This window comes from Capsicum annuum, chromosome 9, assembly GCF_002878395.1.
Source record: "Capsicum annuum cultivar UCD-10X-F1 chromosome 9, UCD10Xv1.1, whole genome shotgun sequence".
NCBI lineage: Eukaryota > Viridiplantae > Streptophyta > Magnoliopsida > Solanales > Solanaceae > Capsicum > Capsicum annuum.
The window spans coordinates 106,969,346-107,086,904 of NC_061119.1; the positions used below are offsets into that span (position 1 = coordinate 106,969,346).

Consider the following 117,559-nt stretch of genomic DNA (forward strand, 5'->3'; position numbering starts at 1 on the left):
AAAACACTCTCAAATTCTCTTAAGCTCTTGGGTTAAAGAAGGAGAGGGCTTCATTAACAGGATCAATTTAGGGAATACAATGGTGATTTCTCTCCATCATCTTCATAATCTAAGGCATGTTACTCCTCCCTCATTTTTAGTTCCAACTAATGGAATGTTTATGAATTATTTTTATGTCATAAATATTGTAGGGTTTTGGGTTTTAAAATACATGTTATGGGTTTTGGTTGCAGTGGTTGGTAATATTTTTCCCATGTCTTTTACTTATGCTTTTCATATTATTATGGTGGTTTAAACATTCGGTTGAATAGGAAGGGTTAATTGGTACATGATATTTTCTATGTAAACATAAAGAGCCCAACTTGTTTGATAAAATACCTATGAGTATGTTTTTTGTTAAATTTTTTGAAATTCATTAAACTATGCATGGTATAACTTTGTAATAGAACCCTAAATGGTATATGTGGTTTATATGGTTTTGAATGGTTAAATGGTAAGGTCTTGGTGGTTATAGTTGGTTTAGTTGAATGCCTTGTAGGGTATAAAGGAATCCCCCAAGCAAAGTTAATGACAAATATGTTGTGAGGTACATGGGATTCCCTAAAGTCAACCTAAAAATATAATCTTTGGGTATAAGAGAATACTTTCTTCTTAAAGAGGATGGCTAAGGAAATTGCTTGCAAGTTACAGTCGGTATGACGATACCACTACTTATATCCTTGTTTTATAATAAATGAAATGGTGGTTTGGTTGTGTGGTAATAGTTTTAATTAGGCAATAATGGCGGGGTTTAATAGCTAACCTTGAAGCTGTGAGTTAAATGGATGTACACTATAAACTCATAGTTGTCACAAAGAGAATTGGTCATGGCAACCATATATGCTACTTATGGGGTACACGGGAATCCCCTAACTATAATTTTTCATATGTATCATGCAGAGTGAAGAGTACTTGTGAATCTCCTACTTATATGGTATCTCTAGTTCGTGCAGCTATACACATCGGGGCCAGTTTAGGAGGTTACACTGGATGCATATAGCCTATGGGTTGTTCTAGGATGGTTAAGATACACAAACCCAGATAAAGGTATTAAATGCATGCTAAACCTGGTTCCTTTTTATATATATATGTGTAGGTTTTAATGCATATGGTTAGTTTTCTTTGTTTTAAAGGTTGACATTATTTTAATCTTATCCTGAGTTCTTGCTATCATTCACCCGCTAACCTATTTTTTAGTGGTTGTATCTCCACACGATGCATGAATAAACTATTCTACTCCTCCTGATTAGTGATCGAATTTGGGATCAGCTTAGTTGGATGAAAATGGTAAGCTTCCGTATTCCTGAAGGCTCCATTTCATATCAAGGATGTTATTATGTACTATTCTTATTTCATAGATATTGGTTTTGTCTATGTTTGGAGATATTTCCTAACCAGATATTATTTTACTTTCAGTTAAAGGTTTTGTGGTAGTACTATAGGTTGGTATGGGCGGTATGGTAGTGGTGTCAGTCTTAGTATTGACATTGGTATAGGATCTGATATCATTCGATTGTATTTATGGTAGTTTCATCCTATGATGTTATTGACTCGTGCTTTGTTATTATTTTAGTTTTGGTATGGTTATTGGTTGGGTATTGAATGGTTGGACTTTCTTAGGTATGTCCTAATTATAGACCTTTCCCAAAGTTTGGAATTGTATAAAATTCTATCATGTTTTATGTTGGGAAATAATCTGACTTAGGGCAACAAGTTTGGAGGTTGGGTTAGGTAACAAGAGTAGTCCTCTATACTGGTTAGACTTGGATGCCCATTACAATAAGGCCCCAGTTTGGGTTATGTCAAGTTGATATCAGAGCTTTAGGTTTTTGGCGATTTCATAGACTTTTCGAGTAAAGTCTCTTTTAAGTTTGTGTAGCATGCCACCCTCATAAAAGAGAGGCTACAAGGCATTTAGGAATGTTTATCCTTATTTATGTTCTATTTTAAAGCTTGGAGTCTAAGTCCTAGAATCTTCTTTAATTCCTAATTGCTTTCCTTTCATATCACGCCTCAATAATTAGATATGCACAAAAATTCCTTTGTCCCAACTTAGGATAATGTTGATAGGACATACTCTACTCATGGGATCTATGCTCATTCTAGGGGTCTCATCCCTTATCTTTTTTTGAAGTTCCACCAGTTCCCTCTAGTCCTCCTTTGGAAGATATGATGAATGAGTAGTTTTATCAGTTGATCCATGTGATTTCTAGCTATTAGATTCTTAGGATGAGTGTGGTGCATCTGGTATTGCATCTTTTGAGGCTATAAGGGTTGGTAGTTTATGAGGTTGAGTCCTCCAACTTTTATTTGCGTTAAGGTAGAGAAGGATCCTTAGGGTTTTTTGGATGAGATAGAAAAGATCTTTAAGGTCATGCATACCATGAATATAAAAGAGGTAAATTTTGTCCCCTATCAGCTCAAGGATGTAGCATACTAATAGTACAAGGAATAGGATCAGGCAAAGGGTAAAGTTGATAATTCACCTCTTTGGGAGAGGTTCTCTAATGCTTTTTTGGACCACTTCTTTCCTTAGGAGTTGAGAGAAGAAAGACAGAGGAATTTGTTAATTTGAAGTAGGGTATGATGTCAGTCAAGGAGTATTCCTTAAAATTTCAACAACTGTCCAGGTATGCTCCAGAAATAGTGTCAGATATGAGAGCCAGGATGAGAAATTTTCTTTAGGACTATCTCATGATTTTATCCTTGAAAGCATGATTGTATTGCTGATCAAGGACATAGATATCTCTAGGTTGATAGTTTATATGCAATAAGTAGAGGAGTAAAACAAAAAGTAGGCTGAGGAAGGTGAAAGATAGGGTAAAGGGTTTAGGTTTATTGAGCAAGGTAGACCATATTAATATGGTCGAGATGGTGGTTAGTGGCGAAAGAAAAAGTGGGGGAGTTCTGGTTCTTTATCTAGAGCAAGTTCTCTCTACCAAAAGTAGTGATAGATAGGTGTCAGCAAGGTGGTGATAACTTTGGTGCATAAGGTGCCCAATCTCAGGATAGTGGGGCTCAGTCGGCTTTTTCATATACTTCTCATAGGTTTTGTAGTTGGTTTCATCTAGATTTATATAATAAGAGAAAGGAAAGGTTCTTCAAATATTGTTAGCGGACCTATATGCTTTGAAATTATCTGGTTGGTAAGGTTGATTTGGGAGTGAACAAGGTTCTATTTTCCTCTACATCTGATCCTTCACCTAAGGGTGCTGCTTCAGCATCTATTTCTACTTCTACAACCGGCGCAATCCATATTGGGTTATATGTTCTTGTGTCCAGATAAGAGTTTAAGGCATCACCTGATGTCGTGACTGGTAAGTTATAATTCTTTGCTTGTGACGCATATTGTTTACTTGATTCGAGGTCCACTCTCTCTTACGTGACCCTATTTATGACTGTGTATTTTGGTTTTGATCAAGAGGTTATTTCTAATTCTTTTTCTATTTCTACCTTGATAGGTGACTTTATGGTAAATAATAGGGTCTATAAAGAGTGTGTGGTAGCTATTGGTAGTAAGAAGACATTGGTGGATTTCCTCGAATTAGATATGGTGGATTTTGATATCATTTTGGGGATGGATTGGTTATACTCATGGTATGCATCCTTAGATTATTAGACTCGTAAGATTCTCTTTAGGTTCCCTAGTGAGTCGGTTATTAAATGGGAGGGTGGTTCCCTAGCCTGTAAAGGGAAGTTTATATAATATCTTAGAGCTAAAAGGTTAATCTCTAAAGAGTGTCTCTATCATTTGGTCTGGGTTAAGGACTCTAACTTAAAAGGTCCTTATTTTTAATTGATTTCGATGATGAATGGGTTTCATGAGATATTTCTTGATGTTCTTCCTAATGTATCTCCGTATAGGGATATTGAGTTTGGGATTGATTTGATTCAGAACACTCATACAATATTTATTACTCCTTATAGAATGGATCCAACTGAGTTGAAGCAACTTAAGAAGCAACTTAAGGATTTTTTTATAAGGGTTCCATTCATCCTAGTATGTCCTCGTAGGGTGCACTGGTGTAATTCATGCATAAAAATAATGTTTCCCTTCAAATGTGTATTGACTATAGGTAGTTAAATAAGGTGATGGTTAAGAACAAGTATCTTCTTCCTAGAATAGTTGACTTGTTTGATCAGTTGCAAGGTTCTAATTTATTTTCAAAGATTAACCTTTGGTCAGGGTATCATCAGCTTAAGATTAGGGAGGTGGATATACCTATGATGGTATTCCATACCCCGTATGGGCACTTTGAGTTCTTTGTTATGTAATTTGGTTAGACTAATGCTATGGATGCAGTTATGGATTTGATGAATAGGGTATTTTATCAGTTTCTGAATCTGATTGTCATTGGTTTCATTGATAACCTTTTGGAGTACTCTAAGAGTTAGGTGGATCATGTCAATCACCTCCGTATTGTGTTGTAGTGTTTTAATGAGTAATAGTTGTATGCCAAATTCTTGAAACGTGAACATTTATTGAATGTTGTCACTTTTATGGGTCATATTATTTCTAGTGACGGGATCATAGTAGATGTCCAAAAGATTGCAATGGTTGTGAAGTGACCTAGACCTACGACTCTAATAGTGATTCAGAGCTTCTTGGGTTTGTCCAGGTATTATATGAGGTTTGTAGAGAGTTTTTTAATGATAGATACCCCATTGACTAGGTTGACTCAAAAGAAGGTAAATTTCTCTTGGTCCGATACTTGTGAGAAACTGAAGGATAATCTAACTTCGACTCTAGTTTTGACCTTCCTGAAGGCAATGATGGGTTTATGGTTTACTATGATGCATCCCGATTAGGACATGGGTATATTTTGATGCAGCATGCTTAGGTGAGTACCTATGCTTTTAGGCTGTTGAAGGTGCATGGGAGGAACTATCCTACTCATGATTTGGAGCTTTTAGTGGTGGTGTTTATGTTTAAAATTTTGCATCACTATTTTTGTGGAGTGCATATGGACATCTTCTCGGATCATAAGAGTTTGCAGTTTGTGTTCACTCAGAAAGAGCCTAACCTCAAGCAAAAGATATGGATTAAGCTTCTCAAGGACTATGATATGAGTCTTCACTACCTTCTAGGAAAGGCTAATATTATTACTAATGCTCTTAGCAGGTTGTCCATGGGGAGTTTAGCTCATATGGATAAGGAGAGGCGGGAGTTAGTGAAGGATATTCACCACTTTTCTAATCACGGTGTTATCCTTTTGGACTCTAAGAATGGTGGTGTGTTAGTGAATAAAGTGGTTCAGTCGTCTTTTGGTACAGATCAAGGATAAGTAAATACTTCATCCTGTCTTGATGAAAATCAACAGTGATGAAAGTGCACCAAAGGTAATGGTATTTGAGATCAGTGGTAATGGTACCTTAAGGTACCAAAGGAGGTTATGTGTTCCTGACGTTCGATGGTTTGTGATGAAGGGTATTAGCCGAGGCATATAAATCATGCTATGCTGTTTATCCTGATTTGATAAAAATGTATCAACTTCTCAAGGAGATGTATTGATGGAATGGTATGAAGAAAGATGTGGCTGAAATTGTGGCCAAATTTATAGTGTGTCAAGAAGTTAAAGTTGAGCACTTGAGGCCAGGAGGTTTGTATTAGGAAATTGAATTTCCTAAATAGAATTGGGAAGTGATCAACATGTATTTCGTTACTGAACTTCCTCAATCTTATAACTAATATGATTCGATTTGGGTCATCGTGAATAGGTTGACAAAGTCGGCTCACTTTTTTCCAGTGAGGACTAACTTTTTGGCTGAGAATTATCCTAGGTCGTATCTTTATGAGATTTTGAATCTGTATTAGGTACCTATTTTAATTATCTTTGATCATGGTATGCTATTTTTATTTAACTTTTGGCGGTCGTTTCAGAGAGGGTTATGCACAAAGGTTACTATGAGTACTGCTTTTCACCTGGCAGATGGGCAAGTTGAAAGGACTATTTAGACATTTGAAGTTATATTATGTGCATGTGTTATTGATAATCGTGGTTATTGGGTTGAGTAGCTACCTCTTGTAGAGTTTGCTTACAACAATAGCTATTATTCTACCATTTTGATGGCCCTTTTTAAGGAATTGTATGGTACAAGGTGTAGATCTCCAATTGGATTGTTCGATCTTGTTGAAGCGGATATTTTTTTCCAGATTTGGTTTATCAGACTATGGAGAAGGTAAAGGTGATTCGGGATAGGATTAAGGCTACCCCAAGTTTCCAAAAGTCCTATTGGGATATAAGGCTTAGGGACTTGGAGTTTGATTTTAGGGATAGAATGTTTGCTAAAGGTGTCTCCCATGAAGGGAGTAATGCTGTTTAAGAATAAGGGAAAGCTCAGTCCCTAGTATGTTGGTCCTTGTGTGGTTTTGAGGATGGTTTCTAATGTTGCCTATGAATAGGAGTTGCCCACTAGTTTGATCTTCATTCATTCGGTATTCTGTGTCTCTATGTTGAAAAAATGTATAGGTTATCCTTCTTCGGTTGTTCTTTTGGAAGGATTGGGTATCTTAGATTCTTTATATAAAGTCAAGATATCAATTAAGATCTAGGATCGACAGGTTTGTTGATTGCAGATCAAGGATGTAGCATCGGTTAAGGTTCTATGGAAGAACAAAAAGGTGGAAGAAGCTACTTGAGAAGCAGAAGAGGACATGAATTCCAATTATTAGCACTTGTTTTTGGCTTCGGATATTCTTGCGGAAGGTATGTGTTCTTGATCACACCTTTGTTTTCTAACTTTGTGGAAGAAAGGTTTATTTCCTTGCATCTTTTCTTTCTAACTTAGTTAAAGGTAGGAATGGTTATGTTGGGGTGTAATTCATGCTTGTATTACCTTGTCTGTACTTCACCGATGAATGATACTAGTAAGGGAGACTGAAACACCCTGGGTTTTTATCCTTAGAATATTTCTCAATTTTTTGCTTTCGGACATCATACGACTTGGGGTACTTCTCGTATGATAGGGTACAACTCGGTTTGGTTTGACTATATGAAGACTAGTATGGGTTGGATGGTTTTTGTCCTAGGTATGATTGGAATATACAAGACGTATGTTAGGGTACAAATGGTAAGGAGTAAATTATATGTTGCGCTAAGTTTAGTCGAGGTGATTCTATTCTGCATAGGCTACGATTTTATTATACTAATCGTATGTTTGGGTATGGTTTGGCTTGAGTGGTCATATGTAGGAGTCGAAGAGGAGGCCTACGTTATGTGAAAAGGGTACCACTCATACCCTATGGTATAATTGGTATGGGTGGTCGTACCATCCTGCGGGAATTTTAAGCAGTTTAAGTTGGGATAATTTGAACATTTCCCCTCTTAACATCTTAAGGCCCTACGACTTATAATACTTTTGGGACATTTCTTAACCTATTTGTAATCACTAAAACTCTCTTAAAACAGTCTCCAACTCTCTCAAGGCTCTTAGGTTAAGAAAGGCTAGGGTTTTATTAATAAGATCAATTTGGGGATTACAAGGGCGATTTCTCTCTATTATCTTTGTAATCTAAGGCATGTTACTTCTCTCTCATTGTTAGTTCCAACAAAATGCATGTTTTATGAATTATTTTCATGACATACATGTCGTATAGTTTTGGGTTTACAAATATATGTTGGGTTTTTTTGTTATAATGGTTGGTTATGGTTTTCCCATATCTTTTACATATGGTTTTCATATTATTATTGTGATTTGAACATTTGGTCGCATGGGAACGGTTAATTGGTACGTGATTTTGCCTTTGGAAACAACATTCCTCAATTTTGCACGCTAAAATGTCTATGAGAATGGTTTTAGTTAAATTGTTGGACTTTCATTGAACTATGTAAGGAATAGCTTGGTAATGGAACCCTAGGTGGTTTAAATTATTTGGAATGGTTAAATGGTAAGGTCTTGGTGGTTATGTGTGGTATAGTTGAAAGCCTTGTGGGGTACAAGGGAATCCCCCATGAAAACTTAATAACGAACATCTTGTGGGGTACATAGGATTCCCCGAAGTCAACCTTAAAATGTAATCTATGGGTACTTCGAAATACTTTCTTCTTAAAAAGGATGTCTAAGGGCATTGCTTTCAAGCTATAGTCAGAATGACGATACCATTTCTTATAGACTTGGTTAATAAAAAATGGAATGGTGGTTTGGTTGTATGGTAATGATTTTAATTATGTAATAATGGCGGGTGTGATAGCTAACCGTGAAGGTGTGAGTCCATTGGACGGACACTAGAAACTCATGTTTGCCGACATGAGGATTGGTCATGGTGACCATATATAATTCTTATGGGGTATATTGGAATCTCCTAAGTACATTTGTAAATATGTACCATGTAGAGAAAAGGGTACTCGAGTATCCCCTACTCCTATGGTATCTCCGATTCTTACGGGTACACGCATCGAGGCCTTTTTAGGGAGTTAAATTGGACCTATATAACCCATAAGTGGTTCTAGGATAGTTAAGATACACATACTAATTTTAATTGTTTAAAATTCATGCTAAACCAGGTTCCATATCCTATCAAGGTTATATATATATATGTATGTATATATATGGGTGTGAATGCATATTGTTGGTTTACTCTGTTTTAAAAACTGTCATTATTTTATCCTTATCCTGAGTGTATGTTAGCGTTCACCCACTAACCTATCATTGGAGACTGTATCCCCATGAGATATAGGAACTGGCCATTATACTCCTCCTACTTAGTAATCGAATTCGGAATCATCTCGAGTACATTGAAGTGGTGAGCTTCAGTATTCTAAAAGGATCCATTTCATATAATGGAGTTCTTTACATACTCTACTTATTTCATAGAAATTGGTTTTAGCTATGGTAGGGGGCATGTTCCATTCGGATATTGCTTTACTTTTTGTTAGAAGCTTTGTGGGACTATTATGGGTTGGTATGGGTGTCATCAGCAATGGTATCAACCTTAGTAATAGTATTGGTATTGGGGATGATACTATTTGACTGTATTTATGATTGTTCCATCCTATTATGTTATGGGCTGGTACTTGGTTATTGTTTGGGTTTTGGTATGGTTATTGGTTGGGTATTAGATGGTTAGACTTTTCTTGGTTGGTTACGGTCATGAACCTATTTTAGAGTCTAGATCCAGAGACTAGAAACGTACAAAATGTTTTATTGTAAAATGTTCAGAATTCATCCAACTCAAGTTATATGTTTGGAGGATGGGTTGGGTAACGGGGTGGTCCCCAATCCTGGTTGGACTTGGGATTCCCATTACGACAAGGTCCCATTTGGTTCGTGTTCTAAGGTCTCTTTTATACACATTAGTATAATATTTTTGATGGCTTTAGGCTGTCTTCAGCCTTTCACGAATCAACTAAAGCTTCTCCATAGCCTCCAACACTGAATCTGGTCAAATTACCACAACCTCTCCTGCCATAAACCAACCAATAGGAGATCTACATCTTCTTCTATAGAGAGTTTCAAATAGAGCCATTTAAATACTATAATGACAATAATTGTTGTAGGAAAACTCAATCAAAGGTAATTGGTTATCCAAGCTACCCTTATAATCAACAACACAAGCCCTCAACATGTCCTATAAGGTCTGAATAGTCCTCTCTGCCAGAACATCTGTCTAAGGATGAAAAGTTATACTTAGATGAAGTTGGGTACATAGGTCCTTCTGAAAAGCTTTCCAAAAATGAGAGGTATACTGAGTACCTCTATATGAAATGATAGACAATGGAACTGCTTAAAACTTCACTAACTCCCTTAGTCTAGCATAATCCTTAGCTGAATACTAAGTATAAACTGGCAAGAAATTAACTGACTTTGTCATTCTATCTATAATGACCCAAATCAAATCATTCTGGCGACGTGTACGAGGCAATCCAATCACAAATCCATGTTCACTACCTCCCACTTCCATATGGAGACGCTATCTTCCTGAAGTGCACTATTTTGCCTTTAGTGCTCAAACTTAACCTGCTGACAATTTGAGCACTTAGAAAAAAACTCTGCAATATCTTTCTTCATACCATTCCACTAATAGATTTCACTCAAATCTCGAAACATCTTGGTGGCTCCTAGGTGGATAGAGTATTGAGCACCACGCATCTTAGCTAATATACGCTGGTAGAAACCATAAATACATGGAACACACAATCTTTCCCTGACGACGAAGGAAACCATCTCCCCCTTGGTAGAAAACTTCTACCTTATGAACCCTGACTACCTTCTTCAACTTGACTAAACAAGGATCTATGTCTTGCTTTTCTTTCTCTTTGGCAACCAACAAAGATTCTGTACCATTATGAATCCATATACTACCTTTGGCTGAATCATCTAAACAAACTCCTAATCTAGCTAGCCGATGAACCTCACAGATTATCATTTTGTTATCATCCTCAACATGAGTAAGACTACCAATAGACAATCTACTAAAGGAATCAACCGCTATATTTGCCTTTCCTTGATGATTCAACATACTCATATCAAAATAGTTCAACAACTCACATTATTTTGTCTGACAAATATTTAGGTCTTTTTGCATGAACACATACTATAGACTTTTGTAATCCGTGGACACATTAACATGAACTAAATAAAGGTAATGTCATCAAATCTTTCAGCAAAAGAGAATAGTTTTCAACTCAAGATTTTGGTTTGGATAATTCATTTCAGCATCAACACCTCTACATTAAGACATAACCAAGACCAACTGTAGAAGCATCACAATACACTATGAACCCATCTGTTCTATCATGCAAAGTCAAGACTGGAGAAAAAGTGATTCACGTCTTCAACTACGGAAAAAAATTTTCTCATAAGAATCTATCCAATGAAATTTTATATTATTCTTTATTAGTTGGGACATGGGAGAAGCAATTGAAGAAAACCTTTCAACAAATCATCTATAATAACCAGCTAAACCCAAGAAGCAACTGATATCTAATGGAGTGATGGGTCTAGGCCAATTTTTTTCTGGGTCTTTTGAGGATCAATTCGAATAACATCCCCGTAAATGATGTGACAAAGGAAAGCTAATGACCTCAACCATAATTCATACTTACTAAACTTAGACAATAACTGATGATATCTAAGAGTCTGTAAACACAAACCTAAGATGACATGCATGATTATTCTCACTTCGGGAATAGACAAGCATTTCATCAATGAAGACTATGAAAAACATGTCCAAGTATTTCTTGAACACCTTATTTATCAAGTCCATAAAAGCTTCAAGGGCATTCGTTAGTCCAAAAGACATGACTAGGAATTTTAAGTAACCACATCAAGTTCTAAAAGTTGTCTTTAGAATCTCACATTCTCAGACTCTAAGCTAATGATAACTAGATCTGAGGTCTATCTTAGAGAAATAACTTGCACCCTGAAGTTGGTCGAACAAGTCATAAATCTTCGGTAGAGGATACTTATTCTTTATTGAGACTCTGTTTAGTTGATGGTAGTTTATGCACACTCAGAGGTAACCATCTATCTTGTGCATAAATCGAACTGGGGCACACCATGAGGAAATAGTAGGCCTGATGAAACCCTATCCAAGAGATCCTTTAACTTCTTTTTTAATTCCTTAAGCTCATTTGGAGCCATTCTATACATTGAAATAGAGATAGGTTGTGTATCTTGAAGGAGATCTATTCCGAAGTCTATTTCAATTTCAAGATAACCTCTAGGATGATCTTCTGGGAATACAATTGGAAATTTTTTTACTACTGTAACTGACTCAAGACTTGGAGTTTCAGAATTTTAGTCAATGACTCAAATGAGATGGTAAATACACCTCTTGGATATCATTTTTCTTACATTGAGATAGGAATCAAATTATCCCTTAAGAACTTAAGTACTACCCCTTCAATTCGATAACTTGAAACAACCAAAAATGTGGCCTTTCAAAAATTTTTGTTTATCCAAAAACTTTGGCCCAGATTTATGATGAACATAATATGTGTTGTGTTGTATTCTTGTTGTGTGCTTATTTCTAACTTGTGTAAGTGTTGGTTGATGAATGATTGGTATGCCTCACTCTCATTCGAGGATGCATGGTCCAAGTTGAAAAATAATTGAAACACCTTGAATTGAACCCTTGAAAAGACAACTCATTTTGATGCCTCGTGGGTGGGTACGATTAAAGGACATGAGTCATACCCTTGGTCATGAATCGTACCATTATCCCCCTCCCTTATAATATATTGGACAATATATTAAGGTGACAGACTTTCTTTTATACTAAATGACCATGCATTTATTGTAAAAAATATATACGAGTCATATACTACTCAACCGTATTGAATAAATCAGCAAATCGTATGAACAATTTTGGTCACAGATGAAGCTCATGATTGGGGAATGAGTCTTGCCCTTGGTTATAACTTCTATCTTCCCTTTCATACCCTAAATAATATAATTGACCTAGGAGAAGTCTAGGGTATGAGTTAGGGTACAATTCGTACCCTATATCACGATTGCCATAGGATCCGTATGGAAAAGTCATACCCCTTCACACGTGGACTATACAGCTTTTAACCAAGGACCTTTTAGTATTTTCCCATGACTAAAACCCTAAAAATTCTCCATATATAAGGTATTGTAGCTTCCTAAGTCTTTATTTTACAAGATTTAAAAACTTTAAACTCTCTAAAGGCTCCTTGAAGCAAGATTGGGGGGTGCTCATCTAATGTCAAGGAAGAGTCATGATTTGTTGGTATATCATCTTGTTTAAGGCATGTATCTATTACCCTCTTTAAATAACTTTAAACCCATGTATTTTACCCTTGGATTAGTAAGTTTACATGGTGATTTTGAATCAAATGAAAAGGGTTTTTCTACCTAACAATTAAAAATGATGATTTTTGCATATACTTGTTTGATATATGTTATTGATGGTAGATTGCATTTGTGGACACTCGTTGTATGTTTTTTAACATGAGGGTCTTAAGAAACCTTAGTCTTGATGAGATCTACCATGAAAATAACCTTGTTATAAATATGCACAAAAGGTGTTAAGCTAGAGCAATGGACTAATGAGTATAACTGATTGATAGTGACGTTTTTAAGGGTATTGTAAGCTATGTATTATGTAATGATGACATTGTTAGGTTAATGGCTAATGCGGGTTTGAAACCCTAAACATGAAAATGAACTTGATGTGTGTGTTGAGTCTAAATATTGTGAGAAGTTGATGTAAGCTTGCTAAGGAAATGTGAATGGTTATGTGGGACTTTGTATTCGTATATGTAATTAATGATGTGTTTTATCAAGGCTTTTTCCCGATTAATATATGAGTGGTTAAATGGTCTTGTGAAGGCCAAATTTGCATCTAGGGAAATAATCTAGTGAATATGAATGAGTCCTGGTAATGTCTAAATAGATGTGAATACTTGTAGATGGTTGGTTAAGTCCTTGTTAGCCATGTATTGAGTAATGTTGATTGGAAATGCTCGAAATTGATTGATAAGAACCTTGTTAAGTACGTAATTGGCTAGTTTGTGCCTTTAAATGGGGCAATGGCCCTTTGAGTATGAATGTTTGTAAATTGATATTATGTTGATATCGTTAGACATGAAATGTGTTAGTCTATTGCTATGTTGGTTTGATGGCTATGAAGAGAAGTACAATTCCCTAAGATTGGACTCAAAATTGTGTGTGAGACCAAAGTATGGTATCAAAATGTTAATGAATGACGAATATGTTCCTTGAAGGCCTCATGGTCTTGTTTGGGTCTTGGTGACTATAAATTGACTTTTATGATGAAATGAGTTAAGGCATCGGCCTCTTGAAATGGTTGAGCAATGAGGGCTCCAATGAGGACCATGTGATCATGTATAGTGTTGAATAGACTAAATGAGATAGAGTCCTTAAATGTTAAATGAATGGTATGGATGCCAATGCATGAACTAATGGATTAAGGCTTGAAATGTTGACTAATGATGGCAAATGTGATTTCTTGTGGTTAAAGTTCCTTTCCTTACAAAGAAACTTGTCGTTAAGCACCCTCATCCAATGACTTGTGGTTGAAGTCCCTTGCTTAAAGTAATCTCATGAGGTTATATACCTCGCAACGGCATGTACTTCAAGTTTCATGATCGTCTAAATGATGGCATGAGATTAAAGTTCCATGGATGATAAAATATGATGGGATGCAATTAAAGTTACATGGATGATCAAATATGATGGAAAACGATTAAAGTTTCATGGACGATAAAATATTATGGCATGTGAAAGTATCATGTCTGATAAAATGTATAAACATATGACTACTGTTCTATGCCCACTTGAATTTTTGATTATGCGATTAGAGTTCCATGTCTAGTTAAATATGGGATTAGAGTTCCAAGCCTAATTGATTGTGGTTATGGGTGGAGCCCTTGTTTCAATAAATAACCATGTGATTATAGTCCCTTTCCTTAGTGTGTGTACCCATGGTTGAGTACTTTGTTCTAGGACGTGTGAATATGGTTAAATCTCTAAGCCTAAAGAGAATGGCTTGATCCAAAGTGTGGCTTGTTAGAGTCCTCCACTTCATCTCTAATGAATGAACGATTGAGAGGTTTGATAAGACTTGATATCTTTATTGGCATGTGATATATCTATATATATGGACAAGTGTAAGAAGATAATAAAATAAGATATATTTACTTGTTGTCAATTAATGATATATTTTATCACTTATCTTTAATCTACATGATAGCGTTCCAACCGCTAACCGTCTCCGAACTCTACATACCCATGCGACATAGGGCCCGGACCACCTTCTTCTTTTTCTGTGCAGTAATTAGAAAATTGAGGTGGTTCGTGCTTTGAGTTGAAGTGGTGAGCTTCCTTACTTTAGAAGATGACATCTTTTAGTCTCCTATGTTTATACTTAGTCTCTTTTAGACTTGGTTTGGCTATACTCATGGGCTTGTCCCGACATATATATTTACTGACTTCGGTTTTATATAGAGATGTTGTGAAAAACTGTGAACTTGGGAATAGTTATTATTACTATAAATCCAATATTGACTTATGTTATTGTTTCTACCATTTTTATTTCTGAGTTGGAGTTCATCTGAATCTTATCCTATGATAAGGCGATTAGGTTGGGTTATTGGGGTGACCTCTAATTCATGTCAGCTTTAGGTGCCCACATGACATGGTCTGAAGTTCAGGTCATGTCATTACTGGTTCATTAGGAAACTAGAACTAGACATTTCTATTTCTATAGTTTACTGAGGCCTAGCATGAGTGGAGCCAATCCATGGTGTGAATTATATCAAAATCAATCATCTCTAACTCCAGAAGATTAACTGAAGTAACTTTTTGAGAAATTGTGATTGGGAAAATTTTGTATTCCTGTCTTGCTACAATAGACATACCCACTAGGGTAGACACTAAGAAAGGATATACTAACATTTTGGGACTGACACATAAGGAGTCACAAAAGAAAGTAAACCTCTGGGGTCTAACAATGTATATACGTGAAGATGGAAAGCATGCAACGTACCCATAGCCACATCAAGGGAACTTTGTTGGTCATGCTGAGTCTGGAGAGCATACAGTCTATTCTGCCTCTTCCCAATTGTGGCTTTAGAGGTGTCACCCTACTAAGTAGGTTAACCTGCTAAAGCTGATAAAAAATTAGACTGGCCCTATCAGTGCAAATCCTTTTCCATTCGAGAAATCTTTAGTTACTCCTTCATCCTGTGGCCATGCTTGCTACACCCAAAGCATACGTCACTGCTTGCTCTGTATTCACCTAGATGATTCCTACAACACTTCCTATAGAATTGAATTGTATGACCACTGTTTAGACTACCCTGGGCCTTTGAGCCTAGCACTCTATCCCTACTGTCTTGTATGAACATAGGCACTGGTGCACTGGCTAATGATGGAGCTGGATCTAAAAATTTCTTGAAGATCTGAGAATGATTATGGTCTTTTGGCTTCAGCTGTGAGAAGTTAAAGGTACCTGTTCTTTTCCTCTTATTCTCTCTTTTCCTCTCCTTAAGCTTCTCCTCCTCAATCTGCTGAGCATGAACCTTAAGACTACAAAGGTCCATCTCCTTAATAAATCGGGCAGTCCTACACTCCTTGATCATACTATTAGATAAACTAGATACAAACTTACTCATTCTGGACCTAGAGTCATCCACCATTGTAGGAAAATACCAAGCCAACTTAGTGAACTTGAGTGAGTACTCCTTAATAATCATGCTACCCCTATATTAAGTTAATAAAATCCAGAACCATAGGTTTCATAAACTCTAGTGGGAATATGCGGTCCGAGAAAGCCGTGGCAAACTCCTCCCACTTTTAACGAATATGAAACTAGTTCAACAACTTATATTTACAATACATGTGTAGCCTTGAAATCTTGCATATTACTAATTAAGTGCTGAATGCACTTCATAGAATTAAATACTATATCTATTTTGAAGGAGTCATGTGTAGGAAATCTCAGGCCTAATAACTATTCAAATCCTCTTAAAAAGCGCACTAGGAATGTTTGAAACCTATATTTATGACTAGGCAACCATTTATTATATAAAATTACTAATAAAGCAATAATATGTAGATCAAATGAACCAAGACAATACAAATGGTCCGAGTGCAGCTTTATGTGAATGTAACACACCTTTACAGTGCTTTCTATTGTAGGCTATGATGGTTGGACAAAATCAGCTGACTTTATTCTGAATTTTGATTACTTGAGAGCTTTCTATGTAGGTTTCCTCTTATGCATTGGAGATGTTGGATTTTTTTCAATTGTTGACCTTAGACATAGTAGGCACAATATGAATCACATAGATAAAAATACGAGTGGGAATGGACTCTTTAACATTGCTCTATTACAGGATCGAGATTATACAGATAGTAAGATTTCCTAAATTCCTAAGCAGACCCTTTACTTATAAATGTGACACACAACACATTTATAAGTAGGGCTTTACTAGACACAACTTTGTGGACTCCTTATAATGAACTGCTCTGATACCAATTTTCAATCACTCCAATCCTGGGTAAGGCAAACAACTACTATAGGAACGCACACTATACAAGTAACCTAGATGAGAAATGAATCCTATACAAATGGAATTGATGATACGAAGTTGTACATACAATATTAACTAACTGGCAAAATCAATACAAAGGACATGTGAAACTATGAATACATAAGATAACTTTACAATGTCTACAATGTCTCTAATGGAATCTATGAATATAAAACTATCGATAAATTATCTATCTATCTATCTAATTCTATATATTATGTATATTATATATATATATATAATATATATATATATATATAATATATATATATATATATAATTAGATAGGTATATATTGGGTAAGACTCTGAATCAACTTGGAGCTCACCAACAAATGTTAAGTATCATGTGCTTCTATTAGGGAGTTCTACTAGCTAGGAACATGTGCCTACAACATGTAATGATGGGTCCGTGATGGATGTCAGTATGAAATAATACTCTAAAAATATAAGGCATAAGGTAACCATAAGTTAAGTAAGAGCTTAATAAAATCTGGGATTAATATATAAATGTATAGATAACGATGAATGATTACTAATGCTTATGGAATCCTATACATTACATACTTTTCTTTACTCTTCTTTTCCTTATAATCTTTGTAAGCCATGTGATACATATGACTATATCATTAGTTGTAAAGGAGGATGACCCATGCTTGGCATTATACCCCTGTGATAAATTCCACATCAATACAGAAATAGAGATCGACAAATGCTACGCATTCTTTACACCACTGGGATACCACCCGTAATAATAGGATTGACCTATTCTAGATGTTCCTTGCACACCTAGGATACCACCCAATAATCTATGAATTGGGATTGGCCCAGGCTATAATTTTACCTTTATCTACCACCCATATATGGACATATTTACTTTACTTCATTTCTTTAATCTTTGAGATTGTTATTTTGGTGGATGAAATATTATTAAGATTTAGGACTATAGACTAGTACGAAGAAACATGTGAATATGTACTGAGGCAATAATAATGAAGTAGCAAGCATTTGTAATACCTAGGATCTTAAATGACACAATCAGTATTTTGACATCTCAAATGGTGTATAGGTGCATGTCGAGTGAAGGCATCAAACTCAATCTAAGAGATAAGTTTTCTAGACAGAGATATAGGTACATATGTAGTAAATGATACCAAAAAAAGTACATGAACATGAAAACTACAAGAGCTTGTATAAAGATTAAATTTGGGTACGAATACATATTCTAAGTAAGGAAACTCAAGCTATAGAATTGAATTAGTAGCGAACTGTGAGGTAACATCATAAACTAAGACAATGGGAATGATGACCAGTGAAGGGAACATGTATATATGTGAGAAAATGAAGAATCTTATCAATATTCCATTGAAGAAAGTTGGCAGTAAATGGGTATATAGTGTACATAACATATGAGCACACTTACCATGTGTAATCTAAGGTCTTATTGACACGTAGAAGAGAAACATATGACAAGGGTTTGACTTGAAAGTGTAAATACATAAATCTAGTCATAAACACATATTTGAAGTACTTTGACACATCTGTGAGACCATACGGAGTAGGAAAAAATTCATTGGTGATGATGAAAATCGTACAACATTCAACATATCCTTTACTAGGGATTCCACTTTGGAATCTCACTTTTTCAGTAGTAAAACAAGTATGAGAAATCATGACAAAGAATATGGAATCAAATTGACATACATACCTTTTCGTCCAACTCTAGTTCTACAATGAATTAAACTTCCCCCATTCTCATTACTAATCTTCAATGAATAAGTTTTGAATCTAGGATTAATAGATAGTCAGACAACTTTTGCTATCTAGTTTCACAAATAAAATGGGCAGTAAGCCCATAATTTATCAAATTAAGTGGTTCTTTCCTATCCTTTTTCTTTAATCACTTCTATAATGTCCACCTAAAAACCACATGGGTTACATGACACATATAAAGCAATATACGAAAGTGTAGTATGCAACCACCTCACACAAACCTAAATTAAGTGGTGTATCAGCACACCGTATAGTGTTTATGCCCTTTAACTTCTCTACAACTTCTAAAATCATTGAGACACACCTGTTTAGCACAATATACACCAAACATTCCCTAAACATCACAATATGGTAGTGACATGACTAAAACCAAGGCCTTGTCATAATGGGCATCACAAGTACAACAAAACTGGAGAAAACCCCTGTTACCCAACCCAACCTAGCTACGCACATCCTGAGTCGGATGAATTCCAAACATATAACAAGATATAATTATTACATAATCCAAGACTCTAGGATAGGTCTATATCTTCAGCCACCCAAATGAGTCCAATGGTTCAATACTTAACCGATAACCAATAACAACCAAACTGTAACCATGGGAGTTCCATAATATTTATATATAGTCCCAAAATAAAAGAAGATAGAAAAGTGAGAAATTTAGTACAATAGTATTAGCCACAATATCAATCACAATAACAAGGCTGACTCATGGACTGATCCTGCCGATACTACCATATAGTAGTTCCATAAAAGCCTCTAACCAAAAGAATACCAAAATCCGGTAGGGACATGCCCACAGCTATAGACATAACCAATATCCATACTTAAACAAAAGTATGAAATAATATCCATGAAATGGAGCCTTCTGAAAAGATGGAAGCACACCACTTCAATCCAATAGCTGATCCCAAAGACTAATTGCAATGCAAAAGGAGTAAAAAATCCAGTTACTGCATCACGTACTGATACAACCACTGAAAGATGAGTCAGCGGGTGAATGATAGAATGAACTCAGGATAAGGATAAAATAATGTCGTTTAAAACCAAGTAAACCATACTTATGCATACAAACCATACATATATTTATATATTTTTGCTGGGAAAGAGAACCGGGTTTAGCATTATTCAAAACCATTAACTGGCGTATGTGTATCTTAAATGTCCTTAACTACCCATGAGTTATATGGGTGCATTGTAACAACCTAAAAGGCCCCGATGTATGTATCCATATGAACGGGAAATACCATAAGAGTAAGGGATTCCCAGATACGCTTCACCCTAAATGATACATATGTACAGTGTACTTAGAGTAGTCCTATGTACCTCATAATATCATATAAGGTGGCCATTACATACTTCTCATGTTAGCAAACATAAGTTTCTAGTGTTCATCTGTTGGACTCCTACCTTCATGGTTAGTTATCACACCCAGCCTTTATTAACCAATTATAAGCATTACCAACCAACCAAATAAATGTTATTAACTAAGGCTATACATAGTGGTATTGTCATACCGACTATAACTTGCAAGTATTGTCCTTAGGAAAACTTTTTAGTGATCAAGGGATTCCTATGTACCCATATATCACGTGATCCAATAAACTTGGGAGAGTCTCATATACCCTACAAGTGTTCCATTATTTTGACTACTTGGGAGATTCCATTGTACCACACAGGAATGATAGCTAAACTAAAATCCATTCAATTTAGAAAATTCCAAACTATTTAGCCATTTAGGGTTCCATTACCAAGTTTAAATAATGTATAATTTCCATTAAAAATCAACCAATCAAGTGAAAACATTCTCATAGGAATTTTATCAAACATATTAGGTTAATAGTTTTTAAAATACCAAAGCCAATTAGCATATAACCATGGCGTGACTCGTGCGCCTTGGCAAATATCCTTTGTCGTACCCCGTCAACATCAGGAACACAACCTCCCTTGGTACCGTAAAATACCATCACCACTGATCTCAAACCCCACCTCCTATTGCCCACTAAATCACTCTTGTTTTTTATCAAGATAGGATCTAACACTTCCTTCTCCTTAATCTCTACACCAAGAGATGATTGAACCACTACTTCGAACACCACACCGCCATCCTCAGAGTCTAAGAGGTAAACTCCAAGATTAGCCAAGCGGTGAATATCCTTTACCAATTCTCGCTTTACCTCCTCCACATGAGCTAAACTCCCTATGGATAACCTTCTAAGAGAATCCACAACCACATTAGCATTACTTGGGTAATAGTAAAGACTTATATTATAATCCTTAAGAAGCCTAAGAAATCTACTTTGCCTGAGATTAAGCTTGTTTTGGGTGAACACATGTTGCAGACTCTTATGATCAGAAAAAATATCCACTTGAATAACATACAAATAATGCTGCTATACTTTCAAAGCAAGCACAACCACCAACAGCTCCAAATCCTTAGGATAATTCCTTTAATGTACCTTCAACTTCCTAGAAGCATAGTAAATCACCTTCCTATGCTACATCAACACATAACCAAGACCTACTCGAGATGCATTGCAATAAACTACCAACCCATCATTGTCTTCCAGCAAAGTCAGAATTGGAGCCAAAGTTAACTTATCCCTCAACTTCTCGAAACTCCTTTCATAAGATTATGATAAAGAAAACTTAACCTTTTCTGAATTAACCTAGTCAAAGGGGCAACTATCGACAAAAAAGCTTTCCACAAACCACCTATAATACCCGACTAAATGCATGAAGCTCCGAATGTCAGATGGAATCATAGGTCTAGGCCACCTCTTCACCACAGTAGCCTCCTGCGGATCCACCATAATCCCCTCACAATAAATAATATGACCCAAGAAAGTTACAATGTTTAACCAAAGGTCACACTTGGAGAACATGGCATGCACTATTGTTGCTTTAAGGTCTGCAACACCAAACAGAGGTTATTAGCATGATCCACCTCGCTCTTCGAAGAAACCAGAATGTCATCAAAACACACAATAACAAAGAGATCCAAATACTGACCAAAAACTCTATTTATCAGATCCATAAACGTTGCCGAAGTATTAGTCAACCCAAATTACATCACCAAAACCTCAAAGTGCCCATACTGAGTACGAAAATCCCTATTAGGGATATCTACCTCCCTTATCTTTAGGTGATAGTACCCAGACCAAATATCTATTTTAGAAAACAACTTGGCACCTTGCAACTTGTCAAACAGATTATTTATCCTCGGAAGAGGACACTTCTTCTTTATTATAACCTTGTTTGGCATCCTATAATCACTGCACATCTAAAGGAAACTATTTTTCTTGCACAAAAACAACACTGCTGCACGCCTAGGAGATACACTATAATAAATAAACCCATTTTCCAGATGATCCTTAAGTTGTTGCTTGAGTCCCTTAACTCAACCAAAATTATTCTACACAGAGGAATAAAAATTAGACTAGTTTCTGAAATTAGATCAATACCAAACTCAATTTCCTTATTTAGAGAAACTCCCAAAAGATCATCCAGGAAAGACCTCGGGAAACTCATTAACCATTAGAATTGATTGAAAAGAATGACCTTCTGATTTAGAATCTTTAACTCGAACCATGTGATAAAGACATCCTTAAGAGATTGACCTCCGAGCTCTAAGGTAAGAAATAAATCTCCCCTTAGTAGCTAAAGAAACACCCTCCCACTCTATAGCCTGTTCATTAAGGAACCATAACCTGATAGGTCCGACAATACAAGGTTGCATAATACGAGTACAACCAATCCATACCCAGAATGATATTGAAATCCACCATATCTAGCTCAAATAGATTCACAAAGGTCTATTTGCCATAAATAGATACCACACACCCCCATAGACTCTCATTGAAATAAGCGAGTCACCTACTAAGGTAGAAATAGAAAAAGAATCCAAAATAAATTTCTGATCACAACCAAAAAAATACATCCACATAAGGAGTCACATAGGAGAGAATGGACCCTAAATCAAGCAATCAATATACATCACGAGAGAAAAGTTGTAATGTACCAGTAATGACATCAGGTGATGCCTCTCATTCCTATCAAGACGCTAAAGGATACCACCTATTACAACCATCACTAGAATCGGGAGTAGTAACAAAAGCAAATGCAACACCACCAGGTTTAGGAGTAGAAAATAAAGTCACACGAATCATATTTGCCACCAAAGAAACCTTATTAACTGAACAATCCCTTAGCTAATGGCCTGCCTTGCCATACTTGAAGCATTTTTCCTTTTCTTAATCATCATAACCCCAATGAGGAAGACCACGAAACTGACATGGACGACATAAAGAAACTGACTGACCTCCACTTGCCTGAGATTGGGCACCATGCGCCTAAAAATTCTCAGCACTATGGTGACGCCTGTCAGTCGACTAGTAATGAGCACTAGCAGAAACAAAGTAACCAGAACTCCCCCATTTTTTGTGATTTACCACCATCTTAACCATGCTAAGACTGAGCACCTTCATGGTGAGAAAACCTACTTCTCTTACCCTGTCTATTCCTAATTTTTCCCTGCTTTCTCTTTTTATCCTCCACTTGCTGCTAATGAATAGTCAACCTAGAGATGCCCATATCTTTAATATGAAAGGCAGTCTTGCTCTCTAAAATTAAATCTTGATTCAACCTAGAAGTGAACTTTCACATTCTAGCTTGTATGTTAGCCACCAAATCAGGAGCATACCTTGATAGTTGATGAAATGTGAAGGGATATTTTTTTTAAAAGACATATTCCCTTAATTGAGGTTCAAAAACTCCTCCATCTTTTTCTTTCCTAAACTTTTGGGGATAGAAACAATCCAGAAAATCACCAGAGAAGGCATCCCATAAGGATGATTCCTCCACATAAAAAATGTAATCTTGTACTTAAAACATGGTTAAGAACCCTGATTAACACCACTAGACAAAAATCTGGTCTGAGAACTGATCAATGAATCAACATCATCCATGGTTGAGAGGGAGCTACAATATGACTCGAATTCCCAATGTTGAACCTCAAAGGCTGAAGTAGTCACAAGATGAACTGGAGCCTAAAATCGCCCAAATTCTTTTTGGTCGCCGCTGAAAATCTTCGATATCCATCTTTGACTCTCTAGTTCGATGTTGTGCTAAAACTATACAAACATGTATTGATAATTCATTCTCATCTATCAACAAGGTCACATCATTCTTTGGGGATAGAATACATTCAACAAATTAATTCAAGATTTATAGGAATATGGGCACACTATAAGGACTCAAGAAATTAATTTCCTTAAATGTCATTATAGTCTCTCGAAGATAGGTTACGAACGTCTCGTCAATGATCTACAAGACTTTACTAAACACTTAGCTCTTGTACTAATATACCCATGAAACCTAGCTCTAATACCAATTTGTTACGATGCAATTTCTTAGGTCATAACAACAACTACCATAATTCATTAGTAGAAAAGACAACCCATAGTCTAGAACGACTAGTAACAAACTACTTTATATTAAAAGAAAAAGAATATGGAATCAATGAAACAAAGATCAATACATAATAAAATCCTAAAACTTGGTGATATCAGTACAAGAGATTCTAATATATCAAGAATACAAAAGTTAAGTATTGTGGAGTGAAACTTTAATGCAACTTATCTCTGAATGCAACATAGACACTAGTCTAATTCATAGAATAGAGATAAGTAATACTACAAACATCAGGAGCTCACTCTATGTCTCTAATCCATGGTTGCTACACATGATGCACACATCAACGATGATAACCCATACTATGATCTGCATGCTGTAAAAGTGTAGTATAAGTACCAAATGAATGGTACTCAATAGGCAACTACCAGTTGAACTTCGTAGATAAAGCAGATATATATAGTGCATAAGCAGAATGGAAAGTATACCTAAGAGACCAAAACTTATATAACAAGTCAATAATAATAAAGGGGAACTATACAATTCAAGTCTAATAGTCTAGCATAATAAATCTAAGGAATTATTAGGGTGATCTAACCCGTTCAAGACACAAATGATAGACATCAATTATACACTGTATATCCCAGGACAATATATGAATGAAGAGTGAATAAAGCTCTAAATATAGCAATATACAAGGCAAATAAACAATATACTATTTGTACAAATAAATGAAGTGTTATATAGTAGAGCTACAACACCATATAGCTATATATATATATATATATAAATAAACATGAGGTAATCTCAATGTATAACCTACATCATCATATCCTCTTTCTAGGAACTCATTATAATACTACCAGGATTTAATACTATCAAACTCATGGTTTATAATCTATTTGGCTAAATATAAAATAATCATTCATAATGGTACTATCATAAGATAGAAGAGGTTGTAGACCTACATAAGATCTCGATACCAGATCAATGACCAATCTATCTTAAGTTAGCCATAATAATGATCATAACAATTATAATATCATTATTGATAATAGTGTGAATAATCGGCTACTACAAACAACCAAAAACCTAGCCAAGCCTATGCGTACCCCAATTGCCCCAGACTTGGAAGGTTCAATAAACATACAACAACACAAGGCTTACTTTTCACCCATGTCTATGCAATCATCCCATACTGACTGATAGACATACGTGCATTCTAGTTATAGGTGATGCACATGCAAGAATGAATGTAAAGTACATAATTAATGTCACAATATCATCATAAAAACTATCTCCATTATAATTGTCGTTATTATGACAATTATCAGTGTAGTCACCCTCCAACCTTGTCGGGTATAAATACAATATCACAGTATCCTACGACCTTGTTGGGTATCAATATCATCATCATAATATCCTCCAACCTTGTTGGGTATCAATATCATTATCACAATATCCTTTGGCTTTTTATGTATCAATATATCATAATCACAATATCCTTTAGCCTTATTGGGTATCAATATTATCATAAACATCAATACTCATATATTTATAGACATAAAATGGGCTAATAGGATCAAGATATGAAAAAAAAAGGAGTAAATCTACAAGCCAAATTATATACTCATATTCATAATTATTTCATCATAAAATATCTCACTTGTCAACCATTCACTATGCAATATTAGCTAACCAACACTTTTTATCGTTAAACCATTAGTTCACTATTAATTCACATGACCTCTAATTATTAGCCTAACCATTATCCTTCAAATAATCTTTTTTCATGGGATTGCAACTAGTAGTTGTATAATAAGTAGTCAATACCCAACATCAAGTCAAGGTTTATTACTAGACTATAATCTCTATTTATCCACTTGTTAACATTATTAACTAATAATCCTATATCCATTAATTATTTCTAGACAACACATTACCATTTATCATCTAACCATCTTTATTTAACTAACACCATTAATTAATTAACCATTATTTACCACTAACCCTGGTTTATCAACCATCTATTAATTATTAACAAGTCATTTCTTATCACTAACATCTCTTACTATCTTGCCTGATTAATACAGAACTCCCCCCTTTACAAATAATCAACATCATGAACTCAGTTGTCAATATAAGCTATTCTTCACCTATGCTAAAGCCAACTTCATCATTAGCCATATATCAACCATCGTTAGCTACCATATTCTAACTAAGCAAAGCTCGTTGACTAGAAAATTAGATTCCTAAACATTAAATGCTATTGACATACCCTAAAATAGGGCCATGTTGTAGGGGAAACTCAAGCCCACATGAATTAGAGGTCTCCTCGATAACCCAACCTCATTATTATCGCAACAACCGCAAGGGTCAGGGAATCCTGGCGTTAATATAAGATAGTGGAAACATAAGGCTAGCAGTAAAAACATAAAAAATATCTAACATTTCATTAATGTCAATAGTCTAGTCAATATACCCAATTCCACAGTCATCCACAAAACCTCTACCAAATCTAAGTCAATAATATGTTTGGATATGCCCTCGACAATAGCCAAGTACCAAATCTATATAACTCCATGACAAAGGATAAAGTGGCGATGGAAGGTATGTCTTTCGAAGTATGAAAGATCACCACATCATGGTCAATGCTAGAACCACTCAAATGCCCGATCACTGCCTAGAAAAAGAGGAAGATACTCTGGACTATATGTCATATGCGGATTTAGCATTTAGAGATTATTAGCGGTTGGAGTGCTAGCATGTCACTCAAGGATAAAGATAAAATAATGGATTTATTCAATCTAAGTCAAACCATCATGTGCAATCACATTTATATCAAGACAAGCATTTATGAAGAGACATATACATGTGTTTATAGAGCATGCCAAATTATGGAGAAAGTCATAAATAATTCATAAAGCATTTATTTATGAGACATGGAGAGAGGAACTTTCAAAATTCCACCTTACTAAATTTAGGAGCTTAAACTTCTCCGTTACATTAGTCAAGGGGTTCTGAAAATCAAACGAACTCAACAACTTTAACTGATTTAATGAATTCAATAATCAAGGGACTCAATCCATACACACAATCATTTAGGCATGGGCCTATAACCGCATGCTCGCACATTTAATTAGGCTTGGGACTCCAATCACTTGCTCACCCATTCAATTAGGCATGGAACTATAATATATGCTCACACATTCAATTGGGCATGGAAATCTAATCACATGATCACGATTTCAATTGGTCACGAAACTCTAATCACATGCTCACACATTAAATTTGGCATAGAAGTCTAATCATATGCTCAAACATTCAATTAGGCATGGAATTCTAATCACATGGTTACACATCTAATTGAGCATGGAAATTTAATCACATGCTCACATATTAAATTGGGCATGTAACTCTACTCACATGCTCACACATTAGGCAAGGGACTATAACCACAAGCCATTAGAGGAGGGACTTTAACCATAAGTCATTAGACGTGGGACTTTAACCACATGTCTTTAGACGAGGGACTTAAAAAATAAGTCATTAGATGAGGGACTTTAACCACAATTCATTAGACAAGGTACTTTAACCATAAGTAATCTTATTACCATCAATTGTTGAAATTTAAACTCTTAACCCATTAGTTCATGCTTTAACATCCATTCAATTTATTTCGACATTTAAGGGCTTGAACCCATAATATTAACTTTAGCCACCAAGGCTACATATAAACACTATAGACAACCACATTGTTTTTGCTGAACCAATTACCCATTAATATTATAGATAGTCCTAAGGCCATAGTTTACAACACGATACATGTTCATTTATGGTCATCAAGACCCCTACAAACCAATGATTCCTCATTACTATTCTCATACACACCTTTTCTTCAAACACTATTCAAGTTCATGTTTTACATACCATGTCCCATTTAACCAGCCAATTATACAGGACATTCACTTACTCTTTGCATAGCCAAAAAGTCCTTTAGCAACTTTTTATTAAGCGTTCACATTCATTACCAACATCTTACCTCATTTATTTCCAATAAACCAATACTATAAATACACATTTGGCCTTTGCATAATCATTTAACCATGAATCACTTCAATGTTCTAAATTCCTTAATTCAATTAATCATTACATTCAATTTATGGTCCTAAAGACCCACAATATTATTCATATTTCATTAGCAAGCTTAAAACATATTCGGCCACATTTTAGTTCAATACACTATTAAAATTCAATTTCGTTATTAGCAACTTTAATCCCTTATTAGCCATCAATGAATAAGTCATTAATTATACAATATATGGGTCACAATACCTTTACGATATCATTTATCAATCATTTATGCTTACTGGGAAATTGCCATAATTCAAAACATCACCAATATGTCACTAGATAATTCACTTAGATATTTTCACAAACACCTTATATGCATAGCTTTAACAAGGATATTTTCATGGTAGAAATCATCAAGATTTGGGTTACTCAAGACCCACATGTTAAAAAAATATACAAAAAGTACCCACATAGGTAAATCATCATCAATAACATGTATAAAGACAAGTTTAAGCAAGAATAAACATTATTCATCATTAGGCAACACTACCCTATTCATATGATTACTAAAATCACCATGTACACTTACTAATCCATGAGTAAAATACATGGGTTTAGAGTTATTTAACAAGGGGATGGGTTACACGCCTTAAGCACGATGATCCACTAAGAACATGACTTCTCTTAATCTTCAAGAAGAGTACTCTTCTAACACTAGCCTAAAATATTGCTTCAAGAAACTTAGAGAGTGTTTGACAGAGAGTTTAAGATGTTAGATCCATTAAAAAATATGATTAAGGAGGCCATATACACTTATATAGTGAAGGGTATTAGGGTTTAGGATGTAGGAAATTACCACAAGGCCTTTAGTTAAAATTTGAAAATAGGCCAGAATGTTGGGTATAACTCAATTGAGTCAACCGTACCCTAGGGTCAGAGTGGTTCCCTAGCTGGTACCCTAGGCTTGACCTAGGTAACCTACACTGGTTAGGGTATGACCATACACCTTTGGATTTTATCCAACGGGTACGACTTATGACCTAACTCGTATACATCACAACTCAAGTTAGGATATTGAGGATAAAATGCTATCCTCCTAGGCTGCTCAAGGTATAAGAGTAAATGAGAAAATGGGTAGGACTCATATCCAAAGGGTATGAATGGCTTGCCTAACCATATCTTTGATAACATGCTCAAAAACCAAAAAATTTTGTAAGGCCAAAATCTTGGGTCTTTCATTGTCCCCCACTTAGGATCATTCATCCCCTAATAATGGGTAAGGCAAACACATTCACAAGTTAACACATTGCTACACATTAAGCCAACCTTTAACCATGTTATAATACAAGGCATACAATAAGAAAAAGACACGCATGATGATCATTAAAAATCGAAAGTCAATATTTTTGAGATTTCAACCCATCATTTATCAAAGATAATCGATCAATTCAAAGCTAAGAGGCTTAAACCCATCGACTTTAAAGGATATAAGACAACTAAAGTATTGGGAACTTATATCTCTTGTCCAACAAAAGCATGTATCAATCCTAGCAATGGGGATTTTAGCTCATCATTTTTTAAAGATGTAAACCAAGTTTGGAACACCAACACACATCTCAAGCATGAGTTTTTGAAACAAAAAAATGAATATGGATACTTGGACTTCATGTCCTTCTCCACCTCCCAAGTATTTTCCTTGGACTATTGGTTCCTCCCTAGAACCTTTACCGAATCCACTTCTATCATTCACAATCGGTGAACTTGCCGATCAAAAATCCTAATTGGGATACCCCCATAGGGTAAGGAGTTTGGAATACTAATACCCTCCAATGAAACAATCTACAAAGGATCACCAATACATCTTCACAACATAGAGACATGGAACTAGGGAATATTGAGTTCAATAAAGAAGGGAACTCCGCTCATAGGCAAAATTTCCAATCCCTTTAGAGACCTGATATGTACCAATATAATAGGGACCAAGCATCCCATTCTTATCGATTCATATCATTCCGTCGATGGGAGACACCTTCAAGAATACCCAATCACCAACACTAAGCTCTAAACTCCTGCGCCACACATCTGCATAGGATTTTTTGCAACTAAGAGTGGTTTTTAACCCCTCATGAGTTGCCTTCACCATCTCTAAGGCTTGGAGAACTAAATCAAGGTAAAGCAACTTATCCTACCAATTCCATACTATCAAATGAGAGGACAAAATCTCCTACCATAAAATGCCTCAAAAGGTTCTATGTCAATGCTAAAGAGTCAAGCAAGTCTGATTCAACTTAGAGTTTATTTAGACAGCACACTATGAGAGTCTAAGTCTATCTATACATACCTCTATATTCCAGCCTATCTAAAACTAGAGGGAGTTAACATAAGCCATTGGGCTATATTCTTTACATTCATCCCGAACACTACTTTGCTCTTTTACACCTACAATATGGACACCACATGTAGACGACATGGAAAAACTATAACTAACCATTATATCAAAATTCAGCAACAGAGGCTTGAAACCCAAAATCGTAACACAACTATTTCATAAAATAATTCATGTACATGTCTTCCCAAACCTCTTAGGTACCAACACAAGAAGGGTAATAGAGGAACTAAATCACAAGAACCACTCATGGCACTTAAGGCAAGACCCTTAGTAAAGACACAACAATATAGGTATGGAGTGCTTCTTAGAAAACACCTAGGTCATATATGAGACCCATCCCGACAGAACTTACCAAAGGAGGAGTCCTTAGGAAAGGGTACCGAAAGACACACCACCACATACCTTTTGGAGATCTACCATGATTTCTTAACTAGAGATAATTAATTTGAGAAAGAAAAGCTATGTATTTCAACCAAAACTCAAACTTGGAGAACTTGGCGTTCAAATGATTACCCTTCAAATCTTGCAATACAGAACAGAGGTGATTGACATGATCTGCCTCACTCTTAGAATAGACTAAGATGTCATAAATAAAGACAATGACAAATATATAAAAAAAAAATGAATGAAAGACCCTATTCATCAAGTCTATGAATACCACTGGGGCATTGGTCAATCCAATGGACATGACAAGAAATCATAGTGACCATACCGAGAAGATCATCGAGAAACAGCTCAAGAAAATTATTAACCACGGGAATGGATTCTAGGGAAGGATCTTTTGAGTTAGAATCTTTAACTTGAACCAAATAATACAAACACCCCTTTGAAATCAACTTTTGGGCATTTAGATAAGAAATTACCTTCCCTTAGGCTCTAGGAACCACCTTCCAATACAATGATTGGCTCATTAGGGAATATAAATATCACCCTATGGGATCAACAATCTAACAAAGCATAACATGAATGCAACCAATCCATCCCTAGAATGATAGCAAAATCAACCCCTTTCAACAGTATCAAGTCAATATAAGTTTCTTTACTACTAACAGATACCACAAACCCACTAAATATCATTTTAACAACCACAAAGTCTCTTACCGAGCAAGAAAAGAATTGATAGACTCTTAGGACAACAATAAAGGTTAACATCCATATTTGGGGTTACATAAGAAAAAGAATACCCTGATTTATACAAGTAATACACATTATGAGAGAAGAGTTTCCAACATACCCATGTCAATATTCGAAGGTGCTTCAGGCTCCCGAGGAGTCATAAGAGCATTGAGATGGTCCCAACAAATGTAAGAGCTAGAAGTGGCACTGCTTGGTATATGTAACACCCTAAAAATATATCCTGAGACGTCACACGACGCTTGAAACCATAAATGATCCCAAGCTAACCCATGAATTGGCATACTATTAAGCAACTAAATTATGGAATTATACATAACTATTTACTGTGCAAAAACATAGTCATTCTTAAGATCTAAAATAGATACAATACAAATGAAGCTTTTCAATCTGATAAATCTAAAGGATGAAACTAAAATTTACATAACTGACTCTAACTGACATTTATGAAGCCTCTACTATATTCACTATAGATAGTTGGGACATGCCTCCAATTACCACTAATCAATACACGTGAAAGTAAATGAACTATACATGAACTAAAACTATCTGGAGTTCCTAAAGTAGGAGAATTCATCACCTGCTAGCTGGAATCAGCAACTGTTTGATCGGGATGTATAGGCTTTAACTAGTATCTATATGATGAAACTAAAATTTACATAACTGACTCTAACTGACATCTATGAAGCCTCTACTATATTCGCTATAGATAGTTGGGACATGCCTCCAATTACCACTAATCAAGACATGTGAAAGTAAATGAACTATACATGAACTAAAACTATCTGGAGTTCCTAAAGTAGGAGAATTCATCACCTGCTAGGTGGAATCAACAACTGTCTGATCGGGATATATAGGCTATAACTGGTATCTATATTATAAGGAAATGTATCCACATAGACTATAACTAGTATCTACATTATAAAGAAATGTATCCACACAGATATATATATTGATCAGTACTTCTTGATTGTACTGAGTATGTAAGGGTGAATGCAATAAGTAAAGCTGATTTCATACGTAATCGTATAACACGCATGCTATGTGTAAGCAGACTCACCAGTAAGCTGGAATAAACTGAAAGCTGAAAAAATCTTAAAACTTGAGTAATAAACAAGATCTGATAAGCTGGTGAATCTCTACACTTAGTTTCAATAAAACTTATTTTAATGATATAAGTATAACTAAAATTGGGATATGATAACACATAGATACTATATGAATACTTGGTATGTAAAAGTGGACTATACTTATACTAAATAACTGGACTGAAACTATAAAGTATTATGCATATGAGAAAGGGACTGACTGAGTAAAATGAGTAACAGAGCATGAATTCATAAAAACTATATTTTTTGAGAATGCAAGACCAAGCGTATAACATAATTCTGAAACAGTCTGTAAACCGAGGTACTAAAATACTAATAACTAGATAACTGATAAAAGTATGCTATGGTCAAGCAAATCTGAATTTGAACTAAGTTACTGATCTGATTACTAGACTAAGATTGTGACTGAGATTGTGATTGTGACTGAGACTGTAACTAATAATATAACTGAGACTCATGCTAGAAGTAAATACTGAGTTCTGATAACTGAGTGGTTGGTATCTGGGATTACTGATAACTGTATTACAGATAAATGAGGGACGTTATCTGACAGTCCTATTTCTATGGAACTATGCTGAGTTTTGTAATGAGTGAGTAACTGTATCTGATAGTCTTACATCAGTAGAACTGAACTAAGTTCAATACTAAGCTGGTTACTGTATCTGACAGTCCTGATTTTGTAGAACTGAACTGAGTTCTACATTGAGTCTGAAACTAAAACTATGGGAAGTAGTCATCTAACTGACATGCCCCAAATTAAGCAATATAGCTAAGTTGGGATCTAATCTTTAATCCCAATTTGAAGGGTGTCAATACCACACTACCAGTAAGGACAAACTGTGAGTAAACCTCAACTGTCAGGTACTTTAATGAGAATGGTAGGAGACCTCAACTGGCAAGTAAGCCACCTCATCAACCCTCAACTGGCAGGTTAGATGTCTCTTCCTACTCTGGCGACTTAGTTCTCGAACATAAGAATTGCTTCTAAGAATCACACCCTCTATTGGCAGGTGAGTTTCCATCCTTGGGTTCACTCAGTGCTAAATCCTACTCCCATCTAAAAAGACACTAAACGTGATTAACTAAACTAAACTGGACCGATTTCACTGAGTTCCGTGGACTAACAGAATACTACTGAGATTACTGAATTTCTAAGATCTCTGAGATTACTAGAATTGCTGAATTTACTGAGTTTTCCTGAGTCACGAGATTGACTGAATTCTATGGATCATGGCTTGACTGAGAGTATCTTGAAAACATGACACTGATTTAAGGCACACAACTGAATTTTTGGGTACAAGTACCCCCAGGACTCGATAATAGGAAACTCACATGGTATGAAATTCGTTAATATATGACCAACATCAACAATCCCTAATACAATACGTTCTGGATTTCATGAAGCACATGGTTATCATAATAGCACAATAATAGTCAATTGTAAACAATGCTTTCATTTAGGCATTTTGTCAAACATTTAGAGATTATGGACTTGTACATAGATGAGAACACATGGTAACATGTCATGATTACCCTATTCAATTCACATGGGCATTCTATCATGCACATGGAGATTAATACTTAGACATGGGAATATCTTAAAAACATAGGAGCATAGCATGCTTACATAACTAAAATCATAATTTGAGGATTTATGTGGAATTCACGTGATAGGATATGAGTTTTCATCAAAACATGTAAAATTCATAACTTGAAAATAAAAAAGTCTTAATCATGAGGGAATAATAGAGATACCTGTAAATATCCATAACTTGGGGATTCATCTTTAAACTAGTTAAATCATGATATGTACGCCTTTGTTCAAAAATAATTATTGGTGGCATTTCATCAAACACAAGTAATTCATGATTTAGGCCAAGCATGGGAGTAGTTAGAAATAGTAGTAATAGAATGATTTGACGTCTAAAATCATCGATTAGAGTTTAAATTTGGCCAACTATACCATTCAAACATGTAAGGTTTAACATCACCCACAATTTCATGGAAACATGATAAAAGTTTGAGATTCATGAAAATTTATAAATAAAATTAATGGGAACATGTAAAGATTATAAATTTAAACTTAAAATTTGAGTTTTTTAGGCTCCATGGGTGAAAGAGGACCCATGGATGAACTCCCACATACCTTAAAGCTTTAATCTTGAAGGAGAAACACAATCTTGAAAGATTTATTGAATTAGGAAACTTGATTCTTGAGTCTTTTCTTAAAAAAAATTTCATGACGTTCTTAGTGTTCTTGAGGAGGCTAGGGTTTTTTTTGAGAGAAAAAAAAAAGAGGATTAATAATATATGTAATGTTTTTACGTTTGAAATTAAGTGTTAGGGTCCTATTTCGGTGAGAGGAATTGACAAAAGTGTCACTAGACTTTTTAGGAATTGAATTAGCATGTAAAACAACTTTGGATCCGCTTCAGTTTTTTGTGTCGGGGCGCACTCAACGCGGACGTATCAAGATGGCATTGGGTTACTGCCTCCCACGAAAAGTGCCATAATATTTTACTCGGGTATTGGATTTTGGAAAAATTTGTATTGTTGAAAAGATAATTAAATTGTCTACAGTTTGGTGGATTTTTTGATTTAAATTTCATGTATATAATATGTTATACATGTTTAAAGTAGACCGTTTTAGAATCAAATATCAAATTATGGATGAATCAAATGATCTTATCTCAACTTGGCTCTAAGTAATTCCTATGAACATTTTTAACCTCAAAAGCAAATCAAACATGAGGATAAAGATTTTGAAAGTTGTATTCACATGGGAATAACTTGGATTATAGCTTATACACATAAGAAAAATGGTTCATATACTAACTTGAAAATGCGGGGTATTTTATTATCTCCTCCTTGGGAACATTTGTACACGAATAAGACTGGAAAGACTGAGAGTACTATATGAACATAACTAAAATCATATTTTGAACATGCACGACTGAAAACATGATTGTAACTGATTCTGAAACATGATATATGACCTGAATATTATGAACTGAACTTATTTCGTGAATAGATGCACTGGCATGAGAATGATTATAAGGCTGAGATAGAAATGAGAGAGTCAACTGATGAGTAACCATTACTTCAAGATGGATCTTGTTTCTTGAGAAGAGATAAAAATTTTAATACATGAATACTCGGGGTATTACTTCTCTCCCTTGGGATACTTCGTCCCCTGAATGATACTGACTTGGCTAAAATACTAAAGAAAGACTAAGATGATGCACAGAAAACTTACAGACTTAAACATGACTGAATATTTAGCATCTAAAAAAAATGCATGATGCATGAACTGAACTAAATTTATGACTTGCATGGTCATGAATGAATTACCTCATGAATAGAAAAGATGGAAAACCATAGGAACTTGTCTGTCTGACTGCTAGACTAGATTGCTGGCTGTACGAACTGAATTATACCAAAATCTTATACTCAACTATATATTCCACTTGTACACCAACATGAAATTCAAGCCTATATTCATAACCACACATGAACTTGTAGTCAAAAAACCACAAAAACATCTTTCTTATTTTTTTAAACCTCAATCCCTAAAACTTTCATACACTAGCCCAAGAAAACACACATAGAATCTCAACTAATCATGACATATGGAGAGGTCACTGAAAGTTAGAACATGAGGACCTGAAGCATAAAGGAATAACTTTGACATTCAACTGAGGCCTGAGAAATAAAGTATCAATGACATGAATTTGTTAGAAAGGTTCGAACTGAGGACATCTATGACATAAACTAAATTTCATTGATCATTATTCGTGAAGTATGAGGATCTAGATCTAATCATACTGTAAAACATGAGTATGTGAGTCATGATCTTCATGACCTGAGTTTGGAGTTCACGATTTCATGGAACGTGATTTATATTGCTGAGTGAACTAGAACTCCTTATCCTAGAAACTAAAAGCGTACATGATTTTTCTATAATGTGCATGAATATGAGCTGTGATAAGGGAGTTGACATGTTAGGCATGAGCACATATGGTGATGGCTGAAAAACTTTGCCCTGAGATAAGAATAGGTTGGGAATCATTCTCCCTTACTACTTTTCTAAACCCATTGGCACTACTACTATTATCTGAGGGCCATACTTGGTTACTTGTTTTATTATCTCCCCTTTAGCTTTAAGCCATTATCTCAAGTCTGTGGCCACTTTACTAAACACTAAACTGAACACCAATCACTTTACTCTAGAATCTAGGGTAAAATAATACACATGAATGATAAACTCATCCACACCATCATACTTAATCTCGATTCAACAAACTTAAATTCATACATACACTGTTCAATCCTACTAATTCACCTTTCGTATAACTAAACCCTAGAATAAATAATCTGCTCTATCTAAATAACATTATCCTAACTCTACTACTACCAAACACCTCAGTTCATAATTCTAATTCTAGAGCACAACATAAAAAAGGGATTCTGAGAAGAAATTTGAAAGCATATCTGACTTTCGCTGAATGTATGATTTTCATGAACATAAATGAAATATTTCAAAATTTAGGACATAAGGGCACTGACCGGATACTTTTTGAGCTAACATACAATCTTAAAATTATTTGTAGGGATTGGATGAGGAAACACTGTCTATAAGGACTTAAACTTCACTATTTCTGTCGCCTTAAAACTAAGGAAGATTTAGTGTGAATAGAGCAAGATGAGGATCTGCATAAAGTTCTTAGATAATACTTCTACTGCACGATTTGAAAATTAAAAGAAGGAAAATATTTCCAAAATGCCTTGTAGCCTCTCGAAGAAAAGTATAGATATCTCCGTGCCATTCTGCAAGACTCTACTAGACACGGCTTCATAGACACCCTAGGACACTTGCACTCTGTGATCTGATACCAAGTTTGTAGCACGCTAAAAATCTATCTCGGCACATCACAAGACACATGGAACCATAAGTGATCTCAAGCTAACCCATGAACTGGCATTTTTTAAAGCAACTGAATTATGGCATAATACATAACTATTTACTATGTGAAAAATTAGTCATACTAAAGATCTAAAATAGATACAATACAAATGAAGCTTTATAATTTGATAAATCTGAAGGATGAAACTAAAATTTACACAACTGATTATGACTGACATCTATGAAGCCTCTACTATACTGACTATAGATAGTTGGGACATGCTTCCAACTACCACTAATAAATACACATGAAAGTAAATGATCTGTACATGAACTAAAACTGTCTGGAGTTCCTAAAGTAAGAGAACTCATCACCTACAGGCTGGAATCTGCAACTGTCTGATCGGGATGCGTAGGCTATATCTTGTACCTATATTATGAGGAAATGTATCCACAGAGATGTATATGTGGATCAGTACTTCTGGAATATAGTGAGTATGCAAGACTGAATACAATAAGTAAAACTGATTTCATACGTAATCATAAAATATTCATGCTAAGTGTAAATAGGCTCACCAATAAGCTAAAATAAACTAAAAGGTAAAAACATCTTGAAACATGAGTAATAAACACGATTTTATAAGCTTACTTTAATAATATAAGTATAACTGAAGCTAGGATATGATAACAAATAGCTACTGTATGAATATTGGGTATGTAAAATTGGACAGTACTTAGTCTAAATAACTAGACTAAAACTGTAGAGTATTATGCATATGAGAAAGGGAGTGATTGAGTAATATGAGATAACTGAGGATGAATTCGTGAAAACTATATTTTTTTAGAATGCAAGACCAAGCGTATAGCATGATTCTGAAATAGTCAGTAAACTAAGGAACTGAAATACTGATAACTGGATAATTGATAAAAGTATTCTATGGTCAAGCAAACCTAAAACTGGACTAAGTTACTGATCTGATTACTAGACTGAGACTAAGACTGTGACTGTGACTAAGACTATAACTAATACTGTAATTAAGAATCATATTCAAACTGATTACTAAATTTTGATAACTGAGTCATTGATATCTAGGATTATTGATAACTGTATTACTGATAAATGGGGGACTGTATCTGACAATCCTATTTCTGTGGAACTTTGATGAGTTTTGTACTGAGCTGAGTGACTGTATCTAACAGTGCTAAATCTATAAAACTAAACTGAGTTCTATACTATGCTGGGTGACTGTATCTGATAGTCCTGATTTTGTAGAATTAAACTGAGTTCTACACTAAGTTTGAAACTAAAACTGCGAAATGTAGTCATCTAACCAACAAGCTCCAAATAAAGCAATAAAGTTAAGTTGGGGTCCAATCTATAACCCAAATTGGAAAGGTGTCAATATCGCGCCACCGATAAGGATAAGCTGTGAGTGAACCTCAACTGGCAGGTCACCAAATAAAAATGGTTTGAACCCTCAATTGGCAGGTAATCCCCCTCATCAACCCTCAACTGGTTGGTTAGATGTCTTAACCTACGCTAGCTTCGTAGTTCTGGAATGCAAGGATTGCTTCTAAGAATCACACTCTCTAATGGTAGGTGAGTTCCCATCCTTGGGTTCACTTGGTGATAAATCCTACTCCCATCTGAATAGATGCAGAAAATGATTAACTAAACTGAGCTGGACTGAGTTAACTGAGTTTTGTGGACTGACGGAATACTACTGAGATTACTAAATTTCTAAGATCTCTGAGATTACTGAGTTTACTAAATTTTTTTGAGTCATGGGACTGACTGAATTCTATGGATCATGGCTTGACTGAGAGAATCTTGTAAACACTACATTGATTTTAGGCACACAACTAAATTGTTGGGTACAAGTACCCCTGGACTCGATAGAAGGAAACTGACATAGCATGACATTCTTGAATACATGACCAACATCAACAATCTATGACACAATAAGTTAGGAATTTCATGAAGCAAATGGTTATCATAATAGCATAATAATAGTCAATTGTCAACAATGCTTTCATTTAGACATTTTGTCAAACATTTGGAGGTTATGGACTTGTACATGGATGAGAACACATGGTACCATTTAATGATTACCCTATTCAATTAAAATGGGCGTTCTATCAAGCACATGGAGATTAATACTTGGACATGGGAATATCTTTAAAACATGGGAGCATAGCATGCTTACATAACTAAAATCATGATTTGAGGATTTACGTGGAATTCACATGAAATAGGCTATGGGTTTTTATCCAAACAATTAAAATTCATAACTTGAACATAAGAAAGTCTTGATCATGAGGGAATAATAGAGTTACATGGAAAAATCCATAACTTAGGGATTCATCTTGAAACTAGTTAAATCATGATTTGTAAGACTTTGTTCGAAAATCATTCTTGAATGCATTTCATCAAACACTTGTAATTTATGGTTTAGGCCAAGCATGGGAGTAGTTAGAAATAGTAGTAATAGCATGATTTCACCTCTAAAATCATTGAATAGAGTTTAAATTTGGCCAGCAATACCATTCAAACATGTAAGGTTTAACATCACCCACAATTTCATGGAAACATGGTAAAATTTTGATATTCATGAAAATTTATAAACAAAATTCATAGGAACATGTAAAGATTATAACTTTAAACATGATATTTAAGTTTTTTGGGTTCCATGGGTGAAAGAGGGCCCATGGATGAACTCCCACATACCTTAAAGCTTTATTATTGAAGGAGAAACACAATCGTGAAAGCATTCAGAAATTAGGAAACTTGATTCTAGATTCTTTTCTTAAAGAAAATTTCATGGAGTTCTTGGTGCTCTTGAGGAGGCTAGGGTTTTGTTGGAGAGAAAAAAAGGATGATTAATAATGTATCTAATGTTTTTGGGCTGAAATTAAGTGTTAGGATCGTATTTGGGTGAGGGAAATTGACCAAAGTTTTCCTAGACTTTTTAGGAATTGAATTAACATATAAAATAACTTTGGATCCATTTCAGTTTTTCATGTTGGGTCGCAGTCTACGTGACACGTCAAGATCGCTTTGGCTTACTGCCTCACACAAAAAATGTCATAACATTTTATGCGGGTATCAAATTTTGGAAAAATTGGTATTACTGGAAAGACAATTCAATTATCTACAATTTGGTGGGTCTTGAACTTTAAAATTCCATATCTATAATAAGTTATACACATTTAAAGTAGACCTTTGTAGAATCGAATATCAAATTTTTGACGAATCAAATAATCTTAGCTGAACTTGGTTCTAAGTGATTCCTATGAACATTTTTAACCTCAAAAGCAAATAAAAAATGAGGATAAATATTTTGACACTTATATTAACATAGGAATCACTTGGATTATAGCTTATACATATAAGAACAATGGTTCATAGACTAGCTAAAAAATGTGGGGTATTACAATATAGAAGCTAGAGAAGTGGTAACCGACATCCCTTATGCCCTTGCGGTAGCCATTATAGGACACTCCTATTTTATGTGACCAAATTGACTATATTTAAAGCGCTGATTCTTTTCTTCCTTGTAACAACAACGGTGTGATCAATCGCAAATACAACAAGGAGATATGTCAGTGTAGAGTAGTCCTCGCAGACCTGACATTAGGAACCTTATGCCCTACGAGTATTATCAATCTAAAAGAACCCGCCTCCTAGTTGGTTTAGGTAGGGATCACTAGACGTAGAATGCAATCTAGTACCTATCCAATACTTTTTCTTAGACTACTTTTTACAAACCTAAGCCAACAAAGCAAAGCATCAACAAAACTCTGCATTTTGAGGAGACTGAGGAGAAACATCACCCCCAATAATGGGGTTAATAGGAACAGCTGGAACCCCACAATGATAGTAAGATGTCACGACCCTTGACCGGGACTGAATCCCAAAAGTTTGATGAGCGTTGTCGATATTGCCCTAGTCGGGACAGAATGGTCTGCCCAAATGTCAGATCTTCTTGGATACATTATCTAAAAGATGAGCAAGTAGAAATTAGAGGAATCTAAGACCTTAGACTCTATATAGCTTGAGATTGAAATACAAGAAAGGAAAACACTCCTAAATGTCTCAAAGTCCCCATGTTATAAGTGTGGCACGCTATAAACCCATAAATAAGACTCCACTTGACATCGATTTGTAGACTCCCAACTGACCATGAACCTATGCTCTGATACCAACTTGACACGCCCCAAAATTGGGCCATGTCATAACGACATCTCAAGCCCATACAAACCAAAGCTCACCTGATAACTCAACCTAATCATCATCACAGCCACTACAAGGGTTGAGTTATCCCGACCTTATTAAAAGATAGCTGAAACATAAGGCTTATTGTAAAAACTGAAATTTTATCTAACATTTCATCAATGTCAACAATCTAGTCAATATACCTAAGTCCAAAGTCATCCATAAAGCCTCTACGAAATCAAAGTTAATAATTTATCGGAACATGCCCCCAACAATAGCCAAGTACCAAATCTATACAAGTCTATTACAAGGAATAAAGAGACAATGGAAGGTATGTCTACCAAAGTATGGAAGCTCACCACTTCAAGGTCAATGCTTGAATTGCTCAAGCAACCGGTCATTGTGTAGAAGTAAAAGAAAATGCTCTAGCCCCTATGTCGCATGGGTACATAACATCCAGATATGGTTAGTGTTTGGAACGAAAGCATATAACTCTAGGATAAGGATAAAAATAGTACATTTATTCAATCTAAGTCAAGCCATCATACGGAATCATATTTACATCAGGATAAACATATATGAAGACACATATACATGTGTTTATTGAGCATGCCAAATTATGGAGAAAGTTATAACCATCATTCATAAAGCGTTTATTCTTGAGACATAGAGTGAAGAACTTTAAACCTTCCACCTTTAAAATCTTAGGAGAAACTTCTCTATTACATTATTCAACAGGATCCAAACATCAAACAAACTCAACCAATTTAACTAATTTAACCAATTCATTAGTCAAGGGACTTGATCCATACACATAATTAATTAGGCATGGGCTATAACGACATGCTCACACATTAAATGAGGCATGGAACTAAAAGAACAAACTCACACATTAAATTTTTCATGGATACATACAATTAGGCATGAATCCCTAATCACATTCTCACACATTTAACTAGGCATGGAACTCTAATCACATGTTCACACATTTGGAAAGTGACTATAATCACAAGCCATTGGACAAGGGACTATAACCATAAGTAATAAGATGATGGACTTTAACTATAAGTCATTGGATGATGGACTTTAACCACAAGTCATTAGAAGAGGGACTTTAACCACAAGTTACTAGACAGAGGAGGTACTTTAACCACAAGTCATCTTATTATCATCCTTAGTTGACATTTGAACTCTTAACCCATTAGTTCATGCTATAACGTGCATAAAATTTATTTGGAAATTTAAGGGCTTGAACCCATTATGTAACTGTAGCCATCAAGGCTACATATCAACACCATAGAAAACCACATGGTCTTTGCCGACCCGATTATCCATTAATAATATACATAGTCCTAAGTACTTTGTTGACAACACGATACAAGTTCATTTATGGTAATCAAGAACTCTACAAACCAATCATTCCTCATTTTTATTCTTATAAACACCTTTCATACAAACATAATTCAAGTTCATGTTTTACGGACTATGTCCCAATTAACTAACTAACTATCAAGGACATACACTTGCTTCTTGCATGGCCAACAAAGCCTTTAGCAACCATTTACTAAATGATCACATTCGTTAAAAAAATCTTACCTAATTTATTTCCTTTAGACCAATACCATTGACATACTTTTAGCCTTCACATAACCATTTAACACTATCCACATTAATAGACTAAATGCCTTAATTCAATTAATCATTCAATTCAATTTACGATCATGATGACCCAGACAACTATTCCTATTTAATTAGCAAGCTTACAAAACATTCTCACCATATTTAAGTTCAACACACTATTCAAATTTAATTTCATGATTACGAACTTTAATTCCTTATTAGCCATCTACCAACAAGGTCATCAATTATACAATACGTGGCTCACAATATCTTCCCGATATCATTTATAAATTATTCATGTTTATTGGGCCATTTCCTTAATTCAAAATATCACCAATATGTGAATAGATAATTCACTTAGTCATTTTCACAAACACCTTATGTGCATACCTTTAACAAAGGTACATTCATTGTTGAAATCATCAAAATTTGGGTTACTCAAGACCCTTAAGTTAAACCACAAACAACAAGTACCCACATAGGAGAATCATCATCAATAACATGTATAAACACAAGTCTAAGAAAAAATCAACATTATTCATCATTAGGCAACATAACCCTTTTCATTGGATTTCAAAAATCACCAGTTACACTTACTAATACAACTGTAAAATACATAGGTTTAGAGTTATTTAATAGGGGGAAGGGTTACATCCCTTAAACACGATGATCCTCCAAGAACTTGACTCCTCTTTGTCTTCTAGAAGATTACCCTTAAAACCCTACCCTACAATACTGCTTTAAGAAACTTTGAGAGTATTTTAGAGAGTGTTTAGGATGTTAGATCCACCTAAAAATGTAATTAAGGTGTCCATATACACTTATATAGTGAAGGGACTTAGGTTTTAGGGTAAAGGAAATTACCACAAGGCCCTTAGTTAAAAGCTGAAATACGCCACAATGTTTGGTACGACACACTTGAGTCAATCATACCATAGGGTAGGAGTGGTTCTCTAGCTTGTACCCTAGGATTCACCTAGGTAATCTAGACTTGTTAGAGTATTACCATACACCTTTAAGTCATATCCAAAGGGTACAAATCTTACCCTCACTCATATACGTCACTCGTACCAAAACCAATCCACCCAATCTAGGACTTCACTTTATACAATCACTAGGTACGACACATATAATAATGTTACGATTAAGGTGGAGGCCAAGTCATATTGAGGATAGAATACTTTCCTTCTTATCTTATCAACGTACGAGAGGTGAGAAGGGAATGGGCATGACTCATATCCAAAGGGTATGAGTTACTCTCACAACCTTATCTTGGACAACATGCTCAAAAACCAAAAAAATTTCCAAGACTATGATATTGGGTGTTTATTTATAGTCACCTAATAGACAACTAGCTACCACATTACTTAACCCTTAATTAGGAAGAGCAATCATAAGATCATATTCAAGCTAGAATCACATCAATTACCGATATAATATTCATAATGTACCAAATCTATACTTTCCATCAATAGTATTCAAGTCAAGAAGTTCGTAAGCAACATACCATATCTTCCTCTATGCCATACTTGAGAGATGTGTATATAACCATATATATACTTGTTCATCAACTAAAATGGTATCCTTTATGAGGATAAACACTTCTCATACATCCAATCATTATCATAACATGACCCTTGGCTACATAATATGCTAGAAATAATCACAACATCATAATCACAGGCTTTGGCCTATATTCATATCCAAATGCATACTGATTATCATATTTATAAGCCATAGGATATCTCCAATCATCTTACTTATAGGTGGAATCCTGTATATAGGAGGAATAATATTAATAGCAATGTATTTATCTATAATATATCATATGTAAATAGGTCATACAACATGACTTTTAAGGGGTATCACCTCTCTTGGCCAATTGTCATATATAAGAGGATTAACATTTCTAAAAGTCCAGTAATCATAACTAAAAGAAGATAGCCCATCTATAGGCCCAACGTTATATCAATGAGGCAATAGCATATCTATAGGCCCAACATCTTAGCTAAGAGGAATAGCATCTATATAGGCCCAATATCATATCTAAGAGGAATAACATCTCTATAGGCTCAATATCCTATCTAATAGAAATAGCATATTTATAGGCCCAACATCATATTTCAGTTGGATAGCATCTCTAAGTACCCAGATTTACGTCTAAGAGGAAATATAACCTATATGAGCAAAATATCAAGTCCAAATGAGAATAGTGTATCTATAGGTCAAACGACATATCAAGAAGGAAGCAATATCTCTATAGGCCCAGATATCATTATCCGGGAAAAACACATCATCATTAAATAAGCCATGGAGTAACCTTATAAAAAGGTTTACTAGTCTTAACCATGCCTAACATCCACAACTAGGTCCACGCGGCTAACACAAGACTTGGCATAAGTGGGTCGGACAATCCCACTTCTAATCTTCAATTTCCATATTTAGGCAAGCTCTATCCCCACACTAGGCTAAGGTATCTATTTCAACTTCTACATGTAAATTAATTTGTAACCAATCCTAATATAGGAACTTTATCTGGGAATAAGGGCATTTAAGTCAACTCTACCTAAGTCATGATTTCAATACTACCACACTAGTCCAATATGGTTAAAATATGATAATCATCTTTCTAATGATAAAAACCATCCCAAACTAAGAATTATATTGTATCCATGAGAAAAACTAATCTAAACTACGGAGAAGGAAATAGGATTCTCAAGGGTAATAAATTTACCATCTTACAAGTCAAAAACCCTCATTTAATCGTCAAACATCAACAAACAAGGATATATTATTCTATGCATAATCAATCATAACATCCATATTTACACGCAATATTTATCACATATCATCTACAAATAAAAGTAAACAGAAGCCTACCTCAAAGTCGAATGACAAAACCTCACATCATGCACCATATGCTGTACTTTTCTTTATAACACTAAAATGACATCACTCTAAGAAAACCATAATCTACTCATCAGTATGTGTCTAACGATACCCATATTATACTATTGTACTTTGGGTCCAAAAATGACGCAAAAAACCTAAGTCGGCCCTACATATGGAAAATGAGTTTTCGAGAACAACTCATTTTCCACACATGAACAAGGAATCATAACCCTTAATAAATGGGTTAAAATTAATCTTACTTTTGGCTAAAATCAAACCCTAAACTAATTTGGGATTTTAGGTCCAAACTAGAAAATTCAAGGATGAATTCAAGGGATTCTTACATTCAATTTTAAGATAATCATGATAAATGATGATAATAAAACTTCTATGTCACCTAAAATAACAAATTTGTGATTAGCCCACCATATTAGGGTTTCTAGGTCTCAATGAAGGAAGAAGATGGTCAATTCTCATCCAAAATAGGTATTTAAATTACCCTTCCCAGGCCCTTATCTAGGGGGATCACGCACCCACATTATTCGCGATTGCGACGTCCTTATTGTGAGCCTCCTTCCGCGATCATGGTACTTTGTTGCACTATTTGACAACTGAAACTTAGAATTTGATTTCATGTTTTGGCCAATACTCAGGGTGCATCCAAAATCTAATTTTTGCAAATGAAATATGTAACCATACTATATTTGACATTTCAGACACATTGGTAAAGTTGGATTTTTAATCCAAGGTCTTTTTGATGAAATATGGGTCCTACTCCTAAACTTTTAATTTTTCAACTTTTCCATAGAAATGTCAAAATCAGCTCAGGCACATTAGAACCCTAACTAAAGGTCTACCTAGCTTGGAGTCAATATTATGGTTTTGTTAACACTGTTAGAATTTTCATTTGAGATAATTTCTCTTAAGTTTTCACTTGATAGCCATTTTAAACCCCCAAAGATTTCTAAATATGGAATTGGTTTTAAAAACCAAATGATCTACCCGATAACTAAACCGTCGATCCCAAAAAATAATAAATGACTTAGGTCAGCTATGGAAAAGCTTAATCGATGGAAATAAGAAAAAGTATTGAAAATAACCTAAAGGGTCATTACAACTGACATGTACAAAATCAGTCAAAACCACACCCACATTTTTCTATATACATTTATAAGATGCCGGGATAGGGTAAGGGTCATAAACATAAGAGTTTTAAAATCATTATCATGGATTGTGTAGCTTGATACATCCTAAGGGAACCCATGGGCTATATGGGTTTAGCTTTCCTTGATAAAAGGGCCCCGGTGTGATGTAGCCATATAAAGTAAGTAAATCAAAGGGAACACTAAAGACACCATAGCTAATAGTCATCCTAAATATATATATCAAGTGTGTGTCAAGCATACAGTCATATTCACCCCCAATGCCAACAAACATGATTTCCAGTGTTCTTCCCCCTGTCACTTACACCTTCATAGTGTTCTACACAACCTCTTTAATCCCAAATTAAAATAATTTACACATAATTCTAACTATTAACCCATGAGTCATTTATTAAGGCATTTACTTCTTGGTATCATCATAACTATATGCTTGCAAGCTAAAATATTTATGTAAAACCATTTCACACAACCAAATTAGATTCCCAAGTTCTATGAAAACCCAAACTATGGTCACCAATTCCATCCAAATCCGTTTATGTATCCATTTATACATTAATCTAATGCGTCGAGTTCAAAAACAAGTCAAATCGTGCAATATGTCCATAATAAAAAATAAAATTTACAAAATGGGTTGACGATCATGCAAATCAAAGCCAAAAACCATCTCATTTAGGTAAACCATGTCCCCCATTCCGCCCATTTAAAAAATGTAACAATTTAGTCTCAAACCATCAATTTAAAGCATGATAATCAATTCAAAACATGTAACAAGTATTCAATAAATAACAATAAAAAACCCTCAACTCAATTTTAAAATCCACTATTTAATCTCATGAAAATCCATTAAATTTATACCAAAATGTAAAACTAAAGTTTAGAGAAGAGAAACATGCCTTAAACGCATATGAAATTGAAGTTTGTTTGATGTTTGGAACCCGAATATTGAATGCATTGTGAAACCCCTGAATGTTCTTGGGTTTTGAGTTTCAAAAGAGAATTGATGATTTTGATATTTCAAAATTAATGAAAAGAGGCTTATATTAAATTTAAAGATCGTATATGGGGTTAAAAGACCAAAAGTCCCTAACCTAAGTGAAACAAATAAAACTAGATAAAATTAAAACATTAACATGGTACATCATTATATCAAAGCTTATCCTATGTTCCATGTCAATAGCGCATTGTTTAACCTCTATTACACGGCCTTATCGGTGACCCTCACTACCTTAGCTTAAAAAAATAAACCCGAACCCCTTCCAAAAATGCCAAAAGATTCCCCAAACACCCTTTTAACATACCTAAGCATAATTTAAGTTATTAAGTAATATTATGCATGTGGGAAGGTTAAAATAAAATGATCAAAATTGTAAGGGGTCTTACAATAATGAATAAACTATGTGAATTAATATTAAAAATGATGTTTTAGAGATTTGGCGAAGATAGATTCTGGTACATCACTTTTCAAATATTATTTACCATGATTGAGAGAGATTTTGACCATTTATACACTTCTATAATGATTTAGTCTTGGAGCTTAGCCCGGGCAAGGATTTAAGACTTACACTCTCTTAAACACAGTTCTATCCATGAATTTATATATATATATACATATATAAATATTTAGAATTATATATAAATATATATATATAGGTATATATATGTATGTGCGTATTACTGGTACTGAAGTTTATGGTATTGAGGATATGAGTTTTGGTTCAAATCTGATGACCGATAATGATATTAAAGGTATGAGTTTATTCTCTAGATTACATTATGACATGTGGATTAGTCATGGTATTATGGATTCTAATTGTGTTCATCCCTGCATGCGTATTTCCTATCACCAATATGTGCCTATATCTATCAAGCTTATGAGGGGAAAAGGGATGTTCATAGGTATAGGTATTACTATTATTTTTTGAGTATTGGTTGAACCTTCTGATCCTATGTCGTTGGTGGTTTAAGAAAGAGTTGGTTAGGTATTTTTTATTCGAACTAGCTGTTACTCATATTATTATTGTTATTATTATTTTAATGATAATTTCTAATAGATTTATTATAGATTCGATAATGAGATTTGAGATATGATTCTGATTGCTTTCTTTATGGTTGCTCTATAAGAGATAATATCTCATATTTTGCCATATATATTAGAGATCCTTATTGTATTAGTACTAGTTCCTATTATGATTAGGAAGTCATAAGATGCTAGTATGACTACTTTAGGTTAGCCTTGTTATGTACATATATTTATATTCATAGATATGTTATTATTGTATATCCTTCAATTTCTTCATATGTTCATGTTATATATCTATTTCTTGGCCATGTATATTATTACATATCCTTCCTCTTCACTTTATTTTTATATGTGGTAGTTATATACAGTATGGTGCTGTGGTTATAAAGTATGGCAAGAATAGGATAGTTTATACTTATTGCCTCATTAGCTTTACTATGTTACTTGCCTAGATATTTGAGTGTAGTTTACATTCTTACTTGTATATTATGCATATTTTCTTTATTTATGGAGCTCACTTGGAAGTGCCCTACTGAGTACCATGTGTTTGGTACTCATACTACACTTTGATGTCTACAGAACTTTCTATGGGTTGTCACATTATTATGTGCGTCTTGTAGAGCAGCTATGTTTTAGAGACATAAGGTGAGATCCAAGACTTCATAGCATTTATATTCTTCCTCCTATGTATTAGACTAATATTTATGTTGTATTCAGAGATGGGTTGTATCAGTATATTCATTTAGTAATTCATATTGTGATATTATTATATTAGAAGCTCTTGTACAAATTTCATAAAGTTTCGGGACTATATTATGTATTTTTATTTTGCATTCTTCCTCCTATTCTCTTGGTAGTCAATTAATAGTAGTTTCAGACTATTAGTTAGCTTGCCTAGTGTTGGGTTATGGTACGTGCCATCATGAACTAAGAAATTAGGTCGTGATAAGACATTAGGAGATTGATTACTTAATGAGTATATTAGTTTGATGTTAGGAGTTAATGCTAATCCTGGGTAAAATACAATGGTTTATTGGTATAGTTTACTTATATGGCTTATTGGTATGGCACATTGGTATGGTCCATTAATATATGAGTTTTGGTTCAAGTCCAACAATTAATGATGATGTTGATAATATGAATTTCAATTCAATTCCAACAATTGATGATCATATTGATGCTATGAGTTTTGATTCATGTTTGAAAAATAATGTTATGATGTTGACATTATTATTGATGTTATAATGATAAAAGTTCCAATTCGAGACCGACACTAGGAGTAGGGAGTGATATGATTCGATAGGGATAGTTGATTATTATAGCTAATATTCGATAGAGTTATGATTCTTTGGATTATTTATTTTGATTTATTATACTCTCCAAACTTATGAGGACCTGCGATGGGTTATATACATTTCCATACTTTTTGGCTTATGAAGGCAAATTTTTTAGTTATAGTTGTGTGATTTTGATGTTACTATTCCTCATTTATTTATTTATTTAGGTGCAACAATGTTGGAGCTTATTCGCAAGTTTTCCCTATTACCTTACCATAGTTTACTTTATTATGTATCTTATTGTATTGTATAATGATTTAGCTCAGTCAGTTGATGATTCCTACTGAGTACCTGTAGTGTTGGTACTCAATCTATACTTATGTACCTTTTTGGGTGCAATCTGAGTACTAGTTGGCATCGTTGACCTAATGCTCGTATAGGGTTGATCTTAGAGGTTGGGTGAGATTTTGGAGTTGGAATTCCATTTTTCCTTCTAAATAGCTATGTCTAGTCTTTTATTTTTCAGATAGAGTGTATTGGACTATTGAGTAATTATAGTTCATTTGTAGAAGCCCTTCTACAAATTTTACTAAGTCATGGGATAGTTGTTGATTTTCTTATCTATCTATCTGTTAGATTGTTGTGACTGCATTATTGTTGTTTTAACTCTTAAAATGTTTATTTCTATCTTGCAGTCCATTTTCAACCAAGTTAGCTCATTGTGTGTAGCTACGGGCTATGGCTCGGCTTACTTATAGATAGGATAAAGTAGGGTCCATCATGACTTTAAAATTGGGTTCTTACACTCGTGTTTTAGGATACATATTACTAGTTTTGTATAAGAAAAGGGTCTTTTTATTATGCACTTCATCTTTGTTATTCAAATATTCCATTTTCTAAGATTATGACAAGATATTGCTTTCACATAAAATTGGCCCACTCGATCAAGTTATGGCAATGACTTTTGTTCTACCTCACCATAGTTTGGGTGGTGTCTCTACTATAATTCCACCCCCATATAAAAATATTTCACTGTATCCAATGCATAAAAAAGAATTAAAGAACAAAAAGGGGGAGGGGTTATAACTTTCTAAGGTGCATGAAGCGCACTACTCCTCACGCAACGTATTTTCATTATTTATGCTTGTATAATAATAGTTTGCATTAGTATTTTGACACCCAATAAGTCTTTTAATTTTGAGTCCTAATAGATTCATTAGGATATCTATGAATGTCAAGTTTTCTATTTCCATTATACTTATTTGTGGTCAGGCCTGGAGGATGGTTGTAACTTCATTTAATTTTGAAGGAGTGTCTAAAATAGTGAACAAGATCTTCTTCCCATCATAGATAGAACTTTTCCATCTAGTTTTTTATCGAATGTTTTATTCACTCCACTCCTTTCATGGGCAAGGAATGTATTACCAAGAAAATTCTTTCTTGATTGGGTTTCATACTGTAGCCTCTTAAATATTTTGGATTGACATTCTGCATTCTATCTTTTAGATTAATCCTCTAGTCTTGATTTCTTTTGTAGTGTCTGTTTCTCTTGTCCATTAGTAACATTTTTTTAGAGTAATCACCTATCAACAAACACTATTAGCATATTACCTTTTTGATATTTTGATAAAGACATACACTTACGAGAACACCTTAAAAGTGTGAAACTTCTGTTATATTAGATTATTTATGCCAAATTTTACCTATCAATCTCATGCTAATGAAGATTATCATGATGAGAGTTACTAACTTTAAAGGAGATATATCCTTATGGCTCTTCTCATGAATCAAAATTTTTCATCAATCAATGTGTCAGATTATTCTACAAGCTGATCTATGAACCATAAGTAAGTTTGCAACCATTAATTTCCTCGTGATCAAAAGGTTATTAATATTACTCATTGAATTTATTTATGTTAGAAACTATGAATCATAAATTTTATCATGACCATAGATTCTTTTTAAATTAGGATTGATCTTATTTACATTCTTCTTTATTTTTCTAAGTACTTCTAGTAAGCAGTAACCTATTTTTAACAATAGTCATATGATCTACTGATCATACAATTTTCTTGTTCAGTTGAACATAGTGTACAAAAGTAAAAATACACAAATCTTTCAACTATGGTGTTCAAATCGCTAGGCCACAAATCCCTATATCTAAATTGCCTAGATAGGCCAAGATCTATAGAGAACTATGGGTTTTTTCCCCATTTTAATAAGGTATCTCTTGTACCCATGTGATACACTATTCTTTTGAGTTTTAAGGTGGAGGGGATAGCTACAATCTTGAGTTTTAAATAAAATTTGAAAGGGTACGTAGTTGGGTATGCATGTGAATAAAAGATATGATGGAACAAAAAGATTGAAGATACGAAAAAACAATGCTTTCGAGTGTGAAGATATGTTAAAGAGAGCGACTGTGAGTAGTCCATTTTACCATTAAAAAAGGAAATAAAAAAGGTACAAACTTTTAAAAAGTAGGTCTAACATGTGAGGTATAAGGTTTAATAGATATACCCATTAGATATAACCATCTTAGGTCATGAATAGGACTTACAGTCCAATCACAACTCTGATATGAAAAAATTACACCTCTATAAAGATATAAATTGATAGTTGTTCAAATACTGAATCCAACAAGGTTGAGGTTGCATACCATAGAGAATATGGTGATGAATATATCAAATATGTTTACTCAAACCAATAGTTAATATTTTCAACGAAATTGACACATACATTTTAAAAGGAATTAATTGTTTGGACAAATGATTTGTGTAAATTTTGATCTGTTGTCAAAATATAGATGAAACTAGCATTGTTGTCCAAACGATATCATAAATTTCACAAATTTACCTTTTATTGTGACCTATTCCAATATTTCACATGAAAATTGATACAAATAATGTCCAGCTAAAGTCTTTTAACCCAATTAGATGACGTTCACACTTAATGCCTTACGCATTTGTGTATTTATTGATGAGCCATTTTTTAGGTTTACGTTGACTATTTTTGTAACAATTTAAGCAATGATATGACCTGATAGCCTCAAATCCCCATTACTAACTCTTTTTCTAAACTTAAATTATTTTGTTAACCAAGTTCAGATCATAAAATATCTCTATTTTTTTCAATTATTAAAAAGTGTTCATTACAAAAGTTTGTAATACATATGAAGAAACCCTTCTAATTTGCTAAATTAGTTCACCTATTATCATTAACCATTCTTGGTTTCCACAATCGTAGCTTTGAGGTTTTTTCAATTCATGGAGATTATAGGAAAAAACAAAAAAAATAAGAGAATACATCTTTATAATAAGAGAGGATCAAAAGATTGCTCAATAACTTCAATCGATCAAGTAAAAATATTGTCGTTCATACTTTACATTCTTTCTTTAATAAAAATGCTACTTTATTTAATAAAGGAATAACAATATAAAACCCTACAAAGATTAATTATAATGCCGCAAATATAGTTTTTATAAATAGAAAAACAAAATCTTGAGTTCACCTTGCAACGCCATATAGCAAATTTGTGGTTTAAACTCACACGTAACCTAATGTTTTAGCATTGAAGGAATGTAGTTGGGATGAGATACCAGAACATGTTTGTTGTCTTGAATCACCTTCCACATCCTCTACTTTTCCTGTGCTTATTTTATTTACCTCTTGTTCAATAGTTTGTGCTTCCCTTTCATTATATACGGTAGCATCAAGCTCAATATCAACATCAAAGTTCCACTGCTTTAGTTTAGTCCTTAGGATGTAGCCTAGAACTGCATTAGCTGATATATGGTTGCAACATTAACTGACCTCCTCTTTTTTCTTTCTTTGTGTGTTGGGAAACCTTTTGACCAATTTTTATTTTCTTTCTTATCATATTTCTGAATCATATAACCTTGAAAAAGGGTAATAAATTATGATAAGTATCTTATTTTCATACTAAAAATCAATGAAAACCTATGCTAACAAAACAAGATACATAGGTAAATTACTAGCTGATCAAACCCCCATAAATCAAGTTGCTGCATGTCCTCAAGCAATTAGAAATTGACAACTTCCTATAGAACCCACCAATTAGGCTTAGTAGAACAATGAATCCTTACAAATCAAAGAAGTCCCCCATGAGCCATAACAAATGACTTTTGTTTGTACTAACTATTTATCTAACAGATATGAAACAATGCTCAAACATAAAATACTCAATGAAGAGTCAAGTCAAGACACGAAAGCTTTAAGATTTCCCACATTCTCATGTGCCTTTATAGTTAAGAGAAATTCTTATAATTCTTAAATGTTATCAATAATACACTTGGGATATCGTAAAAAAAGAATTAACTCCCTCTTACACATACAAAAAAAGTTCAAATATAATTTTGTAGTACCATAGGCTTGCCCTTTACGTAGTTCTATACTAATATAGATACACCTGACTCAAAATCAATTAGGACTTAAGAGTCTGAGATGCAGGCTTTAGGTTACGGTAGAACACACTTTTGGATAGTAACACAAAATCTTCTTATGTAGTATTATTCGACAACATAACACACTTTATAACTTTACTACCCCTTTGTATTTTATTATTTTCTTTTTTTCACTTTTTAGTATTACCTTTATTTTCACCTTTTACTATGTCATGACCCAATCCTGGGTGAGGAGGAAAACTACTATAGGAGATCATAATATAAAAATAAACTAGATGAGAAAATGAAAAACTATGCAAATGAAATTATGGATAAAAATCTTCATATATAATTCAACCAACTGGCCAAATCGATACAAATGACATGTGAAACAATGAAAACATATGATAACTTTATACTGTCTACAAGGCCTTTAATGGAATCCATGACTATAAAACTATCACAATATATATGCTAAAGACTCGACAAGGCCCCGAATCAACCTAGAGTTCTCCAACAACCGTTAAGTATCCTGTACTTCTATTGGGGAGATCTACTAGCTAAGAACCAGTGCCTACAACTTGGAACGTTGGTCCCCCATGAGAGACGTAAGTACAAAGTAATGTACTTAATATGTAAGGCATGAGGTAACCATAAGTGAAAGAAGAGATCAATATAATTAGGTATCAATATATAAATGTATATATAAGGATGAATGACCACCTTTACTTACACTTGCGTAATCCCTTACATTACATATTTTCCTTTACATTACTCTTGTTAAGTTTACAATCTTCCTAAGCTATGTAATACATATTACAAGATGATAAATGGTAAAAGAGGATGATCCATGCTAGGCATTAAAGACTAGGATACATTATTGATCAATGCATAAATTGAGATCGACCCATGCTAGAGTTTTGTTTCACCCCGGGGATTCTACTTGTAATAATAGGATTGGCCATTGCTAGGTGTTTCTTCAACCCTATTGTACCACCAATAAATTCATAAATTGGGATCGGCTTATGCTAAAGTTTTCCCCTGAACTACCTCTTATATATAAACATATTTTCTTTACTTTATTTTTTAAATCTTTGAGATTGTTATATTTTTGAATCCAGTATTATTAATCTTTGAGACTATAGACCAGTTCTAAGAAACATGTGAGTATGTACTTGAGGCAACAATAATGAAGTATCAAGAATTTATAATGGCAATGTAATACTTAGGAGCTTAAATGACACAATCAGTACTTTGACATCTCAAATGGAACACAGATGTACATCGAGTGAAGGTATTTAGATAAATTTAATGGAATAAGTTTTCTAGACAGTGATATAGCTAAATACTTAGTAAAAAATATCAAATGAAAGGTACATGAAGATGAGAACTACTTGATTTTGTGGACTAATAGCCTTAACTTTCACAAAAAATTTACATCACGGCGGCTGTTGTTCATGTATACCCAATATAAGTCTGGGTGGGTTGAATACTTAAGGAGTGCAAGATAGCTTTCAAAAACTACGTGTGTTGAGAGATAACAATGTGTTAACCCGTAATGTGAAACTAAACAAAACATGAAAGTTAATTGGGGGTTTTAATATTGAAAGATGTTGAACATGATCACCATATTACACTTATATGAGGTCGACCAATTGTTATGTCTATCAAATCAAAAGGGATCTTTGTGTTAGGTTCTTCTAATTAGTGTTCATGCATGGGTAATAAATAGTTAGTCAAAGTTTTGGCTAAGGGTTTTGGGTAGGTTATATTTTGGATCTTAGTGTTAACCAATCATATAACACTAAATTTCACTAATTGATTCATTTAAAAAATACCGCATGAATGTGACATGATTACCAACGTAGGACCTCAACTTAGCATTCTTTTTTCTTATATGATGCTTATGAACATAGAAAATTTAACTAACACCCTTATATCTAAGATAGTGCTAATAAAAAAGCTAGTTCAACGTGTTGCTTGAAATCACTCTTCACCTACATCCCTCTTTAAAGGAGATATGGGATCTAAGGCAATTTGGGTTTTCACCCATAATTCTCAATTTAACCATAGAGTAAAAGAAAAAACCATCACTATTAACCAATTATTTAGACTAACAATCAACACCGACATACAATCTACTACTTAATAAAATATAACCCCAAGACATTGATTTAGCTATTCATGAAATTAAAGAGAGGACATATACCGAAATTGTCTTGCACTTGATCCATAATAATCCAAATAAGATTAAACCCAAGCTCTCAATAATTTAATACTAGAATCTCTTAGAATAAAATTAGCAAATTGTTCTCTCAACTCAAAATTAGAGTGTTTTTTCTCTCCAAACTAAAATTAGATGAAAGATAGATGCCCAAATGTTAAAGGTTTTTGCCATTTTATAATTTGGGATCCAACTCTATGAAATTCCAATTCTTCCCTTGCAAAATTTACACTCTATTACGATTGCCATCTATTTATTGCATTCATGACTCCCATAATTGTGGTTGTCATATTGCGATCGGCAAAGTTTGACTTGAATTCCGACTGGGTTTACGACCCTCGGAGTGTGATTACGACACCTGAGGGTCATCTGATCTTCAAATTTTTATCCGCTTGTCTACTTACCTTATCTTATAGCTTGTTCTCAATTCATCTTCATCATATTTCCTACAAGAACACAAAAACTAGACATTAATGCATTTAAATGGAGAATTATTCTCATGTATACAATTAAATTATTTTAGTGTGAAAGAATTTGGCTTTAAATGAGTGAAAAATATGCCACTCATCAACACCCGAAACTTTAAACTTTGCATATCCTCAATCAACACTACTACATACTTAATGCGACTACTTCAACTTATAAGCCCACTATTACAACTAAATGATCACCATGACTTCAAACTTGATTAGCATTAACAATCAGACAACAAGCATGGGAAGAACTACTCATGCACCACTCCTCAAAATCAATCACATTTGATACAAGAGAATTGTAAGATCAATTAAGTTACAAAAACTAACTCCCCACACACCAAATTTCAATCGTAAAACAAGGTACAAATGTGAAAACACTCACAAAGAATCTCTAAATACAAACAAGTATCATACCATATGCTTGCCCTTTTTTCAATCACTACTAACTTAAAGACGCATGGTTGAAGATCTCAAAGGACTTTTTTCAAGCTTATAATAAAGGATTGGGGAAGGGCAGGATAAATCTTTAGTATTCAAGAGACTACACCCTTCTTGAAATCCACATACAACACTATTAGATCAAAGTTTTGGTAATAGACCACTTCATTCATTCCTAATTCACATATGTGCCTATTTTTACTACGTTAACTCACCCATCTTTTGAATGCACTTTCTTTAAATTACTTTTCTTTGGGCAACGTCATGCTTTTCTTTCATTTATAATTTACTTGTCCTCATTGATTATTTTTAAGGAACCCATTTATAATATTATGGCCTAAGATCCTCTCTTCTAATATTCACCACCCCCAACTTAGGATTTTAACCTCAAGTTGCACTTTGAAGTTAAAAAAGGGTAGTGTTCAAAAGAGGCAAAAAATTAAAATGGTTTAAGAATTGTAATATGATTACCAAATAATGGATCAAAGGCTCAAATAGGGTGACTAAGGATACAATTCGTATACGGCTAAGAATGTTAGGCTAATGTGGTTTTCCAAGATCACAAAGAAGGCCTAAGATCATTAATCCAACCATGTGTAAACAAGATTAGCTTAGAAAGACCAATAGGGCAAGTTGTAGAAGACATAAGTAAACTTGAGACTCAATCAACTAAGCGCACCGCACACGACCTAAAAACCTTTCTAGTAGTTGTATTTCCTACTATAGACGAAAGGAGTTATTTACCAAACACTACAAACTAAAGAATTTGGAAGTATTGTAACAAAATCATTCATGATTATGCCATTGATTTTCACAAAAAAAAATTTGACGGAGGTAGGTGCTTTATTTGCATTTCCCCAAGACAGATTAATTATTAATGGCACCAAATCAATGTGTCATCGTACATATAGGATCGTACACAGGAAAATCAAATGGCTACTCATACTACACAAAAGGATTACTAGCAATCACAATTCTATAATGCCATGGGTACTTTGGCTATCCCCGCATTTATAGCTCAAAAGTCTAAACAGGAAGATTTTTACTTAAGAATGTGTTCACTCAATTTATCATAGGGAATAGTTCATCCAACAATAATATCCACAAAGAAAACTAGAAGCTAGAAAAGAAAAATAAAAGTGAATATTCCAAAAATCATGGGTATCATCAGAATGGCCAATATTGCACCCCAAATCAAAACATCCGAATAGATCACAAAGTAAATCATCAAAATAAAATACGAAATATCTAAATAATCATCTAAATAATGTAGACCTTAGAATCAAATTTCATATAAAAACAAAGATGGGTAACCCCAACTAAAGAGTTTGAAGTGTGCTTACTGCATATTATGAAAGCATATAAAAGTGTAAACAGATCCCTGAAATCGTATCAAGTACTATCATCACTCTCTGTCTCAGCATACTCCACCTCATTATCTGACCACATAGCCAGGACCTCAATATTAGAATTTTCACTCTGGAAGGAAGTTTCTCTTTTGGATTCAAGATTTTTTAGAAGACCTGATCCCTTTTCCCCATGAGGGCGAAAATTTTTATCTTCCCTTCTTATTTTTTCATGAGAATCTTGTAGCTTATGATTTAATTTTGCAAAGGAAAAGTAGGCCTAATAAATTATAAAGATGGTGGTTTCCCTGTCTTTCTGATATTCTTGAAACCTCTCATGGTTAGTCTGTGCAACATAGGAGTAGTGAGTGGTAGAAGGTTGTCCTGACCCCGTGGGCAACCCATACACAAGCTCCTAGATTGCTTTTATCTCACTCAAGATCTCCTCAAATGGGATATTACAACATATCCTACAAAAGTCGATATCATCATCCACTGACTTACCCTAGTCGATCTTTTTTTTTCTCCCTTTGAAATAGCACACTCGCCTTGAATCTTTCAAGAAGAAATTTTTGTCTTTGGGGATATCCTGTTGTCCCCCTGGTACTCCTTGATCTCGGCCCTTATGTACAATTCCGTGATCAAGGATGAAAAAATGTGCATTGGGTAACCTTTGTTCTTTAATGCCTGATGTCGAAGAGCACAAATCGACCAATATACAAAAAAATGTTGTCCAAGAGTCAAGATACCATCTATGTTTGCATAGCAGGGATATATGTCATACTGTTCCAGTGAGAAACACGGCTACAGATAATAGTCAACCAGATCTGATACTCAAATGAAAACATTCCAAGTTATACCTATTATGGTGGCACTATGCAAATTCTTTTCCTAAGTAAGGTTTTTTAGATTACCAACTTTCTAGGGCACAGTTCTAGTTCTCAAACCCTGTCTTATCTAAATCCTGCAACCTATAGACTTTATTGATCTGTTTGTCCCTGAAATGAACTTCTTTGCCCTAGATTCTCATAACTGGTTCAGATATGTTCACTATACTAAGATTTTTGTAGAATTCTATGGCCCATTGCTCATTGGCCCTGCATAGATCTAGGGCCAAGCATCTCCAACCTTTGGCCACCAACCACTCATAAAATGCCAAGAGTTTTTAAGGAACTGATTCCATTCATAATAGACTATCTAACACTTAGCATCCATGAAGCAGGTTTGATCGTAGTTTGCCATCTTTAGCTCTAAAAATGTGAAAATGACACAAGGCATTAACAATCAATCTCATAACGTGAAAACAATGTTATGCAACTTATTTATGCAAAAGAAATGGTTCCTGTGACAAATTTGGGCTTAAAATAAGCATTCAGGATTTTGGAAATATCTGCCAGACAACTTTCAAATATTGCAATCACTGACCACTAGACCGCAACCACAGTCTGGTGACTGCGATTGCAGTACCTAAGACTTTTAACCTAAAACGTCTGCAACCAAAGATGCAAATTTTTTATCCCAATTTGTGTTCATAACAGGTAAATGACCCTATGAACATGAAAGACAATACCTAAACTCTTAATTATGCCCCTTAAAAATGGAAAACAATTAAGGAGCTCATTCGGGCATTTTATCGAACACTTGGTGTGCACCATAAATTCATCCTAATTTTGAACAGTTTTGGGTACTCAAGACTTCCCCAACGATGTTCAGACCACAACAACAGACACCACATAAAACAATAGCAATTTAAACACTAATTGAGCACACAATTTATAGATTTAGGTCATTGTCCAAAACATACATTCTAAGGCCTACATTTAAGCATAAAATAAGAGATTAAGAGGACTTATTAGATGTTAGGATGAAAAAGTAGATGCCTAGAACTTAAGATCCACTTAACAATGATTAAAATAGAAGAATATTTAGGTGTTTTTAAGGGAATATAGTGTGGGAACTATTTTAAATATGGCTCCCATTTTATAAAAGCTATCTGTCCAATCAGGATTAAGACATCATGATCGTGGTCACACAAGGATCACAATTTCCATAGGTTCATTGGGATCACAGGACCTGAGGCTCAATTTTGGGTATACTTAGTCATGGGTTCACGATCAGAATCTAGTGACCACGATAACACACCTTTAGACAGCCCACCTCCACTCAATTCCACTTCACCTAGTGCCTTCCAATTTCTAAAATGTAACTTTAGAGAGCAACAATTGCATGGATTAGTAAAAAATAAACATAAAAATAATTCTAAAAATTTAAAATAAAAAGATATGGGACAAATGAATGGCAAGAATAGGTTGCCTCTCATCCAACGCCTAATTTAACATCACGGCATGTCAACTATTATAAAGTTTGATTCTTAGGTTGTGGTGACCCAAGATCTATTTTCTCATCCACAATGTTAATTATAGACACCACTTGTAATTTTATTAGTTACTTTTTTTATTTTGCACACTATAAAAGAGACTTCATCGTCATTTAACTAAACTTTATCTCTCCACACTCTATGTCAACTAAAGCTCTCTTAGTTGCTAAAAATGGTCTCTCGAGTATGATTAGTACACCATGATCAATATCACAATCAAGGACTACAAAATCTACCAAAAGTATGAACTGGTCAACCTTAACAACACACCATACAATATTCCTACTAGTTTTTAATTTAACGGTCTACCATCAAGAGTGTCATGGTGGTGGGCGTAGGAGCACCCAAGCCTAGACTTTATGCATAATTTATGTCATCAAGATGATACTAGACCCAGGGTCACACAATGCCTTTTAAAATTTATTTATCCTAATGGTACTAGATATTATAAATCCACCCTTGATCTTTTAAAGATCTTCTAACAATGGAATATTAATCGTGATGTTGCTAAGTTTAGTAAGGAACATTTTGAACATTGTATTTCCATCTTTCTTATTTAACTTCTGTGGAAAGGATGGATGCCTTTTCATTGGGGGCAATGGAACACTTTAAGAATCATCTTCCTTGTCCAACTCACTATTAATCACTTTGGGAGTTTCCTCCTCATCAACATTTTTATCAACTATCATTGGTTCATCATCATCTACTTCTTGAGACTTTAGAGAAATAACACATAGTATGTCAAACTACTTTTTCTTTGCACTTTCTTGTTTATAAATCTCAACCATATTTACATCAAGATATTTAACACTTCTAGTGATGATTACCATAAAATGGAAATCATTCTTAGAATTGGCCATTGTTTCACTAGGCCAACCTCCTTTTGGTATAGCATTGGGTTGGATTAAAATTTTGGAACTTGCGTCATCAATTTCTTGATTGAAGCCGAATCAGATGTTACCATTTGGTTTAATTAAGAGAAGTCACTTTTCATTTCCCTTACCATTTGGTTGGTGCTTTCAATATGCATCAAAATATATGGAGGCCAGACATTGGTTGACTCTCATTTGCAGTAGAGTGTTGCCTTGCAGACACATGATGGCTATCATAGATTTTAACACATTGATAGTGTCTTCCATCTTATATAGCATAGATCTAAATGTATGCAAGATTTTTCTTTTAAACAGAAGGAATTTGAAAAGCCATGGGGGTACATTTCATTTATTTCCTTCCCTTATTACTAAGTTATTGTAATACCTCGTACTTTTCTTAAGCCTAATTTTGTCTCTATAAGATTGAGGAATGACTTTCAAAGTGAGTAATGTTTAAATGATATAGAATTTACGTAATTTCAAATGTATATCATCTGGGAAATTGAATTATATTTCAAACAATATAAGATTCACCCAAATTCGATAACCGGGCAAGAAGTTATGGCTAATTGAAGTTCCTATCATAAAACACCGTCATTCAAAACCTTAGCACATTGCGGAGAGGAGTAATATCCCAATTGTCAGTTTCTAGTAGCCCGCATGATTGTGTCACATCGCGCTAAATTTTCAGGTCCCAACTAGTGGTATAACGTGATGGCTTCGCATCCCGATGACCCTCAGATTCCCATTCGTTAATTTCTAGTAATCCATCGTGATAGTGGCACGTTGCGGAGGACCATAAAATCGAGCTCCCAGTTCTATTTTCCAGCTTTATTTAGAAGCTAAAAAAGGTATTTTGGACTTTTTCCAAGCCACTTAAATCATTCAAACACCTGATTTAAGGTCATTACAAGCATTATATAACATTTTTTCTCAGAATCCCTCAACCAAAAACCCTAGTTCATCAAACTTCTCCTCCAAGAGACTCAAGATTTCTCCATCAATTCTCCAACTTAAGTTAAGATTCCAAGTTCTTAGTGCAAGAATCCCAAGAACCCTCATTCAATAGTTCCAATAACATCTCACAAGCAAGTTATTCATCCAAGTTTATCAATCTAAGGTATGTGGGATTTGAACAAGAACAACCCTTGCATTCTTATGCCTAAAAACTTCTTTTAAGATATAAATTTCTGAATTTTACTATGATTTCCATGAACATCAAGTTAGGATTTATACCCATTACCATTATTTGCAAGATTATGTGATTTTCCATGTTTTAAAAATTGAATTACATTATCTTGTTTATATTTCCATGCCTATTTCCAAATTTTCCAGATTTTAATATGATTATGAATGTTTTGTTACCAAAGCATGCATTTTGAGATGTTGAAATTATGAGATTCATATTATGAGTTATTTTTCCAATATCTTGATTGAGATGACTGTAAGCTTTTTAAGATGATGGTTGAGCAGGAAGTTTAAATATGATTTTGATGCATTAAAGCTTTACATTTTAATTCCTAAGTACAAGTGATGAGTTTATAAGGAAATTATGATCTCAAGTTTGTTTACAAGTTTTGATAAGTGTTTTCAAAAGCAAAGATTGACCTTTTGATCTTAAGCTAAGATAGGAATCCACAGTATTTATGATTTCAAGCAAAGAGAAATATAATTTAGTCTTTCTTACAGACCCTTAAGTTATTTTAAGATGATTTTCCTAAAAGTTCTGAGCTTAAGTATGGGAGTAGTATTTAGTATCAAGTTGGGTATGATTTCTAGATCACATACCCCAGAACTACGTTCCACCATAGGATTGGGATAAATGGGCCTCAGGCCGATATTTTTATCACCAAGTTAATGTTATACTTCCTGGTAAGAGTATAATACTTTTTCCCACCATAAGGCTTCTTCCTTAGGAGGACAAAACGTTGAACTCCTTGTCAACTCACATGGTTTATGTCGGTTAGAATAACCTCCAAAGTAGTCCTCTTCTCTATTGAAGATAAAAGTATATGTGTTGAAATTTTGATTTAACCATTTACAAAGCTTTAAGTTTCAAAGTTTCCTAAGTCCCAAAGTCCTATAATCTTATAGTTTCAAAGAAGCCCCTTATTCTCCAAAAGATATAAGTTCTGAAAGCTATCATTTTAAGATTTCTCTTGCTTACAAGTTTTTAGAATAAGATGGAGAATATAGATTTTAGAAGTAAATAGAATGACTTACGAGATTTGTACTATTGCTTCATTATACATGATTTATGAGATTCAAATTTCAGCTTTTACTTAAGCTATGTTAGTCATTTATATCAGAAAGCAGATTTTTTATAAAGATTACTGATATTGTTTACTTATTGCATTGCACCCCCATATACTCAGTACATGCTCAAAGTCCTGATCCACATATATGTATATGTACTACATTGTCTCATATTGTAAGTACAAGTTGTAGTTTGTGCAGTCAAAATCAGACAGTTGCAGATTCCAGGCAGCATATGATGAGTCCTCCTATTTTGGGGACTTCAATTAGATTCACTATTGTTCTTTACTTTCTTATTCATATGTATTGATTAGTGATAGTTGGGGTCACGTCCTTCCTATCTGTAGTCAGTATTAGTAGAGGCTTCATAGACAGTTAGTAGAGTTAATGTATTCAATTTTAGTTTCCATTGTAAAAGCAAAGTTATAATCCTATGAATTCAGTTTTATATTAATTAGATTTAGAAAAGAGTTATCTTCCGCTGATATTGTACAAATTTATGAATTTTATTTAGTTTCTTATGAGTTTGAAAGTAGAAGGGTTAGCTTGGGGTCACTTGTGACCCTAACCATTGTGTGACATCTCGGGACCTATTTTTGAGGTGTTACAGTTATGGAGGAGTGAAAAAGTAGAGCAATATACTGCAGATACTTGGATGCATCTAGGTCCCTGTATCTTCCAACTAAATATTTGGAGTAAAGGTGCTCCCAGTTAAAGTAAATAGAGAAAAGCCAACTTTGAAATGTCAAGAGCTAAATAGTAAGAGTCATGCAGACCATCCACTGTGAGGCCCTTTGAGGAAATTAGTATGGATATCAGGGAATTCATGGATCCTATTTTAAAGAGTCACATGACAAAATGAAAAAGAGGTAGAAGAAGAGGGATAAGTTCTTCACCAAAATATTGGAGGGAGTTAAGGGCCCGTGGAAGGTCCTGAAACCCAAGGATAAATTGCTTTCTCCCTGGGTTAAGAGTGATAATAAGTACCCTACTGATTGGTCGACTGTTGAGGATGGTGAAGATAATATGGAGTCTGTCGGAGAGAGCACTTCCTAAGGATTATTCAGGGAGCACCCTTTTCTTTTACCTTATTGTCTATGTAGTGGGGACATTACTAGCTTTATAGTTGGAGGTGACTCTATGTTGTATTGAAATTTATAGTTATGTCTTATATTTTTTGATGATATTTTTGATGATTTTTTATTTTTGTTTTGGGATGCTACATCTGGGCACTCTGATGGTGCCCATATTTTCAGGGATTATCATTTTATTTTTTTCTTAGATTTTTATGTTACACTAGTTTTAGTTTTGTTATGGTGATGCATAACGAGATTTGCCCAATGGTAGATTGAGTGAAGATATTCTCAAGGGTAAAGTATCATTTTAGGTGTTGATTTAATAGATGAAGGGGAATTCTGACATTGTAAATTTGGGATCACATTGTATACCATTGGTGAAGTCTGAGTTGCCATATGGTTGGTTTTCCTATATGTTGTAAAAGTGTGAGCCTAAGGCTTTTGTTTTAGCATAAGATAACAAGTTATGAGAGGTGCAAATGCAAAATAAATTCTCCCTTCTGTAAAAAAAATTCAAAAATTAGGAGCATGGACGTGACCAATTTTGTAAAAAAACTTTTCCTTTTTTTGTGACTCCAAAATATTTGGCTTGTACATATTGATAGGTACTCTATATCTGTCTCATACATGAGGTGCAAATTGAGACTCCTTAGTGAGTTCACATGCCATGCGTGGTGAGTTTGTTTGATTAAAACTCATGTACACTTGTGTCATCTAGAACTTGTCTCATTAGACTATCAAGGCTAATTTTGATTTTATTTGATTGGAGAAAAGATCTTAGGCCATCTTTGTGACTTTTGAAAGCACACTTTATCCTAAAAAGAATACGTATGCATAAATGTTATCCCTAGTCACTCATTTTGAGCCTTTGGACCTTTCTTTGGCAAACACCTCACAAGTCGTAAGCCTTTCAACTTTAATCCCTCTTTTAAAACATACCCTCCTTGAATTAGAAATGCAACTTGTGGCTAAAATCCTATGTTGGGGTGGTAAAAATTGAAGGAAGAAACTTTGGGCTACAAAATGTTAGTGGAATGTCTACGTGCTTAAGCAATGAAATAAATAAATCAGAAAAAGAAAGAACCCAAGAAAGGAAGAAATTAAATAAAATTTGAAAGAAAAAGAAATGAAAGAAAATGGGTTAAACAAAGAAGCAATAGTAGGCTTGTGCAACCAAAAGAATGATAACAAAAGGAAGTGGCCCGTAGTCAAGTGATTGATCAATTAGTGTGATATAGATGTTCAAGGAGGGTGTAACCATGTTGTACCTAAATAATATCCTTCTAGAACCCTAACCTACATTACAATCTTAATAAAACCTTCGAGATCTCCAACCATTTGCATTCATTGTAGTGGCAATTGAAAATAGGTGCAAGCCTATGGTATAATGCTTGTTAGCATAAGGTCAATGCAATAATTAATGCATGAAATTTTTTCCTAAATGTGTAGTGTATTATGATGAGAGGTTGTGTCGCTTGAGGAAAATAAAGGCTTTAAGTTGGGGGGTGTTGATGAGTGGTCAATTTACCACTCATTTAAACTAGAAATTTGTTCAGACTACAATGTTTTGAATGAATAAATGAGACATAATTCTTATTGAATGTACTAATATCCACATTTTGTAGGCACTTAGTTTGTGAGATGGAAAGATGTGGATTGGAGCTAAAAATAATTAAAAAGAAAGCAAAAAAGTGCAATAGAAGACCTGGAGCAGACAAACCTCAGTTACCACAATCGCGGTCTAAGGGCTGTGATCGCAGTTAGTCAAAAAGATCAACCTACCACCATTATGTTGCACTGACCACAGTTGCAGTAAGGATTTTGTGATAGAGGCCTTTCAAAAACTCAGTGCAACGTCAAAAATCTAAATGCACACAGTTATTCCAAAAATTGCCCAAAAGTAAGTCTCAACCTAACTATTCATTGATTCTACAACTTTTGAGCATTGTTCTACCTTTAAGGGTCCATACTTGGAGAAGAAAAGAATGCATTAAATTTTGCTAAATAATACATTGGAGTTGTTTCCAAGTAGAGGATTGGATAACATCCAATGGAGATTTGTGGATATTTAAAGTTTGAAGGAACATTCACTTAGTCTTCCATATATCTAATCAATGGAGGTTATTGGGTATATCTGGTTTACTATTTCTATGAGTAGCTAGTTTTTCCTCTTATGGTTATGCTAGAGTAGGGTGCTATATGTGTGAGATGTTATTTACTTGTGCATTTACTAGTTTGTTCTATTAGGATTATTTATTGCTTGACTAAATTTGTTTGGACTTATGGTTGAAAGCCTCAAATACCCTACTAGGGTATGTGGGTAAAAATCCCAAGCTCTTATAATCCTATTCCGTCCTTGGGGGTTTTGGTGAACTTTAGGAACCCACATCATCCTTGAAAGAGGGATCTAGGAACCAAGTTAATAATAGCCAATTTATGAGCTTTGCTGACTAGTTTTCACATTCTTAGACATAAGGGTGATTGCGAAGTTAACTATACTTAGGGCACCATCCTAGAAGTAGGAGTATCTAATTGAGGTATTATATGGTTTTAATTGAAACATTCATTACGAAATTGAAAGGGTCAACGAGTAACATCCTTGAGGTTTTGTTGACAAAATACCTTAAGGTTTCTAACATAGCCTGCCACATCACCAATATTTTGATTTTACATCAAGTCATCACACGCTCATGCATACGTCTCCCCTAAGAAAGCATAATACCAAGATCCAGTATCAAGATGTCAAAATTGTTTTAAATAGAACCCACATGTTCTTTTCATTCCCGATTTTGTGTGTTAATACGATGAGTAAATAGGCTCACTAGTATAAGTGTGCAATGCGGCCTAATTGCTTCAACCTATTGGAATATGAGCCTTTAAGAATCACCCCTCACCGTGATCCAATGCTATTACATTGATTTTCTTGAAATCATCAATTGCCTATTTACCTTTCACCATGATGCGGTCTCAAGTTCCAAGGTAATTGCTTTTTTTCATATTATGTTTTGTGCTTTTGTTGGTCCACTACAGTCCTTTGTATTATGTTTCCACTTTCTCTGAGGATTGAATATCATTTATGTATTCATCATAATAAGCTCAATAGGCCTCCTATAACATTAAACACCCCTAATTAGTGCTCAAAATAATCATACATTCAATATGATCAACTAAAAACTCAACCATGGATAATAGCTTTCTCTTCTAGACTCCAAATGAACAATTTGACCCTAAACTCGAGTGAAAACATCTTTAAACCTTGTAAACATATACTTGGAAATTTAGAATCATATTTATGTTATATTAACACATTACACCCAAGAATTGTCCTCAAAACAAGGCTGAATAATCTAGGATAACCATACTATAGTGCATACATACACTAAGCATCATTTATAGATGAAGGGAAATTCTCCACGTCATCAAAGTCATAAATGTAAGGAAAGTCTTAGTACTTGTGGCAGTGTAAATTTGGGATCACATTGTACACCATTGGCAAATTCTGAATATCCATATAGTTGGTTTGCCCATATAGAGCCAAAGTATGAGACTAAGGCTTTGGTTCTAGCCATAAGTTAGTGAATTATGCATGGTGAAAATTCAAAATAAATACCCCCTCTATCAAAAGTTTAAAAAAAATTACAAATATGAACATGAGCTATTTCGTAAGAAAACTTTTCCTATTCTGGTGAGTCCAAAATCATTGGCTTGTATATATTGATATATACTCTATGTTTATCTCTAGCGTGAGGGGAAAATTGAGCCACCTTAGCGATTTCACATTCCATGTGCGGTGAGTTTGATTGACTAAATCTCATGTATACTTATGTCATCTAGAACTAGCCCCATTAGTCTCTCAAGTATAGTTTTGATTGTATTTGGTTGGAGAAATTATTGTAGGACATTTTGTTGACTTTTGGAAGCCCACTTTAGGTCTACCCATGCATAAATGTTATCCTTAGTCACCCATTTTGAGCCTTTAGACTTTTCTTAGACAAACATATTACAAGCCTAAGCCTTTTACCTTTTTTCCATCTTTTAAACCATAGCCTCTTTGAACATTAAAATGCAACTTGAGGCTAAAAGCCTACGTTGGGGGTAGTGAAAATTGAAGAAACAAAAATTAGGCCACAAAATGTTAGTTAATGCCTACATGCTTAAGCATTGAAACTAATGAATACGAAAGATAAAGAATCCAACAAAGGAAAGAGTTGCATGAAGTTTTCAAGAAAGAGAAATGTAAGAAAATAGGTGGAACAAAGAAGCAATAGTAGGATTGTGCAATCAAAAGAATGATGATAAAGAGAAAAAACCCATAAAAAGACTGATCAAGTAGTTTGATGTAGATGTTCAAGGAAGGTGTAACCAAGTTATTCCTAAAAGATATCCTACGCTAACTCAAACCTTTGTTAATATCTTAATAAGACTTTTTAGATCTTCAACCATTTGCTTTCATTATAGTGGATATTGAAACTAGGGGTAAGCCTATGGTATAACACTTGTTAGCATAGCGAGTTCTTGTGAGGGAAAGAGTTTTGCACTTAAGATTCCTTGTGCATACTTGGTAGCTTGGTGTGTAAATTTTTTTTCTTCTTTTGAGGAGGCGTGTGAACAAGTTGAGGTATGCGATTTTTTCACCTTCCAAGAAATGAGGCAAAGGGAGTATAGCTTGGTGATGATCAAAAGTGAGTCACTTCTCGAGTATTGGTGGTTTTTGAATTTTTTCTCTTTGAAGTCTTTTGTATTATTAGATATTTCTTTTTATTTAGAGAGGTGAGGTGAAAATATCTTAGACCATATGCAAAGAGCAACATGTGGTGGTGACTAAGCTTAAGGTCAATATGATCATAGAGGTATGAAATATGGGCATTAATGTATGGTGTCTCATGATGAGAGGTAGTGTTGCTTGAGGATAAGCAAAACATTAAGTTGGGGATGTTGATGAGTAGTGAATTTACTACTCATTTGCACTCAACAATTGTGCACGCTACCATGTTTTGAGTGAATACATAATACATAATTATGATTGAATGCACTAATATCCACATTTTATAGGTATATAGTTGATGAGAAAAAAGATATGGATTGGAGCTACAAAGGATGAAAAAGGGAACAAGGAAGTACAACTGAAGATCTAGTGAAGATATAGCCTCAGTTACCACATTTGGCATCTGAGGGCCGCGATCACGGTCAGTCAAGTAGGTCAACCTACCATGATGATATGACACTAACCGCAGTCACTGTAGTAGCAGTCGTAGTTAATCTATTGGGATCGCGGCCTAGTGAAAAATCAGCCCAAGGTTAAATATCTAAATGCACATAGTTGTTTCAAAAATTTCCAAAAAAGAAGACTCAGACCCTACTATACATTGATTCTACATCCTTTTTGCAACTTCTAAGCATTGTTCTAGATTTTAGGGTCCATATTTGGAGGAGAAAATATTGCATTAATTTTTGGTAAAGGATACATTGGAGTTTTTTCCAAGTGGAGGATTGACTAACTCTTGTTGAATATTTGTGGATATTTAAAGGTTGAGGTAACATTCACTTAGTCTGCCATAGATCTAATCAATGGAGGTTATTGGGTAGATTTGGTTTACTATTTCAATGAGTAGCTAGTTTTTCCTCTTGGGGTTATGCTAGAGTAGGGTGTAAATATGTGTGAGATGTGATTTACTTGGGTATTTACTAGTTTGTTGTTTTAGGTTTTGTCATTGCTTGACTAAATTGGTTAGGACTTGTGGGTAAAGTCTCAAACACCGAATTAGGGGTTATAGGTGAAAATCCTAAGCTATTTAAAGCCTAAACCATCCTTGAAAAAAGGGTTTTGGTGAACTTTAGAAACCTAAATTATTCTTCAAAGAGGGATGTGGGAACCAAGGTAATAATAGATAATTTATGAGCATGGTTGAGTAGGTTTCACAATCTTAGACATAAGGGTGATTGGGAAGTTAACATAACTTAGGGCACCATCCTAAAAATAGTGGTGTCTAATTGAGGTATTAGGTTGTTTTTATTAAATCAATCATTAGACTACCACATCACCAACATTTTGATTTTGCATTAAGTCATCACACGCTCATTCATAGGTTGCCCCTAGGAAAGCATTATCACAATATTCGTGCCTTATTAATTAGACTCTAATTATTCGTAGTCCTGAATTAATACTAGAAAATCACATAAAGAAATATTTTTTGTGACAATTCACAAACCCCCCAGCTTTTATCTTTTTCTTTTATTCAAGTTTTGAATTTATCCAGTATCCATTGTTTTGAGCTAATTTGATCGCCACTTACATTTTTTCCCATAGATTCGACTGCAACTAAAAAGTTGGGTAAATATATTTATGACAACCTCCATCACTTACATTGACGTTTAAGATGAGCATTATAAAAAATAGCATAGATGTCAGGAAATTTTTTTACGTATTAAGGTAGTTAGGAATTCTAGCTTTCCTGCTTGAATTCAAACATATAAATATTTATTTGTTATTTTTTTATTTCATGTGTTAGGTAGATTTTTATTTTATTTTTCTTTTATCTATGGAATCTTCCGATAAATATGATTTTGGTAGTTGGAAGTCCTATCTTGACGATCCATGGGCATATTGTGATGGACCCCACTTCGTAAAAGATTGCACATATGTTCCTCAGAGAGAGATGGAACTACCATCTCGATCCTATTGGGATTATGATTGTTCTTTGTGTGCTGGTCGAGATGGACATTAGAGTGATTGTCCGAATGCCCCCTCTCCTTATTATTCTAACTTAAATACTAGTTCTTTTTATGTGTTTTATAGGTCTTATGATCAGACAAAGGAAGAGGATACTAGGTCTAATAGTTTTGAAAAAATACTTCAAACCATTTTGAATAGGGTAACTATAATAGGGGAGAATGTTTAAGACATACATAAATCTAATGAGGCATTTGGAATGGAAATTGTCAAGATGGAGGAAATGGTCAAGGAGGCAACACTTGCAAATACATTACTTTTCCTACTTTCAAACACGAGGTCGACCAAGAAGAGAAACTAAACTATAATGATGATCCTGGTAGAAAAGAATCCTCGGTGATTTACCAACCAACCAAACTAAATAATGATGAAGATGCCAAATTAAAGGAAATAGTACTAGAGTCAAAATAAGATCCAATGCACATCTCTTATGTTGACACTAGTTCATTTCATGGTAAAACTATTATGGAAGAGAAAATTCCAAAATTAAGGGTTAGACCTCAATCAAAACACTTCTCAACATTATTCTTAGAGGATGTGACGAGAATCTATACACCTAAGAAAATAATGGATTATGAAGTGAGGAGTACCATCCCTATATATTATGATTTTACATTCATAAAGATCATTTGGAAACCCCACCATCAATGGCCAAGATACTCAACTTCTAATGTACAACTAGTTGCTTATTGAAGTCCTCACCTTTTCCCAAGGAGCCAAACCAAAAAATAAATGTGAAATTAGGTAAAAGTTTTAAGCCCTCAATATGGAGAGATAGAAGCTCCCTCCTCACATCCTCACATCATTAATGTTTTATCTTGGAAGATCTGAATTATTCGTCCCTATACCGCTCACTGCATAGTGAACAAAAGTTATGATGGATATTCAAATATTCTAGGTGGAAGCACAAAAGAAAATTGGGGAGACATCGTGCCGCGATGTTAAACTAAGCACTCAATGGGAGGAACCTCATCAATCCACGAAAAGTGGCCCTTATTGTTTTATTCATGAATGATAGATTAGATTTTTTTTTTGTTTTTATTCATGTATAATCTATGAAATCGTGGTGCTATGAGAATTGTTGATTAAAATTGAAAAAAGGGATGGTTTGAAAATACTATGTTTTGAATTGAACAAGGGAGTGCAGAAGACCTTAATTTTGGTCTCATTTACCGCAATTACGGCATGTGGCACTACAATCACATAGGTTGCGTGACCGCGATCACGGAACATGGACCGTGATCGCAGTCAAATGATATTAAATGACCATCGAGCGTATTTTCTTGAACGATTTTTTAGTATAAGCTAGACTTTGTTTGGCTATCATTTGCAGCAGAAAGTCTCTTTGCATACACATGACGGCTATCACTGATTTGCATGCACCGATAATTGCTTGCATCGTATCTAGCATTGATATGAATGTAGAAAAATATTGTGCTTTCAGATTGGAGGAATTTTAAGAGCTAAGTGGGTATATTTATTTTCTTTCCTTCCCTTATTACTGAGTTATGCAAGAGACCAGAAGTGGAGGAATATGTTGCAGATACCTGGGTACATCCAGGTCCCTACATCTTCTCAGAAATGATCTAGGGTGAGGGTGCTCCCAGTTAAAGTAAAAATAAAAAAGTCGACTTCATCAATTCAGCAGCTAAAAAGTTAGAGTCATGCATACCATCCACTGCAGGGCCCTTGCAGAACATTAGTGTGGGTATCAAGGCCATCAGGGAACTCGTTTCAGGTTTTCCTTAGGGGTTGGGAGAGCTATCCACTAGGTGTCATTCGTATTTGTCTCTCGCATATTATGATAAGTACAAGAAGGAGAAGAAGACATAGGGAGCCAGTGTGTCCAGGATCGAGAGAGCATACTCAGCATTGTAGGAGTCTTACAAGGATTTAAAGGAGTCACATGATAAGAGGAAGAAGAGGGAGAAGAAGAAGGACATGATATTCACTAAAATATGGTAGAGAGTTAAGGGCCTATGGAAGGTCCTACAACACCACAATAGATTTCCATCTCCCTAGGTTGGGAGTGATGATGAGGCCCCTACTTATTGGTCAGCTACTTCAAATGGTGGAGATAATATGGAGTCTGCCAGAGAGAGCACTTTCTGAGGCTAATTCAGTGAGCACCCTATTCTCTTTCCTTATTGTCTATACAATGGGGGCTGTACTAGTTTTTTAGTTGGGGCTGCCTCTGTATTATTCTAATATTTTTCTTTTTATTTTTTGTATTGTTTGATAACATTTTGGATGATGTTTTAATTTTTTGTAGTAGTTTCTATATTTGGGCACTCTGATGGTGTCCATATTTTAACAGATTATCATTTTGATTTTTTTTTAGATTTTTCTATTACTTTAGTTTTAGTTTGATTATGGTGATGAATAACGAACTTTGCCCTATCATAGATTTGTGATGACATTCTTAAGGGTAAAGGGTCGTGTTTGGGCATTGAGTTATAGAAGCAAGGAAATTCTGAGTTCCCGAGGCATCAAAGACATAAATGCAAGTGACGTTTGAGTACCTGTGGCATTCTAAATTTTGGATCACATTCTACACCATTGTAAAGTCACAGTATCCATATGGATTGTTTGCCCATATGGACCAAAAGTTGGAGACAAAGGCTTTGGCTGTACCTATAAGTTAGAAAATTATGTATGGTGTAAAATGCATAATAAATACCCTCCTCTATGTTAAATTTTTTAAACATCAAGGGAATAGACGTGAGAAATTTTGTAACAAAAATTTTCCTCTTTTTGTGAATCCAAAATCTTTGTGTTGTAAATAATTATAGATACTCTATGTTTATCCCATTCGTGAGGGGAAAATTGAGCCTCCTTAGCGAGTTCACATGCTATTTACAATGAATTTTTTGGTTAAATCTCATGTATACTTGTGTAATATATAACTAGGCCCATTAGTTTCTCAAGGATAATTTTGATTGTATTTGGTTGGAGAAATGACCGTAGGAAATCTTTGTAACTTTTGAAGGCCCACTTTAGCCTAAAATTCCTACCCGTGCATAAATGTTATCCCTAGTCATCCATTGTGAGCCTTTGGACCTTACTTAGGCAAACAAATTACAAGATGTAAGACTTTAAACTATTATCCTTCTTTTGAACCATATCCTCATTGAATTTAGAAATGCAGCTTAAGGCTAAAAGCCTATGTTGAGGGTGGTAAAAATTGAAGAAAGAAACTTTGGGCCATGAAATGTTACTGAATGCCTACATGTTTAAGTAGTAAAATAAATAAATAAGAAAAAGAAAGAACCCAACAAACAAAGAAGTTACTTGAAATTTGCCAGAAAAAGAAATTAAAGAAATTTGGTGAAACAAAGAATCAATAGTAGGCTAGTGCAATCAAAAGAATGATGACAAAGGGAAGTGGACCACGGTCAAAGGATTGATCAAGTAGTGTGATGAAGATATTCAAAGAGGGTGTAACCATATTGTTCCTAAATGATATCCTTCCCTAATCTAAACCTAAGTTACAAGCTTAATAAGACCTTCGAGATCTCGAACCATTTTTATTCATTATAGTGGCAATTGAAAATATGGGAAAGCCTATGGTATAACACTTGTTAGCATAAAGAGTTATTGTCAAGAAAAGTGTTTAGCACATAAAATTCCTTGTGCATACTTGGCATCTTAGTATGTGAATTTTTTTTCTTATGAGCAGGCATATGAAAAGTTGAGGTATGTGACTTTATCACCTTTCAAGAAATGAGGCAAAAGGAGTATAGCTTGGTAATGGTCAAAAGTGAGTCACTTCTCAATTATTGGTGGTTGTTGCATTGTTGCTCTTTAAAGTCTTTTGCATCCTTAGATATTGCTTTTTATTTAGAGGGGTAGAGTTAAATAGCTTGGCCCATGTGAAAAGAGCTACATCTGGTGGTGACTAAGCTTAAGGTCAATGTGATAATTGAGGCAATAAATTTAGGTAGAAATGTGTAGTGTCTCAATATAAGAGGTAGTGTTTCTTAATGACATGAAAAGCTTTATGTTGGAGATGTTGATGAGTGGTGAATTTACCATTCATTTGCACTCTCAACATTTGTGCACACTACCATGTTTTGAATGAATAAATAAGACATAATTGTTATTGAATGAACTAATATCCATATTTTTCAGGAACATAGTCGATGAGATGAAAAGATGTGGATTAGAGCAACAAATAATAAAAAATAGAGCTAGAAAGTGTAACTTAAGACTAGGAGAAGGCGTAGGATGAATTACCACGGTCGCAGTCTTAGGGTAGTGATTGTAGTCAGTCTAGAAGGTCAACCTACCACGATTACGTGACACTGACAACGGTCGTTGTAGTTGCAGTTGAGATGAAGCTGTTGTGATTGTGGCTTAGCGAAAAAGAAGCCTAAGGGAAAAAATGTAAATGCACACAGTTTTTCACAAAATTTCCCAAAAATAAGTCTCAGACCCTGCCATTCATTGATTCAAAATTTTTCACAACTTTTGAACATTTTTCTAGCTTTTATCCTCCATACTTAGAGAACAAAATATTGCATTAATTTTTGGTGAAGAATACATTTGTGTGGTTTCAAAGTGGAGTATTGGCTAACTCCCATTGGAGATTTATGGATATTCAAAGTTTGATGTAACATTCACTTAGTCTTCTATAGATCTAATCAGTAGAAGTTATTGAGTATATCTTGTTTACTATTTCTATGAGTAACGAGTTTTTCCACTTGGGGTTATTCTAGAGTAGGGTGCAAATATATGTGAGATATGATATACTTGTGCATTTACTAGTTTGTGATGTTAGATTTTTTTATTTCTTGACTGAATTGGTTAGGACTTCTTGGTGAAAGCCTAATATACCCAACTAGGGTTTGTTGGTGAAAATCCCAAGCTTTTGAAAGACTAAATGATCCTTGAAAAAAGGGTCTAGGTGATCTTTAGAAACCCACATCGTCCTTGAAAGTGGGATGTGGGAACCAAGGAAATAATATAGAATTTATGAGTATCGTTGACTAGTTTTCACTATGTTAGACATAAGGGTTATTGTGAAGTTAACTATACTTTGGTCACTATCCTAGAAATATGGGAGTTTAATTGAGGTATTAGGTGGTTTTGATTAAAGCACTCGTTAGGTGCTTGAAAGGGTCAATGAGTGACACCCAATAGGTTTTATTGATAAACTACTCAAGGATTTCAAGCCTAGCCTACCACATCACAACAATTCAATTTTGCATCATCTCATCACACGCTTATGCATATGTTGCCTCTAGGAAAGCATAATCCCAAGATTCACACCTAATTGATTAGACTCTAATTATTCGTAGCCCAGAATTAATACTAGAAAATCCCAAAAAGTAACATTTGTTGTGAAATTTCACAAACCCCTAACTTTTATCTTTTTGTATTCTAGTTTTGAATTTACAAGTATCCATTGTTTCGAGCTAATTTGATCGCACCTCTCATTAATCACCTTGGATTAGACCCCAACTCTAAAGTTGGGTAAATATATTGATGGCAACCACTTTGAACTTAAATTAACGCGTAAGTTGAGCATTATCAGTAGGTCCTTTGTGATTTTACTATCCTTGACGCATCTCTAACAAATTTTTGTAGAGTGGACATATGAAATCATAGCCTTCCTAGCCAATTATCTATGTTTTGTTAAATGGGATTTCATATTGGAGCTCAACTTTCCTTTCATTCTAAATTTTATCTCATAGGTGAATCTGAAAGAGCCAAAAAATATAAAAATGAAACTCTAACATTTGGTACCGCACCTCTGAATATGCTATTAAATAAGCTAATTGCCTATGTGTAAGGCTTATACTAGAATCCATTTATACTCCCACCCATTCCTTGCCTCCATCTTCACTGCATCCTAATAAGAGGAAACTTTATCAAAAAATCATAATACTCACATCAATAAGCATAAAGGGGAATATAATGTATGGACAAAATAGTGACATAGAATCTATGAAACACAAGGAGATTAGCACATAGTGCAATTAGCATATGAATATGCAAAACTAATAAGCCTATGACTTATAGACGATTGACTTTAGAAATATGTGATTCTCGATAAGTAAGCTATCAAATCATGTAGCAGATCACCATCTGAACCATAAACTATGTGAACAAATGAACTATGAGACATGTATCATGACGGCAAGTTAATTAAAAGACCTATATTAAGTGAGCAAGTGGGATAACACATTGTGAAAATGGACTAGATGAGCGCATAATGTTGAGGACTAAAGTTATAAAAATATGTACAACATATACACCATATAAACAAGTGGGCTAAAAAAATTAATCCATATAATAAAGTGAATTATGAAATAAAAATTACATTAAGCAAGTGGATTATAGCACATGGATAAATATACTTACATGTGAATAATTATACAAAGCAAGTAGGCTATGAGGAATGTAGAATCTAAGCAAATGGTATATGAAATATACAACATGCATGCAATTTATATGTGATAGTTTAACTTAGGAGTACTAATTCAAATGCCTATAGCACACGATCAAATTAATCTATGATGCACCTAAAATATGGACAGGTGATCAGTTGTAAAAAAATTGTATGATAAATTATGTAAAGGAAAATTTCCTATGAAACATATAGTAATAAATAAGGGTTCAATGAAGCAATAAAATCTACATGCAAGTATTAAATGACATATGTTATAAGTGATAAAATAATTCACAAAAGACATATAACCTACAAGTTTAAAAGCTATAGACCATGTCACATGTTTAATTATATAATAGACTAGATTCTTTGAAAACTTGGAGTCATCTTAAGGAATCATTGTGCCCTATTAATTGGCAAGCACACTACTACTAGTGCTAAATCACGGGTGGTATAGTTTTGCTTGTGCTCAATATTCACCTCAAAACAAATGAAATTGGTTTCCCCATGTTATATTTTTAACTTCCAAAGAATTCTCCTTATATGTCCTTCCTTTTGAGTCGATGTAAATGGGCTATGATGGAAAAGAAATCCTTCAATATTAATTTGTAGGAGTAAGAGGTCAAGGTAAACTTTATTTTTGTTAATGGCCTATGACATCATTCTAATTGATGTTTAGTACTGTATAAAAGTTCAAATAAGCAAATTACAAGTGAAATTTAAAGGCACTATAGAATATATACTCTTGTCTATTAAAAGCTGAACTTGTCAAGTGTATATGAACTTATATCATGATTTATAAAATATCAAAGGTCATCCACTTCAGGATTAACTAAATAAGTATATCCAATCTAACTAATTTTTCCATAACAAGTTAGGTTAACAACTTACAGCTTAACAGATGATGGTGATCCAATACCACTAGCTATGCAATTTAGATTGTAATATCCGGATCCAAGTGAAAAAATAATACTTTAAACTTCATGTCAAAATTAATAAGCTATCAGAACTCTATATATGTGAAAAAACAAACTTTTCTTTTAGTAAGGACAATAGCAATGCTTTCTTAGGTGTTATGCAAGGAAAAATGTATATCTATTTATCACCTTCTCATTTCTTGTATTAATACAACTAGCTATCAAACTTGAATTAATATTGTGTCATTTAAGTGTCACTCCTACCTGCTTCGAGTCTAACAAATACCATTTTTATTAAAAACTACAAGCTTTATGTATTCTAATCACACTATAATTAGCCTAGCTGATCATAACTTAGGTCTAAATTATCAACATTCCTTTTTCAAACTTAAGATGTAGTCATATACTAATCTTTTCTATCCAAAAACATAGATCTCAGTGGGAATCAATTATACATATTCCTTTATATAGAGCAATTGGAAATGCCAATCCCAAAGTTTTCTAACCATATTAAGGATTGTGTATATGATTATTACCTATTTTGGGTGGTCTGTCACTTCCTGAGGCTACCCATTGGTCATGAAATAGTGCTTTAGGCCACAAGTGACCCCAAGCTAACCCATGTACTAGTTCCTACTTAGAGTACGGAATAAAAATGTATATTGAAATAGCATGTGCGGAAGATAAACTGATGAAGCATGATCCAAATATGGAATACTGATATAAAAATAAATAACATATATGAAAGACAACTGATAACATCTAAAATATAAATTGAATATCTTAATATCTAATATGAACATGAGTGTAATACCCCATACTTTTTCCTAGCTTGGAATTATTTCAAGAATGTTAGAAACTTACTTTGAAATAGGAATCCATTTTTTTACGCATGGAATTTTTAAGATTTTTACTTTTTATCATGTGGAAAATTGAATTAGCTTTCCAATGATACCAATTTTTTCTAAATTTAGTATCAGAGTGAAAATTTATGGACATCTTACCGAGAGCTACTACACCTAGGTACGATGGCCAGGTTGACGGACCATTGATCTAGCGACGAACCATTGCCTTGACTATTGCAGCCAAGGCAGTATAACAATCTTCTAGATAAGGTGTGATAGAAAAGTTGATGGATCATCGAACTTACGATGGATCGTCGCCCAAGCCGTCGCTACTTAGGTAGTAAGTCCCTATACTGGTCCACCTATGATGGTCAAAATGACAGACCATCGATCCAGCGATGGACCATTGCATGAGCCATCGCATATCCCATCCAGTTATTTTTAAGTCATTTTTAAAGGGGATTTTTGGTCTTTTACCACCCGTTTATATACCTAGTAATATTTGACCAAGGCTCATAATTTCACTATTCTTCCACAATGTTAAAATTAGGGTTCTCTCCCTAAGAGCAATTCTTAAGCAACAAAATCCAAATCTTTTTCAAGAAATAAGAGATTCAAATTCTTCAAGTTTAAGAACTTCAAGAAACTCACTACCAGGTATGCGTAGTGTTCATTCATGAACTCCTTTCGTCCATGAAGCCCAAGAATCTCTTTTCAAAGTTCAAGTGTATGGACTTCTTTATGAATTTCATGTTGGTTATGGTTTTGTTCATGTTGATAATGACCAATTGAATTCTAATCCATGTTGGGTGATCAATTTAATGTGGAATTGATTAGTATAAGTGTAGATTCATGTAAACCTATGATTAGACCCCTGGATGATGAAATTGTAGTTTAATCATGATGTTTATTTATTGTATAATGTTGTCTCCATATACTATGCTTACCATATGTTTGATTAAATGCCTATGCGAAGGAAAACAGCCCAACTAGTATGATATTATGCAATTCTTATGTATGTACAAGTTTATGCATATCACATGCTTGATGAAATGCCTTAATAAATGAATTATGGATTGTGATGTTGGTCTTGTATTCATGAAATTCATGCTTTGTAAGTTTCTTTACATCGAGTCCTGGGGTTAATTGAACCCAACAATTAGCTATTTTGCTAGAGCCTATGTCATGTTCTCAAGATACTCTCACTCAAGCTATGTTCAATAGAATTCAGTCAGTTTCATAACTTTGGAAAACTAAGCAATTTCAGTAAATCTCAATCAGTTATCAGACCTCAGTAATATCCCATCACTCAATGGAACTCAGTAAACTTAGTCCAGTCAGTTCAGTTAATCATGTTCAGTGTCTATTCAGATAGGAGTACAAATTAACACCGAGTGAACCCAAGGATGGGAACTCATCCGTTATATGAGGGTGTAATTCTTAGAAGTAATCCTTGCCTTTCGGAGCTATGTAGCAAACATAAGTTGAGACATCATAGCCTGCTATATGAGGGTAGATGAGGAGTCTTAACCTATTATATGAGGGTTCCCACCATTTTCACTAGAGTTACCTATTATATAAGGGTTGCTCATAGATTGTCCTTACCAGTGGAGCGTTATTGACACCCATCTAATTGGGGTTATACATTGGACCCCAACTCAGCCATAATGGCATCTTAGGGGAATGTCGGTCAAATAACTATTTCCCATAATTTCAGTATCATTATCACTAAAAGAACTCAGATAGTTCTAGAGAATTTAGGACTGTTAGATACAGTCAACTCAGATACAGTACGGAGCTCAATTAGTTCCATCAGATTCAGGTCTGTTTGATACAGTCACTCATGTTATAAGTTATATCAGTCATTGGAACTCAATTACCAGTAATATTAATTATCAGTAAATTCATGTTATCACGATCTCAGTTATAGTTACTATGTATTCATGCATGCATTCTCATATTCATATTAGTCAGTTAGTTAGTATTGTTCTTGAATATGAACCCTATTTATTTAGCCTACCTCATAAGCAAACTAGTACATTCAAAGTACTGACGCATTTGTGCTATGGTGTCTTATACCAAAGGTTCAGAGACACGAGCTCCAAAGCATCAGTAGTATTCTAGTCTCAGCAGTCAGAGTTAGTAGTGAGTCCTCATGTATTGAGGAAATGACTAATTCTTTATTATCTCATTAAATAATTTATTAGTTAGAGTTAGTTGGGGACATGTCCCATCAAATTTTTATTCAGACAATCATCTTTTAGAGGCTATTCAAACTATAGTATGTTCAAATAGTTTATTTCAGTTATTTTTAGGGTATTTCATATCCCACCCAAATGTTATATTTTATTAGATATTATATCTTAGTTTTGACCCTTATGTCTTTTCAGTTTATGTTTCTGCATTATACAGTATATTATACAGTATACAGGTACATATATCAGTCATGGGTTAGCTTATTGTCCTTCGGAGTCATGATCACCATGTAGCATTTTGGATACCAGATTCGGGACGTTACAATCTAAAAGCCTAAAAAATAAGTAGTTGATAGGATAGGCCACCAACTAACTCTAATTGACCAACATAAAAGTAACTATTATAAATAAATTAAATAAAAATATCTTTCTCAATGGATAATGACTCACCACTACTACTGCTGGGAGGATGCTAATATGTCTAAGGATTATTAGTGAATAGTGCATCCAAACCAATGTTATAAGACAACATAGCGCTAAAAAGATTTTGCGATCAATACTTTGAATGTTTTGGTACGTGAGGCAAGGACAATTGTAATACATATTAAATCTGAACATGGGTGCATGAACCTGTAAAACTAAGAATGAAAAACCAAGCATATTATATAGTGACATGATCTGAATAATTGAATAACTATTATCTGAATAATTGAAATAGTCTGTAAAACTGACTAACTAAATACTAAAATCTAACTACTTGGTCAAGAAAACTTTAACTGATATGAACTGAGTACTGATTGAAACTTTGGGAGCTATCATATAATCGACATAAACCATATTATCTACCTTAGAGTTCAATATCTGACCTATTTTGAGGAGGGTTGTTCTATCATTTCCATCGGAGTAGAACCTTAATTGGATTAATTACTAAACTGAGCCTATGTTTTGAAATAGTAAACAATCTTTGGCGAGGCCCCTAAAACTACATTGACATATAATTTCTAGAAAATAGAATTCGCTGAACTTATACTACCCTCCTGGTACTAAATACTACTCCCAATCGAAAGACAATGAAACAGAAGCTGGTGCATACACTGATAAGTGACAAGCTCAGGTCATGGTATTTTTCAAAACAACAATGCAGATATAGTATGAACTAATCATAAACATATAAAATGACATATTTAACTTAAAATAATCTTGTGGGTTTATGATAAAAATAACGATCTGGATACGGTTATAAAATCATGGTTTGGAATAACTTGTTACTTGAAAACAAAATCATGCAAAAACACATAAGAATCCGGTATTCAAAACCCATCATCACTAAATAATACAAAAATATTATAATATCACTTAGAACATTGGCAGAAAGTAAATATTCAGAGTTCCAAAATATAATACATTTTATTGAACAAATAAGGTGCATGAATCTGAACATGGGGATGTATTAAACCTTGGAGGCTAATAATTTTATATGGGTTAGTCCTTAACTTTATAATTTGACTTGAAATCAATTAAATATGACATGGTTGGTTGAAATTCATAGTATCAAATGACCTGATTTACATAGAAAACATTTTGACATGGCTTGAATTAAAATTACTAAGAAAAACATAGATTTAATTCATGATTTACATTGATAATTTAATAAAGGAAGATTAAAAATTTCAAACGTGAACATAAAGGGGAATTTGGAACTCAATGGGTTAAAGTAACCCATTGATGAATACCCTACATACCTGAAGTACGAGCTTTGGGTAAATCCTCTATATTGCTCTTGTTCTTGAGAAACCTTAATTGCTTAAGGAAGAAGATAAAATTTTCCCTCTTAACTCTATTTGGTGTAATTGAGGATTATGTCGTGATTTGAAATTTTTTGGATCTTTTATACAACCTCTTGTGAATCCACAATGACATGGGTTTAGAGTTTAAGGGAGTGGCTAAAGACATAAAGGCTCTTGGAATAATGTGCATGGAAAAATACCCCCAGTCGGTACAACTTAACTTGTGAATCGTAACAAATAGCTACGACTTAACTTACAACTCGTAATGAATAGTTATGACTCATAGTCTGAGTCGTAGACTGGGATTTTGGGATTTTTTGTGCATTCTATTTTGACTACTACTTGCGACTTAATGACTTGTCATGACTAATTATGATTCATAGGATCATATCATAGTTAGTAGTTAATCCTTGGGTCACATACTAGTCAGGTTACGGGTCAATGCAGAGAATTGTAAGGTCTAGTTATGAGTAATATGCTGGACTCATAACTAATAGAAAGGGTTATTGGCATCATATAAAGTATGACTACAAGTCCTTCACACGACTCGTATGAACTAATTATGAGTCATGTTGAGGTTTTATTGTCACTGGGCTAAAGGTTAAGGGATTCATTGAAGTTCTTACGACTCACTCGTGATGACTTATCATGAGTTGTAATAATTCGTTACCCTGATACATAACCATGTCACTCTTTAAGGCTTTTAAGTAAGATTTTCCAGTACTTCTTGCCATGGCCTCAGACTGATACGAGGCTTGATTCATTGGAAAGCTAAACTCATTCTCTTTTTCTTAGGAGGTTTAAAACATGAAAAATAGGGTATTATATATCTGTCTCTTGGGATTATTCATCCTTGAATAAAAATAGTTAGGCTTAGAATACTAAGAAAATTGAGGTTGTATACAGAAAATATATTGACTGAAATATGATTAAAATAACTAAGTCCACGACATGATACATGGACTAAACTGAATTCATAAATATATGCAATGATATGAGAATGGTTGTGAAGAAGAGATAGAAAAAGAGAGAGAGTCAATTTAAAATAAACTACTACCTCAAGATGGATCTGAATTCATGGAGAAAAAATGAGGATACTTGGTTGACATATCAGTTTATGCTTCCCAAGTAGCTCCCTTAATAGATTGACTTTTCCTAAGAACTTTAACTAGGGGAAGACACGTAGACGCAAGTGGGGTAGACGAATCACATGATTTTTTATTGGTTATATTTTTTATTCCTTATCCAACGATCCTAATGGTAAAGGATCTAAACTAGAACTTCTTTATATGAGTGGCTATCTTTCACATCCACAAATCCCCAAGTAACCACAAAGGTTTAATCACCAAAGCATGTCATTATCAAGGAGACATGAAACACCGGATGCACTAATGCCAAATCTTCAGGCAACTCTAACTCATAATCTACCTTGCCAAAATAACTCAAAATCCTATATGGGCTATCATAATAGGGTCTCAGCTTCCCTTTCTTACCTAACCTCTTCACCACATTCATGGGTGATATTTTTAAATAAACTAAGTACCAATCTCAAACTCAAGGTAAAACACCCTGGTCTTTGACCCATCGAAAATTTCTCATTTTTTAGATTTTGCATATCATTCAACTCTGGGTACTTCTCATATAATTGGGTAAAACTAGGTTAGGTTTGGTCGTACAATGACAAGTGTGGATTTGATGGTTTCTATCAAAGGTACAGTTGGAACATACAAGTCGTATGTTAGGGTACGAATGGTAAGGTGTCAATTGTATGTTTCCCTAAGTTTATTATAGGTGATTCTATTTTGCCTAGAGTATGATTCCATGGTACTAATTATATTGTTGGGTACAGTTTGGTTTGGGTTGTCGAATGTTGGATAGTTTTGGGGTCTAAGGAGAGGACTAGGGTATGATACAATGGAAAAAATTGTTCCCTAGGGTATGATTGGTATAGGGTGGTCATACCATCCTACGAGAATTTTAATAATTTTAAGTTTGGGGTAATCTAGACATTTCCCTTCTAAACCTCTAATGGACGCATGAGTTATGGAACTCTTGGGACATTATTTTACCTATTTTCAATAACTGTAACTCACTTAAAATACTTTTAAATTCTCTAAATGCTCTTGGGTGAAGGAAGGAATGGGTTTTATAAATAGGATCAATTTAGGGCATACAATGGTGATTTCTATCAGTCATCTTCGTAATATAAGGCATGTTACTCCTCCCTCATTGTTAGTTCCAACTAAAGGAATGTTTTATGGATTGTTTTCATGACATAAATGTTGTATGGCTCTTGGGTTTTCAAATATATGTTGGGGGTTTTGGTTACAATGGTTGGTAATATTTTTCCCATGTCATTTACTTATGGTTTTTATATTATTATTGTGGTTTAAATATTTGGTTGAATGGGATGGGTTAATTGGTACATGATTTTTGCTTTGGAAACTCTAAGTGCCCACCTTTTTTAATAAAATGCCTATGAGAATTTTTTTGTTAAATTGTTGGACATTCATTAAACTATGCATGACATAACTTGGTAATGGAACCCTAAATGGTATAAGTAGTTTATATGTTTTTGAATAGTTAAATAGTAATGTCTTGGTAGTTATGGTTGGTTTAGTTGAAAGCCTTATGTAGTACAAGGAAATCCCTTAAGCAAACATAATAACAATTATGTTGTGGGGTAAATGGGATTCCTCAAACTCAACTTAAAAATGTAATCTATGGGTACATGGCAATCCCTTTTTCTTAAAAAGATGGCTAAGTAAATTGCTTGCAATCTATAGTCTATATGATGATACCACTACTTATAGCCTTGGTTAATAATAAATGAAATGGTGGTTTAACTATATGGAAATGGTTTTAATTGGGCATTAGTGTCGGGGTATGATAGTTAATTTCAAATGTATGATTCTAATGGATGGACACTAGAAACTCATAGTTGCCGACATTAGAATTAGATATGGAGACCATATATGATACTTATGGGGTACATAGGAATCCCCTAAGAACACTTATACATATATATCATGGAGAGTGAAGGGTACTTAGGAATCCTCTACTGCTATGGTAACTTTAGTTTATGCAGATACTAGCATCGGGGCCCGTTCAAGCGGTTACACCAGATACATATAGCCCATGAGTTATGCTAGGATGGTTAAGATACACATACTCAGGATAAAGGTTTTAAATACATGATAAACCTAGTTCGCTTTCCCAACATGGTTATATATACATATATATATATGGTTGTAAATGCATATGGTTGGTTTACTTTGTTTTAAAGATTGGCCTTATTTTAACATTATCCTGAGTGCATGCTAGCATTCACCTACAAATCCATATTTTGATGGATGTATCCTTACATAATATAGGAACCAGCAATTTTACTCCTCCTACATAGTGATTGAATTTGGGATCACCTTGGTTGGATTGAAGTGGTGAGCTTTTATATTCCTGAAGGCTCTATTTAATATCATAGATGTCATGACATAGTCTTTTTATTTAATAGACATTGTTTTTCACTATGTTTGGGGGTATGTCCCAACTAAATATTGTTTTTTTCTGGTTAAACGCTTTATGGGACTGCTATGGGTTGGTATGGGCGGTGTCAGTAGTGGTGTCATCCTTAGAATTTGTATTGGTATTGGGGATAGTATTATTTGACTGGAATTATGATTGTACCATCCTATTATGGATTTGTACTTGGTTATTATTATACTTTTTGTATGGTTATTATTTGGGTACTAGATGGTTACACTTGCTTAGATTTATCCTGGTTATTGATCTTTTCCAAAGTCTTGAATTATACAAAACACTATCATGTTATCAATTCTAAATTAACCTGACTCAAGGTAACGTGTTTGGAGGTTTGGATGGGTAACGAGAGTGGTCCCCTATCTCGGTTGGACTTAGGAGCCCGTTACGACACGGCCCCAGTTTAGGTCATGTCATGTTGGTGTCAAAGCTTTAGATTAATGGTCATTTATGATTTCACAAAAACGTGTCGAGTAGAGTCTCTTTTAAGGGTATGTAGTGCGCGATGCTTATAAGATAGAGGCTAAAAGGCATTTAGGAATGTTTCTCTTTCTTTGTGTTCTATTATCAATCTTGGAGTTTATGTCCTAGAATTCCTATTTGTTTATTTTCATATCATGCCTCGATAATCAGATGCCTACAGAAACTCATCTATCGCAACTTGGGATAATGTTGATGGGAAATGCTCTTCTCATGGGATCCATGCTCAGTCTAGGTGTCTCATCCATTATTTTTTTAGAGTTCCACAAGTTACCTCTAGTCCTCCTTAGGTAGATATATTAAATGTGGATTTTTCCCATTCTATCCATGTGATTACTCAGTTGGTAGCTTCTAAAACAGAGCATGGTGCATCTTGTATTGCATCTCCTTAAGCCACAAGAATTGGTAGTTAATGAGGTCGAGTGGTGTTGAGGTGGAGGAGGAACATTTTAATTTTATGGATGAGATGGAAAAGATCTTCAGGGTCATAAAGACCACGGATATAGAAAGGGTGAATTTTATCCCCTATCCACTAAAAGATGTGTCCTACTAATGGTATAAGAAATGGGATTAACAAAGAGGTATAGTTGATAAGTCATCTCTATGCAAGACATTCTCTAATGCTTTTTGGATCTCTTCTTTCCTCAAGAGTTAAGGAAAGTGAAAGCACATGAATTTGTTAATTTAAAGTAAGGAAAGATGTCGAGTAAGGAGTATTCCTTAAAATTTTACAAACTATCTAGATATGCTAAAGAAATAGTGTCGGATATGAGGGATAAGATAAAAAAGTTTGTTTTAGGACTGTCTCATGAGTTTATCATTGAAATTAAGACTGTATTGCTGATCAAGGACATATATATCTCTAGGTTAGTTATTCATATGTAACTAGTAGAGAAGGAAAAGAGAAAGCATATTGAGGTAGATGAAAGGTAGGGTAGAAGGTTTAGGTTCATTAAGCAAGGTAGACCATATTAAAGTGGTTGGGATAGTAGTAAGTGGACAAAGAAAAAGTGTGGGAGTTCTGGTTCTTCTCAACAGCTAGTGCTCCCTACCCGAAATATTCGAGAAATAGGCGTCAACAGGGCGGTGATAACTTCAGTACATAGGGTGCCTAATCTTATGCTAATGGAGCTTAGTTTGATTTATCATATCCTTCTTGTAAGTTTTGTGGTTGGTTGCATGGGGTTTATATAGTGAAGGAAGGTATATGTTCTTCAAATATGGTCAGCCAACCTATATACTTAGAAATTGTCCAGTTGGTAAGGTTGATTCGGCAGCGAACAAGGTTCTGGTTTCCTCTTTATCTACTCCTACACCCAGCAGTGCTATTTCTGCATCTGTTTCTACTTTTGGTACCGGCACAGGCCGTAATGGGTTATATTCTATTGCATCACGATAGGAGTCTAACATATTACATGATGTCGAGACTGGTAAGTTACAACTTTTTCTCATGACATGTATTATTTACTATATTTAGGGTCCACTCTCTCTTGTGAGACCTAATTTTTTGTTGTATATTTTGGTTGTGGTCTTGAGGTTATTTCAGATCCTTTTTCTATTTATACCTCAGTAGATCACTCTATGTTTACTAATAGGGTCTATAGGGAATATGTGGTGTCTATTGGTCATAAAAAGACTTTGGTGGATTTGTTCAAATTAGAGATAATGGAATTTGATGTCATTTTGAGGATGAATTAGTTACACTTATGCTACGCGTCCTTAGATATTCAATCTCATTTGGACCCTAACCTCTAAGGGGAAATTTATATCATATCTTAGAGCTCAAAGGTTAATCTCAAATGGGTGTCTCTATCATTTGGTCTGAGTTATGGACTCCAACTTTGAAGGTCCTTCTTTGTATTTGATTTCAATGATGAATGAGTTTCCTTAGGTATTTTCAAATGTTCTTATTGGTGTTCCTACATATAGGGAGATTGATTTTGGGATTGATTTGGTTCTTGATACTCGTCCAATATCTATTCCTTCTTATAGAATAGCTCCGACTGAGTTTGAGGAACTTAAAGAAAAACTTAAGTATCTTTTTTATAATGGTTTCATTCATCCTAGTGTGTCCCCATAGGGTGCAATGGTGTTATTCGTGCATAAACCGGATGGTTCCCTTTGCATGTGCATTAACTATAGGCAGTTAAACAAGGTGATGGCTAAGAACTAGTATCCTCTTCCTAGAATAGTTGACTTATTTGATCAGTTTAATGGTGCCAAATTCTTTTCAAAGATATACCTTCGGTGAGGGTATTATCAGCTTAAGATTATAGAGTTAGCTATCCCTATGACGGTATTTCATACCTGGTATAGGCACTTTGAGTTATTTGTTATGTTATGTGGTTAGAATAATGCCCCGACTACATTCATGAATTTGATGAATAGGGCACTCCATCCGTTTCTAGATTTGTTTGTCATTTTTATCATTGATGACATTTTGGTGTACTCTAAGAGTAAGGTGGATCATGCCAATCACCTTCGTGTTGTGTCGTAGAGTTTGAAAGACTAGCAGTTGTATGCCAAATTCGTTAAATATGAATTTTTGTTGAATAATGTCACTTTTTTGGGTTTCTAGTGTGGGGATCATGGTGGATTTACAAATGGTTGTGGTGGTTAATAAGTGGCCTAGACCTATTACTCCAATATATATTCAGAGCTTCTTCGGTTTGGCTTGGTACTATAGGCGATTTTTGTAGAGTTTTTTGACAATAGATGGCCCACTCACTAGGTTGACTTATAAGAAGGTAAAGTTCTCTTAGTCAAATCTATGTGAGTATACTTTAGAGAAGCTGAAGGATAAGCTAACTTCAGCTCTGGTTTTAACCTTGCCTAAAGGCAATGACGGATTTGGTTTTTACTATGATGCATCCCAAATGGGACATGGCTATATTTTGATGCAGCATGGTAAGGTTATTACCTATGATTCAAGGTAGTTGAAGGTATATGATAGAAACTATGTTGAGGTGGTTCTTTTTGGCCAGGACTTGATTTATCAGACTATGGGGAAGGTAAAGGTTATTTAGGATAGTCTTAAGGTTTCCCAAAGTCCCCAAAAGTCCTATAGGTCTATTAGGAATAGGGACTTACAGTTTGAGATTGGGGATAGGGTGTTCGTAAGGGTGTCTCCCATGAAGGGAGTAATGCGATTCAAGAAGAAGGGGAATCTTAGGCCCTGATATGTTTGTCCTTATGCTGTTTTGATGAGGATTAGGAATGTTTCTTATGAATTGGAGTTGCCTACTAGTTTTAGATCTATTCATATGGTCTTCTATGTCTATGTTGAGAAATTTTATAGGTGATCCTTCATCGGTTATTCCTGTTGAAGGATTGGGTACCTCGAATTCTTTGTCTAATGAAGAGATATTGGTTAAGTTAATGGATCGATAGGTTCATCGATTGCGGACCAAGGATGTATCTTTGGTTAGGGTTCTATGGTGGAACCATAAGGTGGACGAAGCTAGTTAGGAAGCGGAAGAGGACATAATGTCCAAGTATCAACACTTATTTTTTGCTCTGCATATTCTTGTGTAAGGTATGTGTTCTTGATCACAACTTTGTTTTCTAACTTGTTTAAAGAAAGGTTGATTTCCTTGAATTTTGTCATTCTAACTTAGTTAAAGGTTTGAATTATTATGTTGGGGGTATAATTCATGCTTGTACTACCTATTCCGTACTTAGGGGATGAATGATCCTAGTAAGGGATACTGGAATACCCTGGGTTTTGATCCTTAGAGTACTTCTCATTTTTTTCCTCTGGATATCATTCTACTTAGGGTACCTCTCATATGATAGGGTAAACTAGGTTGGGTTTGGTTTATGGAAACCAGTATGGCTTGGATGGTTTCTATCCAGCGTACGGTTGAACATACAAGTCGTATATTAGGGTACGTATAGTCAGGTGTCAATCATATGTTGCCCTAAGTTTAGTCAAGGTGATTCTATCCTTCATAGGGCATGATGTTATAGTACTAATCATATATTTGGGTATGGTTTAGCTTGAGTGGTTATATGTTGGACAGTGTTGGGGTCCAAGGGGAGGCCTAAGTTACGAGATAAGGGTACCACTCTTTTCCTGTTGTACAATTGGTATAGGGTGGTCGTACCATCCTGTGGGAATTTTAAGTAATTTAATTTGGGGGCAACACTATTTGCAATCACTCAAACTCTCTTAAAACACTCTCAAATTCTCTCAAGGCTCTTGGGTTAATAAAAGCCAGGGTTTTATTAATACGATCAATTTGGGGATTACAAGGGAGATTTCTCTCTTTCATCTTTGTAATGTAAGGCATGCTACTTCTCCCTCATTTTTAGTTCCAACTAAAGGCCTGTTTTATGAATTGTTTTTATGGCATATATGTTGCATGGTTTTGGGTTTTCAAATATATGTTGGTGTTTTTTGTTACTATGGTTGGTTATGGTTTTCCCAAATATTTTACTTATGATTTTCATATTATTATGGTAGTTTGAAAATTTGGTTGCATGGGAAGGGTTAATTGGTACATGGTTTTGGCTTTGGAAACACTATACCCCAACTTGTACAGAAAAATGTCTATGAGAATGTTTTGGGTTAAATTATTGGACTTTCATTGAACTATGCATGGTATGACTTTGTAATGGAACCCTAAATTTTTTAAATGGTTTAAAATGGTTAAATAGTATGGTCTCTTATTTGTTATGGTGGATGTAGTTGAAAGCCTTGTGGGGTACAAGGGAATCCCCCAAGCAAACGTAATAACAAATCAATTTTGGGGTACATCGGATTCCTACAAGTAAATTTAAAATGTAATCTATGGATGCCTGGGAATCCCTTCTACTTAAAAAGTATGGCTAAGGATATTGCTTGCAACCTATAGTCAGTTTGGCGATACCACTTCTTATAGCCTTTGTTAGTAATAAATGGATAGGTGGTCTGGTTCTGTGGTAATGGTTTTAATTGGGAAATAATGGCGCAGTGTGATAGCTAACCATGATGGTCTGAGTCAAATGGACGGACACTGGAAACTTATATTTGTCGACATGATGATTGGCTATGGCAACGATAAATGATACTTATAGGGTACATAGAAATCTCCTAAGTATATTTGTACATATTTATCATGGAGAGCGAAGGGTACTCGGGAATCCCCTACTCCTATGGTATCTCTGATTTATGTAGCTACAAGTATCGAGGAATATTCAGGGGGTTATACTAGACCCATATAGCCCGTGGGTAGTTCTATGACGGCTAGGCTACACATACGCAGTTTCAAGGTTTTAAATGCATGCTAAACTTGATTCCATTTCCCTATATGGTTATATATATATATACACGGTTGTGAATGAAAATGATTCCATTTCCCTATATGGTTATATATATATATACATTGGTTTTGGATATGGTGCGGGGCATGTCCCATCCTGATATTGGTTTACTTTTCGTTAGAATCTTTATGGGACTACTTTAGGTTGGTATGGGTGTCTTCGGCGGTGGTATAAACATTAGTAATTGTATTGGTATTGGGGATGTTTGATTGTATTTATGATTGTACCATCCTATTATGTTATGTACTCGTACTTGATTATTGTTTTAGTTTTGTTATGGTTATTGGTTTGCTATTGGGTGGTTGGACTTGCTTGGGTTGGTCATGGTTTTGAACCTACCCCAGAATCGGGAACCTATAGTCTAAAATTGTACAAAATGTTATCTTGTCATATATTTAGAATTCATCCGACTTAGGTAGGTGTTTAGAGTTTGGGTTGGGTAACGGGGGTAGTCCCCGGTCCTGGTTAGACTTAGGATGCCCATTATGACAAGGCCCTAGTTTGGATGGTGTCACAAGGTCTCTTATCCACACATTAGCATAAGATTTTTGATGACTTTTGGCTATCTTAATCCTTTCACAAATCAACTGAAGTTTCTCCATCACCTCAAATAGTGAATCTTGTCCAATCACCGCATCCTCTCCTACCTCAAACAAACCAACAGAAGTTCTACATCTCCACCCATAGAGAGTTTCAAATTGAGCTATCTAAATACTATAATGATAATAGTTGTTGAATGAAAATTAAATCAAAGGTAAGTGGTTATCCCAGCTACCCTTAAAATCAACAAATCAACCTTCAACATCTCCTATTAGGTCTGAATTGTCGTCTCAGCCACAATATCTGTCTAAGGATGAAAAGTTGTACTTAGATGAGCATGGGTACAAAGTTCCTTCTTAAATGCCTTTCAAAAATAAGAAGTAAACTGATAATCTCTATCTGAGATGATAGGCAATGAAACCCCATGCAACTTTACTAACTCCATGAGTCTAGCATAGTCCTCAGCTCAATACGAAGTAAGCACTGGCAAAAAATGAGCTAACTTGGTAATTTTTTCTATAATGACCCAAATTGAGTTATTCTGGAAATGTGTACGAGGCAATCCTATCACAAAATCCATATTCACCACCTTCCACATCCACATAGGGATGCTAAACTCTATAAATGCACTACTAGGACTTTAGTGCTCAACCTTAACCTGCTGACAATTTGAGCATTTATCCATACACTATGCAATATCTTTCTTCATACCATTCCACCAGAAGATTTCCCTCAAATGTCGATACATCTTGGTGTCTCCTGGGTTGATAGAGTATCGAGCACCATGCTTCTCAAATAATATACGTTTCCTTAAACCATCAATACACAGAACACACAATCTGCCTCTAAACAAGGATCCTTATTTTTCTTTTATTTTTCTTAGGCAACCAATAAAGATTCTGAACAATTATAAATCTGTATATTACCTTCGTATGAATTCCTAATGTAGAGAGCCGATGAACCTCACAAACTAAGTTCTATTTATCTTCCTCAACATGAGAAACACTATCCATAGACAATCTACTACGGGTATTTTCCGCAACATTGTCCTTCCCTTGATGATAAAACATACTCATAGCATAATCCTTCAAATACTCAAGCCATCTTCTCTAACAAAGATTCAAATTTTTCTTTATGAACACATATAGCAGACTTTTGTAATCCGTGGAAAGATCAACATGAACTACATAAAGGTAATTCCTTCAAATCTCTAAGCAAATGAAAATTGCTACCAACTCAAGATCATGGGTTGGATAATTATTTTCATGGGGTTTAAGTTGTCTAGAGGCCTGTTCAGGGGGTTACACTGGACCCATATAGCCCGTGGGTGGTTCTATGATGGTTAAGCTACATATACACAGTTTTAAGGTTTTAAATGCATGCTAAACCCGATTCCATTTCCCTATATGGTTATATATATATATATACGAATGTGAATGCATATGGTTGCTTTACATGCTTTTAAAAGTTGGCATTATTTTATTCTTATGCTTAGTGCATGCTAGAGTTCACCCACTAATGTATTTTTGAGGCGATTGTATCCCTATGTGATACAGGAACCAACCATTCTACACTTCCTGCTTAGTGATCGAACTTGACGTCATCTCGGTTGCATTGAAGTAGTGGGCTTCCATATTTTGAAAAGCTCCATTTCATATCATTAATGCCTTTACATACTCTTGTTATTTCATAGACATTGGCATTGACTTTGGTGGGGGGCATGCCCCATCTGGATATTATTTAACTTTCCATTAGAAGCTTTGTGGGACTACATTAGGTTGGTATGGGTGTCGTCGGTGGTGCTATAAACATAAGTAATTATATTTGTATTACGGATGATACCGTTTGATTGTATTTATGATCGTACCATCCTATTATGTTATAGACTCGTACTTGGTTATTGTTTTAGTTTTGGTATAGTCATTGGTTTGGTATTGGGTGGTTGGACTTGCTTGGGTTGGTCACGTTTTTTAACGTATCCTAGAGTCTGGAACCCAGAGTCTAGAATTGTACAAAATGTTATCTGGTCATATGTTAGGAATTCATCCGACTTAGGTAGGTGTTTGGAGATTGGGTTGGGCAACGGTGGTAGTCCCCGATCCTGGTTAGACTTGGGATGCCCATTATGACAAGGCCCTAGTTTGGGTAGTGTCACAATGTCTCTTGTCCATGAATTTGCATAAGATTTTTGATGAATTTTGGTTGTCTTAATACTTGAAAAAATTAACTGAAGTTTCTCCATCACCTCAAACACTAAATCTAGTCCCATCAGTTCACCCTCTCCTACCTCAAACATACCAACAGAACATCTACATCTCCTCCCATAGAGAGTTTCAAATGGAGCTATCTAAATACTAGAATGATAACAATTGTTGAAAGAAAATAAAATCAAAGCTAAATGGTTATCCCAGCTGCCCTTTAAGTAAACAGCTCAACTCTCAACATGTCCTATTAGGTCTTAATTGTCCTCTCTACCACAATATCACTCTGAGGATGAAAAGTTGTACTGAGATGAGCATGGGTACAAATTTCCTTCTTAAAAGCCTCCATAAATGAGTCGTACACTGAGTACCTCTTATCTGAAATGATAGAAAATGAAACCCTATGCAACTTTACTAACTCCCAGAGTCTAGCATAGTCCATTGCTCAATACGAAGTAAGAACTGGAAAGAAATAAGTTGACTTGGTCATTCTATCTACAATGACCCAGATCAAGTTATTCTGACAACATATAGGAGGTAATCCTATCAAAAAATCCATGTTCACCACCTCCAATTCCACATAGGGATGCTAAACTTCTTAAATGCACCACTAGGCCTTTAGTGCTCAACCTTAACTTGCTGACAATTTTAACATTTAGCCATAAACTCTACAATATCTTTCTTCATACCATTCCACCAAAAAATTTCCCTAAAATCTCGATACATCTTGGTGTCTCCTCCGTTGATAGAGAATAGAGCATTATGCATCTCAGATAATATATGCTGCCTTAAACCATCAATACATGGAACAGACAATCTACCCCTGACAATAAATCACACCATCTCCCCCTGGTAGAAAACTTCTACCATTTGATCCTTAACCGCCACCTTCAACTTAACTAAACAAGTATCCCTATTTTTCTTTTAGTTTTATTTGGTAGCCAACAAAGATTCTGAACAATTATGAATCAGTATATTACCTTCGTATGAACTCCTAATCTAGAAAGCCGATGAACCTCATAGACTAACTTCTACTTATCTTCCTCAACATGAGTAACACTATCGATAGATAATCTACTATGGGCATATTCCACTACATTGGCCTTTCCTTGATGATACAACATACTCATAGTATAATCATTCAAACTCTCAAGCCATATTTTCTAACAAAGATTCAGGTCTTTCTTCATGAAAAGATACTGTAGACTTTTGTAATCCGTGGAAAGATCAACATGAACTACATAAAGGTGTTGCCTTCAAATCTTTAAACAAAATAAAATTATTACCCACTCAAGATCATAGGTTGGATAATTATTTTCATGGGGTTTAAGTTTTTTAAAGGCATAGGATATGACCTTACCCCTCTACATTAATACACAACTAAGACCAACCCTAGAAACATTACAATACACTACGAACCAATCTATTCCTTCATGCAATTAAAACACTTCTCTATGGAATTTAACAATTAAAATTTTACAGTATTCTTGGTTAGTTGAGGCATAGGAGAAGCGATAGAATAAAACCCTTCAACAAATTATATGTAATAGCTAGATAAACCTAAGAAACTCCTGATATGTAATAGAGATATGAATCTAGGACAATTTCTTAGTGCTTTGGTCTTTTGAGAATCAACTCGAATGCCATACACAAAAATGATTTGACAAAGGAAAGATATCGACCTCAACGAAAATTCATACTTACTGAACTTAGAGAATAACTGATGATCTCTAAGGGTCTTCAACACAAAGCTAAGATGGCATGCATGATGTCATTAATGAAGACAATGATAAACATGACCAAGTACTGCTTGAACACCCTATTCATCAAGTCCATGAAAGCTTCAGGGGAATTCGTTCGTACAAAAGACATGATTAGGAATTTGAAGTGACCATACTATGTTCTAAAAGTGTTTTTTAGAATGTTACATTCTCTGACTCTAAGCTGATGATAGATGGATCTGACATCTATCTTTGAGAAATAACTTACACCCTGAAGTTGGTCGACCAAGTAATCAATCCCGGGGAGAGGATACTTATTTTTTATTGAGACTTTGTTCAACAGACGGTAGTCTATGCACATTCAGATGGCATCATCTTTCTTGCGCACGAATAGAACTGGAGCACCCCATATGAAGTACTAGGCCTGATGAAACCTTTATCCAAGATATCCTTCAATTGCTATTTTAGTTTCTTAAGCTCATATAGAGCCATTCTGTAAGTTGGAATAAAGATAGGTTGAGTATCTTCAAGGAGATCTATTTCAAAGTTAATTTCCCTTTCGAGTTAAACTCCAGAAATATCTTCTGGGAATATATTTAGAAATTCTTTTACTACTATAACTGACTCAATACTTAGAATTTTATAATTTGAGTCCTTGACTCAAATGAGATGGTAAGTACACCCCTTGGATATCATTTTTCTTTCCTCGAGATAGGAACAAATTGACCCTTAAGCACTGAAGTACTACCCCTCCATTCAATAACTTGTAATTCACAAGAATATGGCCATGAGAAAATTTTGGTTTATGCAAGAACTTCGGCCTAGATTTATGATAATCATAATATTTGTTGTGTTGTATTCTTATTGTGTGCCTTTTTCTATCTATTGAAAGGGTTGGTTGATGTATGATTGGTGTGTTATCATGTGTGTATGATTACCTTACCCTGAATTTGAGGATACATGGTCCAAGTGGAAAATGAATTGGAGCGCCTAGACTTGAAACCTTGAAAAAACAACTTTTTTTTATGTCTCAGGGGTAGGTACAATTGAAAGGCTTGAGTCGTACACTTGGTCAGGACTCGTACCCTTCTCCCCTTCCCCTACCATACCTTGGACAACATGTTAATATGGTATACTATCTTCTATAGGAAATGACCATCCATTTGTCGTAACCAATAAATACTAGTTGTATGCTACTCAACCATATAGAGTAAAGCCTCAAGCTATGTGGACTATTTTGGTCACGGATGAAGCTCATGATTGGGCCATGAGTGGTTCTCTTAGTTATAACTACGAGGTGCTCTTTTTTACCCAAAATAGTATGGTTGATCTAGGAGAAGACTAGTGTACTAGTTAGCATACCACTCGTGTCCTAGGTCACGATTTCCTTAGGATTCATAAGAGGGAGTCGTACCCCAGCACTTGTGGATTGTCCAAATTTTAGCCAAGAGACTTTTGATCATTTCCCATTCCTAAAACCCTAAACCATATCCCTATATAGGGTATTGTAGGCTCATAAGTCATCATTTTACAAGACTCAAAAATTCTAAACACTATAAAGGATTCTTGAAGCAAGATTGGAGGCTAGGGTTTAGGGGTGCTTATCTAGCGTCAAGGAAGAGTCAAGATTTGTTGGTGTATCATCTTCTTTCAAGTATGTATATCTTACCCTTATTAAATAACTCTAAACTCATCCATTTCACAGTTTGATTAGTAAGTGTACATGGTCGTTTTGAATTAAATGAAAAGGGTTTTGCTACCTAACAATGAAAAATGATGATTTTTGTTTATAATTGTGTGATACATGAAATTGATTATAGATTGCATATTTATATTCTCATTGTATGTTCTTTCAAATGAGGAACTTAATAAACCCTAGTATTCATGATATCTACCATGAAAATAACCTTGTTATGAGTATATACAAAAGGTATTCGTGAAAATAACTAAGTACATTGTCTAGTAATATGTTGGTAATGTGTTGAGCTAGAGCAATGGCCTAAAGAGTGTAAATGATTGATATTGATGTTGTTAAAGGTATTGTATGCCATTTATTGTGTAATGATGACATTGTTGGTCTAATGGCTAATAAGGGGTTGAAACCTAAACATGAAAATAAAATTAATTTGAGGGTTTAGTCTAAATATGGTGAGAAGGTCATGTAATCTTGCTAATAAAATATGAATGGTTATGTGGGTCTTGGTGACCGTAGGTGTAATGAATGATGTGTTAAGTCAAGGCATTTGGCTTATTAATATGATAAGTGGTTAAATAGTCTTATCAAGGCCAAATGTGTATCTAACGAAATGATCTAGTGAATATGAATGAGGCATAATAATTTCTAAATGGATATGAATATTTGTGGATGGTTGGTTATGGCCTTGCTGGCCATGTGTTGAGTTATGACGACCATAAATGATTGAAATTGGTTGATAAGAACCTTGCTAACTAGGTAATGGTCTAGCTTATGGCTTTAAATGGTGCAATGACCCTTTTAGTATGAATGTTTGTTAATTGATATTATATTGATGTGGTCATCTATAAAATGTGCTACTCTATGTCCATGTTGATTTGATGGTTGAGAGGAGGGGTTCAATTCCCTAAGCTTGGACTCAAATGTATATGTGAGACAAAAGTGTTGAATACAAATGTTAATAAATAATGAATATGTTCCTTGAAGACCTTATGGTCTTCTGTGGGTTTTGGTGACAATCAATTGACTTGTATATTGAAATGAGTTAAGGCATCGACCTCTTGAAATGGTTAGCAATAAGGGCTCCCATGGGAACCATGTGGTCATGTATAGTGTCGAATGAACTAAATGAGTTAGCGTCCTTGAATATGAAATGAATGGTATGGATTCCAATGCATGAACTAATGGGTTAAAGTACAAATTTTAACTAATGATGGCAATCTGATGGCTTATTGCTAAAGTCCCTTGCCTTATAAAGAGACTTGTGGTTAAGGTCCCTCGTCCAATGATTTGTGGTTAAAGTCCCTTGGTTAAAGAGATATCTTGAGGTCATATACCTCGCAACGGTATATGATTAAAGTTCCATGACCGGTTGAATTATGGCATGCGATTAAAGTTCCATGGTTGATCAAATATGATGGCATACAATTAAAGTTTCATGGCTGATCAAATATAATGGCACACGATTTAAGTTCCATTGCCAATCAAATATTATGTCTGGTGATTTAAGTTCCATGGCCGATGAAATGAGTAAGTATGTGATTAGAGTTTCATGTCCACTTGAATGTGTAAATAACGTGATTAGAGTTCTATGTATATGTGATGATGTGATTAGAATTCCATGCCTAATTGATTGTGGTTATAGGTAGAGCCCTTGTTTCAATAAATGAACAGGGGCTTATAGTCTCTTTGCTTAGTCTGTGTAACCATGGTTGAGGTACTTTATTCCAGGACGTGTGAAGGTGGTTAAAGCTCTAAGCCTAATGATAACGTCATAATCCTAAGTGTGGAATGTTAGAGTCCTTCACTTCATCTCTAATTAATAAACAATTGAGAAGGTTTATGAGCCTTGATATCTTCGTTGGTATGTGATATATCTATATATATGGTTATGTAAGAATATGATAAAATGTGAAATATTTACCTGTTGATTGATGATGTATTTTATCACTTATGTTTGATTTACATTCTATTGTTCCAACTGCTAACCATTTCTGAATGCTACGTCCCCACGTAACATAGGTCCCAAAGCACCTTTTTTTTAGCAGTGATTAGACAATTGACGCGGCTCATGTTTTGACTTAAAGTAGTGAGCTTCCTTACTTCGGAAGATGTCATCTTTTGATCTGCTATCTTTATACTTAGTATATTTTAGACTTTGGTTTGCTATAGTCTGGGGCTTTTCCCGACATATGTATTTACTAACTTCGGTTTTGTATGGATGTGTTGAGAACAAATGTGAACTTATGTGTAGTTATTATTATTTTTAATCTAATATTGAATTATGTTATTGTTTTCGCCATCTTTATTTATTAGTTGGAGTTCATCCGACTCCTATGGTATGGTAAGGAGTTTAGGTTGGGTTACCAGGGTGAGCTCCAGTTCATGTGATGTTGAGGTACCCACACGACATGGTTTGAAGTTCGGTTCGTGTCATAATTTGTTAATTAGAAAACTGGAACTGGACATTTATTTCTATAGTCAACTGAGGCATAGCATGAGTAGAGCCAATCTATGCTGAAAATGATATCTAAATCAATCATCTTCAGTTCCACAAGGTCAAATAAAGTAACTTTCTGAGACACTGCAATTGGGGAATTTTTGTGTACCCGTCTTGCTATAATAGACTTATCCAAGGTGGTTGACACTGAGAAAGTCTCTACTAACATTTTGGGACTAACACTAAAGTCTAAGGATATATAAGGAGGCACAAAAGAATGTGAAGCTCCGGAGTCTAACAATGCATATACATGAAGATGGAAAACTTGCAACAAACCCGTAACCATATCAGGAGAACTTTGGTGGTCATGCTAAGTCTGGAGAGCATACTATCTATTTTGGCACTTCCCACTAGTGGCACTGGAGGTTGCACCCTACTGAATAGGGCGACTTGCTGAAGCTGATAAAAAAATAGACTGGCTTTATTGGTGCAAATCCTATCCCTTCTGAGCAATCATTAGACACTCCTTAATCCTATGGAATGGCTTGGCACACCCAAAGCACATCATTGCCTGCTCTGCATTCACCCTAATGATTCCTACAATAATTCATGTAACACGGATTGGTATTACCACTGTTTACACTAACCTAGGCCTTAGAGCCTCTGCTCTATCCCTACTATCCTTCCTAAACATAGGCATTGGCTCAGTGACGCACTGGCTAAACATAGAACTGGAGATGAAATTTTTTGAAAGAACTGAGAACGATTACTTCCTTCTAACTTCGGTTGTGAGAAGTTAAAGCTATATGTTCTTTCCCTCTTATTCCATCTTTCCCTCTCCTTAAATTCTTATCCTCCATCTGCTAATAATGAACCATAAGCCTAGAAAGGTCCATCTCCATATTCAACATGGAGGCCCTACACTCCTTGACCATACTATTAGATACACAAGATACAAACTTACTCATTCTTGATCTAGAGTCATCCATGATAGTAAGAGCATACCTTGCCAACTAAGTGAACTTGAGAGAGTACTCCATAAAACTCATGATACCCTATTTTAATTTAATATACTCCCAAACCTTATCTTCTCTAAACTCTAGTGCAAAAAACCGATCCAAAAAAGTTGTGGCAAACTTCTCCCACTCAATAGGCCCAGCATCAACGCCTCTGCCTTCCTTCCACTACTTGAACTAGGTATGAATTATTCCCTGCAAATGATATGAAACTAATTCTTCACTCTCAGTAGATGTGAAACTCATGATACATATCACTTTTTGCACAATATCCAAAAACTTCTACTTATCCTCTTTAGTCTTGGATTTAGAAATTGAAAGGGGATTCATCAGAGTGAAATTCGGATTCTAGCTACAGTAGTATTCCAAATTTGATTAGCTGGAGCAATAGCCTCCTGGTTGTTCTAGGAAGCTAAAGAGTGGGTCAAGGATGTGAAAGTAAACCTGAACTCACTGTGATAAACATGGTAGTTCATGTGATCTTATTAAATAGTTGGTGCGGGCTAATCCCCATTACTTCTTCCATTATTCCTTCTTTGAGGTATTTTCTATAAATAAAATATAGGAAGAGTTAGAAAATAAGGTATTCATAAGATCTCATGCTCATTCATATAACATGAACACTGAAAGAAAGGAAATTTTTCAAAAAAAATCTCATAGCCTCGTGCCCATAAGTATAGATTGCTTCACACCCATGAACAAGACTCTACTCTACATGACTTTCAAACTCTCTAGGATAGTTTAAAATCTTAGGCTGTGATAAAAAAAAATTTTCATGACCCAAGCTAGCCCCTGGTCACTACACAATTCTTACGGCCACAAGTGACCCCAAGCTAACCCATATACTGGTACCTACTAAGTGCACTAATTAAACTTGATACTGAATAGCATGCACCAAAGATAAACTAACGAAACCTGATCCAAAAAAGAAATAATGATCTAAATTCAAATAACATGTATGAGAGACAACTGAAAATATTTGAAGGATAAATTAAATATCTGAATATCTAGTTTGAACACCTGAGAGCCTCTATCACAAGTAGTTCATGGTACATGCCCTAACTAACTTTGACAGGCTGACATAAAAGTAACTACTATAAATAATTAAATATAATTATCATTCTTGATGGATGAGGACTCACCACTGCAGCTGCTAGGAGAATGCTAATCAATTTAAGGATGCTGAGTAAACTGTTCACCTGAACCTATGTTATAAGACCACATAGCACTAACAAAAGTATGTGATCGGTACTTTTAATGTTCTGGTACGTGAGGAAAGGAATACTAAAATACATCTGAAATCTGAACATAGCTGCATAAACATGTTAAACTAAGAATGCAAGACCATGTATAGTATATGCTAACATGATCTGAATAACTGAATAATTGTTATCCAAATAACTAAAATAATTTTTAAAACTAAATGAATAAATACTGAAATCTATCTACTTGGTCAAGCAAAACTAAACATAGATGAATTGCATACTGATTGAATCTCTAGGAGATATCATGTAACCGATATAATCCAATTGATCCACAATGGAGTCCGATGTCTAACCCAGAATGAGGAGGGATGTTCTTTTCTTTCGATTAGAGTAGAACCTGAACGATAGTGATCACTAAACTTAGCGCATATTGGGCAAAAGTTAACACTATATGGAAAGATCCTAAACTTATGGTGGCACGTAGTTTTTGTGAAAAAGGATGTGCTAAACCTTTACTTTACTCTCAATGCCACATCCTACTCTCAACATAAAAACACTGAAGGACAAGCTGGTGCATGCACTGATAACTTAGAAGCTTAGGTCATTGTATTTTGAAAACAACAGTGCAGGAAAATTCTGAAGTAATCATAAACATGTAAACTGATGTACATAGCATGAAATAATATAGGTGGGTTCACTATAAAAATAATGATCTGTATATTGTGAAAAAATCATGGTTCAGACTAAATTGTTACTTAAAAATGAAAACATGAAAAAAGACAAAAGTATCCAGAGTTCATAATTCACAAACACTGAATAATACAAATATAAGATAACATCTCTTAAAAAAAAGGTAGAAAGTCAAAATTTAGAGGCGTAAAACATAATACATATCAATGAAATAATGAGATGCAGTCATTTGAACATGGGTATGTGTTAAACATGGGATGATAAAAATTTCACATAGGTTAGTTCTTAATGTGATAATTTGACATGGGATCAATTGAATATGATATGGTTAATTGAATTTCAAAGCATGAAACCTGATTTACATGGGAAAACATGTTGACATGGCTTGAATTCAAATTACTAAGAAAAATATGGATTAAATTCATGATTTACATGGATATTTAAACAAAATAATCTTAATAATTCGCACTTGAACAAATAGAGGATTTTTGGAACTCAATGGGCGGAAGGAACCCATTGGTGAATGCCCCACACACCTGAAGTAGAATCTTTACGAGAATTCTTAAAATTGATATTTTTTATAAGAAAGCCTAATTGCCTTTGAAATAAGAGAAAAACATTCATCATGAGTCTCACTAGGGAAATTGAGGATTATTTTATGATTTAGAGCTTTTGGGGTCTTTTATACCACACCCCTTGTGAAGCCATAATGAGATGCGTTTGGCTTTTAAAGGAATGGGAAAAGGCATAAAGGCCCTTGGAAAAACACGAAGGAAAACATAACCCCATTTATTATGACTCATCTTGCAACTCGTAATGACTAATTATGACTTACTGTCTGAGTCGTAGCCTAGGATTCTGGGATTATGGGTACATTATGGTTTCACTATGACTTTTAATCTAGTGACTCATCCTGAGTGATTTGGAGTCTTTGAATGAATTCATAGTTAGAAGATGAGACCTTGGGTCATACAGTGGTCAGGTTACGCGTCTATCTAAGGACTTGTAAGGTGTGGTTATGAGTCATACACTGGACTCATAATCACTGGAGAGGGTTCTTGGATATAGACATTGTTGTGACTGTGAGTCCCTCCATACAAATCGTAGGATCTAATTATGAGTTGTGTTAAGGTATCGTAGTCATTGGCCTCAAGGCAAAAGGATCCACTAGAGTGGTAACGACTCACTCGTGATGACTCATAATGAGTGGTAATGATTCGTTACTTGAGTCATAACCATGTAATTATTTCTAGGCTTTAAAGTAAGAATTTCCACTAATTTTTGCTATATCCTTGAACTATCATGAGGCTTGATGCATTGGAATGCTAACCCCATGGGTTATTTCTTAGGATGTGTAGAACATGAAAAATCGGTGTATTACATTGACATACACACATATGTGACAAAAGATAATTAGTAAATACTGGGATAGTATATAGAGGAGTTTGGTCCGTATCAACTAATTAGGGGTATCCCTAGTAATACTATCTTATTGATAAGTTCACCTTTCATACCATGTTACTGCCCACTTTCAACTAATATAAAACTAGTTCAACAAATTATATTTCCAATACATGTGTAACCTTGGCATCTATATATTACTAAAAAAGCTGAATGGACATATTTGGGTTAAATCTTATATCCATTGAAGGAGTCATATGGAGGAAATCTCAGCCCTAATAACTATTCAAATCCTCTTAAGAAATGCACTAGGAATGTTTGCAACCTATATTTATGACTAGGCATCCATTTATTATATAAAAATACTAAAAACCAAATAATATCTATCTCAAATAAACCAAGAAAATATAAATATTTTGAGTACAACCTTATGTGCAAGTAACACACCTTTTCATTTCTTTCTATAGCAGGCTATGATGGTCGGACTAAATCGGCTCACTCTAATCTGAATTTTGATTACTTGAGAGACTTCTTTATAGTTTTCCTCTTGTACATTAGTGATGTTGGATTTTTTCCCATTGTTGACCTTCTCTATAGTAGGCATAATGTAAATAACATAGATCAAAGTACGAGTGGGAATGGACTTCTTAAAATCTCTCTATTGCAGGATCTGGATTATAAAAATAGTAATATTTCGTAAATCCTTGAGTAGACCCTCTAATTATAAATATGGCACACAACATATTCATAAGTAAGGCTATACTAGACACAACTTTGTGGATTCCCTATGATGAACTGCTTTGATACCAATTGTCTGATACCCCAATCCCGGGTAAGGAAAATAACTACTATAAGAATGCATACTATGCAAGTAACCTAGATGAGAAATGAATCTTATGTAAATTTAATTGTTGATACGAAGCTGTACATATAATATTAACTAATGGCAAAAAAAATACAAATGACATGTGAAATTATGAATACATAAGACAACTTTATAATTTCTACAATGTCTTTAATGGAATCCATTACTATAAAACTATCAATATATATATATATATATATATATATATACTAAACAGAGTCCTGAATATCCTGGAGCTCACCAACAACCGTTAAGTATTATATGCTTCTACTGAGGAGATCTACTAGCTAAGAACATGTACCTTCAACATGCAACGATGGGCCCCCGTGAGGGATGTCAGTACGAAATAATGTACTAAATATGTAAGACATGAGGTAACAATAAGTAAAACAAGATATCAATAAAATATGGGATTAATATATTAATGTATAGATAATGATGAATGATTACTTACACTTGTGGAATCGTATACATTACGTACTTTTCTTTACTTTACTCTTCTTTTCTTTATAATCTTTGTAAGTCATGTAACACATATGACAAGATCATTAGTGGTAAAAGAGCATGACCCATGCTTTGCATTATAACCCTGTGATACGTTTGTCATCAATAGACAAATTGAGATTGACACATGCTAGGCTTTCCTTACATCATTAGGATAGCACCCATAATAATGGTATTGACCTATTCTTGATGTTCCTTTACCAGCCAATAATCTATGAATTAGGATCGACCCATGCAATGATTTTACCCTTGATCTACAACCCATATATAGACATATTTTCTTTACTTTATTTCTTTAATCTTTGAGATTGTTATTTTTTTGGATGCAATATTATTATGATTTGGGACTATAGACTAGTACTGAGAAAAAAGTAAAAATGCAACTGAGGTAATAATAATATATTAGCAAGAATTTGTAATAGAAATGTAATACTTAGGATCTTAAATAATACAATCAGTATTTTGACATCTCAAATGGAGCATAGGTGCATATCGAGTGAAGGCATCTAACTCAATCTGAGAGATATGTTTTCTAGAAAGAGATATGGGTAAATACTTAGTAAACAATATCAAAAAAAAAGAACATGGCTCGGAGAACTACTAGATCTTGTGAAAAGATTAAATTTAGGGACAAATACATATTATAACTAAGGAGAAGCAAACTATAGAATTTAATGAGTAGGGATCTATGAGGTATCATCATAAACAACGATATTGGGAGTGATGCCCAATAAAGGAAACATGTATATGTGTGAGAAAATAAAAATGTTATTCAGTTGACCATTGAGGAAAGTTGATAGTAAATGGGCATATTGTGTACATAACATATGAGCAAACTTACCATGTGTAATCTAGAGAACTATTGACATGTAGAAGAGAAACATGTGACAAGGTTTTTACTGGAAAGTGTAAATACACAAATCTAGTAATAAACACAAATTTGAAGTACTTTGACACATTTGTGAGATCATAGGGAGTAGAAACAAGTTCATCAATGATGATGAAAATCAAAATTCAACATATCCTTTACTAGGGAGTCCAATTAGGAAGCTCATTTTGTAGGTAGTAAAACAAGTATGAGATATCATGACAAAGAATAAGGAATCAAATTGCCTTACATATCTTTCTGTCCAACTATGGTTCTATAATGAATTAAACTTCCCTCGTTCAAATTACTAATCTACAATGAATATGTTGTTAATCTAGAATTGATAGATAGTCAGCCAATTTAGGCAATCTAATTTTACCAAAAAATAGGAGTATAACCATAATTTATTAAATTAAGTTGTTCTTTCCTATTATTTTTCTATAATCATGTCTATAATGTCCACCCTAAAACCCCATGGGTTGCATGACACATATAAAGCAATATACAAAAGTGTGGCATGCAGCCTCCTCACACAAATAAAAAATTAAGTGGTATGTCTGCTCACCCTATAATGTTTACGCCCTTTAACTTCTCTACAACATCTCCACAAATTGAGACACACTCATTTAGCACATTACACAACAAAAACTCCCTGAAAATCCCAACATAGTAGTGACACGACCCAAACCAGGGCCTTCTTGTAATGGGCATCGCAAGTACAACCGGACTTGAGACCACCCCCATGTTACCCAACCCAACTAACATAGGCACATCCTGAGTCGGATGAATTCCAAACATATTACAAGATAGAGTTATCGCATAATCTAAGAATCTAGGATAGGTCAATATCCGTGACCACACAAACGAGTCCAACCGTCTGATACCCAACCGATAACCAATACCAACCAAACCATAACCATATGAGTTCCACAATGATTATATATATTACCAAAATAATAAAAATAGAATAGTGAGAAATTTAGTCCTTTAGTATCAGTCATTATACCAATGCTAGTAACAAGGATGCCACCAGTATAGATCCCGCCCATACCAATCCATAGTAGTTCCATAAAATCCTCTAACAAAAAAAATACCCAAATTCTGTTGGGACATGCCCCCAACAATAGCCCAAACCATTATCCATAATTAAACTAAAGTATGAAATAAATCCATGAAATAGAGCCTTTCGAAAAGATGGAAGCTCACCACTTCAATCCAATAGTTGATCCCGATGTTCGATCGCTATACAGGAGAAATAGAATGGTCGATTCCTACATCGCATAGGGATACAGTCGCTCAAATATGGGTTAGTGGGTGAACGCTGGCATAACCTCAGGATAAGGATAAAATAATACGATTCAACAAAACCAAGTAAACCATCCTTATGCATACAAACCATAAATATATTTATATATCCTTGTCGAGAAAGAGAACTGAATTTAGCATGCATTTAAAACCATTAACCTGTGTATTGTATCTTCTCTGTCCTTAACCACCCATGGGCTATATAGGTCCAGTGTTTCCCTTTAAACGGGATCGATACGTGCATCTGCACGAACAAGAGACACCATATGAGTAAGTGATTCCTAAATACCTTTCACCCTCCATGATACATATATGTACTGTACTTAGAGTATTCCCATGTACCTGGTAGTATCATATAAGGTTACCATTACTTACCCCTCATATCGGCAAACATGAGTTTCCAGTGTTTATCTTTTGGTTTCTTACCTTTACGGTTAGCTATCACACCACGCCTTTATTGCCCAATCATAACCATTTCCAACCAACCAAACAATTATTATTACCCGAGGCTATATATAGTGGTATCATCATACTAACTATAACTTGAAAGTATTGTACTTTGCCAAACCTTTAAGAGATCAAGGGACTCATATGTACCCATAGATGACATTATTCAATTAACTTGGTGGAGTCTCATATACCCCACAAGTTTTCCATTATTTTGATTACTTGGTGTATTCTATTTTACCCAACAAAAATTATAGGAAAACCCAAAAACATTCTATTCTGACCATTCCAAAGCATTTATCCATTTAGGGTTCCATTGCCATGTTTTAACCATGCATAAGATCCATTAAAAATCCAACAATGTTGTGAAAAGATTCTCATAGGGATTTTATCAAACATATTGGAGGCATCGTTTATCCAAAATCAAATCTAATTACCAAATAACTATTCCCCTGTAACTAATTATAAGAAACAACTATCAAAGCAAATAAAAGTATAATTTAAACATTGGAAAATCTAAACCAAGCATTTATAACCAAAATCCCCAAATTATATTTGAAAACCAAAAACCATACAATAATCAAACCATGAAAACATTGTATAAAACCATGACTTTAGTTTCAACTAACAATAAGTGAAGAGAACAAGCCTTAAACCAAGAATATTATCAAGAGAAGTCACCAACAAAATCCCCAAATTAATGCTTAAGATGAAACCCAATCTTTCTTTGCCCAAGAACTTTGGAGAGGATTAGATAGGATTTTTTATGTGTTAAAGAATAGAATAATAGTGAAAATAACCTTCCAAGTGATTTAAAAGTCCTAGGGCCTTATTAACTTAAGTAGGAAAATGTCCAAATTACGCTCACTTAAACTTCATAAAAAGCCATCAAAGGTATACGACTATTCAAACTAGTCGTACCCTCCAATATGAGTGGTACCTACCACTCATATCCAAGGCCATATCCTATGGACCCAACACCGTCAAAGGTACGAATCACCCTAACCATGTCATATGCATGCATATGAGTGGTACCCATGATCCGTACCCCTGGCAGACTAGAATTGATAAGGGAATGAACATTGGCTAGTATATGAATCCATGGTACAACTCATACACTTGATTACGGCTCATGGTTAGCCACTCATACTAAGATACAACTTAGTCTATCATATCTAACATTAAGTGAAGGAAATACCCAAACTAAATAACCCATGTCTACCGATACGACTCGTACCACCCAAGTCATATCCATTCCAAAAGCTAAATACAACCCACCAACTGATACTAGACAGTATATGACTAACCCATACCACCAAAGTCGTATCCTATCCTGAGACTAGAAATCCAGGAAAGTTTCTACGGGACAAAAATTCAGGGTATTTTAGATAGAGAAAATGTGATGTTATGGCTTATATCACTATCTCATGATTTTTTATTACTATTGCACTTAAAATGCTCCAATGACCTCATGTTTAAGGATAAAGGGGAAGACCACTCAATTACTTTCCTAAAATTCATAAAAATCGAGAACATCCTTTTCAAGATTTCACTATGTAAAAGGAATATTCAAAATTCATCTGTACTCATCAAATTACCTAATCAATTCGAGCATAAAAAAGTAATAAAAATTTTAGTAGCTTAGTATGTTTGACCAAAATTCCACCTTATAAAACTTTGACTCATTTAGGTTAAGGCTATACTTTCCAACATATCATAAAAACTAGAAAAACATTACTAAAACCATATTACCATTGTCGTAACTTTACCTTATTTGGTAGAGATTTTTCATTTCCCCTAAATTGTACTTCTTCAAGAGCTTGAACCCTACTTCAACTTTGCCTGAATAGAAGTATAATATTCACAAATCCTAAAGGTATTTGATTGATTCTATATAAATCTACGAGAGAAGAAAAGAGAAAAATTTTGGAATTTTTATTTTTTTACAAGATAAAAATTGGTCAAATGAGGTGGCCTCTAACACATTAAAGGGGACTTTTTTGGTCTCACTTTCTTGGCTCATTTTTAGCTATAAATGGTCAAGTATTTGATGTACATACTTTTTAATTTACTTGGGCTTTGGTGGACTAAAACATGTTGTGCCTTGGCTGCCCATTCATCTTTTATTGTTTATGGTTTTTCAATGTTTTAATTATGCTTTTATATGCATTAATGTTCTTTTGGATAATTGATATCATGGGAATGGTTGTTTGGTAATTAGTTTTGGACTTGGAAATACTATGCCCCCAATGGGTTTAATAAAATTCCTATAACAATATTTTCACCATATTATGGGGTTCTCAATGGACCTTATTCATAGTTTAAAATTAGTAATAGAACCATAATGGTTTAAATTGCTTTGGATGGTTTAAAGGAATGGTTTGGATTAATAAACATACTTGTCTAGTAGAAGGGAATCCCCCAAGTTTATAAGCGTAATTGGTGGGTTCTTTAGGAAGTTGTCAATTTCCAATTGCTTAAGGACATGAAGAAGCGTGAGTTTGAGGGGTTTGATAAGTTGGTAATTTACCTATGTATCTTTCTTTGTAAGCATAGGTTTTCATTGTTTTTCAGTATGAAAATAAGATACTTATCATGATTTACTACCCTTTTCAAGGTTATATGATTCACAAATATGCGAAGAAAGAAAATAAAAATTGGTCAAAAGATTGACCAATACACAAAGAAAGAAAAAGGAGTAGATCAGTTAATGTTGCAACCACATCTCAGCTAATGCAATTTTAGGCTACATCCCAAGGACTAAACAGAAGCAGTGGAAGTTTGATGTTGATATTGAGCTTGATGCAAATGTATACAATGAAAGGGGAGCACAAACTATTGAACAAGAGGTAAATAGAATAAGCACAGGAAAAGTAAAGGATGTGGAAGGTGATTCAACACAACAAACATGTTGTGATATCTCGTCCCAACTTAACAATTCTAAAACATTAGGTTACGTGTGAGTTTAAACCACAAATTTTCCATATAGTATTGCAAGGTGAACTCAAGATTTTTTTAATTTATTTATAAGAACTATATTTGAGACATTATAAGTACTCTTTGTAGGGTTTTACATTGTTATTCTTTTATTAAATAAAGTAGCATTTTTATTAAAGAAAGAATGTAAAGGTTGAACAACAATATTTTAACTTGATTCGTTTGAAGTTATTGAGCAATATTTTGATCCTCTCTTATTATAAGGATGTATTCCCTTATTTTTTTGTTTTTTGCAGTAATCTCCATGAGTTGAAAAACCTCAAAGCTAGGGTTGTGAAAATAAAGAATGATTAATAACAATACGTCAACTAATTTAGCAATTTAGAAGGGTTTCTTCATATGTATTACAAACTTTTGAAATGAACACTTTTTAATATTATCAAAAATTAAAGATTTTATATAATTAGAACTTGGTTAAAAAAATAATTTAAGTTTAGAAAATTAGTTAGTAATGGTGATTTAAGGATATCAACCCTTATCTATTGTTTAAATGTTACAAAAATAGTCAACGTAAACCTATAAAAAGGGTCATCAACAAACAAACAAATGCCTAAGGCATTAAGTGTGAATGGCATCTAATTGGGTTCAACAACTTTAGCTTGACATTATTTGTATTAATTTTAATGTGAAATATTTGAATAGGTCGCAATAAAAGGTATATTTGTGAAATTTATGATATCTTTTGGACCATATTTCTAGTTTCATATATATTTTGACAACAGATCATAATTTACACCAATCATTTGTCCAAACAGTTAATTCTTTTTAAAATGTATATGCCAATTTCATTGAAAATATTAACTTTTGGTGTGAATAACCACATTTGATATATTCATCACCATATTTTCTATGGTATGCAACCTCAACCTTGTTGGATTCTGTATTTGAACAACTATCACTTTATATGTTTATAGGGGTGTAATTTTTGCATATCAGAGTTGTAATTGTATTGTAAGTCCTATTTATGATCTAAGATGGTTATACCTAATGGGTATATCTATTAAAACCTATACCTCACATGTTAGACCTACTTTTTAAAAGTTTGTACCTTTTTCATTTCCTTTTTGTAATGGTAAAATGGACTACTCACAATCTCTTTCTTTAACATATCTTCACACTCGAAAGCACTATTTTTTCTTGTCTATTCAATCTTTTTGTTCTATCTTCTCTTTTATTCACATGCATTCCAAACTAATTACCCTTTCAAATTATCTTTCAAACACAAGATTGTAGCTAACCCCTTTACCTTAAAAATAAAAAGAATGGTATGTCACATGGGTACAAAAGATACCTATTTAAAATAGGAAAAACCCCCATAGTTCTTCAAAGATCTTGGCCTATCTATGAAGTTTAGATATTAGGGTTTGTGGCCTAGGGATTTGAACACCATAGTTGAAAGATTTGTGGGTTTTTACTTTTGTACACTATGTTCAACTGAACAAAAATATTGTATGATCAGTAGATCATACGACTATTGTTAAAAATAGGTTACTACTTACTAGAAGTACTTAGAAAAATTAAGAGGAATGTAAATAAGACCAGTCCTAATCTAAAAAAAATCTATGGTCATGACAAAATTTATGATTCATAGTTCCCAATATATATAACTTCAATGAGTAATGTTAATAACCTTTTGATCATGAGGAAATTAATGGCTGCAAACTTACTTATGGTTCATAGATCACCTTGTTGAATAATCTGACACTTTTATTGATTAAAAATTTTGATTCATTAGAAGAGTCATGAGGATATATCCGATTTAAAGATAGTAACTCTCATCACAATAAACTTCATTAGAATGAGATTGATAGGAAAATTTTTGCATAAATAATCTAATATAACAGAACTTTCACACCTTTAAGGTGTTCTCGTGAGTGTATCTCTTCATCAATATATCAAAAAGATAATGTGCTAATAGTGTTTATTGATAGGTGATGATTCTAAAAAATGTTAATAATAGATAAGAGAAAGAGACACTACGAAAGAAATCAAGAATGAAGGATTAATCTAAAAGATAGAATGCAGAATGTCAATCCAAAATATTTAAGAGGCTATAGTATGTAACCCAATCAGGAAAGAATTTTCTTGATAATACACTCCTTTCCCATGAAAGGAGTGGAGTGAATAAAACATACAATAAAAACTTAGATGGAAAAGTTCAATCTATGATGGGAAAAAGATCTTGTTCACTATTTTAGGCACTCCTTCTGAATTAAATGAAGTTACAACCATCCTCCAGGCCTGACCAAAAATAAGAATAATGAAAATAGCAAACTTGACATTCATGGATGTCCTAATGAATCTATTAGGAATCAAAAGTAAAAGACTTATTGGGTGTCAAAATACTAATGCAAGCTATTGTTATACAAGCATAAATAATGAAAATACGTTGTGTAAGGAGTAGTACGCTTCATGCACCTTAGAAAGTTATAACCCTCCCCCTCTTTTTTCTTTAATTCTTTTTTATGCATTGGATACAGTGCAATACTAATATATGGGGTGGGTAGTAGAGATATCACCCTAAACTATGGTGAGGTAGAACAAAAGTTATTGCCATAACTTGATCGAGTGGGCTAATTTTATGTGAAAGAAATATCTTGACATAATCTTTGAAAATGAAATATTTAAATAACAAAGATGAAGTGCATAATAAAAAGACCCCTTTCTTATATAAAACTAGTGATGTGTATCCTAAAACATGAGTGTAAGAACCCAATTTTCAAGTCATGATGGACCTTACTTTATCCTATCTATAAGTAAGTCAAACCATAGCCCGGTGCTACACACAATGAGCTAACTTGGTTGAAAATGGACTACAAGATGGAAATAAACATTTTAAGAGTTAAAACAACAATAATGCAGTCATAGCAATCTAATAGATAGATAAAAAATCAACAACTATCCCATGACTCAGTAAAATTTGTAGAAGATCTTCTACAAATAAACTATAATTGCTCAATAGTCC

The 117,559-nt window shown here is 34.4% G+C and overlaps 1 long non-coding RNA gene across 2 annotated transcripts; it reads right to left on the minus strand.

Annotated features, from left to right (window-relative positions):
* Nucleotides 1-57,692: 57,692 nt before the first annotated feature.
* LOC107841954 lies at nucleotides 57,693-109,157 on the minus strand. Of its 2 annotated transcripts, none has more exons than XR_001665521.2 (3): nucleotides 108,928-109,157; nucleotides 78,996-79,089; nucleotides 57,693-58,117 (listed from the first exon to the last, which is right to left on the minus strand). It is a non-coding gene; the product is annotated as an uncharacterized LOC107841954 (long non-coding RNA). The 2 variants fall into 2 exon arrangements; XR_001665520.2 differs by having other exon boundaries at nucleotides 78,996-79,096; nucleotides 108,928-109,156.
* Between the last annotated feature and the right edge of the window lie 8,402 nt (nucleotides 109,158-117,559).